The sequence below is a fragment of the Ursus americanus genome, chromosome 37, assembly GCF_024610735.1.
Source record: "Ursus americanus isolate L20-20 chromosome 37, mUrsAme1.1.p, whole genome shotgun sequence".
In the NCBI taxonomy this organism is placed as follows: domain Eukaryota; kingdom Metazoa; phylum Chordata; class Mammalia; order Carnivora; family Ursidae; genus Ursus; species Ursus americanus.
Genome location: NC_142163.1, coordinates 10381695 through 10511663, shown reverse-complemented (window position 1 = coordinate 10511663; position 129969 = coordinate 10381695). Strand labels below are relative to the sequence as shown.

Sequence of the window (129969 nt, the reverse complement as noted above, 5' to 3'; positions counted from 1 at the left end):
AAAACAAGCTGTTACTGTTACCTGTTCTCAATGTTTTACTTCTGTGTTAATAAGTGAAATTTGCTATAATTTGTTGTCCTCTAATTAGCTGAGAATCAGTTTTACGCTGTGACAGTCATGTTGTGATGTCTTCTTATCTTTGAAAAATTGCAAAATAAGAAGCGCCCATTTGTTCCCTTAAAAGTTACTCTTGGGCGCCTGGGTGGCTCAGTAGGTTAAGCGTCTACCTTGGGCTCAGCTCAGGGTCCCAGGATCCTAGGATGGAATTCTGCATAGAGTTCCCTGCTTAGTAGGGAGTCTGCTTCTCCTTCTCACTCTCCCTCTGTTTTCTCTCTCTCAAGTAAATGGGTAAAATCTTTTACTAAATAAATAATAAAAATTACTCTAAAAAATGAACTGTATGCCCCATTTTGACAGTGGGAGAGAAATCTTGGCTTTTAGGTTTCTTGATGTGATTGGAATACTGTTTCATTTAACACTAGCCTTGGTATTTTTTTTATTCCAAAAGGTTACCCATTTGACCTAGGTTATCAGCATTATTAATTTATTAGATTGAGTATATTATGTTTAAATGTTTATCTTTTTTATTTTGTTTTCACCTTCTTGTATTTTCATCTATATTTTTCTTTTATATTTCATAAAATCAGATTTGCCATAGATTATCCTGTATTATTAATCTTTCATATGCTTAGATCTACTTCCTCCCCAGAATCCTAGAATCACTATTTGTTAAACAGGTTTATTGAGCTAGAATTCACAGAACATAATATTCTCCATTTTAAAGTGTAGAATTCAGTGGTTTTTAGTTTATTTACGGAATTGTGCTACGCTGACCACTGACAAATTCCAGAACATTTCACTACCGCAGTGAGAAGCCCCATATGCATTAGCAGTCACATCTCACCCTCTCACAAGCACTAATCAACTTTCTGGTGCTATAGATTTGAATATTGCATATTTCTTAAAGATGGAATCATGAAGTATGTGCCTGGCTTCTTCCTTTGTGTCTGGCTTCCTTACTTTTGCATGATGCTGTAAGATTCACCCATGTTGTAACATTTTTCAGAATTCCACAAGATTGGCTATTTTAAGCATTTGTAAGTGTACATTTCATTTTAGGTGTGCAAATCAGAATTTTATACTTAATGGCAGAATAATATTCCGTTATATAAATATACCATATTTTGTTTATTCTTCAGTTGGTGAGCATTTGAGTTGTTTCTACTGTTAACTATTATGAGTAATGTTACTATAAACATTTGTGTACAGGTTTTTTGCATGTGTGTGTTTTTATTTCTCTTAAATATACACAGGCAAATATAATTGCTGGGATTTTGGTAATTCTTTGATTAAAATTCTCATGTGGACACCTGGGAGGCTCCGTTGGTTAATCGTCTGCCTTCAGCTCAGGTCATGATCTCAGGGTCCTGGAATGGAGTCCCACATCAGGCTCCCTGCTCAGTGGGGAGTCTGCTTCTCCCTCTCCCTCTGCCCTTCCCCCACTGTTCCTGTGCACAAGGGCACGCCTTCTCTCACTCTCTCTCTCTCTCTAATAAATAAAATCTTTAAAAAATAATAAAATAAAATTTTCTGGAACTGCCAGACTGTTCTCCAAATTATCTTTATAATTCCCACCAAGTGTGTAAGACATTCTGATTTTCACTTCCTTGCAACACTATTGTTGTCTTATTGATATGGAGATCCTACTGTGAATGTAGTATCCCTTGTGCTTTTGATTCGCATTTTCTGAATTACTAAAAATTATGATCATCATTTCATGTGCTTATTGATCATTTGCAAGTTTTCTTTGGAAAACAAACAAAAAACTTTTTCAATTCTGTCAATTGTCTTTTTACTTTTGTAGTTATATCCTTTGAAGTATAAATTTTTAATGTGATAACTATCTAGTATATTTTGCTTTTGTCACTTGGACTTTCAGTGCTTTAAAAGGGAAGGCTTTACTAAGCCAGAGTCACAAATAGTTATCCCTTTATACTCTTTTCTAAAAGTTTTATAGTTTCAGATTTTACACAGAGTCACTTTTAGGTGTAATGTAAATTAGTGGTCCAACTATATACCTTTGTGTGTGGGTATCGAGTTGTGCCAACAGAATTTCATGAAGATATGATTATGTCTTCTTTGACAGGTCTTGGCATCTTTGATGAGAATCGATTTGATTCATAAATTTTTTTTGTCTAGATTTCATTTCTATTCCATTAATTTGTATGTATATCCTAATGCCAACACCACATTGTTTTGATAACTGTAGCTTTGTTGTATGTTTTTAATTGGGAAAAGTGAACTTTTCAATATTGGTTTTGCTATTGTATGTCTACTGTATTTCCATATGAATTTTTGTATCAACTTGTGTATTTCTGCAAAGAAGCAAGCTAGGTTTTAGATAGGGAATGTGTTGACTCTGTAGATAAGTTTGGGGCATATTGCCATTTTAACAATATTAAAGTTTTCTAATTCATGAGCAAAGGATTTACTTAGGCCTTCTTTGGTTTCTTTCAACAAAGTTTTGTAATTGTACGGCGCCTCGGTGGCTCAGTCAATCATCTGCCTTAAATGTAGTTCTTTGGATAATAATAACAAAAGAAGATTTTGAATCTAAGAGCTGTTTAACTCTGAGGAAAAAATGATAAATAGTAAGTACTTAAAAGATTCTTTTTTGGGTGATCAACTTGAAATCAACATCTCACTTGTTCAGTGAAAAAATTTTTACTTTTTCAAGGCAAAGAGACTTCTTGAGTATCATGAAATAACTTTATAGAATAGTTATGTACAAATTAATTGTAATAAAAGCTCTATGAAGTTTTAGGGTACATAAGAAATGAATGAAATACCAATATGTAAGCAACTATAATTATAGAAAGAAAAGGACAATGAAAGAAAAATTGCTAGAGAGAATGGTAATGGAAAATATTATTTTCATCTACTATATGTTTAGTGGACGTATAGCCCTAGAGTAGGCTTTGAAGACAGAATAAATATTTGAATATTTAGCAACTCTATGAAATCAGGACACTTGATTTATTCATGTTTATAATTACAGTTTTTATCATGATGCTATTTACATGACCAGTTCTGAAAAAACAAATGAGCAAAATTTTAATGTCTGATTTTCCTTTTTAAAATGTAAAGATTTTATTATACTGAAGTGTAGCAGTCAGTTCCTTTATAAATTCACCAGTTTTAAACTTAAGAGGTTTTTTGCAACTAAAATTGTAGTAATACTTATCTGTTATTTTCTGCAGCAATTTTTGATTTTGTGTTTACATATACGTTTTACAGTTCTGTAAAGAAATACATGGAGGCAAGAAAATATGAAAGTATTATGAACAGAATTGTTCAGTTTAGCAGACTTAAGACCACTTGAATGAGAGTACTAAATTAGAAAAATAAACTGGACTGAAGTCAGGATAAACCTAGATGGTAGGCTCAACTATACAAATGCCCTCCTTCTCACTCTTAAAAATAGGATGTAAGTTAAAGAAAATATTTAAGTCTTGATATAATTATCTTCTAAGGAGACTTGAAAACATCATTAAGTGATTATAATAAGGTAGCCCAAGTTAAGAATTTGATTTAGGATAACAGAAGTGGAATTTTAGGGAAGGGAAGAATGTAAGATTTTTAATAAGATTGGCTGGTAACTGGAGAGCATGGAAATGGGGAAAACCATGGAATTTTCAAATCTAGTAACTGAGTGAGATACAAAAGTTGTAATACAGAGAAATACTACATGAATAATATATATGTTAAGTAATAATACAATATGTACTACATGTTATGATTAATACATAGTATATATGGTATATATATATTAGTATATATAAATCATTATCACTTAACATATTATTTATACTAATATATATTCTCTTTATGTTAATACTACAATATATATTACAGTTTTAAATAATTATATGTATGCTAATATATACTAATTATGTGTACACTATTGTACTAACTATAATATGTATGTGAGTTACAAATATTAGGTATAATATATATTACATCATATGAACGAATATATATTACCTATATACTTACTATAGTTCTCTGTATAATAAGTAACGATACAGAGAAAGTGAAGGTAAGATTGATCAGAAATGAGATAAATAGGGGAGCCTGGGTGGTGCAGTCATTGAGTGTCTGCCTTCGGCTCAGGGAGTGATCCTGGTGTTTTTCGATCGAGCCCCACATCGGGCTCTTCCGCTATGAGCCTGCTTCTTCCTCTCCCACTCCCCCTGCTTGTGTTCCCTCTCTCACTGGCTGTCTCTGTCAAATAAATAAACAAAATCTTAAAAAAACAAAACAAAAAAAAGCATATAGCTCTTAAAAAAAAAAGAAATGAGATAAATAATTCATTTGAGGGATACCTGGGTGGATCATATGGTTGGACATCTGCCTTTGGCTTATGTTATGATTTCCAAGTCCTGGGATTGAGCCCCACATGGGGTTCCCAGCTCAGCGGGGAGCCTGCTTCTCCTTCTCCCTCTGGCGTACCACCTGCTTGTACTCTTTCTCTTAAATAAATAAATAAAATCTTAAAAAAAAAAGAATTCCTTTGAATTCATTTCTTTTTCAAAATAAATCTTTATATTTGGGTCCCAAATTCTTTATCACATAATGAATTCAATCTGTACTTACCATGTTCAAATACTATGCAATTACTAATATAACTTTGGTACGAGTTATTCAATTTCATTCATTCACACCTGCTGTAATTTGACACATCACTGATTTTAAGTCCTCAATTATATTTATATCAGTAAGAAAACACTGCCAATTAAATGTCAGGCTAAAACATCTTAAAACCTTATCCCAGTATTGGAGATGTTAAAAAGTAACAATATGAGAATTCTAAATATGTAAAAACATTACTTACAGTACCCTTTTGGTAACATTAGAATCTTTCTTTTCACTTCTCATCGCTTTAGAAACTTCTATTTCTGCCATTTCACAGCTTGTCTCTCTCTCTACACTTTTCTACTTGTCTATTTAGGAATGTAGGAAGTCATTTATACTTTCAGACACAGGAAATAAGTTATGAATTTTACCTCTTAATCAATCATTACAATAATTATTTCATTTCTGTAACAATATATATGCTAATTAAAAATAATTTAACAATGTAAAAAAGTAAAAATTTAAAATTAGCAGTGACATCCCCAATTGAGGAACTAGGAGAACCAACCTATCTGTCCACAAATATCATTAGACAAAATAAGCTCTGGGGGAGTTCAGTTGTCCTCGTACAGGAATTCCACAGAGGGAGAGGAGTTAATGACAGAGGGGTGGGAGGACATTAACTTTGTGTCATCCTGCGAATACAATAAGAGAGTTACCAAAACATTGTGACTAACTGAGAAATCAAAGGGGGGAGTGTCAAAGACATAGTGCCACTCTACAAGTAGAAAGCTGACCACGTTTTGAAAGGTAGGAGATGTGCAGATTTGAAAGCCCAGGGACAGAGCTGTGGATAGGACAGCGGGGAAGGAAGCTATTGGAGCAAGCTACTGCAAAGGATTAGAAGCAGTAGAGCACAAACTGGGGCCTTTTGGAAGTCTGCCACTGTGCCTAGCATATAGGAGGCCAACTGGAGGAGAATCCCAGGTGTGACAGCATGGTCCCCAGTGATGCCAGAAGAATGGGTGGAGCCTAGGTCTTGCACTGTTCTCAGGCATAGGTGTGTGGAAACCCGCTGGGACAGTGAGGCTACATACTGGCTTTGTGCTCTGTGTTGCCACAAAGGGGGAAGTGCTGCTCTGTCCTGTGACCACTTTCATGGGTCAGGTCCAGCCAAAGGTAGAAGTGAGGAGAGAGGAGAAGTGGAGGTCCGCCCACAGGATTCCCTAAAAGTTGGACTTTGGAAACTTAAGGGCCTGAGAAAAAACAAAGCAGATGACAAAGAAGAAAGGAAGAAAGGAAGAGAAAGAAAGAAGGAAAGAAAAGAAAGAAAAGAAAGAAGGAAGGGAGGGAGGGAGGGAGGGAGGGAGGGAGAGAGGAAGGAAGGAAAGAAGGAAGGGAGGGACGGAGGGAGGGAGGGAAGGAGGGGAAGAAGGAAGGAAGGAAGGAAGGAAGGAAGGAAGGAAGGAAGGAAGGAAGGAAGGAAGGAAGGAAGGGAGGAAGGGAGGGAGGGAGGGGAAGAAGGAAGGAAGGAAGGAAGGAAGGAAGGAAGGAAGGAAGGAAGGAAGGAAGGAAGGAAGGAAGGGAGGGAGGGAGGGAGGGAGGGAGGGAGGGAGGGAGGGAGGGAGGGAGAGAGGGAGGGAGGGGGGAGGGAGGGAGGGAAGGGAGGGAGGGAGGGAGGGGAAGAAGGAAGGAAGGAAGGGAGGGAGGGAGGGGAAGAAGGAAGGAAGGAAGGAAGGAAGGAAGGAAGGAAGGAAGGAAGGAAGGAAGGAAGGAAGGAAGGAAGGAGGGAGGGAGGGAGGGGAAGAAGGAAGGAAGGAAGGAAGGAAGGAAGGAAGGAAGGAAGGAAGGAAGGAAGGAAGGAAGGAAGGAAGGAAGGGGAAGAAGGAAGGAAGGAAGGAAGGAAGGAAGGAAGGAAGGAAGGAAGGAAGGAAGGAAGGAAGGAAGGAAGGAAAGGAGGGAGGGAGGGAGGGAGGAGGGAGGGGAAGAAGGAAGGAAGGGAGGGAAGGAAGGAAGGAAGGAAGGAAGGAAGGAAGGAAGGAAGGAAGGAAGGAAGGAAGGAAGGAAAGAAAATAAATAAATAAGCACCGAAACACAAAACCACTCAGACTCAGACAACACGTGAATACAGAGTCCTGACGGAAAGCTGGGGACACAAGTCTGATTGATTGCTCTTCTGAGAGGGCTCACTCAAGAGTGGTGGGCTGAGAATTTTCAGCCCTGGGGCTGGAGAGCAGAGGCAGTGCCATTTTCATCCCACCCATCTTTGGTGAAAGCCTTTAGGAAGGAAAACAGTACTGGAGTCCAGAAACTCTCACAAGTAAGCCCTGCTTCCCCCACACCCTGGACAAGCCTTTCCCCTAGGGCAAGTCCAGCTGGCAATCAGCACAACAGGCCCCTTCCCCAGGAGAACCCACACACAACTGCTCCCACCAAGTTTCCTGAGCAGAGAGCTGTGAAGCTTCAGTTCTAGGGGAAAGACTATGTAGCATTCTTTGTACTTTAGGGCTTTTGTTGGATTGTGATTCTTTTTTCAGTTACTTTCTTGTTCTTTCAATTCCTTCTCTTGATTTACGTTTTCATCTCTATCATGCGTTTTCTTAGTTTTTGTTGTTTCATTGTTTATTTTTTTCAATTCTTTTCGTGTATCCTCTTTCGATTTTCATTTTCATGGACACTGTACAGGTTTTAGATTTGTTTCTTCTCGTTGTATTTATTTTCCTTCTCTCTTATCTTGCAATCTAGGTTCTCTGGACAAGCAGAACAAAACACTCCCGGGATCCACTTATTTGTTGTGATTTTTATGCCGTGGTGGTGGTGGCTGGTGCTTGTTGTTTTCTTGTTTTTTGTTTTTTCTTGTCCTTTCTCCTCTCATCTTCAGGACAACAGGACCCAATGGAGAAATTTACCCCAACAGAAAGAACAGGAAGTTGTCCTCACAGCCAGGGATTGAATCACTGTGGATATAAGTCAGATGTCTGAAGTAGAATATGAAACCATTGTCAAAAAGATATACTCTAGGCTTGAAAAAAAAAACCCTAGAGAATCTGTCCCCAAAGAGGAAAAACAACTCAAATCTTGTCTGGCCAAAATGGGACACACTATAACCGAGAGGCAGGACCAAGTGGAGAGCATCAAAACAAGTATGAATGAACAAAAGAGTGATCAGTTAGCTAGAAGAGATTACAGGGAAAATGAACCCGAAAAGAAGAGGGCAAGAAGACTATTAGATGATGAAAGTTGTCTTAGGGAATTCAGCCATCCCATAAACAAACCTAATATCCCTATTGTAGGAGACCCAGAGGAAGATGAGCGTGGAAAGAGGGCAAAAGCGTTATAGCTAAGAATTTCCCTAATCCAGGGAATGAAATGGGCATTTGAGTCGAAGAGGCACAGAGAAATCCCCACAAAATCAACAAAAATAGGGCAACCCCATGACCTATCAGAGTGCAGCTTGCAAATGACAAGGAGAAAGAAGAGTCTGAAAGTAGCTCGGAAGAAGAGGTCCTGAACCAACAACATTAGACACGGAAGGCTTGCAGCACATCTGTCCACAGAGACCTGGCGGGCCAGTAAAGGACTGGCATGATAGACTCAATGTGCTAAATGAGAAACATATGCAGCCAAGGATCCTTGATCCAACAAGTTGTTATTCAGAACAGGAGAGATCAAGAACTAGTAGGAAGATCGGTAGGAGAAGAAAGGGATAAAGATGGGGGGGTTATCAGAAGGGGGAATGAAGCACGAGAGACTATGTACTCTGAGAAACAAACTGAGGGCTTCAGAGGAGAGGGGGTTGGGGGAATGGGATAGGCTGGTGATGGGTAGTAAGGAGGGCACGTATTGCATGGTGCACTGGGTGTTATACGCAACTAATGAATCATCGAGCCTTACATCGGAAACCGGGGATGTACTGTATGGTGACTAACATAATATAATAAAAATTATTATTATTATTAACAAAAAAAGAATTTCCACAACCAACAAAAATGATAGGAATTTGGGAACACTAAACTAGCCCTGCAAGAATAAATAGTAAAGGGGACCCATTAAGCAGAAAGAGACAACAAAAGTCACAAAGCCCAGAAAAGGACAGAGACAATCTACAGACACATAGACCTTACAGCTTATACAACGACGCTAAATTCCTATCTTTCCATCATTAATTTAAATGTAAACGGCCCAAACACTCCGGTAGATAGACTCACGGTATCAGAATAATAAAAACCACACTACACCACACCAAACCTAACCCAAATGCAACAAGACCCGTGGATAGCTGTCGTACAAAATACTCATTTCCGACCCTAAGACACCTCTTCATTGACAGAGATAGGTGGGGAAGCATTTGCCACACTAACAGACATCCAAAGAAAGCTAGAGTAGCTGAGACTTCTCTCAGACAAATGAGATGTTCAACCTAAGCCTGTGAGAAGACATGGAGAAGGACCCTATATCCCATGAAAGGGGCCTACCCAACAAGAAGGTCTGACAAGTGTACGTATATATGCCCTTATTATGATGGGAGCAGCCACTCAGTAAACACAATTAATCACCACCTTAAAGATACTCATAGATAATAAGCTAATAATAATAGTAGGGGACGTGAACAGCCCATTTACAGCAAAGCATAGATCATCTAAGTAGAAGATGAACAAGGAAACAAGGGCTTTGAATGACACACTGGACCAGATGCCCTTAACACATCTATTCAGGGCATTTCTGACTAAGGCAGCAGAATACACCTTCATTTCCAGTGCCATTGGAAGATTCTCCCAAAGAGATCACATCCCATTTTCATTTGTGTGCATGAAGTTAGGGGGAAACGAGAAGTTACAGTAGGCCAAAAAGCGGGTTGATAATCTCAAGGTCACTTTCCTTTAGGGGACTGCTAGGATATATCAGTGCTGACCTAACCAGTGCCGACCAGGCAATTCTGGATTGACTTGTTTAACATTCCATTTCTGGGGGAGCTGAAACTATAACTAGATCATCCTAATTTGGTGAGATGGGGCTTGGCACGAGCCTCGACTTTCTAGGCCTGCTGTTTTATAGTTAACAAGTGCAAACCATTACAGGAGACAAAGAACATTATATATTTACAGACAGGTAAATCAACCAAAAATATATTACAATCAGATATGCAGACCAAAAACCAGAGCCCCAATTTATATGAGGGGAAAAAATCAACAAAATTGAGGAGAGAAATAGATCTACAATAACAGAATAATCTTATACTTGATAATGGATAAAGTAACTAGAAAAAAAGATGAAAATGAAAATAAAGGAATTGACACAATAAATAGAAAACTCACTCCAATAGTAAATTATACCTTCTTCTCAGTGTACATGGAACATTCTACTGGATAGACCATATCTTACGACATAAAACAAATCTCAAAAATTTTAAGAAGTTGAAATCATACAAAGTATCTTCTACAACCACAATGGGATATAGCTAAAAATCAGTAACACACTTAATCTACACCCCCCAACCTAGTATTATAAAAAATGTGGAAATTAAGTAACGTACTATTATGGGGTGCTTGGGTGGCTCAGCTGATTATATGCCTGACTCTTGATTTCAGATCAGGCCTTGATTAAAAGGTCATGAGTTGAAGACCCTCGCTGGGCTTCATGCTCAGCAGGAGTCTGCTTGAGATTGTCTGCCTCTTCCTCTGCCCCCCCCCCCCATTGCTCACCCATACTCTCTTTCTCTCTCTTGCTCTCTCTCACATAAATAAATCTAAACAAACAAACAAACAAAAAAACCCCAAAAAACCATCAAACTACCGGTGGGTCAAGGGGAAAAAAAAAATCACAAGTGAAATTAGGAAAAAACCTTGAGTGAAATGGAAATAAATATAAGAAAGAAAAATTACAGAAGCAGTAAAAACAGTTCTCAGAGGGGAATTTCAGACAACATTAAAGGACAAGAAAATTTCAAAAAGTAACCATTTAAACCCTAAATACAGAAAGTAGAGCAATCTTGGGGAGCCTGCTTCTCCCTCTGCCTGCCGCTTCCCCTGCTTGTGTGTGCTCGCTCTTTGTCAAATAAATAAAATCTTCAAAAAAAAAAAATAAAATAAAATAAAGATTTATTTGAGAGAGAAAGAAAATACGAGCAGAGGGGAGGGGAGTGACAAAGGGAAAGGGAGAGGGAGAAGCAGATTCCCCATTAAGCAGGGAACCCGACTCAGACTTGACCCCGACTTGGACTTGACCCCAGGATTCTGAGATCAAGACCTGAGGCAAATGAAGGCAGAAACTTAACTGAATGAGCCACCCAGGTGCCCCAAGAAAGGTAAATTTTATTTATTTATTTCTAAAGATTTTATTTATTTATTTGACAGAGCACAAGCCAGGGAAGCAGCAGGCAGAGGGAGAAGCAAGATCCCCACTGAGCAGGGAGTTTAATGTGGGGCTCAATCCCAGGACCCCGAGATCATGACGTGAGCTGAAGGCAGATGCTTAACTGACTGAGCCACCCAGGAGCCCGTAGAGCAATCTTTCATAAATTAACTAAACTGTAAAGTACTATGAAAAGTAGAGCAACAAAACACAAACCAACAGGGGCGCCTGGGTGGCACAGCGGTTAAGTGTCTGCCTTCAGCTCAGGGCGTGATCCCGGCATTATGGGATCGAGCCCCGCATCAGGCTCCTCTGCTGGGAGCCTGCTTCTTCCTCTCCCACTCCCCCTGCTTGTGTTCCCTCTCTCGCTGGCTGTCTCTGTCTCTGTCAAATAAATAAAATCTTTGAAACAAAACAAAACAAAACACAAACCAACAAAGAAAAAAAAAAGATTAGTGCAAGATAAATGAAATAGAGAACAGAAAGAGAATTAATAAACCAAAAGTTGATGCTTTGACAAAACTGATAAAATACTAGCTAGATTAAAAAAAAAGTGATATTATTTAAATCAACAATGAAGTTAGGGATATTACTACTAAACTTAAGTAAGAAAAAAAATGTTAACCATGAATAATTCAAAACCAGCAATTTGGATATGGTAGATGAACACATTTTTAGAAATGCACAAAATACTAAATCATGAAGAACATTTGCATACCTGTCACAAGTATAAGACAGTTAATTCATCATACACAAAAAGCTCCCAACAAAAAGCTCAGAATATAAGATGGATTTGGGGCACCCAGGTGGCTCAGCCTGTTAAGCGTCTGCGTTAGGTTCAGGTCATGATCCCAGGGCCCTGAGATTGAACTCCACATGGAGCTTCCTGCTCAGTGGGGAGTCTGCTTCTCCCTCTGCTGCTCCCCCTGCTTGTGCTGTCAAATAAAACCTTAGAAAAATTTAAAAAATGACTTCATTAAACATTAAGAATTAACACTGATCACTTAAGTCTTCTGAACACAGAATACTTCCTAACTCTTCTATGAAGCAGCATTATCTGACACCAAAGCCAGAGAAAGACATTACAGACTAATTACAGAAAATTACAGACTAATATTCCAAATGAAAATTGATAAAGTATCCTTAATAAAATATTAGCAAACTTAATGAAGTTGCATAAAGGATTATATACCATATGATATATATATCGAACGGTACATATACATGGGTTACAAAGGATGATGCATAAGCAATCCTTGTAATATACCAAATTAATAAGATAAATGACAAAACATCCTCATCTCTACTGATTCAGAAAAACACCAGACATAATTCAATACCCTTTTATGCTCAAAACAACAAACCAAGAATAGAATAAATTACCTCAACATAATAAAGGATATATATATGAAAAGTGTATTGCTAACTTCGTACTTAATGGGGAAAACTTGAAAAGTAAAATCGGGATCAAATAGAGATGATAAGTGAATAAGCCAATTACACACAAAACCACATATTGTACAATTCTAGTTATGAGATAAAGTTAAGTCCTGATTCTACAAAAAGTAGAGAGGTGGTTACCAGGGAACTGATGGGAGCAAGGAAAGGAGACTTTAACAAGTACATAATTTCAGAATTTGCAAGATAAAACAGTTAGGGAGATCTGTTTCATAAAATAGCAGTATGGATATACTTAATCTAGTATAGTTAAAAGTGGTTAAGATGGTAAGTTTTGTATTTTTTTAACTACAATAAAACAAAAGATTGCTGAGTCCAATGCAATTTTCATGTAATAGGTATAGACTGCACCCAAGATCTTACACTTTTAACCAATGGTGGCACCCCTTGGTTCACAGTTCAAAAGTCAATGTTGTGAAATATTACACCTTTAAGATACTGACTGGTCATAATGCTTTTCCTTATACAAACCACAGAATTTGTGGGGAACAGAGGAAATTATAAAATTGAGATTCCAGAGAATAGGGCAGTAAACTATTGGACTAGTTGGGGGCATAGGCTGGGTTAGTTTTTTTAAGTGCTTTAGCATAGCTATTTAGTTGCTGTGGTCTTGTCTTACTTATAACTGGCCAGTAACATTTACATTCTCTTAACATTTAAGTCAGATTTTTAGTTTTTGCTTTTTGAACTATTAAGCAAACACACATTCCTCTGCTAGTGTCTGCTAGCGTTTAAGGACTGAAGAATCTTTAAATCAAAGATATCTTGGAAGTAAACAAGTTATGGTTGCACAACATTGTCAGTATACTAAAGACTACTAACTATATACTTTAACATAGCTTTAACATATGTTCTGAGACTTTTATCTCAATAAAAACCAAATGTTCCGATCTTTTTAAAAAAATTTCTACTGTAGACTGAATGTTTAAGTCCCCCTAAACTTATGTTGAAACCTAATCCCAGTGTGATATTAGGAGGTGGGGCCTTTGAGATAAAAGAGATCTTAAAGACATCTCTTGCTCCTCCTACCATATGAAGAAACGGTAAGATAGCCATCTATAAACTAGGAAGTGAGCCATCACCAGACACTGAATCTGTCTGCGTCCTGATCTTGTTCCAGCCTCCAGAGCTGTGAGAAATAAATTCCTGTTGTTCATAAGCCATTCAGTCTGTGATATTTTTTTATAGCAGTGCAAATGAAATAAGACAACTCCTCATACCTTTTACACAGCTTCAGATTTTTATGACAATAACCCAACTAAAAAGGGCGTCAGTGTTCACTAGAGCCCTCTAAACTAGGCACAAAAGACAACTGAAGGGCAGGTCTTTTTCTATAGAAATAATCATCACTAATTGCTATCAAATTATACTAAAATGAACTTTAAATGCTCTAAACATGACTTCATGAATGGATTTTGTTAAGACCTCAGAGGAAACGAAGATGCTAAAAGAAAACTTTTACGGAAATAAAAGAAAAAAAATGAGTTTCAGGCATATACTGATCAAAGAACTCACCAATTAGCTCTACGATTCTAAAATACTTACTAGTAAACTCAGGATTGATTAACATCTGCATCCAAGTCACAAAATCAAAAGCAATTATGTGCATTTTGCATTCCATTTATAAGAAATAGAGAAATAAAAATAGCACAGCTTTATTTTTATTAGATTTAACACTTTTATGAAAAAATGTTACCTTAATACCAATATCAAAGAGACTAAACACTGATTAACAAGAAAATATTGATCTTTATTTTTGCATGTTATTCTCAAGTACACATTTACAATAGTGTCACACTTTTCTATATGAATTTCTTATTAAGTATTTTACTTTATGTATTTTACAATGTGTACAGAGGAAAAGACATATAATATTTAATAGGCTATTTCAACAAAACAATAACTTATGTTCTTGTAAAAACCTGTACCTCTTTAAAACATTAAACTGAAACATCCAAACTTGTTTATTAGCTTTGCTAATCAAATTGTTTTAAGAACTAAAACAGGCTGCAACTAGTATCAGTACATAACAGTAAGTACAATTTCATGTTTTCTTTATAATGACAACAAATGTTTTATCATACTCACTTGACCAAACCCTTAATTACCTTTTAAAGGTTTCAATATTGTGCTTAAAAAACAAAACAAAACAATTGTGTAAGACTCCAGACTATGAAAGAAATATAAAGTATGTAAAGTGTTGTGTTCTTTATCTTTCAGTTTCTTTTTAAAATATAATTAAATAGCTATTTATCTGTATTAATTTTACAGAATGTTTTAAAATTCTTAAATGTAAACTTTTATTTAAACATTTCCTTTTATATTACTCCAGGGAAAAACCAAATGCAAGGAAAATTGAAAAGATTCTCACACAAAAAATAAAATATTTAAGAATAGGACAATGGATACTAAAAATGGGATGAAACATATATGGGAGTCAAGAAGGCTTATGAGGTTCCAAATCCATCCTGTTGCTTGGTTGGCATTAGGTTTAAATTCTTATGTGCCTATAGCACTTGATTTAAAAAGATTAAGTTAATCCAGCCTTCAAAACCCCCAATATTTAGATTCCTAACCCTATAAATATAACTTCTGAATATATTAGTGGCACAGAGGAAAGGCAGAAGGCAAAAACTTACAGTAAGAGTAGAAGGAAGCACCATAATGAAGTTGCAAGGGAGTTATCAACTGGGAAGAGAAATTTCTATTCTTGTATTATGTGCCAGTAGGTATGTGCCAATGCCCAATTTAAGTAAACAAAAAGTGTTTCCTAATTTAAAAAATTCGTATTAACACAAACCAAATTCTAATTAACTGTTTAAATTCATTTTATATCTATTTATGACTGCTTAAAATATGCCAACTCTCAAAAAAAAAAAAAACAACTATGAAAGACTTGGTAATTTTCCAAATGAAGTCTCATGTTTTCATTACATACTTTAAACATATATTCTAATCAAAGCTAACTTGAATGTTACATCTTTTTCAAGTTTGCTAAGAAATTAAAAAACAGGCTGAACTTGCCAATTTTAATTAGCACCCATCCTCTGCAGCCATTCATCTTCTTAATCCTCTTTACTTTGTGAGAAGACATTTCCTTTACATGCTTCTCAGTGACTACTGAGAGATTTATGGTTATTCATTAGCTTTTCAGAAAAAATTTAAGGTATACAAAAATACTCTATCTAGAAATATCTTAACCTGTCTTTTCCAACTATCAAAGATATTTAAGGAAAATACCATTACTCTTTAAAAATACCACTGTCCTTATTTTCCAATTTCCCCCTCAAGTTTAATTTAATCTCTCTGAATACCAAGCTTGCAAAATGTTCTTTCATATATCTCTGGATCTTTCATTTTATTGTATATTTAATACTTTTCAATATAGACTTAAATTTGGGATTCTGTGTGTACGTATATAAAACAAGTAACACATAGGCACATATAAAATCTGGGTACACTTACAGATCCAGTTGCAAAACAGCCTATGAGCCACCATTTATCTGTAATATTCCAAAACTCAGTTCACAGTTAAGTTTTGTCTGTAGAACACAAGTATTTCAAAACAAAACTATATAGACAGAAGAATAACAAAAGAAAATAAACAAACCCTTTCAGTAACTTCCTAAAAGTGTGCTATGCTGACAAAAGATGTAGTATACAGAAAGTCACAAGAAAGCATAGTTTGTCTGTTGAATAAAATGAAAAGTAAACACAAACCCAGCAAATGTTCTATATCTAGCAATGCTAGAGACGCAAGTGGAAAAGTTTCATTGTCACGTGGTCTGAATATATTAAGCAAGACAAAGAAATTACTTTCATGTAATGATTAGACCCAACAGTAAAATCTGTTTACTATCAGATGTTCCTATTTAATGTGAAAGATCTTTAAGGGAAAAATGAGTCAAAGTAATTACTTTTAGAGTTACCAATCCTATGTTGTTTTTTTTTTATCTTTAAGTGGTCTTAGAAGAATACCATCAATGTGAATAAAGTAAATACTTAAATAATAGTAAAACTTCTAAGACTGAAAAATTCAGTATAGAATCAGGGATTCATTTTTAATAGCAACTCGATTGTTGCTAGTTTTTGCAACTGAACAAACTGAATAGGATCCAGAACACTCTATTTAGTAAAATGTAAAGAAAAGCTGACTACAAGCAGTAATTCTATTTGTACACAGCATAAATCGATATACAGTATTGCATGTGAACGAGACTGATTGGCTTTAAAATGAGATTGCTGCTTTAAGGCCAACATCTCTACAAATGTCCGTAGAAGTATCGTCAGGGCAGGCCAACTTCTTTATGATGTCGCATTATGTGCTGGTTCTTTTCCGAAGGTCTCCGGAAGCCTTTCTTGCAGTACTCACACCGGTGAGGATAGTCTTTCGTATGAATGGAGATAACGTGCCGTTTAAAGCCTGAGGCATCTGTAGTGCTATACTCACAGTACTCACACTGATACACCTTCCTGCCACTATGTGTCTTCATATGCTTTTTAAGCTCATTCTGTTGCCTAAATCCCTTTCTACACCTCTTACACCTAAATGGAAGATCTTTTGTGTGAACTGACAGAATATGGCGACTTAGAACAAATGGATCTGCAATCTTAAAGTCACAATGTCTACACTGGTGCATTTTTTTACCCTTGTGGGCAGCCACGTGTTTCTTGAGTTCGGAAGGCCTGTGAAAGCCTTTATCACACATGTCACACTTATGGGGGTAGTCCTTCGTGTGAACTGAAATTATATGTCGTTTCAAATCGCTTGAGTTCGAGCTCTTGTGGTCGCAGTGCAAACACTGGTGTGTTTTGCTTTCTTGGTGGATAAGAGCATGTTGCTGCACCTCTTTGGTATCTGAGAAAGTCAGAAGACAGATGTCACACTTGAATGGCATCTCTTTACTATGCTTAGTTTTTACATGTGTTTTCAAGTTAGAAGAGTCTGCAGACCTATATTCGCAGTACTGGCACTGGTACGGCTTCTCGCCGGTATGGATGCGCATGTGCTTTTTGAGCTCTGATGGGTGACGAAAACCTTTACCGCACTCCACACAAATATGAGGAAAGTTCTTGCTGTGGACCGCCAAAAGGTGGCGATTCAACAACCCTTGTTCAGCTGTCTCGTATTCACAGAATTTACACTTGTGCATTTTGTTGGCTCCTTTTTCCTTATGCACCATTTTGTGAGTAAACAGAGCTCCAGCATGAGAGAAATGCTTCCCACACTCATCGCATTCGATGGCCTTTTCTGCCTTGCTGGTCAGCTTGTGGCTCTCTAGGTGGTTGTGTAAACTTATCTTCTTGTTGGTAGTGTAATCACAGTCAGTACAGCGGTACTTCTTCTTAGTAAGGTGTTCAGGATGGTTTTTCATGTGCCTTTTCAGAAAACCTCTCGACTTAAATTTTTTCCCACAAATCATGCAAGGATAGACAGTCAAGGGATGTCCATCAGGGCCAATAATTATTGCTACGAAAGGAAAAGAAACAAGCATGAGTGATCAAACCACGTTCCGTTTTGGTTTCTTCAACCACTTAAAGTGTACATTCTGAATATTATTGGACAAGTACACTTAAAAGTTAATATTCTTTCCATTGTTTTTCAACAAAAGAGATAATAGCAAAATGTAGTGATGAAGAGAATCTTGTCTGGAAACTTCACTCAATGTAACCACCAATCTCACTCCCAGTTTAAAACAAATAGCCATATTTAAATATATATTTAAATAAGTATTTATAAATAAATAAAAATATAAATAAATATTTATTTAAATAAATATATCTAAAATAAAAAGCCATATATATTTGGGTATCCATAGAAAATGATTCATAAAAACAAAGTTCAAGCTTTCAGTTTTATTACTACAATCCAAATTTATGCTAACTTAAGTTTAACCTTTACCTACTAAAAAATTATAATATGCAAAATATTATACAAGATTATACTGGAAAGGAATTACTCAATGGACAACTAGAGCATTTTTTTTTTAAGATTTTATTAATTTATTTAACAGAGATAGAGACATAGCCAGCAAGAGAGGGAACACAAGCAGGGGGAGTGGGAGAGGAAGAAGCAGGCTCCCAGCGGAGGAGCCTGATGTGGGGCTCGATCCCAGAATGCCGGGATCACGCCCCGAGCTGAAGGCAGACGCTTAACGACTGCACAACCCAGGTGCCCCATCATTTGTTCTGCTCCTCAGTAAATAATGCCTGCTTCACACTGACAAAAATATTTAAATTTGTTCATTAAATAACATATTTTAGTGATTTGTTTTAATTTCCACTAAAATATCCTGAGATTTTACTCTCCTGAATGTCTGACTCAAAATCTCTTTCTTTTTATGCCAGGAAATCATTCATGAATATCACTGAATTCTTAAAATTATTTTTCACTTTAATACATGAAAGGTACATATGATCTTGTAGGTAAACTGCTATCATTAACAACTCTGTGGTACATACTGGTTTAAACTCAGAGCTTGCAGAGCATGCTGCACTGTGGAACTCATGTGCCCTCACCTGTTTGGTACTGCCTGGAATCAGGTCTTCTCCTTTTCTTTGGTTTTTGTTTAGCCAGTCTGCTGAGCCCAGCAGACTCATCTATGTGCAAGAGGGCACTTGCAGTGCCATTCCGGTTTTCAATGCCATCAGAATTATTACCTAACAATGTGTATTAAAAAACAAAATTATACAGTGTTCTTTATAAAGAATTAGGGATTCTTTATTAACTACAACAACAAAAAGCCACGATACTCATGAATGACAAATTCCCTATCCAGATAATGGGCTTTAAGAGCACATTTATGTACTAGACAACAGAAAAAAGTCTATCTTCCAAATGTAACAGCATTTTGCACCATGAACTCCCTCAATGACACTCAAAATTTAAAGTCATGATGCAGATATACTCAAGATAAAAAATTTCTATTTATCTCTTACATAATAGAGGCAAAGGAAATTCATTAAATTAAGACAACGGCAGACTATACAATCACCCTGTACACCGTTAAGTCACTATACTGGTACTTCCTATTTCTGAAATCTGAAGCTACAGAAACCATTTCTAATGAATTCATGTTCCAGAACCATGCAATCCTTTCAGCCAGTATATATGTGACTTACCATAAGCTGCTGCCCATGCTATTGGCATGAAGGTTTTGATTTCATTGTCATCCATTTGCTGTTCATGCACAGCAGCTGCTGCTGCAGCTGCAACTGCAGCATCCTCCTCTCCTACTATCACTTCCATATAAACTTCATCAGCAATTTCAGCAACATCTAATTAGAAAATTAGTAAGACACTTTTATGACCAGATTTGCACAGACCAGACAGAAGCGATACTTCTGTTTGAATTCAGACAAACAGAAGTTTCAAATGTTACATGCCTATTAACATCACTTTCACACAGCAGATACTCTATATTTGTTGAGTGAACCATTCCTTTCTTGGCTTTTATCATGGTTTGCTTTTAAAGTGACATCCTAAGCATATGTTAAGAGTCACTAATGTTCCTCTTTGGTATATGGCAGAACAATAATATCTACAATAGCACTGTTTATTTTCTTCAAATATTAGTTGCACTTTATAAAAATTAACTGTCTACAGAAAATCTTCTCCCACAAAAAGGGCACCTACTTACTTAAATCTTCATCTTCTTGCTGAGAGTCGTTGACGGTCATATAAACCATCTTTTCCCTTGGCACTCGAATACTGCTATTCTGGTCAAGTAATTCAACTCCATGGTCATTCTCAGGCTCACTCTCCACAATGTCTACAGTACCACCTATCAGGGAAGATGACAGCTCCGAGAATTTATCTGAAAACTTCATTTTCACCCGTTTGATTACATTTCATACACTTTTATACTACTACATGGAAATCCCTGTTTAAAAGTTATCTTCAGGGACACGTGGGTGGCTCAGTCAGTTAAGCGTGTGCCTTTAGCTCGGGTCATGATCTCAGGGTCCTGGGACTGAGTCCCGCATCAGGCTCTCTGCTGCTTCTCTCTCTGCCCCCCGCCCCTGCTCATGCTTTCTCTTCCTTTCAAATAAATGAATAAAAATCTTAAAAAACAAAACACAAAAAAAGTTATCTTCAGAAAAGATTTCAAATATTCTTAATTTACACCACCCAAAAGAAAACAGGTTGAAGTGTCTGATCAGGATATATAATATGTTGAAGCTTTCATCTTACCTAAGTCATCCTCTCCAGGGTCAGCTTTAAAAATATACACTTTGATAACTTCAGGGCAAGTGCCATCCACCTTACAAGGATCAATTTCCGACTCTGCATCGATGGTCATTCCAGAGGAGCCACCGTGTTCTATTTTGCCAGCATCATCCACTAAAAAGAAAAAAAATACATCATAAATAACAGTAACAGACACTTAATTAGAATATTATCTTTTTGAAAAGTGTTTTACAAATATAACCTCTAATTTGACTCATATAAAATTGAATATTTCACTTTTTAAAAAGTAGGATATTCAACAAATACATTTTGCAAATCTTCTTAAAGTGGGATGAGATATTAAGCTAAAAAGTATTTTACTAAAAGCAAACTGCTGGTAGCCTTAAAAACTAACAAAAATAATGAAATAATATATTGTATCTTTGGATACACTAATATCCAAAGATGAAAGGATGATTATATTGTTAAAGACCTTGGGAAGAATGTCCTAATAGTAAAATCAACAAACACTGGTCTTAATACATTTTCTCAGAACTACCTTAGTGTTTTGACCATTACGTGGTCTTATATGTCTCTTATTAGAATTGTATTTTTTTAAATCAAAATATGATTTTCAAAAATGTACACTGCAATACTCAATGTAAATTCTACAACCAAACTATTTAAAGACACATACATGGTATATACATACACATAATACCCAAAAAGGCACACACTTAAGTTCATAAAACTCAGTCTGGGTCATTGCTGGTAAATGCAGCAAATGTATACTTAAATATACAGTATTCTCAAGTAACTTAATGAACATAGCCTGTTTTATGTTTTTTGAAAAAAAAAAGGTATCCTTACTTACCAACAGAGACACACATGACTCACGACAGTGGAGATTCAGGGGATATAGAACAAACATTTCATAATTTAATCTTTATAAAAGTAGCTAGTGAAATACAGTACTGTTTAACATTTGGGAAACCAATAAACGTAAAAGATAATGTCTCAAAGAAACAGACCTGGATTGGAAAAAATACCAAAAACATAATTCCCATGAAATGTAATCTTTTATCTACTGCTATCCACGTATGCCCATCCACTGATACGTCTAGCACAAATGAAACTGAGGAAAAGACTAATGAATGAAAACTTTGCCAGCATCATTTAACTTCTCACAAAAGTTGGATTTACTGATGTTGAGTGCATTAGAGAAAGTCTGCTCTAGGTAAAACTGGCCTAACTGCCGTTAACTAAAAACCAAGCAGAGAAGAAGAGACCCAAAGCCCAGGAAAAAAAAGACTTAGTTTGTCTTCAATTTGCATCACAACTATAAGACAGACTTTGGGCTAGGTAAGTTTTGGAAATACAAACCCGAAAAAGTTTTGGACTCAAAAAGTTTGTAATCGAATGATAAGGGAAGTGGTAAAATGGGTCATGGGTATCAAGGAGTGTACTTGTGATGAGCATCAGATGTTGTATTTAAGTTCTGAATCACCATATTGTACATCTAAAACTAATATTACAGCGTATGTTAACTAAATGGAATTTAAATTAAAGCTTAAAAAAGTGATAAAACAGAAAAAATGTTTTTAATCCAGTGGGAAAGCAGAAAATGAACAGATGATTATTTTAAAAAGTGATAATACTAATAAGATGGCTACAATTTATTGATTACTACACACAGTGCATAATACTTACACTAAGTCATAAAGGAAGTGTTAAAATACCATTAACATCTTAAAGTAGAGCAAAATCTGTGGTTTAGAAAAATTCAATGTTTAGGTGAGATCACATGGCTAGCAACTAGCAAAGTTAGAATTCAAAAGAAATCCATGAGTCGTAAGTAACCTTGATGAATACCTGAAGTTTAAGAATGTATTTATTCTATGACTTTTTTTTTTTTAAAGATTTTACTTATTTATTTGACAGAGATAGAGACAGCCTGTGAGAGAGGGAACACAAGCAGGGGGAGTGGGAGAGGAAGAAGCAGGCTCATAGCGGAGGAGCCTGATGTGGGGCTCGATCCCATAATGCTGGGATCACGCCCTGAGCCAAAGGCAAACGCTTAACCACTGTGCCACCCAGGTGCCCCTGTATGACATTTCTTAGACGCAATCTTGATTTTTGAAAAATCTATAAATGATATAATTAGCTAGACTAGGTGTTTCCATTAGCAGAGATCTGATGGATATAAACCTGACTCAAGCACAATTCACCTAAGGCTGTGGTGATAGTTTGACCACTTAATTTTACATCATAAATTCTTTTTTTAAAAAAAGTAAATTCTACGCAGTGAGGTTTAAACCCACAACCCCAAGATCAAGGATCACACGCTCTACAGACTGAGCCAGCCAGGCACACCCATCTTTAATTCTTAACGGTGACTTGTAAAGATAGAAGTTAGATTTTGACATCTTTTTTTTTTTTTAATTTTAAAATTTTTTATTTATTTGAAGAGATAGAGACAGCCAGCAAGAGAGGGAACACAAGCAGGGGGAGTGGGAGAGGAAGAAGCAGGCTCCTAGCCTGATGTGGGGCTCGATCCCAGAACACCGGGAGCACGCCCTGAGCCAAAGGCAGACGCTTAACGACTGCGTCACCCAGGCGCCCCTGATTTTGACATCTTTTAAAACAGTTCTATAAATTCCCAAGATTCCAAAATTCCATTTGTCTAGTCCAAATTCTTTCACAGAATTACAAAGAATATTCTTACATAGAATATTAAGATGAACTTAGTTTTTCAAAAGCCAACATTAAAAAGTGAAAATACACCAACACTTTATCTTGGTTTCTTACACAGAAATCAAGACCACCCCATGCCAATAAATTATGTGCATAAAGTTGCTTTCAAACAGCATCTGAAATCTTACAAATATAGAAAATCCTACTATAGTCTACAGCAGTAGACAAGTACAAAGTAAAGGAGGAACATCTGCAGTGGCTTGTACTAACCAGGACGTCACTCACACTCTTGGTTAAAATACTTAGTGAATGCTATATGGAGTCAGACTGAAATAGACTGAGGATTCTATGGAAGATGGATGTTAATTTCTTTAGGAAGTTTAATGGTGGCTCAGTCGCTGAAATGTCTGCCTTCTGCTCAGGTCATGAACTCAGGGTCCTGGGACAGAGCTCCATGTTGGGCTCCTCTCAGCAAGGAGTCTGCTTCTCCCTCTCCCTCTGCCACCCCCACTGCTTGTGCTCTATCAAATAACTAAATGAAATCTTTAAAAAAATCCTTTAAGAAGTTTAATGCAAAAAAGAACAAAGGAGCAGTAGTTAGAATGGATTGCAGGATCAAAGAGACAACTATGTCAGTGATAAAAATACTTAAGTATGCTCATTATTCTGTGGGAGTAATAAAATAAAAGGATGGAGGTAGAGGACATGGTAAATTACGGAATCAAATTCTTAGAGGGAAATGTAGAAGAAACAAGGAACAAAGATGAAGTTTTCCTTAAACATTAAAGAAGAAAAACACCCTTTCTTTTAAGACTGGAGGGCAGATCAACAGAAATGTAGATAACTCATTAGGGAAAAGAGGGCAGGACTGGAGCTTAGAAACCAGTAAAACATCCTGATTGGTATCTTCAATCATATACAAAGCATAGGAGGCAAGGACTTTGGTTAAAGAATGGGAGACTGGGTTAAGAACTTAACAAGTGAAAGAGAATAAGCTGCTCCAGGATGAGCTTAAGGACATAAATTAAGTTCTTTGCAAATTATATACATAGATACATTCATACCCCTTCTCTATATCCTGAACTACATCAGGATATTTACCTATGTTTTATAAAGTTTTTTGCTAAAACAGGCATCATGTCCTCAATTCTGATCTTATGTATACTTAGTTGTTTTCAAAGCTAAATACTTTTTGACATATCCAGCTGACTGAGCTAAGGTCATTTTCCTAAAGGCGGCTTTGGAATGTCAAACAGGTAGCATTAGAGGACAGAGATCTCAGCAAATCAGCAGGAGAGTCCTTGAATAAATCTAAAACTTCTTTAAGGGACTCATCTTTGAGGAGTCTGAGACCATAGTTAAGCTGGTCTCTTTTGGAAACTTTGCAAAAGTGATTCTAAGCAGGTACTGAAAAATCTTAATACCTTGTGTTTACAAGGTCACACAAGATGTTCATACAAATGTTAGTTTGTGGGTAATCATAAAATAAAACTCATCAAGACCTCACCATCTAATGACTGTGGAACTTGAAAAAAGTTACATATTTACCTGTAGCTCATAAAAGATCTTCCTGGGTGCTTCTGCATATTAAAAAGGATGTTAGAAAAACACATTCAAATGTCAGATCTCCCTGAGAACAGCATAGGTAATCTATTTCTAGGCAAAAGCAGAATTCACGATGAAAATTTCACCTTGGAAAGGTGTCCCACAATTTCACCTACTAAAATTAACTAAATGAAATATTACAAAAACAACTTAAAAAAACCCACAAACCTTAAATGTCCTGTTAACCATGTAAAATCTCACTGTGGTTTTAAAACTGTCACTAAAAATTAAAGTCTAAAAACAAACAAGCTTTGAATAATAAGTATCTTGAGTCATCAGTGATTATACACAATTGCCTCTTTAAAAAATGTAGTAATGAAAACTAGAGCTTCACTGGTTTTCAGTAAATTCACATACTTTGCAACCATCATCATCATCATCATCTAATTACGGATTATGTCCATCAGCCCTAAAAATACTTCTACATTCTTTGGCTAACTCCTTCACAGAACTTATTCCACAATTAGACTAGGTAATCACTACTCAACTTTTTGTCAGGTTTTCCATATACCCCTTATTTTCAAAGTTAATCTGCTTTGTAGCATGTATCAGTGCTTCATTTCTTATGATTAAATAATATTCCACTGGATGATGATGTCACATTTTATTTTATTATTATTATTTTTAAAGATTTTATTTATTCACTTGACAGAGAGAGAGAGACGGCCAATGAGAGAGGGAACACAAGGAGGGGGAGTGGGAGAGGAAGCAGCAGGCTCCCAGCAGAAGAGCCTGACGTGGGGCTCGATCCCAGAACCCCAGGATCACGCCCTGAGCCGAAGGCAGACACCCAACAACTGAGCCACCCAGGCGCCCCGATGATGTCACATTTTAAACACCAATTCATCAATTGAAGGCATTAGGGTTGTTTCCATTTTTTTGGTTAATAATGCTGCTATAAATGGGACACCCAGGTAGCTCAGTTGGTTAAGCATCTGCCTTCACTCAGGTCATGATCCCAGGGTCCTGGACCTGAGTCCAGCATTGGGCTCCTTGCTCAGTGGGAAGCCTGTTTCTCACTCCCTCTCTGCCTGCTTGTGCTCTCTGACAAAAAAAAAAAAAAAAAAAAAAAAAAAAATATATATATATATATATATGTATCTTAAAGAAAATAATGCTGCTATAAACATTTGTATAGCAACTATTTTGTGGATATGTTTTTAATTCTCCTGGGTTTATGCTTAGGAGTAGTTGAGTCATACAGTAATTCAAAGTTTAACTTTTTAAAGAACTGCAAAATCTTCCCAAAGAGACTAAACAATTTTATATTACCAATCCCACTTTGAGTTTTCCAAAATCTCCCCGTTCTTGGAAAAGCTTGTTATTTCCCATTCTTTAAAATACTCATCTGAGAAAATGTGAAGAGGTTAACTCATTCTAGTTTTGATTTGTATCCCCCAAATGACATGATGTTGAGCATCTTTCGTGTGCTTATTTTCTTCTTTGGAGAAATGTCTATTCAAGGTTTTTTCCATTTTTAATTGGGTTGGTTTTCATTACTGAGTTGTAGATATTCTTTGTATGTTCTGGTTCCTAGACACTTGGATATATGCTTTACATATATTTCCTTCCATTCTCTGTTATCACTTTACTTTCTTGACAGTGTTGTTGGAAACAAAAGCATTTTCAAACATGATAAATATATGTATTTTTTCTTTTCTTGTGATTTTGGTGACCTATCTTAACTGCCATTACTTTGGAGAATACTTACACCTATCTTTTTTTCTAAGATGTTTTGAATTTTAGCTCCTACAGATGCCTTTGGTTGGTTTTAAGTTTTTTATATATCTCAAGGTAGCAGCCCAACATCATTCATTTACATGTGAACATGCAGTTACCCCAACATTTGTTGAAGATCAGGCTATTTTTTCCCCTTTAAACTGTGAAAAATTTAAGTTGTGAAAACTCAACTGGCTATAGATGTATGGCTCTATTTCTCAAATCTCAATTCTATTTCACTGGCTTATATGTCTGTCCTTGTGCCGTATGTTTCAGTCTGGGTTACTGCAGGTTTTTTGTTTACCAGGAACATCTTTTTTTGTTTGTTTTTAAAGGTTTTTTAAATTTATTTGACAAAGAGAGACAGCCAGCGAGAGAGGGAACACAATCAGGGGGAGTGGGAGACGAAGAAGCAGGCTCCCAGCGGAGGAGCCTGATGTGGGGCTCGATCCCAGAACCCCAGGATCACGCTCTGAGCCGAAGGCAGACGCCTAACGACTGCGCCATCCATGCGCCCCGTACCAGGGACATCTTGTTTCACCTTTCACCTTCATTTTTACAGCTTTAGCTAGCTAGATATTTCTTAGTTGAATATATATAATATATATAGCATATAACATGTAAATGTATTAGACTTTTTCCCTTCAACCTGCTGAACAGATTATCTGCATATATCATGTCATTGCCTTTTAAGTCTACATGTTTTAATAAGAAAACAGCTATTACCTCTTCAATGAGCATTTGAATATGAGTCAATTCTGTCTTGCTTTCAAGATTTTCTTTGTCTTTTGACAATTTAATTAAGAAGTTCACCAAATTTCTTAGCTTATATGTATAGATTACTATTTTTCATCAAATTTAATAAATTTTTAGACATTACTTCTTGAGATATTCTTTCAGTTCATTTCCATCTTTCCTCTCCTTGTGGGACTGTATATGCTGTTATACTTGATAGTATCCCATGGGTCAAGAAGCTATATTCATTTTTCTTCATTCTTTTTTTCCCTTCTCCTCAGAGTGGATTAGTATTATCTGATACATATCCAAGTCTGTCAATTTTTTCTTTTGCCTATTTAAATCTACTTTTGAGCTCTTTGGTAAAATTTTCATTTCAGTCTTTGTAATTTTTAAGTCTAGAATTTCTATTTAGTTTTTTTTTTAAGTTTCTCTTTATTGATATTGTTTGGTGAGACATCATTCTCACACTTTAGTTCTTTATAGTGGTTTTCTCTAGCTCTTTGAACAAATTTTAAACAGCTGATATAAAATCTTTATTAAGTTCATTATCTAGTATTCCTCATGAGTTTCTATTTACTGTACTTTTTCCTGTGTTTCTGTTAGGATCATTGATTCTCTGCATGTCTCATGACTTTTGTTAAAAATTAAGTTTCTTAAGTAATGCGACAATTCTTGATAGAAATTCTTCCTGGGGCGCCTGGGTGGCACAGCGGTTGAGCGTCTGCCTTCGGCTCAGGGTGTGATCCCGGCGTTATGGGATCGAGCCCCACATCAGGCTCCTCCGCTGGGAGCCTGCTTCTTCCTCTCCCACTCCCCCTGCTTGTGTTCCCTCTCTCGCTGGCTGTCGCTATCTCTGTCAAATAAATAAATAAAATCTTAAAAAAAAAAAAAAAAAGAAGAAATTTTTCCTAACAATTTAATTGCTACCTCCTTTCAGTGCATGGTAGTATCTCCTTTAAAGTATTATATAACTAGGCTCCTGGGAGGCTCAGTCGGTTGGGCGTCTGCCTTCAGCTCGGGTTATAATCCCAGGGTTCTGGGATCGAGTCCCGCATTGGGCTCCCTGCTCATGGGGAGCCTGCTTCCCCCTCTCCCTTGCTGCTTCCCCTGCTTGTGCTCTCTCTCACTTTCTCTCTGTCAAATAAATGAATAAAATCTTTAAAAAAATATATTATGTAACTGCTTTAATATCTTCTAAATACATTTTAGAATCCTTATATAAAAAGGCATCCATTCTAATGAACAAAAACCTCCTTAATTTTATCAAAACTTTAAAAACCTAATCAAGATATTTTCCCTAATCCTTATTCATGTTTCAGACATATTTTCTTGTGTATACTTATTTTCAGAATTCCAAAATTTTAGTCTGCATTCTACTAGATTAAAAAAATACACTAAAAAAATTTAAAAAAGAACACCTGGTAGGGAGCTTACAATAATAAGCTACGTACATATCCAATAATTAGCGAAAGAACAAAAGAATGACTTAAATATGTATATAAAAAATATAAGTGAAATATTTTAGCATCCCGTCTGTTCCAGTAACTACTAAAGCAACAAATAAACCACAAATTCTATTGATCCTCAGATTCTGTACATTGGACATGAGAGTTTGGATTTCATTTATTTATTCATTCACTGAAACTTATTTTATTGAATGTATGACCAAACTGATAATTAATTAGAAACTAATACCAGGTAAAATGATGAAAACACCTAAACTAGATGGCAAGATATCCCACAGGATTTCAAGTATAAAGTTAATAAACATGTTCATTCAACAAGTAATTCACATGTAATATGTACTGGGTTTGGTGGGGGAGATATGTAATGGGTAAGATGCATTAGTTCTGTTCTCAAGAAAGATATAATCAATTTAAAAGAAATAGTATCGGGGCACCTGGGTGGCTCAGTCGTTAAGTGTCTGCCTTCAGCTCAGGTCATGGTCCCAGTGTTCTGGGATCAAGCCCCACACTGGGCCCCCTGCTCAGCGGGAAGCCTTCTTCTCCCACTCCTACTCCCCCTGCTTGTGTTCCCACTCTCGCTGCCTCTGTCAAATAAATAAATAAAATCTTAAAAAAAAAAAAAAGAAATAGTATCATCTAGATTACAAAATGATATATAGCAGATACGCTCTAACAACGAGCATTTGTGTCTAGATACACTGTAACACCACAAAAAATGGGAACTCCTTCATTGTTACAAAAGTGAGATCTTCAGAAGGAAGACACTTGTTGAGATGGACTCTAAACACTTTATAAGAACACTTTATCAGGCATTTAGATTCCATAACTTACTGAAATTTCTAAAGAGAAGAGTAGACATCTGTTTAAACTCTTTAAGCTGTACATGTTGAATAAAAATATCAAAGGACCAAAAGTATTTCCATGTCTCATGCTACGAAAAGCATTAAAATTGATAGAGAATAACAGCATCTCAGTTTTTTCTCTACTGTATAAAATCAGATCAGGCTACAATTCCTCTACACCCTAAACCAAAAACCTGTCAACCCTAAATAGTTTCCCTCTCCTCCTCCCTCACCAAACAGGGTTTTAAATTATAATGTAGCATTTGAGGAAGTATCTTTCCTAGGAGGCAGAAACAAAAAGATACCAAGGAAACTGAAATATCTGGATAAATTTATCTTATAAAGATTTTATACTCTAAATTTACATTAAAGTTAAATCCGAAATTACTTACAATAAATACTACCCCCATCTCCGCTTCTTCCAAACTAACCAAACTACAAATCAAAGTCAAAAACTGTAAATTATTAACTACTTCAACACTATCTGGAAGGCGCTTTTATACAGAGAAGGAATTTCCTGGACATTTGTTAAACCAGGCTCTTGACATTATCAAGTTCAGCTGGATGTAGAAAATTATCATTAATAAATAGTATTAGATCACTTAAGAGGTAAATACCTACTCTTTGTCCCCAAACTTACCCAATCTCTTTTGCTGTGCTATGCTCAAAGACTGAAAGAAAAAAGACTTGTACATAGTGTTGATAGGAACACACTGAACTCTATTTACAATAAAACATGATTCCAAATACCATAGTGGTCCAATGGGCAGGTGATTTAGGGTAACCTAGTTATTTAAACCAGCAAGTAGATGATGGATCTATCTAATAATGTAAAACTTCACTGAGGTAGAGAACGTATCTAAAAATTAAAGAAAGATCACAGACATGTACCCAGAGAATCTACTAACAGAATTATGACATCTATTAAGTAAGCAAAACAATGTCTAATTATGTGCTAGTTGGTAAGGAGGTAAATACAATGTAGAAAGCCAATATCCCATAAGAAGCAGTGAACAGAGTATAAAATCAATGATATTAAATCTCTAATCAGTCTAGAAGTCTATATAAATTAGTGTTTATTGTCATGTATATGGCCACTTAATTTCAAGACATTACACTAATACAGTTCCAAAGCCAATAATGAATTTGCTTTTTAAAATATGATCACCATTTTGCAGGGAAAAGAGTAGTGATATGGAAGAAAATAAGGAGAGAAGTGACTGCATAATAAAAGACAAAAGATTTTGTGCTGAAATCCTTTCAAGATTCAGTGGTGATTCTGATAAGGTAACAGCCTAATCACTTCATCACATTGTTCATGATTTCTAATAGTTCATTCTATCTAGCCGTTATTTTTCTCTTTTCTTTTTTTTTTTTAAAGTAGGCTCTAGGCCCGGCATGGAAACCAATGCAAGGCCTGATCTCACAACCCTGAGATGAAGACTTGAGCTGAGATCAAGAGGGGTCACATGCTTAACCAACTGAGCCACCCAGTTCCCCTAATTTTTCTCACCTTTGTATTCCATTCTCATATAGAAATAACTTTTTACTTTTACCACTTCAGTTTTCTTATTTATGGCTTACCTTAACAAGATCCAAACTAAAACAACAGGGCATATGGGCTTATGATATTTATCTTAATTTTATGTAAGTTTAAGTGAAGAAAATATTACCCTGATATATGATAAAAGCCCTCAAAAATACCTTTGACAATCATGGTACCCCAAGACTTACAGGAAATCATAAGGTAGTCCTCACAGTTGCTTTTGTCATCATCTTGCTGGTCCACAGGGATCCCATTGGCATCTATGACTGCTTCTGAGGCACAATCTGCCACCAATACTTCTTCTGAAACGACGTCTGTTGTGAGAGGGTCAGTAATGATTTCTGCTTCTACTACACTATTATGAACCACGTGTTCAACATGTCCAACATCAGACACATGTATAGAATCACTTGTTAACACATGTTCTGGCATAGACATTGAGGCTGAAGTAATGTCAGAAGCTAAAACATCATCTGGCACTGTGCAGTGCGCTAAAGAAACTTCTTCGGTCACATCTGAGTTAAGCACTTGCTCAGGAATGATGACATTTTCAGATACATCTGCTTCTTCTAAGATATCTGAGCAGTGAACATCCTCAATAACAACATCCTCTATAACATCTTGGATTACAACTGAATCTGGGTCATCAGGAACAAAGTTATGTACAGTTATATCTGAATCCACAACATCTGAAACAAAAACAGTTTCTTGAACTTCCACAACAATTTGATCACCATCCATGTGCGTAGCATCAGTTCCTTTAAAAAACAAAAATAAAAATGACAAACCTCAGGTAGGCATGAATGACTCTCTTAATAAACGATATAAATGTTATTTAAATTCCAACAGAAAACAGAATATATCCTCAGTTTTCTCAAACACTGAAACAGTCTTCAATCTGTTTGTAATAAAGAGGGAATCTATTTTTGATTCATATAACAGAAATTAACACAAGAACTGCTTTTATTCAACCCTAAATCCATTAACAGGTAAAGTAATACTAGGAAACAAAAAACACGAGGCAGTCACAAAAGAAAAGTATTTTAGAATATCAGTTTAAACGGTCTCCAGGAAAATAAACTCTTAAGAGATAATTATAAATGTTAAGGAGGTGAGATAAATTCAGAAAACAAATAAACCATTTTCCTTCATATCTGTTCCATTTCTTTTCCTTTTTTCCACATTCCTTAAATACATCAGTTTTCTTCTTTTCAACACTGCTACATATTTCTTTTCTTCCATTCCTTTTCTTTCTTTCAACTCTTTAAAATCAACCCACTCTATTCTGGTGTAATGTTCCAAAAGTATGCTCCATATATCACTGGAAATTTAGAAATTAAACTGTGAATTTCACCTACCAAAGAACTGGGGCATAAATGAAAACAGAGCTAGAAGGCTATAGATGAGGAAAGATAACTGATTAAAGATCTCTGTGAATAGATAAGATGAATAAAAGTGAAGCTGCTCTGGAGCACTGGAGGGTGAGGTTAGTGGAGATGGGTCTTACCAACTTCATAAGGACACTCAGCCCCCATCTAGCCTCCTCGCATCACCCACACTCCAATCCCCAGGCAGTTTCACCGATTTTAAGAAATCCTATCTCTAGTGCACTCCACAATTAAAGAATAAAGCTACAGGAGTGAAACAATCAGAGCCTGTGAGATTAAATGACTTCAACAAGATCACATAATTGTTTGCACAGCATGGTACTCAGTAAATATCACCCTGATTGAATGAGATGAGTGGGAACAGAGATAAGATTATCCTTAGCAAAATTATAACATAAAATAAAAGAAAACCAGTCTGGTATCTTGGCTCCTGGTCCACAGAACAACAAATATGAAGTCTTGCCCAAAAGAAAGCGACTCCGTTAGCTATTGGCCCTGGTTATGAGTCAGAGCAGATGACATAAAGCAGGTGCCTAACTCAGTGACTGTGTCTCACTGGCTAGGCCATGAGAGAAACACACAGATTATTCAACAAACATAAAGAATTAACAAGGGCCAAAGGATAATAAAAGTCGCAGAAAGTCTTTAAAGTTAGTTAATGTCCAACTGAATTACATATAGAAATAATGAGAAAATGTTTTCTTTCATTTCTATAGAATTATTAAATGCTTTTAATCATTTGTCTTTGATGCTTATTCACATCGAGCAATACATCACCTTAATCTCCATCTTAAAGACATAAATATAAAACCATTTAAAGACAAGAGCATTGCTTAAGAGGTGTAAGTCAGAGAGAAGCATTTAGAACTTATTCATTTTGTGACCTTTGGCAAGTCATTTAACCTTAATTTCAGCTTCCTGTCAGTAAAATGAGGACAGAAATATCTGCCATGCATACCTCACAGGACTGATGTGATGACCAAATGGGAATGTATAGGAAATGTTCTGAAAAACTGTAATGAGAGGTTTCATTATTATTAGGACATATGAAAACGGAGGCCCTGGCAGATTAAGTGACTTGCTCAAAGATGAATGAACACCATTAAGTGTTAATAAGCAGGGCTAAAAGGAAAATAGCCCATGTTCCAACACTGCTGTGGCAAGATTAAGCTATAAAATACTATGAGTTTTACTCCAAAGAACTCAGTCTCTCTTTCAAGCACATTTTTATACTTCACTATGTTCATGTTAAGAAAGAACTAACTTTCCATTTATTAACACCAACAAAATGACACTACCAAACATGAGTTAAAATATCACCCCAAATTCTTTAAGAAACACAAATACATGCACACACACAGGATTTAGAAAGCACACTAAAAATCCTCATGTTTCTTGGTAAAGTCACTATCTACTGTTTTAATATATGGCAAATATGATAACATAAAATTCAATGAGTAAAATTTAAATTAGCAAGAATAGCTATGTAATAAGAAAACAATTTTATATTATAAAATCTAGTGCAATCCTTTTCAATATTAATCTACTTAGAACCTTGGGTAATCTGGCTGCCCATTTTTTTTTTCCATTTTCAGTTTTCCTTGCATAGTTGGGGAACAAACAACATTCCATGTGCCTGATGCAGAAGGCTCCTTGAGAACCGTCTTGAGAAAAAGGGTTGTAAAAGTACGAAAATGTCAAAGCGCAGAGGAACTTTATACCTTATCTCCTGGACAATGAAAAAAAGTGAAATGACATGATCCAGGTGTTACACCAGGATAAGTATGCTACTGGTGTGGTAGATAAAAGAAGAAAACTGAGAGCCAAGAAAATAGTTTCTACTATTTTAAGTACAGAATGAGATAATAGTGCCTAGGCCCAAGTGGTAGGAACCGGTTAGAAAAGCAGTGGTGATAAGGAAATTACCTTGCTCATCCAACTTCACCCTACCCGCACTGCAAGATGTCCGCACCCCAATCACGGAACTGTGAATAAGTCACATTATGGCTTATGCCACAAGGATTTTGCAGATATAATTAAAGTCCTAAACCTTATACTGAAAATTTTGAGTGTGTCCAATTAGATCACATGAACACTTAAAGCAAAACTTTCCCAGGTGGCATCTGAGAGTTGAAGCAGAATTTTAAGTTTGAGAAACTTAATTCCCTGTTACTGCAGGAGCCACAGAGAAAGCGTGAGAAGGAACATAAGCAGTGGCAAGAGGCGAAGACAGCCCCTCAGCTGACTGCTATCAATGAAATAGGGACTTCAGTCCTACAGTTGAAAGGAAGTGAAATCAGCTAATCACCTAAATTATTTTAGAATCAGAGTCACGGCCAGAGTCCCAGAAAGGAACAACACCCTGTTCACATCTTTATTATAGCCATATGAAATCCAAAGCAGATAGCACTTTTTAATCCAAAGAAACTGTGAAACAATGAATTTTATTGATTTAAACTGCTAAATTTGTTTAGCTTTCGGTGTTAACAAAAAATTTGGTACCAGAGAGTGGAGTGCTCCTATACAAATGCCAAAAAATGTAAAGTGGCTCTAGAATGGAATATTCCCTTGAACAGACCCCTAGTAGAAATATGGTTAACAACTTATGCTGGTGAGAACTCAAGGAAGAAATGACCAAAGTAGAGAAATCCTACATAGACTTAAAGAAAACGAAAGTCACCACGCACAGACTGTTAATGGAAATCCAGATTATAAAAACTCTGTTAGTAAGGGCTCAAAAAGAAGAAAGAAGCATGTTACTAGAAGAAAGGAAGCAGTATCTTAGTTGTATGTTGTGAGAAATGGCTTAGCCAAACTGTATGCTACAGTTACGTGGAAAGCATAACTTGTAACAATTAACTCAGCTAAGGAGATTTCAGCAGTGTTGAAGATGTGGCCTTGTTTCTTCTTGCTGCTTAGAGTAAAAATCAAGAGAAGAAAGTTAAATTGAAACAAAAAAGTAGCAGAACTTAATAATCTGGCAAATTTTTAGCCTGTACAAGTGGCAAAAGAAAAGGAAAAAAAATTTTCAGGAAAATAAAGTTCTAGAACAAAAGCATTCTATGAATGGCTCTATGATTCTTCCCTGAAGTCGTTAGGTCTGAAAATTCAGTCTTTTAATGTCTCTTTGAAGTCATTAATAGTGTGCCTCACAGATAACCTCAATCAAACTAGAGTACTTAGTCTGAGGGGCTTAAATCACTGTCCCTCAGCCATCTCCAAGAAGAAATGCATTATCTCTGAAAGGTATATAGATACGACTCTTGTCTAATGAAGTAAATTCTCACGACCCAGGAGATACACAAAATTCTTTAAAAAATTTATATCACCCGAAACAATGCTACCTTCGTTTGGGAACTTGGACTGAAAGAATAGAGAAAGTATGATATTAAGAACTGCTGGACTTCCAAAATTGTAGGCACAGAAGTAGGTTAGTAAAACTACTTAGTTAAAAACACTTGCTATCTCTGATGAAAAAACAAAACCAAAACAAAACCAAAACCCAAACAAAAAGATGACTCCAAGTGGGGAGCCATCAACCATGAGGGATTAAGGGCACATACGTGGCTCATTAGGTTATATGTCTGCCTTCGTTCAGTTCATAATCCCAGGGTCTTGGGATCAGCCCCTTTGGGCACCCTTGCTCAGTGTGGAGACTGCTTCATCCTCTCCCCCTGCCTGCTGCTCCCCCCTGCTTGTGCTCTATGTCAAAAACAGAAATTAGATCTTAAAAACAAAACAAAATAAAACAACAAAAATATGAGGGATTATTCCCAGGGCTTGGAAACTAATGGAATCTGCCCACCTAGAATTCAAAATTTCTTTACACTACAGACTCTATTTATCGTCCTTTTCAACCTGTTGTAACCAGAATATTCAAAACTGCACTACCACTAATGATAGGAGCAGATACCTTGTTTCTCTGGCTTTTTAAGTCCACAAAGAAGTATGCCTGAGAAGATGTACTTAATGAACTATACCCAGAGTGTTATGGGTCCCTGATTTAGATGCAGTGAGATTTCTGAGTTGCTTAATTTCTTTTCTTTTTGGTAAATATTAAATATTTAATATGGGAATATTAAACACTACTGCACAATAGGCCAAATAAGTCAAACGGCAAATCAAAATATGTCTCAAAACAAAAGGAAAAGAAAACACAATATTCTAAAATCTACGGGATGTAGTTGAGCTCCTTAATTTTGGAAAATAATTTTGGATGTTAAGTGAAAACCTCAGAACACTGAATTTTACCATGGGAGGAACATAAATGTTTGGTGGCAAAATGCAGACAATGGTAAGGAGAATGGTCTCCCAAAGATAGTCAAGCCCTAATCCCTGAATCTTAAAATATCTTATGTGACATAGTAAAAGAAATTTTGCACATCTAAATGTAGATTATCCTGGATAAGCTTCTGGCTAGAGTCAGATGTGTTGTGAATGGGAATGCCAGACAGATTCAAACATGAGACCCAACTAACTGCTGCTAGAGGAAGTCACATGTAAAACATGAAAGGTAATGTGGGCAGCCTCAAGAAAAAAAAAATGGTCCTGGCTAACAGTCCGTAAGAAAAGAAGAAAAGCACAGGGAACTAACTCTGGCCAAAAGTTTGAATGTTCATGAAAGAAGGGTTTCCCTCAGAGGCTCCAGAAATGGGTACCCTGACAAAACCTTGATTTCTGACAAAGTGTTTCTGACTAACAAAATTGCAAGGTGACAAAATAGCACTGTTTTGGTCACTAAATTTGTGGAAGTGTATTGCTCCAACAATGCAAAACTAAAGATAAGTAGAAATAAACAAGAAAAACTTCCAAAGGAAGAACTAAGAGGATTTAGCTGTATAACTGGCAAAAATGAGAATAACAAGAGTAATGTTTTGATACTGATGCAGTTATTGACAAGATTATGAGCTGGCTATGAGTTTCTGACAGGATAACAAGATATGTAAGTATCAATCAATTTAAGATCTAGCAATTTATCCTCTTGATAAGCAAACTCCAAATCTGGCAGATGGGAATGGAATAACCCAAGAATTAGATATACCTATTCCATCAAAAAAGGAGTTTGGCTCTTGTGGCTGCAATTCAAGTTCATCTTCATCCATGGCCTTTGATTCTCATTAGTCACAGCTCCTAAGCCAGGAAATAAAGTATACCAAATATTAATTATATGAGATCACATACTTCAAATGTCATCATGATCTTTACACTTCTGAAATGATCAAATTTCTTAATTTATTAAAAACCTAACAATGTAAAATAAAAGGGAACATACTGATTTCCAGTGATGTATGGGCAGCTCTACCACTTAATGCATGAAAGGGCGGTTAAACAGGCTGACACTGGGGATTTTTGTTTGTTTTAATTACAGCATAAGCTACATAATGTGCACAAATCTTAATTGTTCTGCTTAATTTTATATATATGTATATATAATATATATATTTACTTATTTAAATGCTTATACCAATAAATTTATATTTAAACTTTTATTAGTATTATTCAGACTGAGATACAGAAGACTGCTTGTACCCCAGATGACTCCCTCTTACCTCCTCTCTACCAGCAATCCAATGACTCTTGGAGGTTCACCTTAATACACTTTGGGGGGAATTTCAGCAAGATTTTCTTGCACTTTTAAATTTAATGTAGTCTGCAATCTTCCTACCAGTAAATTACAAAATGGTAAAAATGCAAAATTTGTAACAATGGTTAATACTTTTTGGAGATTTCTGTGTACCTTACAATGACCTATCTTAACTGACCTTCTGACTGCAGAAATAATTCTCACAGTATATTTAGATTCTCCAGGCCACAGGTGAATTGGTACCAGCTACAAAAGGTAAAAAATAAATTTATATTTGAACAAAGTAAAATGAAGGTCCTATCTATAAGATACCTGAAACCATAAGCAAGACTTGTGTGCACATGCTGTTTCCCTGTCACTCCCTCCCTTTTTCTCTCTTTCCCTCCTCCTCGTCCTCCCTTGTCCTCCCTTGTCCTCCCTTTCTCTATACCTCTCCGTCTCAAACTATAGTACATAGAGAGAGTTGAAGATCATTTACCAAATGTGCCTTAGGGCAGGCAGGAGAAACAGCCAGTTTACAAAAAAATTTAAAATACACATACATGCCTAAAAAGCAAGTGAGTACACAGAAGGGGCAAAAAGGGAGACTTATCAGGGGCCAAGATTTACTTAGGGTGCAGGTACTACCTAAGCTTCCTAATAGGTTTTCCCATCTCCACTTTCTCACTTTCTAATTCAACTTCAAAAGGACTATTAGATAGTTTCTTTTTTTTTTTTTTTTAAAGATTTTATTTATTTATTCAACAGAGATAGAGACAGCCAGCGAGAGAGAACACAAGCAGGGGGAGTGGGAGAGGAAGAAGCAGGCTCATAGCGGAAGAGCCTGATGTGGGGCTCGATCCCGGATCTCCGGGATCACGCCCTGAGCCGAAGGCAGGCGCTTAACCGCTGTGCCACCCAGGCGCCCCTATTAGATAGTTTCTAAACTTGATAGTTTTTTGCTGATGAAACACAAAATGTACGTTTGTTAGAACTTCAAGTGATGTAGCATACTGACAGTAATTTCTTATTTTCTGTATTCTTCCTGCTTGGTCGTTTGGGGCCTTGATTTGGAAGAAACACAACTACTTCCAAGGCTTGCTAAATCTTATAGATAGCAAGGGTCTCCCCATAAATGCACCATCATAATACAAGTCAACCAATCAGAGCCTCACCCTTATACATCAAATTTACATACCAATCAACACTCCTACATAAAATACCCCAGGGAAATTATTCAAACTATCCAGTCTTAAACTTAGCAAATCTACTACGTTGCCTAATAAAGGCTCCTGGGCCATGCTTGTCCTCTCTCCTCCTGACTAACCCTAGTTCTTCCCCTAGTTGTTTCTTCACCGTATGACATGCCTCACTCTTTCTCCTCTCATGTCTGTTAGTATAAACCTCCTTCTTCAAGATAATCATTTTCATACCTGATAGTCTACTGTATCTGATTAAAACAAAGCTTGGTACATTTTAACACACGTAAGAATGAATTTTCTAAAGCATAATTTAAATGCTGTCAGGCCTATACTGATAAATGTTTTAACAGCTTCCTCCTCATTCCAAATAAAATTCAAGCTCCTTAGCAGACAATTCTCTAAAATCTGGTCCTAAATACCCTTTCCATTATCCTCATACTTTCCATTTAGTCATCTTCCCCTCCTCTCTACCACCACCCCAAATCTTTTTCTGTCTCTTTCATCAGCTAAACAAATATATCTAACATATATTTGGGTCTCCATAAGACCTAAACTTTATATTTGGTTTTGGTTTTCTTCTACTTGATTGAGTTTATATAATTTCCAAAATATGCCATCTCTGAGACCAGTCCAAATCATTTCAAGAAATAGTATGTTTTATAGAATGTGTTCAAAATGCTTCAAATAAAAAGGCCATTAAGACTACATTAATATTTTTTTTTAAAGATTTTATTTATTTATTTGACAGAGATAGAGACAGCCAGCGAGAGAGGGAACACAAGCAGGCGGAGTGGGAGAGGAAGAAGCAGGCTCCCAGCAGAGGAGCCTGATGTGGGGCTCGATCCCAGATCGCCGGGATCACGCTCTGAGCCGAAGGCAGACGCCTAACCGCTGTGCCACCCAGGCGCCCCAAGACTACATTAATATTTTTTAACCACAAAAAGAAACATGGAAAATGTTCTTGGTCTAAATAGGTTGTCACTGTTTTCTCTCCCCAAACTCTCTGGCTTTCTACTTTTGTCCTTTCATAATGGTATTTTTTCCCCTCTTCAAAAAATATCATTATGAAAGGACAAACTTTAAAAATTCTATAAGCAAAATTAAGTAAAACAGGAAATTACACCAATTAAGGATGGAATAAAAATGATTTAAGCATCTTCAAGTTTTTCCTAGAAAATCAACCTCATTAGCTCCAGTAACATTCAAACTGGATCATGATGCTGAAGTAAGAATTTTCTACTGTCCTTGCCCTCAAAAACACCAAGAGATGAGAGTGGAGTCCAAGAGTCCAGTGGAAAAGTTATACACTCCAGTAGGGAAAAAAGAAAAAAAGAAAATGGAGACTGGATGCACTGGAATGAGTAAGAGGAACAGTTTCACTTCACTCACATCACGCCTCCTCTAAGGCAGCACAACTCAGTGAGAAGAAAGCCCTGCCAGGCCGACTTCTCCCCATGGGAGAAAATAAAAGCCTGTGAGTGCCTGGATTACCTGGCTGTGCAGGACACCACCAAAGAGGCCCATTTCTTTCTTACCCTATCCAGAATACTTAGCTGTGCTTCCTTACTGGGGAGCAGAAAGCAGCTACTGAGAATAGTAGAGCTCTTGGTAGGAGGGCAACAATGGGATGCAATCCTACTAACTGCTTCACAATTCCACCAGGGAACTTACCCACAAGATGCTGGGGATGCCTTGCTTGTGGGTTCCACCAACTAGCCCATGGAGACACCCAAGTCTATGTGGCTTACCTGCATACACCCACACCCCATGGCTGGCTCCGTGTGTGTACTGCTCTAAAGGCAGGCTTGACTAGTAGCATTGGGAGAAACCAAACAAACTTGAGGATTCAGCACCTTTTCTCCTAGGAAAAGCAAACCTGAGACTATCAGTACCCAGCCTCACTTTGCAGGACTGAGAAAAGCACACAATCTTAAGATTTCTGCAAAAAAACGAAAGGAACAAGAATTATAGAGCAGGCATATCCACTGAAAAGATATGAAAAAAGCCTGAGATCCCTCACAGGACTAAAGAACGTATTTCTCTACCAATGCCACCAAGAGGTAAAGACTAGAGAAGATGACTAGCTTCTTCAAATGTGAAGACAACAATACAAGACTTCAAGGAATATGAAAAATATAGGACACATAACACCACTAAGGGAACACAATAATTTTCTATTAATAAACCCCAAAGTCATGGAGATCTGCAATTTACCATAAAGTATTTAAAGTAGTTGTTTTAAGGAAACTCAGTAAAGCTACAAGAAAACACAAAGTCAACAAAATCAGAAAAATAATACATGAACAAAATGAAAAGTTTAAAAGAGAGAGATCATAAAAAAGAACTACATATCCTGGAGCTGAAGAATATAGTCGACCCTTGAACAACAAGGGTTTAAACTATACAGGTCCACTAATATGAAGATTTTTTACAGTACTGTAAATGTAATTTCTCTTCCTTATGATTTTCTTAAAAACATCTTTCTTCTGTAGCTTACTTCACTGTAAGAATCCAGTATGTAACACATATACAAAATATGTTACTTGACTATTTATATTATTGGTAAGGCTTCCAGTCAACAGTATGCTATTAGCAGCTAAGTTTTTTGGGGAGTCAAAAGTTATACACAGATTCTGACTGTACTCACAGCCTCCCTCTTGTTCCAGGGTCAACCTTACAATGAATGAAATGAAACATAACATATAAAGCATCAAGAACAAACTGGTCAAGGGGCGACTGGATGGCTCAGTCGGTTAAGTGCCTGACGCTTGATCTCAGCTCAGGTCTTGAATATCAGGTCGTGAATTCAAGCCCTGCACTGGGCTCCACACCGGACATGGAGACTACATAAAAACAAAAAGAACAAACTGGATCAAGTATAAGAAGTACATGGAACAGAAGACCACTTTTTGATATCATCCACTCAGAAAAAAAGAAAAAATAAAAAAGGGTGAAGATAGCTTACATAAATATAGGATACCTTTGAGGGAAATAACCTACACATTATTAGACCTCCAGAAAGAGAGAAAGAAAAGGGACAGAGAAGCTGATTTAAGCTGGTTTAATATCTTAAACTGTGGAGATCTGGATACCCGAGTTTAGCAATAAAAGCCCACATTAATTTCAACTCCAAACAATCTTCCCCAAGATATAATACAACTGTCTAAAATGAAAGAGAAAGGATTATAAAAACAGCAACAGGAAAAAAAAAAATTCACTCATATAAGGAACCCCCAATAGGCTAGAAGTGGACTTTTTAAAAAAATTAAATCAGAAGAATACTACAAGTTAGGAGAGGTCAGGATACTACATTCATAGTGCTGAAAGAAAAACTGCCAACCAAGAATACATAACTGGCAAAACTGCCCTTCAGAAATGAAGGAAAGATAAAGGCTTGCCCTAATCAACAATGCTTCCCTAATAAACAAAAACAGGGAGTTCAATGCCCACCAGATCTGTCTTACAAGAAATGCTAAAAGGAGTTCTTTAGGCTGAAATGAAAGTAATCAATAGATTATTAGTAACAGGCAATTAACAATATAAAAATGTATGAATATACAATGTATGCCAGGAAAGGTAAGTATATATTCAAACTCAGAATAATCAAATGTTAAAATATGAACTCTAATATAAATTAAAGGACAAAGTTTTGAAAATAACTATAGCTACAATCTGTTACTGAACATAAAATATGAAAAAGGTAAACTGTGACGACAAAAACAAAATTCGAGGAGAGGAGTAAAAAGATAGCTTTTATAGGCCATCAATTTAAATTTTTATCAGTTTATTTTTTCTATTTTTATTTGTTTAAAGATTTTATTTATCTGAGAAAGAGCTAGAGAGAGAAAAAGAGAACGCACAAGCAGGAGGAGGGGCACAGGAAGTGGGAGAAGCAGACTCCCCGCTGAGCAGGGAGCCCAACTTTGTGGGGGCTTGATCCCAGGATGCCAGGATCCAGACCAGTTTAAAATAGATGATTAGATCTAAAAAATGATGTCAGGTCTCAGGTAACACAAGGCAAAAACCTACTGTAGATAAAAAAGCTTAACAGAATCAAAGCTTACCAGTATGGAAAAGAATCAGCTCCCAAAGGAAAGCCACAAGGCAGGAAAAAAGTAACAAGGAACTACAAAATACCCAGAAAACAAAACCTACAAGACATATATTTTTCTAAGACTGAAGCCTGAAGGAATACAAAGTCTAAAAGGCCCATAATGACTAAGGAGACTGATCCAGTAAAACATGGACGAATAAATGGTAACAGATTCAGTAATTAAACCTTCCAACACAGAAAAGTATAGGACCAGATAGTTTGGATAGACAAATTCTACTGAACATTTAAGGAACAATTAACATCAATCCACAAACTCCTTCAAAATACTTAAGAGAACACTCCCAAACTCATTAAAACCCTCATATTAAAGAGTAATATAAGAAAGGGAAACTACGGACTTTATCCATGATGTACATTCAAATGCAAAATTTGTCAATAAAATTCTAGTAAACTGAATTCAACACATTAAAAGGATTATAAACCATAAAAGTTGGGATCCAAGGATGGTTCAACAAGTAAAGCCAATAAATATGATACACCCCATTAAAAATTGGAGGATAAAAATCATACACACCAAGTCCACAGCTAATATCATATTCAGTGGTGAAATACTCCAAGACTGTCCTCTATAATTAGGCACAAAAATGCCTACAATCACCACTGCCATTCAACATAATACTAGCTAAACCAATTAGGCAAGATAAAAGAAATAAAAAGCATAAAAATTCTAATAAAAGGGGAGCCTGGGTGGCTCAGTCAGTTAAGCATCTGCCTTTGGCACAGGTCATGATCCCAGGGTCCTGGGATCGAGGCCCACATCTGGCTCCCTGCTCTGCGAGAAGTCTGCTTCCCCTTCTTCCTCTGCCCCTCCCCCCTGCTCGGGTGCTCCCTTAAATAAATCTTTAAAAAAAGGAACTGGAATAAAAAAAGTAAAACTATTATTTCTATTGCAGATGATACAATTTTATATATAGGATGTCATAAAGACTAAAAAAACTTGTTAGTTTTAATCCACATTTTCAGTAAAACTGCAGGATACAAAATCAATGTTCAAAAATCAGTGGGGTTTCTAGTCACTAATAATGTACTATCTGAAAAATGAATAAGAGAAACAATGCCATTTACAACAGCATCAAAAACAAAACAAAACAAAACTTAGGAATAAATTTAGCCAAGGAAGTGAAGGATCAATCAGTACATTGCAAAGTACAACAGTCTGATAAAAGAAATTAAGAAAAAATAAATGAAAGACATGGGATGCTTGGGTGGCTCAGCTGGTTAAGCATCTGACTTCAGCTCAGGTCACGATCTCAGCCTGGATCAAGTCCCATGTTGATGCCCGAGTCAGACTCCATGCTGCGCAGGGAGTGTGCTTCTCCCTCTCCCTGGGCACCTTCCCCTAGCTCACACTTTCTCTGAAATGAGTAAATAACATCTTTATTTTAAAAAAGGAAAGATATGTGTTAATGGATAGGAAGAATTAAATTGCAAAATGTCTATACGGCCCAAAGCCATCTTCAGATTCAATCAGATTCAATGAAATTCATGTTAAAATTCCAACGGTATTTGTCACAGTAACAGAATAAACAATATTGAAATACTATGGAATCAGTAAAGAATCAAGAGCCCAGAAAGCAACTGTACGTATACAGCAAATAACATTGTACAAAGGAGAAAGCAATACTCCCATAGAGTAAGGACAGTCTCTTCAACAAATACTGCTGAAAAAACTAGATGATCACACACCAGGAGTGAAATAGGATTCCTATCTTACACCATTCCCAAAAATTAACCTGAAATGGATTGATGACTTAAATGTAAGTCCTGAAATCCTAAAACTTCTACAGCAAAACATAAAAGGACACTGACATTGGCCTTTGACAACAATGTTTTGGATATGACAAAACAAGCACAAACAAAAAAGGAAAAATAAACAAATGGGATATATGAAACTACAAAGCTTCTGCACCAACCTTTTAACATGAAACATAAACATGAAAAGGCAACTCATGGAACTGGAGAAAATATCTGCAAATAAAAATCTGCTAAGGAGCCAATATCCAAATATCTATATCTACATGTAAATATATACATACATACATATATATACATATATATATATATATAAATAAAATATCCATTATACGAAGAATTCACACTATTCAAAAGTAAAAAATACCTAAATAAAACAATCTAACTGAAAAAAAGACAAAGTAAACTGATATTTTGTCGAAGACATATAAGTAGTACATGAAAATATGTACGTCACTAGTGAGGCAAATGGATATATAAACCACAATGAAATAATCCCCTCATATCTGTTAGAACAGCTATTATCAAAAAGAACAGAGATGATTAGTGTTGACAGGGATATGGAGGAAAGGAAACCCTTCCTTGTACACTGTGGTAGGAAAGTAAATGGATATAACCACTATGAAAAACAGTATGGGCGCTCCTCAAAAATTAAAATCCCCATACAACAAAATTGTTGTATGATCCAACAATCTCAGTGTGGGAATATATATCCAAAAGAAATGAGATCATTATGTCGAAGAGATTTGTGTTCTTTTCACATTTATTAAAATATTATTCACAGGGGCGCCTGGGTGGCACAGCAGTTAAGCGTCTGCCTTCGGCTCAGGGCGTGATCCTGATGTTATGGGATCAAGCCCCACATCAGGCTCCTCTGCTATGAGCCTGCTTCTTCCTCTCCCACTCCCCCTGCTTGTGTGCCCTCTCTCGCTGGCTGTCTCTATCTCTGTCGAATAAATAAATAAAATCTTTAAATATATATGTATATATTATTCACAATAGCCCAGATACCTAAGTGTCCATCAGTGGATAAGTAGACAAAATGTGTGGAATATATATTCAATGGAATGTAATTCGGTCATGGAAAGGAAGGAAATCCTGCTGACTGTGGCATAGATGGTCTCTGAGGAAGGTTGCTCAGAGTAAATGTTAATGTTCTCATCATATATTTAAAAATCACATATACATGTGATAAACATGAAAGTGTTAACTAACCTTACTAAGGTAATCATTTCACAACATATACACATTATCAAGTTATTTCACTGTCCACCTTAAACTGACATAATTTTATGTCAGTCATATTTCAATAAACCCAGAAGTGTAGGGAGCATTAAACCTGAAGAATAACATTTTTTCTCACTCATCCTCCTTGGCATTTCTAGAGTTTGAGAGCTAATTTCCTCAATCTTGAATTCCTACCTCAGTTTTTTAAAGTGACATCCTAGTTTTCTTCCCATTTTCTTATCTGTTGGCTACTCTGTCTCCCCTCATCACTTACTGCAGCTTGCCTAGGGCTGTGCTATCAGCTCTCTTCTGCTTGCTCTTTATTTCCATGGTTTCAATTACTAGTGGCACAGATGATTCCTCATATCTACATACTCAAGGTAGGACCTAACACCAGACTGTCAGCAGAATATTTTCATTGGGATAAAACCCAGCTTCCTTTTGACCAGAGCAAGATGGCCTCTTCTTTCTTACCTATCATTAGGGATGTCTGATCTTATCTATTTCTTCTCCCATAACTTCTTGATTATATGTCCCTTTTTTTAATTTGTATGATCACTATTTAATCACAGATCATTATTTCCTGATCCCTGGGGATAAAAACAGCCTCTCAAACGGCTTTGCTTGTTTCTGTCATTCCCACCAAAAAACAAAAGAAAACAAAAAACTAGAAATCTTATAGGGGTGAATGCCAAACACTGAAGCATTCCTGTAATGTGGAGGAATTTGGAACCTTCCAAAACCGCTATTTCCATCATGACACACCCTGCTCAGAAAACTTCATCAGTTCTCCAGAACTCAGAATGTTCTACAATATTAACACAAGCTAAGAGACAATGTTGCTTTCACCCAATTTCGTAGCCTAAATGGGACAGCATTTCATTCTTTAAATTAGCTTTTTGTGCTTCCTCTAATAAGGTGCTATGCGTATTCAACTCTCATAAACAGAGTCAAAAAATGCACAAATATTTACATATAAAGAAGATACTAATGTCAGTGACTTAAGCGTTCAGTAAGAGTGACTGATTCATATAACCAGCCATATTACGCCACAGAAAACTGAACTGAAATCATAAAAAGGAAGAAATTAGAGCTCACCAAGTGAAAACTAACCATTAACTGCTGGGCTGCACCAGAGTTCTATTCTGCAAAGACAGCTACCAACTTAATCCCTTCCAACTGTTAGGAATCAACTAAAATTTTATATCATACGCATTTACTAATATATAGTTTAGCTTATGAGAAGGGCTGCCTACTTGTACTGTTTCTACTAACTTGACCATTCATTGTTCAACAATGCATTTGACTGGTAACTTTCCCCTGAAATAGTAGAAAAGGAAAAAACCCCACAACAACAACAAAAACTTTTTTTATACTTCAAAAATGATTACACCTTACTTTAGTAACCTTTCTTGAGTTAGAACTGCCACTTCCCTCCAACAATCAAGAATAAAACCATGTTCTTAAAGGGACATACATGAATGATCTACAACGGTATACTCCAAAGAGGTCCCACAATTGTAGAAGTAAATGTACAAGAATTTGGTCTGATGATTTAAGTGAAATTACCAATGTCTTTACAGAAGAAACAAAACCTAGATATCAGCTCAATCTGAAGACAAATTAGCAGAACAAATCAGAGAACCCGGAGTCTAAAATTTACATGAACAAACCTGAATGTTCAGTCTGATTATCAAATGCCCTGAAAGTATTTTACCTTATACCTGATTTTTACTGCACATTCAGTGTTAAGACTGCCTTCCTCCAGTTGCATGGATCATGATCTTGAAAATTCTGACAAAGACTAAGAATATTAAGATCAGAGTTTCCTGAGAAGAATTCACAGTTCAAAAGTTCACTGATTACAGGGAAATTAAGAGTTAGAGGAAACCCAGAAATACACAAAAATATTTTTCGATCTTTAAAAAAAAAAAACATCAAGTCAAGAGTTTAGCAAGATTTCTTCTATGTCATGGATAAAGAAGATATGGTATATTTATATATACAATGGAGTATTACTCAGCCATCAAAAGGTTGAAATCTTACCGTTTACAATGATGTTTTTTACAAACCACATGCTTGTTAGTATGTATGCAAAGTCATTTTTCTGATGGTCTCCCAAATTAATGCCTTTTAAAAAGATTTTATTATTTATTTATTTGACAGAGACAGAGAGACAGCAAGAGAGGGAACATGGGGGGTGGGGGGTGGGGGGTGGGGGGGCGGGGAAGGGAGTGGGAAAGGGAGAAGCAGGCTTCCCGCTGAGCAAGGAGCCCGACGTGGGGCTTGATCTCAAAACCCTGGGATCATGACCTGAGCTGAAGGCAGATGCTCAAAGACTGAGACAACCAGGTGCCCCAAATTAATGCCTTTTTTTTTTTTTTAAAGATTTTATTTATTTATTTGACAGAGCAGAGACAGCCAGCGAGAGAGGGAACACAAGCAGGGGGAGTGGGAGAAGAAGAAGCAGGCTCATGAAGCAGAGGAGCCCTATACGGGGCTCGATCCCACAATACAGGGATCACGCCTAAGCCGAAGGCAGACACTTAACCGCTGTGCCACCCAGGTGCCCCCCAAATTAATGCCTTTTAATATAACTTTAATCAAGGTTTCCCTCCTTGCTCAGAACACACAAAAATTATACAAGGTAAGCAAAGTCACTTAACTTGCTGGAATTTAAAGGGAAGTAAAATTGCCCATCACAGATTTTTCCTTGGAGAAAACTATAAATGGTAAAAAGCTGAGCCACGTTAACAGCAAGCATTTTTTTTTTTATGATAGTAATAATTCTCAGCAAAAGCAAAGCTCAGGAAGCAGCTAAATACCCTGTTCTCATTAAGTCCAAACTTCACTTTTTTATGGCATGGGGTACGAAGAGACGCAAAAAACTAACAGATAGTAAACTAAAGGGGGAATGAAACTGGAAACCATAAACATTCATTTTAAAGTAAAAAAATAAAAAACCATAAAATTTTAAAATTGCTTATATAATATTATTTATTATTCTATACTAGCACAAGAAAATGAATTTTAAGATCTACTGTGAAATGCAAATTACCAGTATTAAGCTAAGGAAAGATAGAAAATTCAAGCAATCATTAAAAAAAAAAGTTATGTTGCTACTGTTAGCATTTCAAATACCTTGAAACCAAACGGTTTCACAGGGGAATTTTTTTTGTATAAGTTCCAAAAACACATAATTCTAAAATTATAGGATTAGGATTTATTATTCTACAGCAGGAGAAAAAGCGTTTCACAATACCTTTTGCAAAACCAGTAAATCACCAAACTCAAAACGTAAGAAAATAATCTAAACCAATCCCAAACTCCATTACTTATGACACACACAGGTCCAGTATTTGCAAATGTGATTCATCACAGAGAATAACATACACACACACCCCTTGACAAAGTAAGGTTATTCAAGAAATGGAGCCAAACAGACTGTATTAACAACTGAAAAAGAAAAACTATGATATTCTGAACAGAAACTGAAAAGTTAAAATTCAATACTGATTTTTTAAATTAAAAAGGTAACAGTAAAAATGTGTATATCTGTGCAAATACACAGAATTTCAAAGGCAATCTGCCACAAAAGTGTTTCTATAATGCAAATCAGCTCACACCAATGAAGCATAATGTTAGTATTCTGAAGTAGAACATCATGTGTTAAACTTACTGAGAAAACACTATATTCTCACAATGTAGTCAGAAATAAAACACAGATGCCCTTAACACTATTTCATTTTAACACTAGAAACTGCTAACCAGTGGAATAAAGAAATGTGTGATTTGACTAGTCAAACTTCTAATTTAGGTATGATATAGCCAGGAAATCTGGAAGAAACTGAAGAACTATCACACATTCATAAAAGCATATGTGTGAGTATACTAGTACAAAATTAATTCTATTACAGACAATAACTTTTTATGTAACACTTAATGGAATACCACACTGGCCATATTAAATGAAATACAAGATTCTTTTTAAAAGACAAATAAATGGGAGCGCCTGGGTGGCTCGGCTGGTTAAGCATCTGCCTTCAGCTCAGGTGATGATCCCAGGGTCCTGGGATCAAGTCCCTCAACAGGCTCAGTGGACAGCCTGCTTCTCCCTCTTCCTCTGCTCCTCCCCCTGCTCATGCTTTCATGCATGTGTGCTCGCTCTCTCTCTCTCAAATAAATAAAATCTTAAAAAAGAGACAAAAATGAGAATTATCTTGCTCTTGAAAACATTAAGGGAATGTCAATTTCCCCTAAATACCTCTGCATCAATTAAAATTTTATCAAATTATACTCATACATCTATATCTCCCTGGAATATTCACATAATGGCACCAAAGAATGTCCATCTATGTTTCAGAAGATAGTTATTCTCTGAAACTGCCAAGAATTATAAAGAACCTAAATGGTAATCAATATCAGAATAGACCTGTTAATTATGGAGTATTTATATAACCGATTATACATAATTAGAAATAACTACCATACACAATTTCACAGATGTAATTAACAGACAAAATCTTGCTCTAAAAGACAAACCCCAAAAATGCATATTATTATGACAATTCCTTTAAAGTTCACAAACTAGCAACGGTGATAAAAGTCAGAATAGTATTTGTTCCTTCTTGGCAAAAGTGAAATAACTGACTGGGAAGGGGACACGTGGGAGGCTTCTGTGTCACTGGTAACATCTTTCTAGAAATCAGGGCAAAGGATAGGGGAGCCTGGCTGACTCAGTCAGTACAGCATACAACTCTTGATCTCTGGATTAAGTTCCAGGTTGGATGTAGAGATTACTTAAAAAAAAAAAAAAAAAAAAAAAAAAAAAAAAAAAATCAGGATAATGGTTAGTCGCATGAGTGTATGTGTGTTTTACTGAAAGTAAATACCAAAGAAATTCCTAAAAATGGTGTTTAGTACCTTAACATGCCAACCGAAATGAAGTCCTCAAGTTAAGTAATTCTGCATTTTACGTAACTACCTCTATATCTTACCACCATTAAGATTAATGTTTCTTGGAAGGGCTACTTCTGGCTAGTAAACATAAATCATTAAGAGACGTTAATATCCTATAAGATTTTTGAAAAATAAAACAACTTTTATAAGTTGCTCTTTAACTAGATGTAGTCTGTTATGGATATGGTATTATTTCACCAAGTTCAATGAAAGACAGAAATATTGCTTACATTTTTCTTAATATTTTACTATACAATGCAGTAATAAACTCACCACATTCAGTGTTTTCTTATTGTTGCTTACATGTTGGCAGATATTTCCACTAGAAAATATGAGTAAGGTAATGTGAATCAGAATATTTTGTACATGTAAAAACTTAATATTGTTAATAGCTGCTCTCTACAAAATGCTATAATAATTTATATGCTTTATATGCTTGTTCCAGTAAAAGTATCTATTTCCCTAACACCTAATAAGCACTGGAAATTATCAATACTTTAAAATTTTCCAATCTTACTGAAAAAAAATGAGCATTTCTATCTCCCTTCTATTTCTGTTAATAGTTTGCTTAGAAGTTTTATACATCTCTCTATTGAGTTTTAGCTCCCTTATTTTTAAAGAGCTACAGGTACTTATGGAATATACATCTTTATCTGCCACATATTTAAATTCTTTTTCTAAAAGACCCTTGGGATTGACAGGAGTTGCATCAGTCCATAGTGACTCATTTTGGGGAGAACTCTTCCAATCCATTACTCTTCTTTAATTTACCAATCCTTAAAATTAACATATGTTTAAAAGAAAAGTCTTAGAGATTATTTTGTTTTTGTTAAAGTACTGAATGCCTACCATAGCTACTTAAAGTTAGAAATGAAAGTCCACTGTCAGCACTTGAATCCATGCTTATTTTAATCTATTCTGCTCCATCACTAAAACAAGCTATCACTTATAGATCACTTGTTAGATGTCAAAAATTAAACAAAGATTAAATTATTTAATCTTCATACAAACTATCAATCCCATTTTTCCAATTAAGGAAAATGAAGCTTAAAAAGCTAAAAAAAAAGTGGGGCGCCTGGGTGGCACAGCGGTTAGGCGTCTGCCTTCGGCTCAGGGCGTGATCCCGGCGTTATGGGATCGAGCCCCACATCAGGCTCTTCCGCTATGAGCCTGCTTCTTCCTCTCCCACTCCCCCTGCTTGTGTCCCCTCTCTCGCTGGCTGTCTCTATCTCTGTCGAATAAATAAATAAAATCTTTAAAAAAAAAAAAAAAAAAGCTAAAAAAAGAGTAAACATACATTTTAATTATTTTGTTCTTCTACCCTTAGGGTATTAATCTAATTCCCTACTTTCGATTCCTTCCTAGTATCTTCTGAAGCCTATTTTATAAGCTGTTTGAATTTTCATGATCTGAGTCTCAGCAGTTTTAATGGCTGCAAAAGAAAGCAGAAATCTTAAAATGATGTATTTAGCATGGAAGTGGTATGCCAGTGGTCTCTAAAGTGAGATGTGTGCATGTCATGTGGATATAGAAAGACAAAGAGAACTGTTGTTTACATATTTTTTTTTAAAAGATTTATTCTTAAGTAATCTCTACAGCCAACATGGGACTCAAACTCATAACCCTGACATCAAGACTCTCATGTTCCACTGACTGAAACAACCAGGCACCCCAAAAATGTATATATATTTTTAAATCTCATTTGTTAAAATGTCTCTATTGTATATATCTAAAAATATAAATAGTTTAGCAATATGGGTGAACAAGAAAAACTGCTTAAAGTTCACTCAAGCTAACGATCTCTAACATTTCTCCCAGATAAACTATACACTCTGCTGTTCCACTCAACACATGTCTTTGTTAAGTCAGTCTTACTGATAAATTCCTTAAACATTTAACAATACAAAATAAATACCAGGCAATTATATTTTAACGCAAAAATGTAAATGAACAAAAGATGTATAAAAAGTTGGTAAAAGTGAGAAAGAGATGTTCATTTTTGGCCATAGCCAATGACTTATTAATAAAAATCTTCAACAAATACCAATAAAAGAAAAAATCCACAAGAATGAGATTTTTTCAAGAGAATTATGTAATATTAATAACTTGATAATATCCTGAATACAGTCTCCTTATGATCATGCAGTGTAACTACAGTATTAAGTGAAAATATCGTACTTTGTCATATCATACAATTATATATGAGAAAATCATGCCAAACTACAACCCACCACTTAATCCATTTTCTTCAGATTTAGTTCAACGGTCAGAATTATAACTAAACCTGGATTTTAAAGAATGAAAGTGTAATTTAATAATTTTTATTTCATTCACAGAGATGAAATACCAAGCTATTTTGTTACTACATATTGCAAAATCTTCATCCTACTTTTCCATAGTCCAGTCTTCTTCCATGTTAATACATCCCCAGAATACATTAAATAATATGTCTGTTTTATAACATATACCTTTAGTTTCTATTTACCTAGTTTTCCTCTAATATTTATCTAATTTTAATTCTTTTCATCTTAAGTCTTAGTCATCTTTTCTTCTTATCCATTCTTTATCTGATCTTTTCATAATTTGGTAAAATTGATTTTTAAACTTCCTTTTTTCCTGGCCACAAAACCCTATCTTTTTTAAAAGATTTTTATTTATTTTGAGAGAGAGAGAGAGAGCATGCACACAAGTGGGGGTAGGAGCAGAGGACGAGAAAAAATCTCAAGCAGACTCCATGCTTCCTGCAGACCCTGATGTGGAACTCAATCTCACAAGGTGAAATCAGAGAGTGAGACGCTTAACCGACTAAGCCAACCATGTGCCCCACAAAACCCTATCTTTAAAGGGAAGGTTAAAGACCTTCCATTGCCTGAAATGAAATTAAGCATGTTTAATAGTTAAACATAATAACTAAATTAACAGCAGTAGAAATGAATAATTTATAAGCCAGTGTTTAAAAAGGTGAGATAATTCAGTAAAAAAAATCAGAAAAGAGATGGGAACAAAAATGAAATGCAAGCCACGTAGAAAATACAAAATATAACAATGTTAAGAGACTTAAAATTTATATAGGTAAGAGATTCAACACGTGTGTTCAATGATAATCTCTCCTTGGATTATATAATAAAAAGGGTCCTTCTACACTATTTATAACACAAAAAACTTTATATGCTAATTATTTTAGAAGTGTCTATGCTCTTTTTAAGAAGTAATCTAAAACACAACACAGGGAAAAAAACAGGAAAGAAGGCACAAATTAATAACACCAAAGTCAGTAGTTATATTAGACAAAATAGATTTATGACAAGAAGCATCAGTATTGAAATACGTACATTTCTTACTGTTGTAAGGGATACATTATCACTAAGAGGTAAAAGTCCTGGTATGCATGTAGTTGGCTCAGTTACTACAGCATGATTCTTAATCTCTGGGTTGTGAATTCAAGCCCTACTTTGGGTGTAAAGCTTTCTTCAAAACAAAAACAAAAACAAAAACAAAAACAAAAACATTAAGGTTAAAAAGGTTAAAAGAGGTGTGAACTCACATACCCAACAACAGAGCTTAAGTTTGAAAACAGAGGGGAAGAAAAATAAGGAAAATTATTATGGAAATCATACTACATTAAAACTGAGAAATAACAAAATCCCATTTCTTGTAAAAAATCAGAGTATTCAGCTACAATTTAGAGGAAAATTTACTTTTAAATGAACCTACTGTAAAAACATATCAAATACTAAAGAGCTAAGCCTAAAATACACACACACACACCATTTAAAAAGGAACAGCAGAATAAACTCAAGTAATCCAAAAGGAAAAAAAGATATACAAAAGCAGGAAGGATCAACAAACACATTATTTGAAAAGTCCAATCAAATAAGGGCATTAGTGGCAACACTTTTTTATTAAAAAAAAAAAAAGAAAAAAAAAGAAACTAATTAACAACGTTAAAGATTTTTAAAATCATAAGACAAACATATAAATTCTTATTCTTATAAATGCACATTTTTAATTTCTTTAAATTCTATCAAAACTCGATTCAAGAAGAAAAGCTAGACTTATCACCAAGAAACTAATGAATTGTCAAAAATCTACTCACAAAAAGACATGAGGTACAGGCAATTTCACAAGTGAATTCTAAGTTCCAACAAAGAGCTAATCCGTTACCAAATAACCTGTTTTAGGAAAAACAGCCCCCCAACTAATTTTATGAGTTTAAAATAACTTGTTATCGAAATAAATGAATAAAAATAACTGACTGAGGAAGGATAATAAGGTGATTTAAATGTTAAATATCCAGGGTACTCGGGGAGTATTTAAAGTCAGAAAAGGGGAGTATGGGTGGTTCAGTAGGTTAAACGTCTGCCTTTGGCTGGGGTCATGATCCCAGAGTCCTGGGATTGAGTCTCACATCAAGCTCCCTGCTCAGCGGGGAGTCTGCTTCTCCCTCTCCTGCTCCCCCTGCTTGTGCTCTCTCATTCTGTCAAACAAATAAATTCTTTCAATAAAAGTCTTTCATGAAAAAAATAATAATAAAATTAAGAAAAATGAAGTCAGAAAAGATTTTCTAATAAAATTCAGCATGTTAACACATTAAAGGAGAAAAAAAATACATGTATCCAATATACACCCCCAAAACCAACTGAAGACAAAGATTCATGCACTATAAATAGAACTTAAAGAATATATACCCCCCCAAAACTCTACAATACCAGTATTTAAAATTAAAATATTGAAAGTACTTTTTTAAACATTAGAAAATTAGAAGAGGAATCTTACCATTATTATTCACAGAAAATATTAACTATAAAAAAAATGCAAAGGAAGCACTACTAGCATTACTACTGCATTTCACTGATTCTAAAGATACTCCCAATTATTAAATGAGCTATTACTTTATATAACAGTAAAAACAAACGAAACAAAGCTATTACTTTATATAACAGTAAAAACAAACGAAACAAAACAAACAACACTGCCAAATAAAATGATGTAATTACTGTTTTAAATTTAAATACTTGATGGGATTTTTTCTGACTTATACAGAATTCTCATAGGAAAAACAAAACCAAAAGAAAGTGCTTTAGAGTAGCACATTCAGAGTGCCACTCTGGCTCATTTCCTACCAATCAGAACTGATGAATGTCTATGTCTAACAACAGTGTCTTCTTGATAAGAGTGTTGAGGATGAAGCATCTCTTTATTATCTACAGAATCATCTTTCAAGTTAATGACACCTACTTTGCTAATTTTGATGATGGCATTTTACCTTGTGATGAAAGTCTTCATGTTTTTGCTAAAGTAAATAAGCAGCTTCAACTCAAATTTCAAAAATTTGCGATAAAGAAACAATCAATGTATGACCAAGTAAGTATGTTGTGACTAAACTGTGACTCAATCAAACCAGCCTCTGATTGCCTTAAAACTTCTTTCAACTCTTCCCAGGCAATTTATTCTACCTTGAGTTGTACTGTTTGACAAGTATTAACAGCACGTGAATTATCCTATAGAGGATTAACTCATTGAAGTGGTACAAAATGAACAGTTCATAAATATTGCAGTCAGTGATAAATCATGACCAATGCCTTGAAACAATGATTACAGGACCCCACAACAGTAAAATACTTTCTGATTTCAGAAATGTTAAAACATAAGGGGGAAAGTGCATCTCATAATCTATGAAATATGCTCATATTCATATTATCATGTAAGTTTCATGATCAATACATGAAAGTCAAAAGGATCTGTTATAAATTATAACTAGAAATTATGATTTTTTAAAAGTTATTTACTAAGGTAACAAAAACTACACAAAATACAGCAACACAGTTAACAGAAGTTCTGCAAAAAACATATGAAGAGCAACATAGTAAAATACAGTGTAATACAGGTAAAAACTGTGAAACTAAATAATAAAATTAAATGCATGGGGTGCCTGGGGTAGTCAAGTCAGTTAAACAGCCAATTCTTGGTTTCATCTCAGGTCATGATCTCAGGGTCATGAGTTCAAATCCAAATCAGGATCCGAGCACAGAGCAGTCTGCTTTAAGATTCTCTGTCCTTCTCCCTCTACCTCTCTCCTGCCCCATTGTGTTGCTGTAAAATAAATAAATCTTAAAAATAAAATAAAAGTAAAATAAAATCCTCGTTCCTCCATTTAGTTATCACCTACATTTAAGATCCTAGGTTTCAGACTTTCTTATCAAAAAGAAAACAGAATAATTCTTATCTCAAGGAGTTGATATGTGAATTTAAAAGGTTAATATATTATTAAAACCTGAAGAGTAGTGCTAAAGTATTCATGATGACAATGGCAAAGATGATAATGGAAACAGACAAAAATCTAAAGTCATGGAAGGACATAAAAAGGCCTAAACTGACAATGGACTTTTTTTTTTTTTTAAGAAAGAGAGAGAGTATCTAAGCCCAGCATGGAGCCCAACATGGGGCTTGATCTCAGGACTCTGAGATTATGATCTGAGCTGAAATCAAGAGTTGGATGGATATATAACCAACTGAGCCACCCAGGCGCCCCTAGACTCTTAACTACAGGCAACAAACTGATGGTTACCAGAGGGGAGTGGGGATATGTTAAATAGGTGATGGGGATGAAGGAGTATACTTGTGATCAGCGCAGGGTGATGTACAGAAATGTTGAATCACCGCACTTTACACTGGAAACTAATGTAACACTATGCTAACCACACTGGGATTAAATTTAAAAGCTTAAAAATAAAGACAGACATACTCTGTTCATTAAAAGCATTTATCCACATGTCTATATATTCTATAAATTTGATGCAAATACAAAATCTAATAATTTTCCACTGAAAGACTATAAAAATAAGCAAAAGGAGCAAAACAGATACAATAATTCTAAAGAAGAGAATATAGGGGCACCGGGTAGCTTCGTTGGTTAAGTGTCTGCTCTGGATTTTGGCTCAGGTCACCATCTCAAGGTTGTGAGATCGAGCTGGGTGACGGTCTCCGCGCTCAGTGTGGAGTCTGCTTCTCTCCATCTCTCTCCCTCTCCCTCTGCCCCTCCCGCTGCTTGTGTGCTCTCTCTAAAATATACAAATAAATCCTTAAAGAAAGTAAGGAAGAAGAATAGAATATATACTGAGATTTTATTATAAAATGACAGTTCGTAGAACAGGGTATACAAATAGGTAACAGACCAAGTGAACCAAAAAATAAGAGCAAAAAATATACTTGTACATGCAGGAATAGATATACCTCATGAACTGCATTATAAATTAGTGGTGGAAAAGGATAAACTCGTCAATAAAACATGAAAAAGATAAAAATTAGAAAATTGTACTTCAAAAACACACAAAAAGGATTCCAGGTGGATTAATAACCTAAATACAAAAAAGCAAACTTAAAAACCTGAATAAAAAAATACAGGGTGCCTGGCTGGCTCAATCAGTAGAGCATGTGACTCTTCATTTAGGAGTTTTGAGTTCCAGCTCCACAATGGGTGTAGAGATTACTAAAAATTAACATCAAGAAGGAAAGAAGGAATTAAAGAGGAAGGGAGGAGAATGGGAGGGGATGGAAGGGGAAAGGAAGAGAGGGGGAGAAGAAAGGGGAAGCAAGAGGGAGGGGAAGGGAGAGGAAGGGGAGGTGGAAGGGGAGAGAGAAGGGGAAGAAAGGGGAAGGGAAGGGGAAGGGAAGGGAAAGGCAAGAAAAAAGAAAGGAAAGAAAAATTAGGTAGAGGGTGAATTTCTTAAAGGAACCAAAAACACAAGCTATGTATGAAAAGATTTAAAAAATTATCTCACATTAAGACCTTAAGTCCCGTTCAACAAAATATGCCATACATAAATCCAAGACAAGTCAGAAACTGGAAAAATGCATTTTCCAGTATAACTGGTCAGTAAAACATTTTAAAGCAGAACATATAATACCTGAAGTCAATAAAAGCAGCAACCCAACAACAAATGGGCGTAAAATAGGAATAAGCAAATTACTGAAGACTAATCACTATTAATATATTGGGGAGGGGCAAAGGAGGAAGATGGTCAATCTCTACCAGAATCTAATCAATACAAAATTAAAAAAGCAATTAGGAAACATTTAATCCTCAAAAGACAGAAAGAAATTACACTATTAAATCTTTGCCAATGATCTGCAGAAACAGAAGCTCACAGACAAGTTAATGTCAACTAAGTTATAACCGCAGTAGGAAAAACTTGGTAATTTCTAATAAGATTGTCAATGCATATACACTTCACTATACCAATTCTATTTTATAAACCCAAGAAAGAAAAATCATGCGCAGATGTTCACAACCCTACTGTTTTGATGTTTCAAACAACTGAAAACCTAAGTGTACCAAGGAATAAATAAACCAGAGCATATTTATTTACTAAAATACAAGTAATATGAATAATCTGATTAATAATTACTCAAAGTTTTTCACCTCAGGATTACTTTATGAAACAAAATTTGAGAACTTCAAAGAGATTTTGTTTGCATAAATTATGCTATCAATATTTCATTAAAAAAATTATCTATAGACAAGAATTGTGCACTGTCCTGGGGAGGGATTAACTTTTTCTGATCCTGACCTACAGAAAGAAATACATTTTACATTGTGGCTCAGAACATATGTAACTATAAATACATAAATGAAGATAACACATATATCTATGTATACATGTATCACTGAATACATGTTTAAAATTAAAGACAGGGGCGCCTGGGTGGCACAGCGGTTAAGCGTCTGCCTTTGGCTCAGGGCGTGATCCCGGCGTTATGGGATCGAGCCCCACATCTTCTTTCTCTCCCACTCCCCCTGCTTGTGTTCCCTCTCTCACTGGCTGTCTCTCTGTCAAATAAATAAAATCTTTAAAAAAAAAAATTAAAGACAAATACATATTACAGCTGAATAATTTCAAGAACACTGCTTATTAATTTCAACTAATAAGTCACTATCAACATAATACTTGCTTTAAGTAGTTGCCAAATTAAAAATTAAATCTTTTAGGGAGGGAATGCTGGGAGTAGAATAGAAGGACTCTAGCCTCATGTAGTCCCATGAACACAACTAGGTAACTATGAAATCATACTAAATACCCCAGAAATTGATCTGAACAAGGTAGTTCTTCAGATGTATAGGGAAGAAGGATATCATGACACCAGCAATTGACTTGAAAAGCAAAAGGGACTGAATTTTGTGAGTTCTTGCAACCAACTTAAAGCCTGGGGACCACAGTAAGGAAGTTACTTGCTCATCTCAGAGCTGGTCCCAAAGACTCAGCTTTCACAAGACCACCCCCCCAGAACAAAGGATCTAGCAGGCACCATTTCCCTCCCCTGCCCCTCAGAAAAATCACAGGGCCACCTGTGATAACCAGCACAGCACAGACACTCGCTACCTAACATGCCTACCCCAAACCCTGCCCTATCCAAGCCACAGTCCAGAACAACCACCCTTCCCAATCTCCCTTGCCTCAGTACCAGTATGGCAGCCCTTCCCCAGAGAACCGGCCCAAACCACAGCATCTTGCCACTGGAAGTTTTGTGAGGCTTCAGATCCAGCAGCAATGGCAACAGGTCTCATTATAAGGTGACCAGAGCACAACTAGTTAAAACTCACCATATTCAGGCCAGGGACCAAATACCGCCCACAGCAGGAAAGAAGGGGAGGGGCAAAGGAGGAAGACACAGACAACTGGTGTGAAGGACAGAGCAGCCAAAACAAGAGAAGAGCACACACTCCCTGAAGTGACAGGCCTGGGGAATAGGAGATGGTGGCATGATATATTCAAAGGGCTGACTGACCAAAAATAATTGCCAAAAATACTCTATCCATCAAGAACATCATTCAGTATAGAAAGAGTTTTCCAGACAAATAACACTAAAGGAGTTCGTGATCACTAAACCAGCCTTGAAAGGAATATTAAAGGGGACTCTTTGAATGGAAAAAAAGGCCAAAAATGAAATAATGACGGTAGGAAACTCAAAAACAGTAAAAATGAACACTCCTATAAAAAAATCAGTCAAGGAACTCCCAAAATAAAAGAACATAAAATATGACAGCATATACCTAAAACACGGGGGGAAGAAGTGTAAAGAATGGCTTCAAACTTAAATGATTATCAACTTCTTAATACAGACTGCTATATGCACAAGAGGCAAATACAAACCTAATGGTAACCACAAATCAAAAACCACTAATACTGGGGCGCCTGGGTGGCTCAAGTCGTTAAGCGTCTGCCTTCAGCTCAGGTCGTGATCCTAGTGTTCTGGGATTGAGCCCCACATCAGGTTCCTCCGCTATGAGCCTGCTTCTTCCTCTCCCACTCCCCCTGCTGTGTTCCCTCTCTCGCTGGCTGTCTATCAAATAAATAAATAAAATCTTAAAAAAAAAAAACAAACCACTAATACTAATAGAATAAAGAGGGAAAAACCAAACTCTATCACTAAAGAAAACCAGCAAACCATGAAAGAGACAAGATCAGAGAAAACCTTCAGAAACAACTGACAAACAAGTAATAAAATGGCAATACATATGTATCAATAATTACTTTAAATGTAAAATTACTAAAAACACACAGGCTAAAGGAATGGATTAAAAAACAAGACCTGGGGTGCCTGACCTCAGCTCAGGTCTTGATAGCAGGATCATGAGTTTAAGACCTGTGTTCGGCTCCACACTGCTGGGGGCTGGGGATGGACTGGGGGCGGGGGGGAAGCTGGAAGGGGAGAGACCCACCTCAAGGGATTGCCATGCTGCCTATAGGAGACTCCCCTCTGACCAAAAGATATCTGCAGACTGAAAGTCAGGGGAGGAGGGGTACCTTGTGGCTCAGTCGGTTAAGTGACCAACTCTTGATTTTAGCTCACGTCAACGTGTGTTGTGAGATCAATCCCTGTGACAGGCTCCATGCTAAGCATGAAGCCTGCTTAAGAGTCTCTCTCTCCCCTCCTTCTGCCCCACCCTTTCTCCCATGCAGTCCATCTCTTAAAAAAATAAAAATAAAAAAAAAAATTAAAAAAATAAAATAAAAAGAGAGCGGAGGGAGAAACAACCATCATGCAAATGGATGTCAAAAGAACCAGCGCAGGGGCACCCGGGTGGCTCAATCAGTTAGGTTTTGGCTCAGGTCTGAGATTGAGTCCAACTTCAGGCCCCCTGCTCAGTGCAGATTCTCTCTCCTCCTCTCCCTGTGCTTCCACCCCCTGCTCGCACTCTCTCTCTCCAATAAATAAAATCTTCCAAAACGAACAAAAAAGCTGGTGTAGCAATATTGTATCTGTAAAACTAGACTTTAAAACAAAGACTGTAACAAGAAATGAAGAAGGGTACTATATAATCATAAAGCAGACATTACATCAAGAAGATGTAAGAACTGTAAAATTTACACACCCAATATGGAAGGACCCAAATACATGAACAGTTAATAACAAACATAAAGGGGCTTATCAATAATAAAACAATAATAACACAGGACTTTGAACATACCACTTAAACAGAAAGTCAACAAAGAAGCAATGGCTTTGAATGACACACTGGATCAAATGGACTTCAACAGACATTTTCAGAACATTTCTTTCTAAAACAGCAGAACAGACATTGTTTTCAAGTGCATACGGAACATTCTCCAGAATGGATCACGTATTAGGCCACAAAACAAGCCTTAAAAAATTCAACAAGATCAAAGACAAACCATACATCTTTTCTGACCGCAATATTAAACTAGATCTGGAAATGTGGAAAGACCACGAATACATGAAGGCTTAATAAAATGCTGTTTAACAATGAATGGGTCAACAAGGAAATCAAAGAAGAAATTTAAAAATTCATGGAAACAAATGAAAGTGAGAACACAACAGTTCAAAAACTTTGGCATTTAGCAAAAGCAAGACACAAGTTTATAGCATACAGGTCTACCTCAAGAAGCAAGAAAAATATCAACTGAACAACCTAATCTTACACCTAAAAGTGCCTGCGAAAGAACAACAAAATCTAGAACCACCAGAAAGAAGAAAAAGTTTAGAGCAGAAATAAATGATACAGAAACTAAAAAAAACCAATAGAACGCATCAATGAAAGCAGGAGCTGGTTCTTTGAACAAAACTAATAAAACTGATGAATCTTTTGCCAGATTTATCAATATAGAAAGAGAAAGGACCCAGGGCACCTGGCTGGTTCAGTCGGTGGAGCATGCAGCTCTTTATCTCGGGGTTTAAATTTAAGCCCCACGTTGGTTGTAGAGATTACTTAAAAATAAAATCTTTTAAAAAAAGAAAGAAAGAATGCACCCCAAATAAATAAAATCACAAATGAGAGAGAAGAAAGAAAACCAACACCAAGAAATACAAACAACTGTAAGGGAATATTATGAAAAACTATGCACCAACAAATTGGACAACACAGAAAAAAATAGAGAAATACAGAGAAACATTTAACCAAGAAACTGAAACAGAAATAGAAAATATGGACTGATTATCAGCAAAGAAAATGAATCTTAACAGATATATTCATAACCTTAATCAAAAAATTCCCAACAAATAAAAATCCAAGGCCAGATGGCTTCACGGGTAAATTCTACCAAACATTTAAAGAAGAATTAGTACTTCCCAAACTATTCCAAAAAGTAAGGGTGTCTGGGTGGCTCAGTCAGTTAAGCATCTGACTTTAGCTCAGGTCATAATCTCAGGGTCCTGGGATCAGTGGGGAGTCCTCTACTCATGCTTTTTCTCAAATAAATAAGTAAAATCTTTAAAAAAACAAAAAACTACTCCAAGAAATAAAAGAGGACGGAAAAGTTCTAAATTCATTCAATGAGTCCAGCATTACCCAAAATCAGATAAAAACACCACTAAAAAAAAAAAGTATAAGCTAGAATATCTGATGAACACAGTTGCTAAAATTCTCAACAAAAAACTATCAAAACAAATCCAACAATACATTAAAAAAAACCAGCCACCACAATCAAGCGGGATTTATTCCTGCGTTTCAAGGGTGGTTCTATATTTGCAAATCAATCAACATTATACATCACATCAATAAGAGAAAGAACCACCATATGATCATTTCAACAGATGCAAAAAGCTACTGAAAAAGTACAATATTCATTCAGGACAAAAACCATCAACAAAGTAGGTTAAAAGAGAACATACCTCAACATGTTAAAGGCCATATGAACGACTCAGAGCTAATATCATCCTCAATGAGGAAAAACTGAGAGACTTCCCCCTACGATCAGAAACAAGATACGGGGCACCTGGGTGCCTCAGTCGTTAAGCGTCTGCCTTTGGCTCAGGCAGCGATCCCGGCGTTCTGGGATTGAGCCCCGCATCAGGCTCCTCCGCTGGGAGCCTGCTTCTTCCTCTCCCACTCCCCCTGCTTGTGTTCCCTCTCTTGCTGGCTGTCTCTCTCTCTGTCAAATAAATAAATAAAATCTTAAAAAAAAGAAAAAGAAAAAGAAAAAGAAACAAGATATGGATGTCCACCTCACGACTGTTATTCAACATAATACTGTTTAAGTCCTAGCGTCAGCAGACAACAAAAGAAATGAAAGGAATATAAATTGATAAGGAAGAATTAAAACTTTCATTATTTGCAAATGACATGATACTCTACATAGAAAACCCTAAAGACAAAAGACAGCAAAAAACCTGCTAGAACTGATATATGAATTCAGTAAAGCAGCAGGATAAAAATCAACGTACAGAAATCTGTTGCACTTCTATATACTAACAACGAAGCAGCAGAAAGAGAAATCAAGGAATCAATTCCATTTATAATTGTACCAAAAGCCTTAATGCCTAAGAATAAACCTTACCCAAAGATAAACAATCTGTATTTTGAAAACTATAGAACAGTGATGAATGAAACTGAAGATGACACAAAGAAATGGAAAGACATGGAATGCTCCTGGAGTACAAGAAAAAATATTGTTGATACTGTCTACGCAACCCAAAGCAATATACACATTTAATGCAATCCGTATCAAAATAACACCAGCATTTTCCACAGAGCTAGAGCAAACAATTCTAAAATTTATATGGAACCAGAAAAGATCCCATTTAAACAAAGCAACCTTGAAAAAGAAAACCAAAGCTGGAGGCATCACAACTCCAGATTTTAAATTATATTACAAAGCTGTAGTGATCAAAACAGTACGGTACAGGAACAAAAATAGACAACTAGATCAATGGAATAGAACAGAAATAGAAAACTCAGAAATAAACCCAGAACTCTATATGGTCAACTAATCTTCAAAAAGCAGGAAAGACTATCCAATGGAAAAAAGACAGTCTCTTCAACAAATGGTGTTGGGAAAACTGGAGAGCAATATGCAGAAGAATGAAACTGGACCATTTTCTTACACCACACAAAAATAAACTCTAAATGGATGAAAGATCTAAATGTGAGACAGGAATCCATCAAAATCCTAGAACAGAGCACAGACAGTAACTTCTTTAACATCAGCTGTAACAACAGTGTTCTATATCTCCTAAGACAAGGGAAAACAAAAGCAAAAATAAACTAATGGAACTACATCAAAATTAAAAGCTTCCGTGCAGTGAAGGAAATGATAACTAGCAATCTATGGAATGGAAGAAGATATTTGTAAATGACATATCCAATAAAGGGTTAGTATCTGAAATATTTAAGGAACTTATAAAACTCAACATCCCAAAATGAATAATCTAAAACAAACAAACAAACAAATAAAAAAATGGGTGGAATGGGAGGGGAAGAAAAAAAAACCCAAAAAACATGGGCAGAGATCCGAACTGACATTCCTCCAAAGAAGATATCCAGGGGAGCCTGGCTGGCTCAATCAATGGAGCATACAACTCTTGATCTCGGGGTCCTAAGGTCAAGGCCTATGTTAGGCACAGAGCTTAATTTAAAAAAGGAAAAAAAAAAGGCATTCAAATGGCCAATAGACATGTAAAAGATGCTCAGCATACTTATCATCAGGGAACTGGAGATCAAAACCACAATGAGATACCACCTCATACCTCTTAGAATGGCTAAAATCAACAGAAGAAATAACAGAAGTTGGCAAGGATATGGAGAGAGGGGGGCCCTTTTACACTGTTGGTGGGAATGCAAACTGGTGCAGCCACTCTGGAAAACAGTACAGAGCGTTCCTCAAAAAGTTAAAAATAGAACTATCCTATGATCCAGCAATCACACTGTTGGGTGTTTATCCCCAAAATACAAGAACACTAATTCAAAGGTGTATATGGACCCCTATGTTTATAGCAGCATTATTTACAATAGCCAAACTATGGAAAGTCCAAGTTTCCAACTATAAATAAATGGATAAAGATGTGCTGTGTATATATACATACAACGGAATATTATTCAGTCATAAAATGAAATTTTGCCATTTGCAATGACATATATGTATGGAGCTACAGAGTATTAAGCTAAGCGAAATATGTCAGCCAGAGAAAGACAAATACCATATGATTCCTTTCATACATGAAATTCAGGACACAAAACAAATGATCACATGCTAAAAAGAGAGAAAGGCAAACCAAGAAACAAACTCTTAACTACCGAGAACAAACCAATGGTTACCAGTGGGGAGGCTAGGGAGGGTTGGGGAATAGAAGGTGAGGATTCAGGAGTACATTTGTGGTGTTGAGCACTGGGTGATTAAAAATAAACACTCAAAAAGAAGGTCAAATGAGACTATTCAATCAACATTCTCTTCAAAAATAAAATAAAAATTAAAAGTTAAATCTTTTGCTCATCTCTCTAATGTTTAGTTTAAAAGACAGCTGGCTCCCCCATCTCCTTCCTCATTCCATTTTTGAAGCATCATGTTACGTTAGGGTTTGGAAAACCCAGTATGCTGAGTTTATGGCAGGATGACGGTAAAAAAGGTAAATACTTCTTAGTATTACTATAAAAATAATCTTTCCCTCACAGGCACTCAAAAGTTATCAGAGATCTCCACAGGTTCCAGGTTATTTTAAGAACTAGTAATGTAGAACCAGATGTTAAATATATATTAAATGACACACCTAACGTAACCTTCTCTATAAAGGTAAAGCACACGAAGATTATTTCCGTATGTACATGTAAGGATACCAATGACTTCTGGGGAAAAAAGAGAAAACTGGGATGAAGTAAGGGAAATCCTTTAACTGAATTTGCAGGCATGATTTCTCTAAATAAAAAAAGAAATGAAACAAATATGAAAGAAAATGTTACCACTTTATTTTATCTAAGTGATCCTTTTCAGTAATTTTGGAGCATTTTAACATTTAAATGTTTAATATGTTAATATTAATTACATTATATTTTTAAAAAACCTTCAAGAGTGCAGATTCTCCAACCCCCCAAGGTTTATTTATTTATTTTAGAGAGAGGGAGGGAGAGAGCACAAAAGGGAGGCACACAGAGAGGGAGAGAGAATCTCAATCAGACTCCGCAATGAGCATGGAGACCCATGACCCCGAGATCACCACTTGAGCCGATATCAAGAGTGGGACCAATTGAGCCAAGTGAGCCACCCAGACCCTTGAAGACTGCAGATTCTTTGATGTACACCTCTCCTTCACAAAAAATCCTCTTGCAAAAAAAAGCAGTGAGGAGCATCTGGCTGACTCAGTTGGTAGAGTACAGGTCTCAATCTCAGAGTTGTGAGTTTAAGCCCCAAGTTGGACTTGGGAGACTGCTTTAAAAAAAAAAAAAAAAGGCAGCGTCTTCTTTATGTTACACTGTATAAGTAATCAGAGGCCTTTATAAAATGTTCTTTTGAAAAACAATCTGGTAAGAATAAAGGGCTGCACACATTCCAAAATTGGAGTTATTCCTGAGTTCCCATTTTGACCTGGTGCTTTCAGAACATGGATATAGTGTACTCATTTCTTTTGTCAAAACACAGTATCTGTTCAGCTAGTTAATTTCAAATGGAAAGCTATTCAACTCCCTAAAAATCTCAGTAGTAAGTTTTAAAAATAGTATTTTTTGGAAATGATGTCTATGTGCCAGATAATTCTGCTGGGGGACAAAACAAGATGAGAAACTATCTCTACAATTAGGATCCAAAATTTAGAGAGACAAAATATAATCTAGAATTAAGATACAATAGATTTAATGCTAAATTAAATATATCTACATTGCTTCATGTGACACAGAAGAGTGAGCCTGCGAAAATAAAGGAGTCACAAACAGAAAGAAATGAAGCAAGAGGTTTTTAGGAACTCCATGGGATATCAGATTTTCAATAAACATTCTTGGGCACTTACTATGTCTCTGTCAAATTTTATTTCAGTCATATTAAGTTGGAATATCAATAAGCCAGCTGGGAATAGTAGCTGGGTTCAGTAGGTACCTGGAAATGCTTGGTAAGAAACTTAGACAAGAAGGTGAGCAAAATAAAGGACAGTAAGGACAAGAAAAAGGACAGAGGAATGATAGCCCCCATATGTTTTAAAAAGAACCCCAGGGGCGCTGGTTTAGTCGGAAGAGCTTGGGACTCTTGATCTCCGGGTTGCAGGTTTGAGCCTCACACTGGGTTACTTAAAAATAAAATCTTTAAAAGCAAAAAAAGGAAGAACAGGAGAGAAAGCAAAAAACAGTTTTTTTGGTTTTTGTTTTGTTTTGTGGAGTCTACCATGGGGCTTAAACTCACAACCCTGTGATCAAGACCTAAGGTGAGATCAAGAATCAGATGGACGTTAAATGACTAAGCACCTAGGTGCCCCAACAGAAACACTTTTATGTGACACACCAATTAACATGGTGCACAAGAGTTTCACAGTTTGGTAAACACTGAATTTACAAAATAAGTGGAATAAAATGAAATAAAAGGACTGATACAAAGAAACGCAGTATAAGTGAGATGTTTATGTAACTATCAAACCTAGTTATATTTATGAGAGAGAGAAAGAAGTCATCAAGATTTTCAGGGAAAAGCATAGGCAGAATAGCTGGGCCTGGAAGAAGGGCATTTTTCCTGTAGTTAAAGAAAAAAGAAGAAAGCTTAGGTAAAAACAGAAGAGTACATGAAGTTGAAGAAATTAAATGTTTATATCAGATGGCGAGCTACCTTTCTTAGAGGCTAAGTTAAAACAAAAAAAATTTATGGGGCTGAGGGATTTTAAAGACTGGGGTATGAAGTTTAAAAAAAATAAAGTTTGTGATTGCCAATATAGAAACACAAATAACCCCAAGCTTAATTAATGAAAACAGAAATATAAACAGTCAGAAAGTAAGCATTTACAAAAAGCACTGTATGTTTTTTAAGATTAGGAAAGTTGCATCTGAAAAAAATAAATTAAAAACTGATACCTGATTTATTCACAATAGTTGCCTAATTAATAAGCTACCAATTAGCTTTCCAGATCATCAATGTCTACCTCTTCAGGCAAAACACATTTATAGTTAAACAGATTTTTAAAGAAAATCTTTAACGTTATACACTTACCTGTCTTCTTAATTATACACTCGACTCTAAATTAAACTTAATCTTGAACATCCATTGTTGCTGTACTGGAACATCTGCTGCTGCTGTATGTACTGTGCAGCAAACAATTCTATCTTCTTTAGAGCTCTTCTAAGTCTTTCGCAGCTGTCAAGATATAAAGCAACTGCTTCTACAGTTTATGTTTTCCCACGACACCTCTACAACTAGACTGCATTAGCAACTTGCTTCTAGTCTGTCTCCTGTAATCCAGTTTCTCAAACTTTCCTAAATGTGGACCTTCGTGAAAAACATGAGAACCCTTCTCACCAGTGCTTGACCTGTGGCCAGGAAAGTGGAAAAGTTGTTTTTTATATTACAAAATTCAGGAAATAAGTGCTCCACATATTTCGTGAAACTTTCTATTTATATATATAAATTTGTATTACTTCTATTTATAAATAATTTTTACATTTACATAAAACATTTATATTTATAAGTCAAAATATGACTTTTGCCTTACTGAAGAGTAAAAGATTATTTTCTGGAAGGAATTACTTTGGCGGGGGGAAAGTTTGCATAAGGCCATTTGAAATTTTTAGGAATTAGTCTTCCTTTTCTTTAAATATTTTTTTATTATGTTAGTCACCATACAGTACATTCCTGGTTTTTGGTGTAAAAGTTCGATGGCTCATTAGTTGCGAGGAATTAGTCTTCTAACCTACTTTTCAATGTGACTTCAATGTAATTTTCAACCATGGTAAATGAAATTTTATTCACTAAAGAAGTGTAACATTTCTGAGCAATAGGTTATTGGAATGACAATTTAGGATAGAAAGAACAGCTGTGAAGGAGATTATCACGTGAAAAGCAGCAACAGTCTTAATACTTTTTCTAGTAATGAAAAGACTGATTTACTTACTACTTGCTGTCATTATTTCTGAACTTTTCCAATGACTGGATCCAGAACTGGTAAATAAATGAAGTACAGCTGAGGTGTTTCATCACTCTCTTAGAGATCAATCTCCAGATTTCATTATCTACTCTTTTCAGGCAGAATTTCCAGTACTGCCCTACGTCCCCTACAAGCTCTAGAAAACTGTAAAATTTACTGTCATCTTTAGCATGCCCTTCGCTCATTCCTACCTGCACCTAAGAAAGTCCCACTATTCTTTTCATAAGTAATGTTCTCAAAATGCCACCGATTTCAGGAACACTTTCCTAATACTGGTAATGGAAACTTAGCTTTCCTATGGTAATATATAGCAAGCGAAGTTACTGCAACCATCACGTGCCTTTTGAGAACCTTCATAATGTTTCCTACACTGAGCATCGGTTGCACTGAGCTCATCACCGAAGTTCAATCGCAGCCAAGGTAAAGAATAGTAAGATATGGAACTGCACCTTAAACTCCACCAACAGAGTATTTAAATAGCAGAATATCTAAATAGCACCAGGTACGTGAAGCGCACACAGCACATCACAGTTTGTTGTGATTCGACAGAAACTGATGTCCTACTCAATAACTAGTCTAAAGTTATCAATAATCATTTAAACGGATGTGTCAATCCAAATAAGAAAGTAGCCTTCAAACTTTTATTTCTCCGATTTCGGTTTGCAAACTGCAGTTTTTCACCTCCTACACAGGAGTGGTGAGAACTTTTTTCCCCAACAAATTCAATTTTTATTACTGAGATTCTCCGGGAGATAACTGGTACAAAACCTCATTGTGGGCGCCCTAAGAGTCACGTATGACTCTGCTTAAGTAAAATAATGTTTTAGAGACTGCTAACCGACCTCGGTGGTTACAAGGGGTGGGAAATGGTGGAGGACCGAAAGCGATGCAGAAGGAGTAGGAGGAAAACACCTAGCCAAGGATGACTGTTACAAAGGGTACTACTGCTGCCAAACGCCGGTAGCACGAGGGCACATCATGGCGGCAAGGCTAACGGCAGCCATGAAAAACCAGCACGCCCCCTCCGCGCGCACACGCTGCCCTGCCGGGGCTCGGCAGCCCGTCACCGGAGCCCGAGCTGCCGCCGTCGCCGGCGGCGGCTCTCCAACACCCCCTCACGGGCCAGAGCGGAATTTTCTCCCAAAAGCCACCTTCAAGATGGCGGTCCCCCTCCCGACAACCCCCTCAACCGTCCGAGTAGCAGCCGTAAATCGGCCACCATCTTGTCCCCCGTCCCTCCCCCTGCCAATATTTACATAGCGAAAATCGCTCCGGTCTGCCTGCGGCCTTCACCTCACGACCGCAGCCTTCGCCTCTTCGTTAGGCCTCGGCCTCTCGAGGGGCCCCAGGCAGGCCGCGGCGCCAACCCAACGCCTCTATGCCGTCTCCCCGGCCACCGGGCGATCACCCTCCAGCGCCCCCCGCCCCCCATAACGGAGCGCACCTCCGCCGCCGCTCAGGGCCGCCAGGCTCCTCCCAGGCCTAACTGCGGCCTCCTTCGGGCCTGCTATGTGCCCTGCGCCACACCACCCGGCCTGGGCGGAAGGGCGTCTCCCGGGCCGCCGACCAGGCCACACCACTAGCGTTAGGCCCTACAGCCGCGGCGACGCCGGAACTCACCGGACGGGCGTGCGGGCGGTCGGCGACGGTGCCGGGTGCTGCAGGCCGGCCTTTCTCTGGAGCACTGGGCCGGGCTCCGGCTGGTGGGGCGGGCGGAGGGAGGGAGGAGGGGCCGAGCTCGGAGCTGACAAAAAGCGGCCCAGCTCCCCGGCACGGGCTCGCCGTCAGCACGTCACGTCACCGCACGGGAGAGAGACCCAGGAAAATGCGGAAGGGTAGATAGGCCCCCTTCCGAAATACGGTTACCTTGGTGTCTCGTATTGGTGCCACTCAGGCCCCGCAACCGGGGAGCCCCGTGGCCTCCCAGCGGCGGGGTCTCCGGCGGCCGAAGTCTGTCACAACGTTCTTTCCTCCTCCTCTACGCTCCCGCCCGTCGCTGCCGCCGCACACGCACTACTACTGCCGCTTGGGCCGTAAAGCCCGCGCGAAGCAGTGGTCCGTCCACCCCGCCGCGAAGCAGGATGCCGTACCTGACGGGGTCTGGCCGCCCCCCACTGTCTCTCCTGGGCCTCAGCCACCGCCGAATCCTCCCTGGAGACCATCCGCCTCTCTGCGCTAGCTGCCTTCTCGAGGTGTTTGCAAGTCTTCAAATTCCCGCGCGCAGAAAATGTGTTTTCCTCAACCCTGTGACTACAAAAATTAGCAAGGCCCGCCTTTTTTTTTTTAATCTTCGCTTAAAAAAGAAAATTCTTTGAAATAAAATGAAAATTCGCTTGCCACTGTAATGAGTGCATCGGCAAGGGGAAAGGAAGAAGGCTTATCCTGAAGCAATTACAAAACCGCTTAATTAAAAAAGAAAATCAGAGAACCTGCTTTCAGCGCAATGTGCAAAAAGATTATACTCTGAAAATGGTTTCGCGCATTTCAATAAACACGAGTTGCTAAAGTATATTGTCTTTTCCATGAACCTGTTTCAGGATGTGGGAGCCTCTGAAATGTAAGTCTTGTGTAATAGCTACATAGTGAACTTTCATATTTACATGTTTTTAATAAATAGATACGTAGAGTACTAGAATTATTTATATATTTTTATGCAAATGCTTTAAGCAGCCCTTTAAAGTTTAAAAAGGATTAGAAAGAAAATGAAAAATATATTTAAACAGGCACTTATTAACTCCAAAAACATGTATTTTGCATTTTCATTACTTTAAATTCCGATGCTATCTTTCCACATGGAACGTGGGAACCAAACTTTAAAAGTTACTAATAAGTGAAGCCTAGCTACCTCACTGGTGGAACAAGGGACTCAATCTTGTGAGTTTGAGCCCCAAGTTGGGTGCATGCCTTACTTAAAAATAAATAAGTTACTAGTAAAAAGTCAGATAATATTGTATTCCTGTACTGTAATGTGGAATCTGACATCCCATACTTTCTGTATGGGGACCTGAATAATATATAAAACCTTTCAAACAACAATGTAAAAATTACAGAGCAAATACGATACTGTTGGAAATATATTTAAATGTGTAGGCTATATATATATATTACTTCTCTGTCAAACACAGTCTCAAATTTCCTATGCCATTGTCCTTCATATATCTTAAAATCATGAAATGCTTTAAAAACAAGAAAAATAATGGCACAGAAGAAATCTATAAGAAAGTACTGATTAATAATTTTCCTCTTAAGGCCTTAATTTTCTCCTCCCCCGCCCCCCCCCTCCCCACCCCGAAGTTTAAATTTTCTTTTAAAAAGTCCAAAAAACAACATGTTTTTATTGTTTATATAAAATTAAAACAGACTGGGGCATCTGGGTGGCTCAGTCAGTTAAGTATCTGCCTTCAGCTCAGGTCATGATCCCAGGTCCTGGGTTCCCAGCCCCACATCGGCTCTCTGCTCAGCAGGGAGCCTGCTTCTCCCTCTACCTGCTGCTCCCTGTTTGTGTGCTCTCTCTGACAAATAAATAAAATCTTATATAGATAGATATCGATATAGATCGATATATCTAGATAGATATATGGATCTAGATCCATATAGATCCATAGATCTATCGATCTATATCGATACCTATATAGATATATGTAAGATATATATATGGTAATCTTATATATATAAATCTTATATATACATGTATATATGTATACATCTGTATATGTACATAATATATAATAGTATATATAATATATAATAAATATATTAGTATATAATATAATTAATGAAAATAGTTACATTAAGACTTTCAGTACACCTAAGATCACTGAAACCTCTGGGTCATTAGGCATCTTACATCTTGCATTTTAAAGATCTACTATACCTATCTTATTTTAAAATGGATTTTTGTTTTAGAATTAGCAGAGGGGCCTATAGAAGTCTGGGCACAGAGGGTAGCAAAGAACTACTTGGTGCTTGTCCTTGGAGAACTCCATATAAGGAAATGTATGGCAGAGTAAGGACTTTTTTTTTTTTAAGATTTTATTTATTTTTTAAAAGATCTTATTTATTTGACAGAGAGAGAACATGAGAAGGGGGAAGGGACAGAGGGAGAGGGAGAGCAGACTTCCTGCTGAGCAGGGAGCCGGATGCGGGGCTCAATCCCAGGACCCTGAGATCATGACCTGAGCTGAAGGCAGGTGCTTAACCAGCTGAGCCACCCAGATGTACCAGAGTAAGGATATAAAGTGCTTTCATTTTCTCAAAGAAATGTATAAAGGGACAATTTACAGAGATGGAGAACAGGATATCTCAAAGCACATAGTATTCATACAAAATACCTGGTTTCAAAGCAATTTAAGGAATTTGTATTATTACTAAATTGTATTTGTTCATTAGAGCTGTTAGTGTGTATCAGGTAGAAGTTTATAAATATCAAGGTTTTGACACTATTTTAATAAAGTTACATAAGTGGCATGAGTAAAGAGAGTATAAAGTCTTTCCATCTTTTTCCAATGAAGACACCAGACCACATCTTCAGTACCTTGTTTATAAATCTCTTCAACTAAATATCTAAGTTTATCACTTGTGAATTCTATATTCTATAAAACACTAAAACATAATTCAGCCAAATGCTTTCTGACTTTGTAACAAATATCAGTTTTCCTCCAGTTTCCAAAATGTTTCCATAAAAGACCTCCCAGGGCAACTTTAATATCTGTATTTCTACCTATAGTCTCTTTAAGGTAATCTAGACTTTTTCTACCATTTACCTGGAAGGTTTTCCAGCTTCCACACAGTACCATTTCTATGCTGTGTCCACATTTTTAGGTATCTATTATAGCAGCACCCCACTTTTCACAAAAAAATGTGTTTCAGTGTTCTCCAGAAAAACAGAAGCAACAAGAGGTATAGAGTGAAAGATAGAAACAGAGACAGAAAACACATGTATTTTAAGGGATTGCCTTATAAGTTGTGGGGGCTGGCAATTCTACAGTTTAAGGGCAAACTGGCAGGCTGGAGGCTCAGGGAAAAGTTGATGTTGGAATTTGAGTCTGAAAGTAGTCTTTTTCTCTAAAGGCCCTTCAACTGATTGAAAGAGGCCTCTTTACATCATGAAGGGTAATTTGTTTTACTCAAAATCTGATTTAAATGTTAGTATCATCTAAAAAAACACCTCACAAAAACGTCTCAAATAATGATGGGTCAAATATCTAGATACAATAGTCTAGCTAAGTTGACACATAAAATTAACCATCACAGTAAGCATGCTTTATAAAAAATAAACAATTTAACTTACACCGTGAGGAAGTTCCATGTTTTAATTCACTGTATAATGTGAAGGATGAATTTTTAACCTGCATATTTAAGACACGTATTCCCTAAGTAAAATTAGTTTAAATTGATGACTGCCAATTAGGTGATTTATAAGCAATATTTTCCACGTGAGTTACTAGTTGAATAAAATATCAATTTCTAAAAGTGGCACCTGCTGAATTCTACCTCATGGATTATAAATCACAGGCATAACACACTAGTGCTACTAAATAGATAAATATTAATATGTGAAGTCTATAGCAATTACCACCAGCAATAAGCATCTCTAGTACTCTGGCGTTTTTAAAAGCAACCAGCTCTCCTGAGAGAAATGTTGATTTCTAGGCTGGGACATCTTATTCCACAAAGTAAGAAAAATAAGTACTAAAAATTATTAGTGCATATCAAAAGATTGCACAACCCAATTTGAAGAGGCTTCCACTTGCTAAAATGAGAATTTGAGTATGAAAATAACAGTTTTCCAATATAGTTAAATATATCAAATGTGTCCAAATTTTTGAGTTTAAAATGACATATTTCAAAAAATGATCTCAACTGTAGAACTGTAGAGAACCAACATGTTAATTTAAAATACATGGTTACAAATTGTTACTCCAAACAAAGAGGTTATAGAAATTCCCCTCCCACCTTTTTAAAAAGATTTTATTTATTTGACAGAGAGAGACAGCCAGTGAGAGAGGGAACACAAGCAGGGGGAGTGGGAGAGGAAGAAGCAGGCTCCCACTGGAGGAGCCTGATGTGGGGCTCAATCCCAGAACGCCAGGATCATGCCCTGAGCCGAAGGCCAGGCGCTTGCTTAACCACTGAGCCACTCAGGCGCCCCAGAAATTTTCCCCTTATAGAAGTATTCCAACTACAACATTAAGAAAATTTGACAGAATATTATTTTAACTAAGCAATGATCATTAATGACTACTAAAAAAAAGACAAAAGTAGATATTTGCATTGTGATGGCTCCATATAGCACAAGCTATGAAGTAATCTGTTACCATCTCCTTCCAAATTCAAACCTGAACGTGATCAACCCTCTAGACTTAACCACCAGTTATACAGGAGTCAAGAAAACATATGTGTAGAATAACTTGTAGGTAGGTACAAACGAAATAAATCCAAATGGTAGAAAACTGTACAGGACAAATGTCCTGCTTTCTTCATCTACAGAATAAAAATTACCTCCACACTTCAAATAATCCTTAGAGACAAGTATTACAGATACAGTTGTTCCATCCTCACTTTTCTGTAGATCCTCTTAGTAACACATATTTGCAAACAGCTAGCATAACTAAACAGCCACAAACAAAACCAGACAACTTAAAATTAAAATAACAAAAGGGGTGTACAGGTGGCTCAGTCCGTGAAGCATCCGCCTTTCAGCTCAGGTCATGATCCAGGGTCCTGGGATTGAGTCCTGTGTGGGCCTCCTTGCTCAGCGGGGAGTCTGCTTCTCCCTCTCCCTCTCCTTCTGCCCTTCCTCCCTGCTCATGCTCTCTCAAATAAATAAAATCTTTAAAATAAAAATAAAATAGAGTACACAAAAGTAATAGCAATATGAAATTCTGTAAAGAACCATGCTAGTGAAGATACAGATTCTTGTGCCCCAAATCCTAGGACCAAGAATCAACACTAACAAGCCCAGGTGATAAAAGCAATCAGCCCAGAAAAATATTAGCACATAATTGCAAATGCATCTTTGTCCACATTTATAAGACTTTCACTTAGAATACAAAGATGTAAAATTGCTGGATTTGGTTCATGGTGATTTTCTGACTACATTCATGCTCATTTACTCCCTCTAGTAAAATAAGACAGTTCCCAATTTCTTACTCCTTGGCCAATTTTTTGTGGGGTGGAGATTGGTTTTCACATTTTTATTGAGGGTCACACGTAGAGGTGGGGTCTAGTCTCTGTCAATGGATGGCCTCACAGTTTCTTCAGTCACTCCAAACTTGGGCCCTGGGAATGTTTGGCGTAGTTGAGCTTTTTCCAAGCTTTAGGTGTGTCCTGATTGATCCTGATGGCATACTTGGTGCAGGGCTGAGGTGAGTACAAAATTATAGTGGCAGCCATTTTGTTTTCCATGGTAGTCTCCTTGGCTAATATTTGATGTGCTCATTCTTTAAGACAATTTTTTAAAATTTTAGAGTTGATATGCAATATTAAATTCAAGAGTATAACACAGTGATTTAATAATTATATACATTACAAAATATCACATTAAGTGTAGTTACCATCTGCTGGCAAAGTTATCACAATATTATGAAATATATCCCCTACCTATCCTTTCCATTCCCATGATTTATTTATAACTGGGAGTTTGTACATCTTAATCATCTTGACCTATTATGCCCATCCCAGTACTTCTTCCCCTCTGGAAACCACCAGTTTATTTTCTGTATTCATGAGTTGTTACTGTTTTTTGTTTGTTCATTTGCTTTTTATTTTTTATTTTTTTAATTTTTTTTTTTTAAGATTTTATTTATTTATCCGACAGAGATAGAGACAGCCAGTGAGAGAGGGAATACAAGCAGGGGGAGTGGGAGAGGAAGAAGCAGGCTCATAGTGGAGGAGCCTGATGTGGGGCTCGATCCCATAACGCCGGGACCATGCCCTGAGCCGAAGGCAGACGCCTAACCGCTGTGCCACCCAAGTGCCCCTTCATTTGCTTTTTAGATTCCACATACATGTAATCAAGTGGTGACTTATTTCAGTCAACATAATAACCTTATGTCCATCCATTTTGTCAAGAATAGCAAGATGTTTTTTATGAGTAATATTCGTGTATATATTTATAATATTCATATTCAATACATAAAAATCATAACTTCTTTATTGACAGTTACTTTTACATCTTCGCTATTATAAATATTAAAGATAGGGTGTATATATATATTTTGAATTAGTGTTACTATTTTCTTTTGGTAAATAGCAGCACAATTGCTGGGTCATAGGGTAGCTCTATTTTTAACTTTTTAAGGGACCTCCACACTGTTTTCCAAAGTGGCTGCACCAGTTTGCATTCCCACCAACAGTGTAAGAGGGCTCCCCTTTCTCCTCATTCTCATCAACACCTGTTGCTTCCTACATTAATTTTTAGCCATTCTAACAGGCATGAGGTGGGATCTCATTGTGGTTTTGGTATTTCCCTGATAAAGACTTACGTTGAGCATCTTTTCATGTGTCTGTTGGCCATCTGCATGTCTTCTTCTTTGGAGAAATGTCTGCTCTGCCCACTCTTTAATTGGATTATTTCTTTTTATTGGTGTTGAATTGTAGTCCTTTATGCATTTTACATACTAATTCTTTTTTGGATATATTATTTACAAATGTCTTCTCCCATTCAGGAAGTTGTCTTCTCCTATTGTTGGTTTCCTTTGCTGTGTAAAGGCTTTTTATTTTGAGGTGGATCCAATTGTTTATTTTTGCTTTTGTTTCCCTTGGCTTAAGAGACAGACTCAAAAAATACTCATTAGGCTGATGTCCAAGAGACGTATCTTTCTCTTTCCCTTCCTTTCTTTAAAATATACAGTGCTTTGCAAATTTGTGTGTCATCCTTGTACAGGGGCTATGCTAAGTTTCTCTGTATCATTACAATTTTAGTACATGTGTTACCTAGGTGAATATTGCCTATATTTTTCCTATTTTTCATCCTTTGAATGCTAATTTTAAAATTTTAATTCCATCATAGTTAACATATAGTGCAATATTAGTTTTCGGTGTACTACAGTGATTCAGAACTTCCATACAACACCCACTACTCACCACAAGTGCACTCCTTCATCCCCCCCCATCACCTATTTCACCAGTCCCCCCCCCCCCCCACCCTAACCTCTGGTAACCATCAGTGAGTTCTCTAGAGTCAAGAGTCTGTTTCTTTGGGGCTCCTGGGTGGCTCAGTTGGTTAAGCATCTGCCTTTGGCTCAGGTAATGATCCCAGGGTCCTGAGATCGAGTCCCCACAACAGGTTCCCTGCCAGCGGGGAGTCTGCTTCTCCCTCTCTCTCTGCCACTCCCCCTGCTTCTGCGTCTTCTGAGTCAAAAGAAAAAGAAAAAAAAAGGAAAAAGAAAAAAAAGTTTCTTTTTTGGTTTGCCTCTTTTATCCCCCGTGCTCCTTTATTTCTTAAATTCCACATATAAATGAAATCATATGGCATTTATATTTCTGACCTATTTTGCTTATCATAATACACTCTAGCTCCATGCTATTATTATAAATAGCAAGATTTCATTCTTTGTATGGTTGAGTAATATTCCATTGTGTATATATACCACTTCTTCATCATTCAACGTTGATAGACATTTGGGCTCTTTTCATAACTTGGCTATCACAGATAATGCTGAAATAAACACAGGGATGCGTACATCTTTTTGTCCCCAAAACACTGAAAGTAAAGATTTGACTGCCTCCAAAACAGTTATAGTTAGGGCAATTAACAGGTATAGTGAAACCCTAGAAACAAACCTGGTGAAGAGTTATTTTTGGGAATAAGGGCTTTGGAAAGCTCCTTAATATAAAAAAGAATCCATGTGCATGTTCAGAAAGGAACTGGAAGTCCTTAGGCTTTCATTTCTGGTATAATCTTGGGATTCAGCACAAGTAGGGAGGGAAGGCTAAAGCAGAATTTACATGGCTTAATGAATGTTGAAAAAGTACTCCAAAACAGAGCTAACCTGCAAACCTGGGAGAATATTTTGTTTCTTTTTGTTCGTTTTATTGCCCATTACATTCATTCATTGGATTCCAGGTGTTTAAGGAACTTTCAGTCAAATCGCTATAAAGGCACAAAATAAACATTCAAGAACTATACAAAACAAAAAAGTATAGTCTTTTAAAATAGTATTAAAAAGTCACTGAACAAATAAAGTATAATCATAATAAATAACAAACTAGGGAGAAGGAAAAAAATTAATTCAGATTACGATATTATAATTTTTTTTTTTTTAAAGATTTTATTTATTTATTTGACAGAGATAGAGACAGCCAGCGAGAGAGGGAACACAAGCAGGGGAGTGAGAGTGGAAGAAGCAGGCTCATAGCGGAGGAGCCCGATGTGGGACTCGATCCCAGAACGCCGGGATCACGCCCTGAGCTGAAGGCAGACGCTTAACGACTGCGCTACCCAGGCGCCCCACAATATTATAATTTTTAAAATATCCAGATTTCAACAAAGAAAATACAAGGTATGCTAAGAAACAATTAAGTACAAAAAACATAAATTAGTAGAAACTATGCCTGGACAAGAACAGAACATAGAAATCACTAGACAAAGACTTTAAATGAATGGTGTTAAAGGTGTTCAAATAATTATAGAAAACCATGAACAAAGGTTTAAGGAATCCAGGAGAACAGACCCTCACTAAGTAGAAAACATTATAAAAAGATAGAACAAATAAGAATAAATAAACATTTTAGAGTTGAAAAGTGTATTAACTAAGAATATCAAAAGACTGAAATTATCCAGCTTCAGGACTTAATATAATATTACAGGAATCAGAATTGTGTGATATTTGTTAAACAGACAAATAGATCAGTGAAATAGAATACAGTCCAGAAATAGACTCATTAATTTGTTCATCTTTGACAAGGAAGCAAATAATACAACGAAGGTAAGACAGTATTCAACAAATGGTGTTGCAACAAAGGTGCATCCACAAACAGAAAACAACAACAAAAAAACTAGACATAGACCTTTCAGTCAGCACAAAAATAAATTGAATTATGGATCACAGACCAAAATATAAAATGGAAATCTAACTTGTTTGAGATAACATAAGAGAACAACTAGAAGATCTGGGGTATGGTGATATCTTTTACATATGCCATGACACGAAAGGATTGATAAGCCAGACTTCAAAGACACTATCGAAAGCAACTACAGACAAGCCATGGATAAAAGAAAGTATTTCCAAAAGACATAAATGAAAAAAGACTATTATCCAAAATACACAAAGAAACATTTAAAACATAAGAATAAGTGGTGCCTGGGTGGCTCAGTTGGTTGAGTACCCAACTCTTGATTTCCACTCATCTCATGTTGTGTTCTCAGGGTTGTATGACTGAGTCCCACATCGGGCTCCAGGTTGGGTATGAAGCCTACTTAAGATTCTCTGTCTGCCCCTCCCCCCGCTTCTGCTCCTGCTCTCTCTCTAAAATAAATAAATAAAATTTTAAAATCCTCGAGAATAAGAAAATGAAAAACTGATTAAAAAATGGGTGAAAGACCTAGACAGACTTCTTACCAAAAAATATACCCAAGGTAAACATCATATGAGAAGATACCCCACAACACAGATCATTGGAGAAATGCAAATCAAAAATACAGGAGATGGGATGCGATGCCTGGGGGGCTCAGTCGGTTAAGTGTCTGACTTGATCTCAGCTCACGGTTGTGAGTTCAAGCCCTACACTGGGCTTCACACTGAATGTGAGCCTATTAAAATGTGGCAATTGTATTCCTTAGTACTATTCAAATGACTTGAAAACTTATTTACATTAAAATCTGCACATAAATGTGCATAGCAGCTTTATTGTAATTGCCAAAACTTGAAAGCAACCAAGATTTCCTCTAGTAAGTGAATGGATGAATAAACTGTGGTCCGCCCAAACAACAGAATATCATTCAGTGCTAAACTGAAATGAGCTATCAAGTCATGAAAAGCCATGGAAAGAGGCACCGGGCTGGCTCAGTCAGGAGAGCACGACTCTTGATGTTAGGGTACTGAGTTCAAGCCCCATGCTGGGTGTAAAGAAAAAAAGAAAAAGACATGGAGGAAATTTAAGTACATATCACTAAGTGAATTAAGCCAATTTGTAAAGACGGCAGACTGCAAGACTCTATATGATATTCTGGGAAAGGTAATACTATGGTAACAGTGAAAACATCAAAAGTTGTCAGGGCTTTGAAGAAGGAAGAAAAGCATGAGCACAGATGATTTTTAGGGCAGTGAAAATACTTTCTATGATACTACCAATGATGGATACAGGTCATTATATTTTGTAACACTCATAGAATACACAACCAAGGGTGAACTCTCATATAAAATACGGACTTTGTTTGATAATGATGTATCAATGTGGGTTCATCAATTATAACAAAAAAATCACTCCGGTGCAGAAATATTTGATAATAGAAAAGGCATGCATGTGTGTAGGTAGGAGGAATATGGAAAATCTCCATACCTTTTTCTCAATTTTGCTGTAAACGTAAAAATTACTCTAAAAAATCTATTTAAGAGAAGTAAAAAAGCATATTAATTGAAGTGAAAAATTAGAGGACTCAAAAGAAGAGTAACAAATTGGAGGATGAACCAATTGAAATGATCTGGTCTCAGAAGTAGAAAGAAAAAAACTACACATAATAGAAGAAAGGAAAGAGGTGCACCTGGATGCCTCAGTCAGTTAAGTGTCTGCCTTTGGCTCAGGTTGTGATTCTAGGGTCCTGGGATCGAGTCCCGCACCGGGCTCCGTGCTCAGCAGAGAGTCTGCTTCTCCCTCTGACTGCCTCTCCCCCTGCTTGTGCTCTGTCTCTCTATCTCCCTGTCAGATAAAGAAATAAAATCTTCCAAAAAAAAAAAAAGAGGAGGAGGAGAAGGAAGAGGGAGGGGAGGAAGAGGGGGAGGAGGAGGAGAAGAAGAAAGGAAAGAAAGGGGAAGAAAAGGGAAACTATCTGAAGAAGTAATGGCTGAAATAACTGCCAAGTCTGACTAAGGGCATGAATCCGCATGTGTAAAAAACTCAACAAACAGAAGACCAAATAAATAAAGGCAGAGATCCTTACCACATACATTATAATAAAACTATAAAAGCCAAAGAGAATCATCCAAGTAGAAAAAGAGGAGGAACTTTTGTGCTTCAACAGACACTATCAAGAAAATGAAACCAACTCACAAAAGAAAATATTTGTATATCATATGTGATATTCAGAATATATAAAGAACTCCTAGAACTCAATAAACTTAAATTAAAAAATAGCAAATGATCTAAGCAGACACTTTCCCAAAGAATACTTATAAAAAGAATACTTACAAAAGCACATCAAAAGATGTTCAAAATCATCAGTTATATGGACGAAAGTGCAAGTCAGAACCACAATATCACTTCATACATAGTAGGGTCAGTAGAATAAACAATTAATAAGTGTCATGAGGACAGGGAAGAGATAATTCCTAAACATTGCTGGTAGAAATGCCAAACGGGGGCGCCGGGGTGGCTCAGTTGGTTAAGCGTCTGCCTTTGGGTTAGGTCATGATCCCAGGGTGCTGGGATCAAGCCCCGCATCGGGGTCCCTGCTCAGAGGGAAATCTGCTTCTCCCTCTCCCACTGCCCCTGCTTGTGTTGCCTCTCTCGCGGTCTCCCTCTCTGTCAAATAAATAAATGAAATCCCCCCAAAACAGAAAGAAATGTCAAATGGTGCAGCTACTTTGGAAAGAGAATATGGCAATTTTGTAAGTGGTTAAATATAGTTATACTATGACCAAGCAATTCCACTCCTAGTTATATACCCAAGATAAATGAAAACATGTCTACTTGAAAATGAGTACATGAATTTTTACAGATTTATTCCTAACAAAGGTGGGAACAATATAAATGTCCATCAACTGGCAAACGGATAAACATAATGTATGTCCATACAATGAGATACTTTGCTATTAAAAAAAGAATGAAGGGATGCCTGGGTGGCTCAGGTGATTAAGCGTCTGCCTTCAGCTCAGATCATGATCCCGGAGTCCTGGGATTGAGCCTCACATAGTGTTCCCTGCTCAGCCGGAAAGCCTGCCTCTCCCCCTGCTTGTGCTCTGTATCTCTCTCTCTCTGACAAATAAATTAATAAAATCTTTAAAAAATTTGCCACTCCAGAGTGTGGCAGGAGAAAGAGAGGTCAATGAGACTACCTTTTCACTTTTGCTATTTTTACTCCTAAGAAATAAAACCTATAGCATTTTATGTGTGTAACATTTAAATAGCACAAAAGAGAGGTCCCCTTAGTGAAATTTCATCATTTTGCATACTTAGAATCCAAATAATTATCACCATTGCTACTAACTACCAGTAAGTAGTAATATCCTTCATTTGTTCCTTTTCTCCATTTATCTCTTAAAATTTCTTTTATTTCTTAGTTAGCTTTTCCTTTCTTTTGGGCCTTTCTGCTCACTTCTGTCACCTATAGGAGACCTAAAAGTTGGTTTGTACACATCAGAAACAGGCCACACCCAAAGAACTATTTCTATCATTCACATTTTTTTTTGTGAGGAAGTACTAAGGAAGAAAAGACAGGAAAAGTTAGTTTTTAACCATCTGTTTATCCTTTCAAACCACCACCTACCTCTAATCTATCCCAGTTTTAAGATTTAGGCCTTTCCATGGCTATAAATGATCATACAATGAGCAGTGGGCCTTTTACTCCTCAAACTTCAGTTGTATAAGTTTTTCATACACATATATTTTATACAGGGGACACCTGGGTGGTCAGTTGGTTGAGCATCTGATCTCAGCTTGGGTCTTGATCAAGTTCAGCTCTTAACTGCAGGATCATGAGTTTAAGCCTCACACTGGGCTCCACACTGGATGTGGAGCCTACTAAGAAAAAAAACCAACTATGAAAAAATATTTTATACAAAATTAAATTCAGAAGAATTACAGTTAACCCTTGAATAATGAAGGGTTTAAGGGTGCTGATATCTGTGCACCCAAAATCCATGTGTAATTTCTAACTTTCAAAACTTAACTGTCTACTGCTGACTGGAAGCCTTACTGATAACAGTCAATTAACACATACTTTGTTTTGTTTTTTTTAGAGATTTCATTTATTTATTTGACAGAGTGAACAAGAGAGCACAAGCAGGGGGAGCGGGAGAGGGAGCAGCAGACTGCCCGCTGAGCAAGGAGCCTGACGTGGGGCTGGATCCCAAGACACTGGAATTGTGACCTGAGCCTAAGGCAGTCGCTTAACAACTGAGCCACCCAGGCGCGCCCAACACATACTTTGTATATGTATTATATACGTATTCTTAGAATAAAGTCAGCTATAGAAAAATATTAAGAAATTGTAAGGAAATAAAATGAATTTATAATACTTACTGTAAAAAATCCATGTGTAAGTGGACCCACGCAATTCAAACCTTGATTAGTCAATGGTCAACCACACTGAATTTCAGGAAAGACTATCAGAAAACCTCAATATGATTTCCCAATGGACTTATTATGGGATAATTCCTATGTCAATATGGAGTTTATGATTTATAGCCTGTCTCTAACTCATTTGCTGGCAAACAACCAACAACACATTATAGGATACACATCCTAGTTTGGCTGAAGAAACAAGTTAAAAGTTCTTTTTGCTCATTGTATCCTATAGAAGCACAGATGTAAATATTTGTTTTTAAAAAAAAATTATTTATTTGGGGGAGAGAAAGAGTGAGAGGTGTATAGGTGGTGGAGAGGGGTGGAGGGAGAGGCGGAAGAAAGGCTCTTTGATGAGGAGGGAGCCTGATGTGGAACTTGATCCCAAGACTCTGGGATCATGACCTAAGTTGAAGGCAGATGCTTAACCAATTGAGCCACCCAGGTGTCCCTAAGTATTTTTGATCTTCAAAAGAAATTAAAAAAAAAATTAACTCCCAAATGCTTCAATATCGGCTAAAATTACAGCTGAAAAGAAAGGCCAAAAATTAAAAGATATGGGTAGATACTAACAAAAACTATGCCGGCATAGATACACTAACAGTAGATTAAGTTCTACTACCCAAAACACGGTATCAGAGATATTTACTTCATTAGGGTAAAAGACATTTGTCCAACTTACCAGTACTTAATGTAAACATATGTAAAGCAAAGACTCACACAACCACCACAAGACAAATTCATGAGTTCTCTATCATAAAGGGAATCTTAACACTAATAGAACAAGCACTAAAAATAGTAACAGAAGTAACAAAATAAGTAAAAAAATAAAGGGAGACTGAGAAGCTTTTGAATGGCACCCTTACACAGCTTTTTCTCATTGGAAAGTATAAACAACTGCACCTAACAAATGCAAAATAAACTGTCCAAGAAAGGCAGTGTAACCTTATGGTTAAGGTAAAAACGTGACAGCCAAATTACTCAGGTTAGATTTCCAATTCCCTTATTTAGAGACTTGAGCAAACTTCTTTGACCCTCAGTTTCTTCAGTTTAAAATGGGGATAAGTACACTTGGACCTAGCTAAGTGTGATTTTGTAACAAATTGCTATATACAAATAACTTGGTGTGAAATATACAGTAAGTACTTAAATTCTTTTTTTTTTTAAAGTAGGCTCCATGCCCAACATGGGGCTTGAACTCAAGATCCAGAGATTGAGAGTTGCATGCTCTACTGACTACGCCAGCCACTTACCCTACTACTAAAAAAAACGTTAATGGTAGTTACTTCAAGCACAAGTTAGATTAAAATGATTTTTTTTATATACACGGCACTTTTAATAAATTAAGCATAAGTCTACTCTCACTGCTTCTATTCTTAGGTTGAGAAACCCTTTTATCTTTTTCTTTTTTTAAAAAAGAATTAATTTACTTAGACGGATAAAGCATGTATACATGGGTGTGCATGAGTAGGGGAAGAGGCACAGGGAGAGGAAAGAATCCCAGCAGACTCCCTGTTCAGCACAGAGCCTGATGTTGGGCTTGGTCCCACAACCCTGAGATCATGACCTGAACTGAAACCAAAAGTCAGATGCTTAATGGACTGTGCCACCTAGATGCCTTCATAAATGCATTTATTTTAGGAACAAAAACATTGTTTTATTCCACCCAGAAAATGCATTCAAACAACTTTGCATATGATACCAAAAGGTTCACACAGCCACTAGAGTTCTTCAAACTCCAATAATAAGAATCTTTACAGGGGCGCTGGGTTAATTTCAGGGTTGTGGGATTGAGCCCCCAGCTGGCCTCTGCCCTCAGTAGGGAGTCTGCTTCTCTCTCCCTAAAATAGATAAATCTTTAAAATAAATACATAAAATAAATTTATAAATAAATTCCCTAATGTTAATGTTGTTTTAATGTTTTTTTGTTCTTGTTTTTTATAGTAGAAGCAATAGTACAAAGATTTCAGTTTCTATAGTATCACAAGTTATCAGTTTTTAAACAGTTATACACTGGCTAGTTAATGAGTGAATTAGTAATTATTCAATATACGGTAGCTAAAAAACAGGTAAAATAGAATTTACTTCCCTTGGCACATTGCTTATAACATCAGCATATTCTGTAAACTTTGATTTTTTTCAATACGGATTAAAATTATATTTTGGCAATTTTGGTAACTTTTAATAACTTTTAAGTATTTTAAGAAAAAAGGCACAAATACTCGCTATTTGATAGCATAAAAAATTACTAGTATTAGATTATGTTTTAATTACATCAAAGGAACAGTTTAGACAACTGTTCTTTGTCTAAAATGATTTGGTAAAACCATATTTTCCAATAGGAAAATACTGTTTTGATTTTTCAGGAAAAATCAAAGAGAAATAAGTATAGAAATATTACGGTTAAGAACAACTGGTTTTAGCTTTCTGTGTCTAAGAGCAGAATAAGATGAAGAGAAGTTCTATGTAAATGAACACTCATACTCTAAAAGACAATTTAAGCCTAGAAATTTCATTCTAAATTTTAAAAACAAAGCTGTATAAAATATGGGGTGGGAAGGGGGATGATTTTCAAGGAGACTTTGCGTCTTCAGGTTTTTATTGGTGTAAAATCCCTTCAAGCCTAGAGAATACTCAGATGTGTCATAATAAGTAAGAAGAAAAACTTTATTTTAAACAGGTTGAATGGTACCTATGCCTTAGAAAAGGCTGGTTGTAACAGCTGTTTCATTTCAAACATGAAGTGATGTATAAATTTGATAATGTTTAGCAATAATCAGCTTCTGCTAAAATGTTGGATTAAATCCATCAATCTGCCAATTTGGGCAACTATTGTAGACCCTATTATTTAGAAGTTAAATTTTCATCACAAGAAGATGAAAATAACATTACAGCTTCTACTAAGGTAATGAACTATGAAATATATTCCCCAGTATTGCTTTGAAATTACATCCCCAGGTTAAGAGAAATTCTAACTTCATCCAAATGTACTATTTAAATGATACTCTTCAGTCATCTTCAACTGTTGGCTTGATGGTTACTCCTCTTCTTATTTGACCCCAACCGATTAAACTGCAAAAAGAAAAGAAATCATGAACTTTTAACCTATTTCATTAGCATCATAAAATTCTTACATAACTGATTATCACTATGTTCTAAATTCAAACCTGTTTCCATAAGATATTCCTCTATAAAGAAAAGTCTGTATTATCTCCTTAGGTTCCTAGAGACTCATACATGGGTTTGGCTAGCATGAAAAGAAAAGGGAAGAAGTTGTTATCATAAGCACACACACCTTTCTTTAAAAATACCTATGTACGCATTAAGAATAGTAAATAAAAGCACTTCATTTTCCTGTAAGGAACGATGCTACTAGATAAAACATACCAACTGAATAAAAAAAAAAAAGTCAGTTCCTTTCTCTTTGAAAAACAGCACTTTCACAATACATCAAGCCATTATAGTGGCCGTAAGGGAAACAAATTAAGAGAAATAAAATAAGTAAAACACTAGAACATATAGTCTGTGAACAGATTACTTTTTAATTTTTTTTTAAGATTTTATTTATTTATTTGTCAAAGAGATAGAGAGCGAGAGCCCAAGCATCGGGAGCGGCAGTCAGAGAGAGAAGCAGGCTCCCCACTGAGCAGGGAGCCCGAAGTGGGGCTGGATTCCAGAACCCTGGGAACATGACCTGAGCGAAAGGCAGACACTTCACCGATTGAGCTAGCCAGGAGCTCCCAGATTACTTTTTAAAAAAAGATTTATTTATTTACTTCGGAGATAACGAGACAGAAAGAGCAAAATGGAGGGGGACAGTGGGAGAGGGAGAGTCTTAAGCAGACTCCGCTGAGTGTGGAGTCCAACATGGGGCTCAATCTCACAGCCCTGAATTGAAATGAAGAGTCAGACACAATACACTGTGCTACCCAGGCGCCCCAGGTTACTTTTTAAAAAAAGTAATCTCTATGATCAACGTCATGACCCCAAGATCAAGAGCCTCATGCTCTGCCAACTGAGCCAGCCAGGCCCCCAACATATTACTCTTAATAGCAGAAGAACAAAGTCTGCTCTGCTCAATGATCAAATTGGACTGGTAACTCACCTTTAGCTTCTAGAACCAAACCCATCTAAATATAAACTACAATCATAAATAATATATGGGGAGGAGGAAACATCAATATGGAGGTGTTGAGGTGGTCCTTGTTCATCCACAGAAACACTGAGTAAATAATGTACTGTCGTGGATCTGTAGCAACCAAGCAAATGCCTAACCAAGACAGTGACACTCAAAATGAAGGAAATTTGGTGCCAATTTTCTTACCCAGTGTGGCACACCCAAGAAGAAGCCAACAAAGCCAGTTTCTCCCAAAATTATAGGGGAAGAGCAGAACTTATTTTCAAAGTTCTGGCTTGTCTTTGGGTGCGCAACGAACTAATTTGTGTTCTCTCTCAGAGTGCTAAGAGAATTGTGGCACAGTTGTGTATCGGGTTAGAGACACCTAAGCCACGGTTTCGGAGCAGAATGAGTGAAGACTTCACAGAGACTACAAAATGCCTGGAGGGAAAAGACTATGAGCAGAGGAATATAGTGAAATACGCTCAGAAAGAAAAAGGATGACCTTCAAGAAACTTAAGACATTTAAAGTGGCTGTGGATATTGGAGAATTGGGTGAAAGAACACACATAGCTTTAGAAAAGATGCTAACACAGAAAAGGCATCAGAATACCATAAGCCTTGATAATTGGTTGATTACTGAAAGTCTTTTCCTACAAGAAGCCAGTCTGCAAAGTCTGACAGAGGTGGCTTTTTTTTTTAAATCCCCAATTTAAAAATAAATTTTTAAAAAGTTTACTTAAGACCACAAAACAAAGATACAGAGAAATAAGGAAAAGGATTGTTGCAGTCTGCTTTGTTTACTCATCTAGTGACTTTTTCGATTATCCTCATATTTTTCAGCTCCAAAATGTGTTTAGTTTTCAATTTTTTATTTTTATTTTTTAACATTACTTATTTGAGAGAGAGAGAAAACACAAGCAGGGGGAGCAGCAGAGGGAGAGGGGGAAACAGACTCCCCGCTGAGCAGGGAGACTGACGCAGGACTCTATCGTAGGACCTGGGAGCTGAAGGCAGATGCCTTAACTGACTGAGCCACCCAGGCACCTCTGTTTACTTTTTAAAATAAACTTTGTCTCTGTAATTCCCATTGTTTAATATATTATTTTCCTTCTTTCCTTTAGATTCTGTTCTCCTTCAGCTCTTATTTAAGACAGTTGTTTTAAAATCTTTCTCAAGTAAGACTAAGACCTGTGCTTATTTAGGGATGGCTCCTAGATATTTATTTTGTTCTTTTGAATAGCTCATTTTTATGTTTCCCTGCATCTTTAAAAATGTACCTGAAGAACTGATGACTGAAATTTTCCCGAAACTGAGCAAAGAAATGAAGAGATAAATTCAAGAAGCTCATAAAACTCCAACTAGGATAAACCCAAAGAGAAGCACACCAAGACACATTGTGATCAACCATCTGAAGTCAAGCAGAAGAAGGACAGAAAGCAGCAAGAGAAAAAAAAAAGTAAATATATGTAAGAGAGTTTCCATAAGATTATCAGCGGATTTTCCAGCATAAATCTTTAGGCCAAAGGACGGCAGGCTGATATATTCAAAATGTTTAAAGAAAAGACTATCAAACAAGAACACTGTACCTAGAAAATTAATTTCAATAATGAAGGAAATAGGGGTGCCTGGATGGCTCAGTCAGCTAAGCATCTGCCTTCAACTCAGGTCATGATGCCAGGCTCCTGGGATCAAGCCCCACCTTGGGCTCCCTGCTCAGTGGGGGGCCTGCTTCTCCCTCTCCCTCTGCTGCTCCCCCTGTTCTATTCTCTCTCTCTCTCTCAAATAAAGAAATAAAATGTTAAAAAAAATGAAGAAAATAAACAATTTGAAAAGAAAGAAAAGTTGAGTGAATTATCACTAGAACTATTATTTAATTCTGGTGCACAGAATTGAAATGACAAAAACATTAAAAGTAGTAATAAATGTACATTAGTAAGTATACAACAAGTAGAAGTATAAAACTTTAAGATGTTATATGTAATGTGATAATAACAAAAGCAACAGCAACAAAAACTTTTTATTTTATTTATTTATTCATTTATTTTTAAACAGGGATTTTTTTTTTTTTTAAAGATTTTATTTATTTATTTGACAGAGAGAGAGACAGCCAGCGAGAGAGGGAACACAAGCAGGGGCAGAGAGAGAGGGAGAAGCAGACTCTCCGCTGAGCAGGGAGCCTGATGTGGGGCTCAATCCCAGGAACCTGGGATCATGACCTGAGCAGAAGGCAGACACTTAACAACTGAGCCACCCAGGTGCCCCAACAAAAACTTTTTAAAAACCTCAAAAACACACTACGGAATATAAACAAAAAGGAAATGTAAAGCAACCAAAATGTGTCAGTATAAAAAAATCAACTAAACAGAAAGGAAGGTAGTAAAGAAGCAATGGGGAGCAAAAAAAAGTTACATATGGAAAACAAAGAGTAATTTCCTGACAAGTTGGACATATATTCCAAGCTACCTAGTACACGCCTGAAACTGGATTGTATAGATTGCTATACATACATACGTATATACGATAATTTAACTGATAAATCAGGCACATTAGGAGATTAATAATAACTACTCCTAGGGAAGAACAGTTGTTACAATGTACTGAGTTACATGGATGTCATCTCTATCAAAATAGCTTAGTATACTCACCTTTCTTTGATGATGTGAGATAAAAGGCATAAATGAGATGATGTGAGATGAATGGCATACGCATTATGATGTAGCATTACATTTCTATTGACCTGATAATTGTAAGAACCAGGAGCAACTGCTTCTGAACTACAACTGACAGCAGGTAAGTAAAAATGTGGAAAGTGAAATAGTGGATAAGAGGGGATTACTATAATATAATGGCAGTAGTATGACTTTTTATGTGAGTAACTACTTTAAAAGCATATAGGCACAGATAGGGAATGTTTGGGTGGCTCAGTCGGTTAAGTGACCAACTTTTGGTTTCGGCTCAGGTCATGACCTCAGGATTGTGAGACTGAGATCCAGGTCAGGCTTGCTCAGCGTGCAGACTGTTTGAGATTCTTTCCCTCTCCCTCTGCCTCGCCCCTGTTCTGTCTCTTTCTCACTCTCTAAAATAAATAAATGAATCCTAAAAAACAAAAAAAGAAGCACAGATTGACCAAACGGTTAAAAAACAGGATCAAACCACATATCTATAGGATATGAACTTTAAATCTAAGGACATGCATAAGTTGAAAGTGATAGGAAGCAAAATGGCATATCATGCAAAGAAATCAAAAGAAAGCAGCAATGATTGTCCTACCATCAGATAAAATAGACTTTAACACAAAAACTGTTTTAAGAGGCAAAGAAAGATATATGATAAAACAGTCAGTTCCACCAGGAAGATATAACAATTAAAACGTATATGCATTAAACACTGGACTTTTACATATATGAAGGAAATGTTGATAGAATTGAAAAAAGAAATAGGTATACAGTAAGAGGAAACTTTAATAATCCTTGTCTATATGGATAAAATGAGAAAAAAAAACAATAAGGAAGCAGAGGACTTGAACACTGTAACCCAAGGGATCTCACAGGTATATATACAGAACATACAAGCAACAACATCAATATATTCCTTTGGCCAAGTCCTTATGGGACACTTTCCAGTAGACCTTATATTAGGCCATGAGTCTTCCTACTTTTAAAAAGACTGAAACAATCAATTTCCAGTGCCATTTCTGGCTGCAGTGGAATGTAATTAATAGTATAAGGAAAACTGGAAAATCTACAAATATGTGGAAATTAAACAATAAATGTTTTAACTACCAATGGGGAAGGAAGACAGCCCAAGAGAAATCAGAAAATATCTTGATTAAAAAAAAAAAAAGAAAACAAAACAAAGTATTTTAAAAGAAATGAACATAAAAACACAATATACCAAAAATTTTGGAAAGCTTCTAGATAAATGGTATCTGTGTGTTTCCTCACAAATTAAGAAAGGAATTATGCTATGATCCAGCAATCCACTTCAGGGCAAGTACCGCCCAAAAGAAATAAGTTTAGGGATACAAAGAGACACAGATATTTATACACCATCTTCTTAAATTCATCAAGCAGAATAGCCAAAAAGTGAAAGCAGGGGTACCTGGCTGGCTCAGTCAGTAGAGCATGCCACTCTTGATGAGTTCAAGCCCCACAGTGTTGTGAGTTCAAGACACACATTAGGGGTAGAGATTACTTAAAAACAAAAATCTTTAAAAAACAAAACAAAACAGACAAAAAGTGAAAGCAATACAAGTGTTCGTCCATGGATAAGCTTTAATTCAGGAAATGTTCCATTCTACTAAATGATGTGTTTTGTGGTGATGGTCTCTGAAAATCTTATATTATTTACTTATTTATATAGTGTGGAAATAATGTTTATAATAGAGGAGATGTAAAATTAAATGGGCTTATTAAATCACCACAAAACAGGATCAATTACTTAAAAGGTAGTAACACTTCACTTTTTTTTTTGAGGGAGAGTGCACACATTAGTTGGAGATGGGGGAGAGAGGAAGAGGGAGAGAGAATAGGACACAGGCCCCATGCACAGTGCAGAGCCTGATGTAGGGCTTGATCTCATAACCCTGAAGATGGTGACCTGATTTGAAATCAGGAGTTGGATGCTTAACTGACTGAGCCACCCAGGCACCCCCAAAACTTCACCTTTTTAATATTAGTAGTAAGTTAGAAATTTTCTAGATGATAAATGATCAATGAGATCATCATCAGGGCAGTGGGCATCAGAGAAGAATTAACAAGGAAGACAGAAAGGAACTCAGATAATGAGGAAGACACTGAAAATAAGGACAAGGATAGTTGTGAGGATTTACAGAGAAGCAGAGAAAACATAAGACAGATTGAAGCAAGCTTGTATAAAGGCCTTAAATATTAAGGCAATGTGAGGAACTAGTAGAATTTTTTTAGAATAGTATGATGAAATGTTTTGGAGAGATTATATTTGGTCAGGCACTAAACTCATTGAAAAGGGAAAAACACAACCCAGGAATCTTCCAATAGCTTAAGTGTAAAATAATGACAGAATGGGCTACAATGATGCTATTCAGAATGGAAAGGATAGACTCAAGGAATAATCTGGGAAGAAGAAAAACGATAACCAGGTGTCATAGATGTATGGACTAGAAGCCTGGGAACAATGGCACATTAAGATCTTTGTTTGTGGTGCAAGTAATCTTACTGCTTCAGTTGTACTTAAATGTATAACAAATATTTCTGCAGAGTATAGATATAATTGAATGAAACCATATTAAATCAGTATTTTCCTAAGTTTGAAAAAATTTTGCAAATGTCATTCATGATTTAAATAAATGAACTTTGGGCCTAAATGCAACACCAAACATTGTTTTTAAAAGACTGTATTACCTAGAAGTTTCTTTGTAAGTGTGGCAATTACAAATTAGACATTTTCAGTATATGGTAGTTTCTTTGTAAATGTGGCAATTATAAATTAATCGTAAAAAAAAAAAAAAGATCTTTGTTTTTGAACTCAAAGACATAAATGCTTCAGTCCAGGAATAGTGCCCATACAGAATGAGATGAGGGCAGATGATTTATATGAGAAAGTAAGAAAATGCTCTGGGGTCATTTCAAAAGAACCTAGGAATAAACTTTAAGAGAATCCTATTGGCCAATGTGATGATGACCATCAAAATAAAAACAAACAGTAGTAATGAACTGTTAACTCACTGAGTAAAAAAACACCTGTGAATCCACACTGTATACATACCTAAATAAATACAAAGAAAAGAGGGGATGCCAAATGATAAATGTAGAGAAGTGGCAGAGTTATAGAAAACAAACATTATTTTTCTATTCCCAGAGACAAGATCAATTCAGGTAAGAATAATTAAAAGGGGGTGCCTTGTTGGCTCCGTTGGTAGAATATAAGACTCTTTTTTAAAAAACCTGTATTTATTAAAATAAATTTCAGAGAGACAGCATGAGTGGGGACGGGAGGGACAGAGGGAGACCAAGAAGCAGACTCCCCACTGAGCAGGGATCCAATGCGGGGCTCTACCCCTGGACCCAGAGATCATGATCTGAGCCGAAGGCAGACACTTAACCAACTGAGTCACCCAGGTGTCCAGAGCATGAGATTCTTGATTTCGAGGTTGTGAGTTCAAGCCCCAAGCTGGGCATTGAGATAACTTAATTAAAAAAAAAAAAAAAAAAAAAAAAAAGAGTACTCAAGGGGGAAAGTCGGATGAGAAATGGGGTATTTGCAGTCTCAAAAGTTCTCCACAAATATGGATTAGTTTCAAGCATGAAAAGAGAAACTTTGTTACAGACTCCCTGATGGCATGAAAACCCCACACTGTAGGTGTTACTAGGTGTCCTGTGTGCTTCTGGAATGTGGTTTTTTGTTTTGTTTTTAAGATTTTATTTATTCATTTGAGACAGAGAGAGACGGAGAGAGTGCACAAGTAGAAGGGAGAAAGAGAAGTAGATTCCCTGGTGAGCTGGGAGCCCTATGTGGGGCTTGATCCCAGGACCCAGAGATCGTAACCCGAACCAAAGATGGCCACTTACGAACTGAGCCACCCAGGTGTACTCTGAATGTAACTCCTAAGAAGGACACACCACCACCTTTAGAGCATTTTGGTCTTGAACATAAAACCTCAATTTAATAAGGGAAACTGAGTGGCTTTTATTGTTTAAATGTCAATTCATGTTAAGATAAAGAAAGTTCCCTATAAAAAAGACTATAGGAACAAAAGGGAAATGAAATGTGTGATTCTGGGTTGAAGCAAGGAAAATGCAATGAAGAACAATATTGACACGAATGTCAAAATTGGAATGTGGAGTGCAGATTTTAGTATTTTGTCAGTGCTAAAATTCCTGAACCGGTTACAGACACTATCGTTATTCTTAAGATAATACATACGGAAATAATAAGAGGTATAAATTATGTAAACTAATACAGTCATTTATCTTTTTATTTTTTTTAAAGATTTTTATTTATTCATTTGGGGGAGAGAGAGAGAGAGGACGAGCAGGGCAGAGGGACACAGAGGGAGAGGGAGAAGCAAACTTCCCACTGAGCAGGGAGCCTGATGCGGGGCTCGATCCAAGACCCTGGGATCATGACGTGAGCCAAAGGCAGACGCTTAATGGCTGAGCCACCCAGGTGCCCTGAATTGTTTGATTTTATACAGATGTGTCTGAGATTAAAGGAAAGCTAGTTGCAGTATCTGGAATAAAAACTGAACTATACAGGCTTACAAATCAGGGTTGGAAATACAGATTTCCAGTTATACAAACATGCCATGAAAACTACTGAATTCAAGAAAAAGCAACAAAACAAGTTGGTGACGATGTGAAGAAAAAGGAACCCTCTTACACTGCTGGTGGGAATGCAGGCTGGTACAGCCACTCTGGAGAACAATATGGAGCTTCCTCAAAAAGTGAAAAATAGAGCCACCCCATGACCCAGCAATTGCACTAGTAGTATTTTACCCAAAAATATGAATTCAAGGGGATAGATGCACCCCAATGTTTACAGCAGCATTATCTACAATAGCCAAACTATGGAAGCAGTCCAAAGTTTCATCCAACATGGATGGAGCTAGAGTGTACTGTGCTAAGTGAAAAAACAGAGAAAGACAGTATTCCACTCATATGTGGAGTTTACAGATTTATGAAACAAAATGAATAAGCAAAAGCAAAAAGAGAAAGGGGCACCTGGGTGGCTCAGTAGGTTAAGCATCTGCCTTCAGGTCAGGTTATAATCTCGGTATCCTGGGATCAAGCCTGCTTCTCCTCTGCCTCTGGGCCCCTCTGCTCTGCTCGTTCTCTCCCTCTCTTTCTCTCAAATAAATAAAAATGATGGGCTCCCTGCTCAGCACGGAGTCTGCCTCTTCCTCCCCTCCGCTTATGCTCTCTATTTCTCTCAAAAAAAATAAATAAAATCTTAGGAAAAAAAAAAAGGAAAAAGAGACAAAGCAAGAAAATAGATCCTTAACTCTGGAGAACACACTAATGGTTACCAGAAGGGTGGTGGAAGGGAGGATCGGTCAAATAGGTGATGGGGGTTAAGGAGTGTACTTGTGATGGGCAGTGAGTACTATACAGAATTGCTGAATCATCATATTGTATACCTGAAACTAATATAACACTGTTAACTCCACCACAATGAAAACGTAAAAACATTTAAGAAGAAAGGAAAAGTGTGCATGACTGCTTGTATGTATACCATCAAGAACATACCACAAGAAAATGAGCTGGTTTTTTTTAAGTCTATTCTTTTTTTTTTTTTTTTTTTGTAATCTCTACACCTATTATGGGACTCAAACACAAAATCAAGAGGCACATGCTCTTCTAACTGAGCCAGCCAGGTGCCCCTGCTGTTTTTCTTGACCCTGTGACAGATAACGGCAAAATGGAAAAACTTACCGCCAATGTTTCTCAACTCTTCGGCTAAGGGCAATTTTTTCTCCCACTTCTGTGCACACAGGATTAGTGAGAACTATTTTACCCAAATCAGCCTTGACTGCACTCACTCTTCCTCCTGTTGACAGGGACCCTATGTTCACCATAAGCACTTCATTCTTAGATAGCTTTTGCACCTAAGAAAATTAAGGAAAAAACAAAAACATTAAATTAATTAAAGCGTTTTCCAATACAAAGTGAGAATTTATCAAATACTGCTGGAAAAAAATTAATTATAAAGGAAAAAATTCTTTTTTTTTTAAGATTTTATTTATTTATTTGACAGAGACAGTGAGAGAGGGAACACAAGCAGGGGGAGTGGGAGAAGGAGAAGCAGACTTCCCGCTGAGCAGGGAGCCTGATGCGGGGCTCCATCCCATTACCCTGGGATCATGACCCAAGCCGAAGGCAGACGTTTAACAGCTGAGCCACCCAGGAGTACCCAGGAAAAAAGAAATTCTGCACAAATTACACCTGAAGTATATATATACTACAGGTGTCAAAGCAAAACGTTTATCTAGCACTAAATGAACATACACATTATCTAACATTAAAATAAGCTACTAAAACTAACACAGATCAATCAAACTCTTAAAATGTGAAGATGCTTGTGACAGAGAGGCTTTACACAATTTCTTGAAAGGGCAGCAAAACAAGAATAATACAATAGTTAAGTGGGTTTGGAAGGTCTAATTCCATTAACGTAAAGCAAGTACTTAAATTTTCTGGATTCTGTAAAATGGGTAGCACCTACTACATTACTTTAGCTGTTTTATTTTTAGTAGTTACACATATAATTATTGGAATTACTAGCCTCTGTACTACTTACTGCTGTTGTCTATGCTTACAACCTAATGCTCAAATTCAGATCAGTGTTTTTAAGGTCTTCATAGTTCATTAAAAGTTAGACAGTACATCTTTATTAAAGGAACTCCCCCCAAAATGACAAATGTAAGTTTTATTTACTTATTATTATTTAAAAAAATTTATTTATGTATTTGAGAGAGAAAGACAGCACGCACATGAGCGGGGAGGGGCAAAGGGAGACGGAGAGAGAATCTCAAGCAGATTCTGCACTGAGTGTGGAGTCTGATTGGGGCTTTATCTTCCAACACTAATATCAGCACCTGAGCCAAAACCAAGATTTGCTCAGCAGGAAGTGAGCTTCTCCCCCTCTCCCTTTAGTTCTCACTACCCCTTTCCTTCTCTAAAATAAATACATAAATCTTAAAAAAAAAAGAGAAAAGATAAAAAGGCTTTACCTTTGCTGCTTTCTTGTCTCCTTCAGTGCGTACACCCAGAAGCCGTCTAAGTAGGAAATAGGAGATTTCCAATTCCGTGAAGATCTCTGGTAAAGCTCCAACTGCACCAAGTACTTGTCCCACCATTCTGTCAGCCCGGCACAATGTGGGGTCAATTTTTGTTCCCACTCCTGATATAAAATAAGATATGTCACATATTTCAACTTTGTATTTCTTAAGAAGTTTATAAAACTAAAGTTAGTCAAACTAGTACAACTGGTAGCAATACAACTTAACTAAATTTTGTTATATTGATACCACATAACAGCTACAAAATTAAAATTAAAACCTTGTACAATTAAATCCCTGCTTTATTTAAACAGAGAACAGTCCTGCAACAAGGCTTGATAAAAATTTAAGGATAAAAAGATCATTTTCATTTAAATTAGAAATAAAGGGAGAACTGTTTAACAGAAAACAACCATTTCATAAGATTATTTGGTCAATGAAAATTGAAAAATGTTTGATAATGATTGATTTGTAGAAATAAAATTGATAACTGTTAATGCTTGTTGGCAAGTATATAGGTTTGTCATTACACTATTCTTGTATTTTTGTATATTGGTATAATAAAAGGTTACATGAAAATATTCAGAATTTCCTTATTTGTAAATTAAAAAAATTCACAATGATATACAGTGAGCTTTTATTATCAGTATATAATAAGTACAGCAAAGAAAAAGTGTCACTAAAATAATGCACTAAAGGCCTCCCAAGTTTTCCAGACACACAATGAAAAAACTGACAAAAATGTCAAAAACATTTTTAAAATTCTGGAATTTAGCCAAAGGCTTCCTGCAATCTATGCACTATTTATTGAAGAACAGCTGTACCTTAGTAAGAGCAGGAAACTGTCACATTTTAACTTGTCCCTACTCCCACTATTCAACATCTCTTGTGATAGCACTATTAAAAACTGGCATTTGTTGTGAAAACCAGCAAGGCTACACAGAGAAAAGGGCTGGAGCTCCTTTAAATTCTCATTTCCAAAGGGCTATCATTTGATTAGTTTGATATTTCCCTGGAAGATGGCACATCCAAGACTGTGTGGATGTCTAATGTAAAAATTCTTTTCCTCAGGGAACTGAAGGGTAACAGGTAGGGCAAACACATTAACCAAAAAGCTTTTTTAAAAAAAAAAAAAGCAAAACAAAAACACACATGTCCATACGAACTTTGAAAATCTGGACATATTTGCACAAATTCAGTGGATAATGTGTATGTTTAAGGCTGTGCACATGTTCAGGCAAGACCTGGTAATGCTTTAAGCTCTCATGTCCACTGGTCTTAAAACTAAAGGATGAGACAGTTGTTAACTGCCTGGTTGAGAGCGAAAAGCCGACAGAGTTCTTCAGTAAAGACTGGGAGGACTGTGGTTCTAGGGATTAAAGAAATTTCTTTCTCTTCCATCACTACCTAAGCACTAAGCTAACCAAGCACCCCTTCAGTAAGCACATATGAAAAGAAAACAGACATACAGAATTAGTTCAGAAAGTCAGGAAATAAACCAGTAACAACTAACATGAGAAGCAGGAACAAACCCTTAGGAGAGGAGAGGAATCTAGTCTCCAGAGATGACAAATTATATCATTTTTTTCTTTTTAAGATTTTATTTATTTGACAGAGAGAGACAGCCAGTGAGAGAGGGAACACGAGCAGGGGGAGTAGGAGAGGAAGAAGCAGGCTCCCAAGGGAAGAGCCTGATGTGGGGCTCGATCCCAGAACACCGGGATCATGCCCTGAGCCGAAGGCAGACGCTTAAGGACTGAGCCACCCAGGTGCCCCAACATTCTATCATTAAAATGCTGCTCTCAAGAGAAAGTCATGAGACACGCAATACAAGAAATATGGCCTTTATCCAAGAACAAAAGCAATTTTAAGAGTAACTTCATGGGGCACCTGGGCGGCTCAGGTGGTTAAGTGTATCTACCTTCGGCTCAGGTCATGATCCCAGGGTCCTGGGATGGAGCCCTGCATCGGGCCCCCTGCTCAGTGGGGAATCTGCTTCTCTCTCTGCCACTCTCCCTGCTTGTATGCGATCTCTCTCTCAAATAAATAAAATCTTAAAAAAAGTAAAAACAACTTCATGAAAACCCAGAAATCTGAGACTTACTAAACAAACACTAAATTGGCATATTTTTAATATATATGAAGACTAAAGAAAAGTATGTCTAAAGAACTGAACATAAGAATGAAAATGATGTCTCACCAAGAAGACATCATCAACAATGACATACACAATATAAGAGAACTAAATAACATTCTGGAGCCGAAAAGCATAATAACTGAAAGGAATAATCACTAAAGAAGATCAACAGCATATTGAAACAGGAAAAAGAATCAGCAGACTTGAAAATTTTGGTCATTTCATATTACTCATTCTGAGCAAAAATTAAAAACAAAAATGAACAAGATGCCTGGGTGACTCAGTTGGTTGAGTGAACAACTCTTGATTTTGGCTCAGGCCGTGATCTTAGGGTTCTGGAATCAAGCCCTGAATTGAGCTCCACGCTCAGTGAGGAGTCCCCTCAAGATTCTCTCTCACTTGCCTGTCCCTTACACTCACATGTGTGCCCTCTCAATCTCTAAATAAATAAATCCTAGAAAGAAAAAAATGAACAGTCTTAGAGATGTACATGACACAATCAAGTATACCAACAAATGCATTATGAAACTCCCAGAAAGCAGAGAAGAGAAAGTAACAAAGAATAATAAATAAATAAATAAATAAATAAATAAATAAATAAAATAAAGGCTTAAATAACAAAGGAAACTAAAAGGCAAACTATGAAATAGGAGAAGATATTTGCAAATAATATATTTGGTAAGAGGTTAGTAACCAAAATATATAAAAAACAAACTCAACATCCCCTAAATCAAATAATTTAATTAAGAAATGGGCAGAAGACATGAACAGACATTCTTCTAAAGAAGACATATAAATGGCCACAGACATATGAAAAGATGTTCAACAATCACTCATCTCATCAGGGAAATGCAAACCAGAAGTCTAACCTCAAGATGGCTAAAATAAAAAAACAGGTGTTGGCGAGGATACAGAGAAAGGAGAACCCTCTATACTGTTGGTGGGAATGCAAACTGGTGAAGCCACTCTGGAAAAGAGCATGGAAGTTCCTCAAAAAGTCAAAAATAGAAACACCATAGATTCAGTAATGCCACTATTGGGTATTTCCCAAATGACATGAAAACACTAATTCATACAGGTACCTGCAGCCTTATATTTACTGCACCATTATTTATAATAAGCAAAATATGAAGCAGCCTGTGTCCATCTATGAAATGGATAAAAAAGATGTGTATATACCAAATGGAATATTAGCCAGAAAGAAGAATGAAATCTTATCATTTCTAAAAGCATGTACAGGTCTAGAGGTTTTGCTAGGTGAAATAAGTCAGGGAAGACAAATAGCATTTGATTTCATTCATATGTGGAATTTAAGAAATAAAACAAGTGAACAATGAAAAAGAAACCGAAAAAGAAGCAAATTCTTAATTCTAGAGAATAAACTGATAGTTACCAGAGGGGAGGTAGGCTGGTAGGGGTGATGGATTAGTTAAGGTGATATGGAACAAGAGTACACTTATCATGGTGAATACTGAGTAATGTATAGAATTACATTGTATACCTGAAGCTAATATAACACTGAATGTTAACTATGTTGGAATTAAAAATAATAAATTTTAAAAAATAAAAAAAGAAATAAAAGAAAAAAATGGTTGAAAACATCCCAAATTTGACTTAAAAAAGGCAGAAAAAAACACATTCATCTACACATGCAAAAAGCTCAACAAACTGAGGATAAACTTAGTGACCAATAATCACAACCCAAGGCAAGCAGATGCAACTGAAAATGCACAATAAGCCTCAATAATATTTACGATTTCTCATCAGAAACCAGTGTGAGATGAAGGGAGATGACACTTTCAAAGTGCTCTAAGACATATATAGATAAAACACATAAAACCAAAAGATAAACTCTTTATCTATCCCACTTTTTCTTCTTTAATCTAAAGAAAAAAAACCAGAATCTTTCATAAAATCTTGACTTTCCCTAGATATTTGTAATAAACTGAGTGTGTAAGAAAATTAGAAAATCCATATATTACTTTAGCAATTCCTTCAAAATAGTATCTTTCATTGTCAGCTCCAGCATAAACATGATCTTATGATATAGGTGATATGGCTAGGTAACTTTTCATTTATAAAAATTTCCATAAAAAGCAACCAAATAAGAAAAAGAGTGTAAAATGTGAATATACTTGTTTTATTTTAGTGATACATATGTGTATCTAAAAACATCTCTCTCTCTCTCTTAAAATGTATATATGAATATGTAGTACACCTAGTGAAATATTTTAAATGTGAAATCATAATTATTTAGCTTATCCTATACATGAAACTACAATGTATTCTTTCTATCTAAAAGTATTTTCTTTTACTACCTGGCTGGCTTTCTTGGTGGAGCATGTGAATCTTTCTTTTTTTTAAAGATTCATGTATTTATTTGAGAGAGAGAGAGAGAGAGAGTGCATGAGTGTGGGGAGGGGAAGGGGCAGCGGGAGAGAGAAACCTTAGCAGACTGTTTACTGAGCCTGTAGCCTAACAGGGGGCCTGACCCCAAGATCACACCTGAGCCAAAACCAACAGTGGGAAGCTCAACTGACTGTGCCATCCAGGGGCGCCAAACATGTAACACTTAATCTCAGGATCGTGAGTTTGAGCCCCACATTGGATGTAGTCTAGTTAGGAAAAAAAAAAAAAAGTTTTTCCTAAGAAACACATAAAATATCTTAGAATCTAAAATCACTACCTACCTATATATTTGCACACTCCACTTATCCATATTGAGTTAAAATATCTAATTAGAGATACATACTTTCCAATAATCCATATGACCAACCACTAACAACAGTTTATGGATGAAAGGAAAATTCTTACCAATAAGACCCCCTGGAGCAGCATACTGAAGATCATTGTGTTCTGCAAAAAGTGATACAATTTTGGAAAAGATTGGTTTACACATGAGTTTTCCTTCACTATCTTTGGAAACAATACCAGGTCTGACTTCTATCTCCTGGCCCACCTAAAACAGAGTAATTACAGAGAGTAATCAAAATACCTGAGACAACACAATTACCATTTACAAGTAAAGAGTCCTAACTGATAGACTGCTAAACTGAAAACGCATGTATTGCAACAATAATTTCAATATTACTTTAAAAGGATAAAAAATTTTAAAATGTATTAAGAGTTATAAAGTTAATAACCACTCAATTAACCACTTACATACAACAAATCTATGATTTACACCAGACATATTTAAAGTACAAAGCAGTAAAAAAACATTTTTAACATTAAATTTTAGATTTTGTTTAACCATATTTTTTTCCATTTAAGAAACAAGAATTTACAATTCAGTTTACCTTTAATACTCCCTTTAAAATGCTGCCACCAGCCACACCACCTTTAAGGTCGTCAACCTCACAGCCAGGTTTGTTGACATCAAAAGACCTAATAACTGTGAAGATGACAGGGAAGAAGAGAACGAAACCATGAAGCTCATCTTGTTATTTTAATTAGAAGAAATACTTAATTCAAGTTAGCATTTGTAAAGGGTAGCCACTTGAAATATATACCTGAGTTGACTTTATAGGAAAATATTATTTCAATCATCACTGAAGTTTTACTTATAATGGAAAATGAAATTAATCAGTAAGTGACATATTTATGCTTTGTCTATGAAGTACAATGTAACTATTATAAAAGAACATAACACTGTATCTATACAATTATGTGAAAGGATGACATTTTTAGACTAAATTATGGCCTGCCCTCATCCTTAATAATTCACACTGAAGTCCTAACCCCAGGAATTAACTCATACCTTATAATGTTAGTATACTTGAAACAAGGGCAAAAAAACCATGTGAAAAGATCCAGTCAATAGTTAAAGGCCAATGGGTTAAGCCTTACCAATAAGTCGGGGTTCTGAAGTAAAGTCTCTCAGAGGTACTGGAATTTTCTTGACAATATACTCACAGACAACTTCAATATTATATTTCAGCTGAGCAGAAATTGGAATAATAGGAGCTCCTTCTGCTACTGTACCTATTTGACAAACCCGAAAAATCAAAATTTGACAGTTTTATAGAAATTGCTGTGCACGTTAAACAATTATGAACACGAAAGTAGTTATCTAAATATCTATACGAATGTCAGTAACGTAAGAAATGATCATTCTGTTTAAACTCATCCTAGCCAAAAGACTGACAAGTGATTGTGATCATTCTGTTTAGAAACATCCACAATATTTTTTGTTTTTTTCCCCCCTCTAAAAGTGAATATTATGCCCTGAAGGTGAAAAATGATGAAATTAAATTAGTATCCTAAAAGGATAAAATTATCTACATAATCTGGCTACTATACACAGATTTTTTTAACAAGTAAAAAAGACAAGGAACCAAATATCAAAAAGATATATCATGTCTTGCCCCAAATAAAAACTAGGTTTTAGTTAAAGATTAAAGAAACCACTGTCAGTTCCAACTGTAGAAATAGATACTCAATGAAAAGAAAAAAAAGTCAGAATAATTAGAACACAAACCAAGAAATAAAAAAGATGGTTTCATTTGTTTTACTATCACTGGAAAAAGAGTTTGTATTATTTTTATTATTTTTTAAAGATTTTATTTCTTTATTCGACAGGGAGAGAGAGAGAGCACAAGCAGTGGGAGCAAAATGTAGAGGGAGAAGCAGACTCTCTGCTGAGCAAAGAGCCTGACACGGGTCTGGATCCCAGGACCCTGAGTATATGGCCTGAGCCAAAGGCAGATGCTTCAGCAACTGAGCCATCCAAGTGCCCACAGAAGAGAGTCTTTAAACCATATCATTGGTGCTGGTATTGGCAGCAGCATATGTGCTAAAATTTTACTGATATACAGAAGATTAGCATGGCCCTGTATGCAAAGATGAAACACAAATTCATGAAGTGTTTCATATTTTTATGATAGTATTAAGAAGGTATTGCTAAAAAAAATTTTTTTTAAAGTGTTTATTTCTCAAAACAATCCCCCCCAAACCAAAATATTTTAAATATAAAACATTTATAGACTAGAACTTCTTTTCTGGCTGACATGCACTTTAATCAAATTCAGAAACATTACACTGCTTCTATCAGATGGCTAAAAGCAACAAAAGTGTTAAGTAGTGGGCAGAGAAATAGGCTTATAACCCATCAATTCACTTTGTTTTTGATAATTACATTAAGATTTCTGGGTTCAATGACTCTCAAAGTGACTCATGTTTATTAAATATAATAGCATCTAACCTTGTACAAATGCAAGTATCTGTTCATACTGTTCTTTAGCTTGACTCTCTTTTACCAAATCAATTTTATTTTGCAGAATCAAAATATGTTTCAGTTTCATTATTTCTATGGCAGCCAGATGTTCAGAAGTCTGAGGTTGAGGACAGGATTCATTACCAGCTAAATTGATGATGAAAAATAAAAAACAAAGAAAATGAGTAATAAGAATTAGCTGACATCCAAGAGACTTTTGTATGTATCAATCAAAGCAGATTCTTTATACCATTGCCAAGGATCTCTGTGAGGCCCTGTTTAAACTTCACAACTCACTTCCCTGGATTCTCTCAGCCTTTTAAACCCTTATCCTAGGCACAATGCTTGAATTTAACAAATTTGGCTTTTTTCAAAGTCTTCATAGCTTTCACTCTGGTTCTATCCAGTCTTGAGATATTCTGGCTCAATGTGGAGAATAGTTAAGAGGGGAAATAGCTTAATGCTATTTATGAATTATAATTATCCAAGCCTAGAAGACAACCACAAAGATGTCTCCTAGTAATCCCCATGCTCTGATAGTCACACCCTTGTAAAATCCCTCCCTTTAAATACTTGATGGTTCTACTGAAGTCATCCAATAACAAAGAAAATGTTGCAAAAGTGACGGGATCTCACTTCTCAACTTAGATCACAAAGACTCTGGCTTCCCACTTGGAAGTTCTTGTTTCTCTCAAAACAAGTGAAATGTTAATGAAGACAACTGGACAACTTATGGAAAGGCTCATGTGAGAAGAAACTGAGGTCTGAGTGAACTTAAAATCAGACTCTCCAGCCCCAGAAGTCTTGATATAACTGCAGCTCTTGCTGACAGATTACTGTAAATTTAGAGATCTTTAGCTAGAAACAACAAAACCCTGGTCACAGAAACAATTATTAAATATTTGTTATTCTAAGCTGCTAGGTTTTTTTTTTTTTTAAAGATTTTATTTATTTATTTGACAGAGATAGAGACAGCCAGCGAGAGAGGGAACACAAGCAGGGGGAGTGGGAGAAGAAGAAGCAGGCTCATAGCGGAGGAGCCTGATGTGGGGCTCGATCCCAGAACGCTGGGATCACGCCCTGAGCCAAAGGCAGACGCTTAACAGCTGTGCCACCCAGGCGCCCCAGCTGCTAGGTTTTGAGGTACATTGCTATATGCAACAGATAGCAGATACGGCTATTAATAACAAAAAGGAAAACACTATCTGCAAAAATAACCAACTACATATTATAAACTACATAATTTTTAGTACCCCAGTGATTATCTTCTCCAAGTTGTGATATTAAGTGCCTTGTACTCCATGAAAAGTATACTCTTGCGTAGGAAAACCATTTGGCCTTGCCTAAATTGGTCTAGCTTTGTCTTGGGCTTCCTAAGACAAAACTTACCATTTCTGATAAGAGTGTCCTTATTTAGGTTTGGGGTGAACTACACCAGATCTTAGGATACGGTGCCAAACCTGGTAATCTTAGAGGATGGCTATGCCAGAAAAAGCCTGATTTAGGTGAGGGTAACTGGGGACATGAGGCATGGAGACTAAGATCAACTATGAGGGCAATTTGTTACTTATGCTTATATAACGGAACCTCGGCAGAAACTCCCGACACTGAAACTCAGGTGATTTTCCTTGGTTTGGAATATTTCATGATTGGTATTATTAATACTATAAATGATGCTGAGAGAATAACCTCTGCCTCCAGAGAAAGAACAATGGAAGTTTCAGGATTGAAACCCTCTTGGACTATGCCCTAAGTGTCTCTCCCTTTAGCTCAGCTTAATTTCCATTCTCTTCCTATAATAAATCGTAAGTATTGCAAGATAACAGCTTTCAATGAGATATGAGTCTAATAAATTATCAACCTAAGGATGGTTTAGGGAATTTCCTAAACTTGCATTTCGTGTCAGAAGTGAACACATTTAACTTTACATTTGGCCTGAAACTCCATGTAGCGTCCAATGACAAAATCTCTTGACAGTTCACACAGGTAAGAAAACGAAACCCTGTGTTTGAAAACCTCCATGCAAGCTCTGATGTCAGCATTTCATATGACTGTGAGCTGTATCTAAAAAAAACATTATTCAGTAATTCCATGGACAGTCCAGAGACATTAAAAAATACCCTCTTCCAACGCAGCATACCTGTATAAGAAAAACTCTAAATGAAACAATAGTAGGAAGAATGCACTATTGACTTAAAAATGATTTTTGGAGGGGCGCCTGGGTGGCACAGCGGTTGAGCGTCTGCCTTCGGCTCAGGGCGTGATCCTGGCGTTCTGGGATCGAGCCCCACATCAGGCTCCTCCGCTATGAGCCTGCTTCTTCCTCTCCCACTCCTCCTTCTTGTGCTCCCTCTCTCACTGGCTATCTCTATCCTGTCGAATAAATAAATAAAATCTTTAAAAAAAAAAAAAAAAAAATGATTTTTGGGGGGGAAGTGGGACATACTACCATAATAATTCTCAGTAGATATCAGCCCCAGGTTCATCTTGCTTGGTATTTTATCATAGTTGGCACACATGGATATTAATTTGGGTGACCTATTAGTTCCCATTTATGGCCAATAAAGGCCCTAGCTCCCCTTTAAATACTGCATTTTGGACTGGTTCCACAGGGATTTGTCAAACCAATTCTGATATTTACCTATGAGCAGAAGAGCTGCATCCATTACTGCTGCACCATTCAGCATAGTAGCCATTAAAATATCATGGCCTGGACAGTCAACAAAGGAAACATGTCTAACAATCAAGAAACAATCAGTTTTAAGATTAATTAATATTTGGATACTCAAGTTATTGCCTTCCAACAGTTAAATCACTTCAAAAGTAATTAATCTTGATGCAAAGTGGCTTCAAAACTTGATGCTTCCAGAATTTTGAAATGAGATTACCAGCTGAAATTAAAAGGACTAAATGTCATTACAATGCAAATAAAATTACTCATTTACAGACAGAACTTATCCCAAAACAAGGCTCAAATAACCTTAGGAAAATTCCCAAAGACAAATATCAAAATGAGGAAGATGAAGATGTTATATAATGTATACTGAAATATGATTGATTTGAAAGCCAAACCTAATGAAATACAAAAGCTGTGTTTATTTGCCTACCATATATGCTCTTCATATCTTTCTCATTTCCTAGTTGAATCATTCATTTTTAACTGTTGAGTTTTTGAAAGTTCTTCACACCTTATAGTCTCTTTTTAGACATATGATTTGCAAATTGTTAACTCTTAAGGAATGCAGGAATTGGGGTGCCCATTCCCCGTATAGTTGAAAAACTGTGTGCAACTTCAGACTCTCCCAAAACTTAACTACTAATAGCCTACTGTTGACTACAAGCTTTATCAATAACATAAAGTCAACTAACACAGAGTTTGTATATGTATTATATTCTGTATTTCTATTATGCTATTAGGAAAATTAAAAGGAAAAAATTGTACTTATTGAAAAAAATTGTGTGTAAATGAACTCTTGCAATTTATATTCATGTTGTTCAAGAACTAATGTATTATCCCTGGGTCAGTAGCTTTTCTTTTCATCCTCTTAACAGATCTTTTGCAGAGCAATTATTTTTAATTTTGATGAACTGCAATATTCCAACCTTTCCTTTTTATGGATTACACCTTAGCATAATATCTAAAAACACCTCAAGTCCTAGGTCTTAAAAATTTTTGCCTAGATTTCTTTTTAAGAGGTTTACCTGACCTATTTAATACTCAAATATACGTACATTTTGTGCATGTACTCAAAATGTGAATATACAGAAATGTTGAGTAAAAAGTGTACATTTTGTTTTTGTTTTAATTTTAATTTTTAAAGTAATCTCTATGTCCATTGTGGTGCTTGAATTCATGATCTTGAAATCAAGAGTCGAATACTCCACTGACTGAGTCAGCCAGGCACCCTGAAGTGTACAATTTGAGTAAACAGGTGTCTGGTTTAAAACCAGACGTTTTTTGTTTTTTTTTTTTGATGACAGACATTGAATTACTCTAGTACTATTAACTGAAAAGCCAATAATCCACTGACTTTTTTAGTTTTGTAAAAAAAAAAATCACTTAGACATATTTGTATGAAATCTACTTCTTGTTTCTCTGACTGTATTCCACTGACTTAGCCCATCCTTCACCAGCAATATACAATTTGAGCAGTTAGCATCTTTATAAAGTATTATAATCTACTTCTAAGTATCATAAGTATTATAATTATAATCTCATTTCTAAGTATTATACTATTTCTTTCAGAGCTGTGTAATTTTCCATAAGTGCTCTATGTATTTTACAAATAATTTTACATTTAAGTATTTCATCTTTCCAAGAGACTTAAGTAGAGTATTCTACTTTTTTTTTAAAGATTTTATTTATTTATTTGACACAGATAGAGACAGCCAGCGAGAGAGGGAACACAAGCAGGGGGAGTGGGAGAGGAAGAAGCAGGCTCCTAGCAGAGGAGCCTGATGTGGGGCTCGATCCCAGAACGCTGGGATCATGCCCTGAGCCGAAGGCAGATGCTTAATGACTGAGCCGCCCAGGCACCCCTAAGTAGAGTAATTTAAATTTCATATATGCATTCATTGGTAGTAAACAGAAATATAATTTTTGTTAAGTTAATCTCATATCCTGAAACCTTGGTTAAGTTTTTTTAGATACCTTGGGAACTTCTATGTAGATAAATGGTGTCAACTGCCAGTGATAAAGTCTTCTTTCTTTCCAATGTCTATGTCTTTTATTAGTTATTATTTTCTTGACTTACAGCAGAACTTCTAGTACTATGCTTAAAAAAATGGTGAGAGAAGGTATCTTTGCATGTATTATTCTGAACTGATGGTGAAACATTTAGTCTTTTACCATTTTCACATGAGGTTTATAGTAGCAGTTCTTACCAACATGAAGAAATTTGTCTCTATTCCTAGTTATCAAGTTGGATTTTTTTCTCATCAATTTATATTAACATACAATTTTTCTTCTTAGTCTGTTGATAAGGAGAATATCACTGAATGTTCTGCAAACACTAATGGTTACCCCGTACAATGAACACCTATTTTGTCATGCTATTTAAGTCTTTTACATATTACTCAATCTTATGTGCTAAACATAAGTAACCTTTGTGCCTATATTCATTTAGAATACTAAACTACAGTTTTTTCTTTTTCTTTTCTCTTTTTGTACTGTCTTTGATTTTGGCATCAGGGTGGCACTGCATTTACAAACCGAGTTGCTTGTCCTGCTCTGTCCTCTTCCAGTGCATATAATTCACACTATTTCTTATTTAATGTTCAGTAGAACTCTGCATTAAAACCATGAAGACGTGAAGACTTCTTTCTTTTTTTTTAAATTTTCTTTTAAGATTTTATTTATTTGTCAGAGAGAGCACAAGCAGGGGGAGAGGCAGGCAGAGGGAGGAGAAGACTCCCTGCTGAGCAGGGACCTCGACACAGGGCTCGATCCCAGGACCCTGAGATCATGACCTGAGCTGAAGGCAAACGTTTACCTGACTAAGACACATAGGTATCCCCTTTCTCAAGGTTTTAAAATATAAATTCAACTTATTTAATAGTTATGGGATATTCAATTTAAGTAATTCATATTGGGTTATAATATTGACTTATAATAGTCTACATTATTGAACATATCCATGATCTTATCTATGTTCTCTTATTTATGCAAAGCTGCTTGTAGTATTCCCTATTTTGATATTGCCAGGGTCTCAACTTATAGCTACAGGATCATTCTTGAAATCAGTAACTTGTGCCTTTAGTCTTTTGTCAGTCTTGCTAAAGGTTTGTTAATTTCTAGATCTGTTTGAAAAAATCACATTTTATTTCATTAATTCTCTCCACGTTTCTGGTTTTAATTTGTTTCCTCTCTGCCTGCTTTGAATTAATTTTGCTCTCCTTTTTCTTGTATCTTAAGTTAGGAGGTTAATTATAAATTTGAGATCTTATTTGTTCTAATGTAAGCTTTTGGTGCTATAAATCTTTCCCAAAACACTGCTTAGAAAAATACCATAAATTTTGTTATGTTTCATTTTCATTTAGTTCAATACTGGCCATTAGGGAAATGCAAGATCACTATAACCGATTAGAACAGCTAAAATAAGAAACAGTCTCAGGCATCAAAAAGAATGAAATCTTACATTTGCAATGATGTGGATGGAGCAAGACGATATTTTGCTAAATGAAATAACTCAGTGAGAGAAAGACAAATACCATATGATTTCACTCATATGTAGAATTTAAGAAACAAAACAGAACATATGAGAAAGGAAGGAAAAACAAATTAAGATAAAAACAGAGAGGGAAGGGTGCCTGAGTGGCTCCGTCCATTAAGCATCTGCCTTTGGCTCAGGTCATGATCCCAGGGTCCTGGATTTGAGTCCAACATGGGGCTCCTCACTCAGCAGGGAGTCTGCTTCTTCCTCTCCTTCTGCCCCTTCTCTGTTCTGTGCCCTTTCCCCTCTCAAACAAATAAAATCTTAAAAAAACCAAAAACCAAAAAACAGCAGGGAAACAAACCACAAGAGACTCTTACTGCTAGAGAATAGACAGGGTTGCTGGAGGGAGATCGGTGCGGGGATGGGGTAATTTTGTGATGGGCATTATTAAGGAGAACACAGGATATAATAAACACTGGGTGTTATAAGCAACTGATGAATCACACTAAATTCCAACTCTGAAACTAATATTACACTATATGTTACCTAACTTGAATTTAAATAAAAATTTGGAAGACCTTAAAAAACAAAACAAAACCTAATCACAAATATTGATGAGGATAAGAAAGGAGATTTCCTATATACTGTTGGTAGAAATATAAAACAATAGACACTCTAGAAATATAGGTTAGCATGTTTTAAGATAACTAAACAAACACCATTATAACTCAGTAATCACTCACCTAGGCATATATCCCAGAGAAAGGAAAACTTACATCCATGTAAAAACCTGTACATGACTATTCTTAGCAGCTTTTTTATTTTACTGCCCCAAACTAGAAGCAACAAAAATTTTAAAAAATATATTTATTTATTTAAGTAATGTCTATACCCAATGTGGGGCTCGAACACAGAACCCCAAAATCAACAGTCATGCATGCTGCACAAACTGAACCAGCCAAGTACCCCCAAAATGTTTTATAAAATGTGAATGCTTAAACATTGCTGCATGAAAATGACAGAATATTAGTCGGCATTAAAAAAAGTATGCTAACTCAATGAAATTGGAAATAGGAAATCAACAGAAATAAACTATTGAAACCAAAAGGTGGTTCTTTGAACATATCAATAAAATCAGCCTCTAACTAAGAAAAAAGGAGTGTACAAATGACAAATACCAGAAATGAAAGAGGGGTATCATGAAGAACCCCATGTATAATTAAAAAGTAATCAAAGAATACTATGAATGACTTTACGCCTACCAATTTGATAATCTGGATGAAAGGGACCAATTTCTGGAAAGACACAACCTGAAAAACTTCACACAAGAAACAGACAATGCAAATAGGTCTAAATCAATTACAGACAATGCAAATAGGTCTAAATCAATTACAGAAATTTTTTTAACAAAAAAAAAAAAAAAAAAAAAGGAAATGAAATCAATCATTATCCACCCAAAACAGAAAGCACCAGAAATAAATAGGCTCACTGTGTGGATTCTACCAAACATTTAACTACAATACTATTTAATCCAGGTATGCAAGGCTGGTTGAACATTGGAAAACAATCAGTATAATTCCACCATCAACAGGCTGAAGAAGAAAAAAATCATACGATTTTTTTTTTTTTTAAAGATTTTATTTATTTATTTGACAGAGACAGAGACAGCCAGCGAGAGGGAACACAAGCAGGGGGAGCGGGAGAGGAAGAAGCAGGCTCATAGCGGAGGAGCCTGATGTGGGGCTCGATCCCATAACGCCAGGATCACGCCCTGAGCCGAAGGCAGATGCCCAACCGCTGTGCCACCCAGGCGCCCCAAAAATCATACGATTTTATCAGCCGATGCAGAAAAAGCATTTAACAGAATCTAACAACCATTCATAAAAAAACTCTTACCAAACTAAAGGATATCTTTGTCAAATTAATAAAGATTATCATAATTAGTGGTGAGAAACACAATGCTTTTTTTTTTTTTTTTTAAGGATTGTATTTATTTATTTGACAGAGAGAGACAGCCAGTGAGAGAGGGAACACAAGCAGGGGGAGTGGGAGAGGAAGAAGCAGGCTCCCAGCGGAGGAGCCTGATACCGGGCTTGATCCCAGTACTCCGGGATCACGCCTGAGCCGAAGGGAGATGCTTAATGACTGAGCCACCCAAGCGCCCCAGAAACACGATGTTTTTCAATTAAGATTAGGAAAAGGCAAAGATGTTCCCTCACATCCCTGATTTTGAACACAATGGAAATCCTAGCTAATGCAATAAGACAAAGGAAATGAAAGGTCACAAATTAAGAATGAAAAAATAAAACCATTTTTACTTGGAGATTACATGACCATCTGTATAGGAAATCCAAAAGGAGTAATCAAAAGTCCTGGAACTAGTAAAAAACTATAGTAGGCTGTAGATCTGAGGTTAAGATACAAAAATCAATCATTTTTCTGTACGCCACCAAGAAACTGGAATTTAAAATGAAAAACACAAACCATTTACATTAAAAGAAAACACTTAGATAAAAACCTAACAAAATATATATAAAATCAACTGGAAGAAAATCACAAAATTCTGATGAACAAAATCAAAGGACTACACAGATGGACAGATAGTCGAAGTTCATGGATAGGAATACCCAAAAGACAAGATGTCTTTGAATCTAGACACGGATCTAATATTTGGCACAAAAACTAATTTAAAAGATATAATACTAAGCAAAATAAGTGAAAGACAACTATCATGTGATATTACTCATATAAGTAAAGAAACAAAACAAGTAAAAAGAAAAAAGTAAAAGAGAGACTTGTAATTCTAGAGAATAAACGAATGGTTACCAGACGGAAAGTATGGAGTGGGATGGATTAAAAAAAAAACAACAACAAAAAACCTCAAAAGGGATCACAGTCCTAAATGTAAAATGTGAAATTACAAAAATCCAGAAGAAACTTAAAAAAACTATGGAGACAATGGAAAGTTCAGTAGTTGCTAGGGGTTAGGGAGGAGTGCTGCTTAACAGGTAGGACTGTGATATTTTCAGGTCAGTTAACTACTCCATACCACAGCATAAGTGTAAACACAGGTTTTACAACTTGTGAAAATCCAGAGAACATACAACACCAAGACTGCAACCTAATATAAACTTTGGACTTTGTATGATGATGATATGTCAATATTAGGTTCACCATTTATAATAAACGCACCATTCAGGTTGGGGATGTCAGAAATGGAGGACGGTATATATGGCCAGGGCTGAGATATACGACACATCTCTGTATCCTCTGTTCAATATTTCTGTGAACTGCTCACTCAGATCACTCAGTGATCTCAAAGACAGTATACTGAGCGAAAAAAAAGTCAATATCAAAAGGCGATTTAGAATACATTCAAAATGTAACATTTCAAAACAAGCAAAGTAATACTAACAGATTAGTGGTTCTTAAGGATTAGAGATAGTGAGAAAGAACAGTTATGGGAATCGTTAAACAGACAGCAAGAGAGAGATCTTTCTGTGTATAACAGATCGAAGAAAAGAATAGCTGCAACTCGATCACTTTCTGCAAGGCAGGAGGTGGAGAGAACTGAATCCAAAGTCATATAAGGAAAGACAGACCGCGGCAGCCAGTGAGGCTCCATCAGCTGGCTACGGGAAAGTGATGAAGCATCTGAGCCCAAAATTTAAACCTTTAGAGGCTGTCCGGTGAGGGATGTCCCTGCCTGAAAGGTGCTCAGGCGGCCAAACAGGGCATCATTCCTGGTGGGGCAGTGTCGTCTCGGGATCCCTGGGGTCTCAGGAACAATGAGCGTGCCTGAGTGTATGCTGCAGGAGTCTGCAGGGTTTGGAGACTTGAAACGGGGTCGTGTGCCCGAGAGAGAAACGCTCGGTCGCAGGCTGGGTGAGCATGGAGTGCAGACAGAGACCAGGCAGACAGGAGAGACTGACTCCTTCTCTTGGAGGGCGCACTGAGGAGTGGGGCCTGAGCTTTCAGCTCTAGGGCTGGAGGAAGATGCCATTTTCATTCTCATCCTCTAAAGGGCACTGAAAGCCCTAAGGAACAAAAGCCACATAGAGCGATCTGGAGCTGCTTACACTTAGCCTGGCTACCTGGCAAGGGGGGTGCAATTCCACCCTGGGGCAAGGACACTTGAGAATCAAAGCAACAGGCCCCTCCCGCAGAAGAGCTGCAAGAACATCCAGCAAAGACCAAGTTGGCTGCTGATCACACAGAACTGCAAAGCTCCAGTGCTAGGGGAAAATGCTATATAGAATTCATGTTTTTTTTCCTCAAAATGCTTCAGTCTTTCAATTTCAATTTTTTATCCTCTTTCCTTTCTCAACCAATTTCTTATCTTATCAAGTCTTTACGTCTTTTTGAATTTTCATCTTTATAGCTACATTCTATCCTTTCACTGTACGTAATTTTATTTTCATATACATGTAAATTCCTCTTTCTTTACAATTTTGGGATGTAGTTTCTTCTAACAAACAGACCAAAATACACCCAGAATCTAGGGTATTGCTCTGTTTTGTTCACCTGTCTGAATATATTCTTACTTTTTCTTGAAGTCTTTTTTCTTTTACAGATTTTATTTATTTGTTTGTTTGTTTATTTATTTATTTATTTATTTGCCAGAAAGAGAAAGAGAGACAGCGAGAGAGGGAACGCAAGCGGGGAGGGGGGTAAGCTGGAAAGGGAGAAGCAGGCTCCCCACTGAGCAGAGAGCCCGACGCGGGGCTCGAACCCAGGACTGTGGGATCATTACCCAAGCTGAAGGCAGACACTTAACCAACTGAGACACCCACACATCCCTACTGCTCTGTTCTGTTCACCTGTCTGATTATATTCCCTCTCTCTCTCTCTCTCTCTTTTTAATTTTCTTTGTGGTTTCAGGTCTCTCCTGATTTGTTTACTGTATAATTCTCTGGGGTCGTTGTTGCTATTTTGGTATCTTGTTCTCTCGTTCATCTAGTCTTCTCTGGACAGAATGACAAGATGGAAAAACTCACCTCAAAAAAGAGAAACAAGAGGCAGGGACCAAATCAATATGGACTTAAGTAAGATGTTGGAACTAGAGTTCAGAATAAAGGTTATAAAGATACTAGCTGGGCTTGAAAAGAGCATAGCAGTCACTAAGGAATCCCTTTCTGGAGAAATAAAAAGAACTAACATCTAGCCAAGTTGAAATCAAAAAGGCTATTAATGAGATGCAATCAAAAAGGAGTCTCTAATTGCTTGGTTACGTGAGGTAGAAGAGAGAATAAGTGATACAGAAGACAAAACGAGGGAGAATAAAGAAGCTGAGAAAAAAAGAGATAAACTACTACTGGATCACGAGGGGAGAATGAGAGAGAGAAGTGACAACATAAAGCAAAACAAAATTACAATAATTGGAATCCCAGAAGAAGAGGAAAGAGAGAGGGGAGTTTACTGGAGCAAATGATAAGGGAAAGCTTCTCTAATCTGTGGAAGGAAACAAGCATCAAAATCCAGGAGGCACAGAGGTCAACACCCTGACTCATAGTAGTGGAACTTGTGAATCTCAGAGACAAAGAGAAAATCCTGAAAGCAGCTCGGGACAAGAGGTCTGTGACCTACAGGGTAGAAACATTAGATTGGCAGCACACCTATCCATGGAGGCCCGGCAGGCAAGAAAGTACAGCCATGCTATATTCAGAGTGCTAAGTGAGAAAAATATGCAGTCAAGAATACTTTATCCAGCTAGGATATCATTCAGAACGAAAGGAGAGAGAAAAAGCTTCCAGGACAAACAGAAACTAAAAGAACCTGTGACCACCAAACTAATCCTACAAGAAATATTAAAAGGGATCCTCTAAGCAAAGAGAGAGCCCAGAAGTGACCCAGACCAGAAAGGAACAGAGACAGTCAGTATAAAGTAACAGCCCCTTTACAGGTAATACAATGACACTAAATTCGTATCTTTCGCTAGTTACTCTGAATGTAAATGGGCTGAAGGACCCAATCAAAGGACACAGGGTATCAGCCTGGATAAAAAGCAAGTCCCATCAATATGCTGTCTGCAAGAGACTCATGTTAGACTCAAAGACACCTCCAGACTGATAGTGAGGGGCTGGAGAAATATTTATCACACTAATAGACATCAAAAGAAAGCTGGGGTGGCAATTCTTATATCAGACAAATTAGATTTTAAAACAAAGAGAGGAGGAAGGACACTGTATCATAATTAAAAGGTCTATCCAAAATGAAGATCTAACAATTGTAAATATTTACTCCCCTAACATGGGACCAGCCAATTATATAAGCCAATTAATAACAAAATTAAAGAAACACATTGATAATAATACAATAATAGCAGGGGACTTTAACAGCTCCCCCCTCCCCCACTGACACGGACAGATCATCTATGCAGAAGATCAACAAGGAAACAAGCGCTTTGAATGACACGCTGCACCAGATGGACTTAACACATACATTCAGAGTATTTCTTCATAAAGCAGCAGAATACGCATTCTTTTCCAGTGCACATGGAATATTCTCCAGAATAGGTCACATCCTGGGTCACAAATCAAGTCTCAACCAGTACCAAAAGACTGGGATCACTCCCTGCATATTTTGAGACCACAACACTTCCAGTGGAACTCAATCACAAGAGGAAATTTGGAAAAACTCAAACACATGGAAATGAAAGTGCATCCGACTAAAGAATGAATGGGTCAACCAGGAAATTAAAGAAGAATTCAACAAATTCATGGAAACAAATGAAAATGAAAACACAACCATTCAAACCCTTTGGGATGAGGCAAAGGGGGTCCTAAGAGGAAGTATATAGCAATACAAGCCTTTCTCAAGAAACAAGAAAGGTCTCAAATACACAAGATAACCTTACACCTAATGGAGTTGGAGAAAGAATAGTAAATACAGCCTAAACTCAGCAGAAGAGAAATAATAAAGACTGGAGCAGACATCAATGAACTAGAAACCAAAAGAACAGTAGAACAGATCGATGAAACTAGGAGTTGATTGTTTGAAAGAATTAATAAGATCGATAAACCCTTGGCCAGGCTTATCAAAAAGAGGAAGGGCCCAAGTTAATAAAATCATGAATTAGAGAAGAGAGATCTCAACCAACGGCAAAGAAATACAAACGATTAGAAGGACATGTAAGAGTAATCATATACTAACAAATTAGGCAATCTGGGAGAAATGGATGCATTCCTAGAAACATATAAACGACCAAAACAGGAAAATATAGAAAACCTGAACAGACCCATAACCAGCAAAGAAATTAAAGCAGTAATCAAAAATCTCCCAACAAACCAGAGCCCAGGGCTGGATGGCTTCCTGGGGGGAACTCTACCAAACACTTAAAGAAGAACTAATACATATTCTTCTGAAGCCGTTTCAAAATAGAAAAGGAAGGAAAACTTCCAAACTCCTTCTACGAGGCCAGCATTGCCTTGATCCCAAAACCAGACAAAGACCCCACAGACCAGTATCTCTGAAGAACATGATGCAAAAATTCACACCAAGACACTAGCCAATAGGATCCAACAGTCCATTAAAAGGATTATTCACCACGACCAGGTGGGATTTATCCTGGGCTGCAAGGGTGGTTCAACACTGACAAATCAATCAATGTGATACACCACATAAATAAAAGAAAGGACAAGAACCATAGGATCTTCTCAACAGATGCAGAAAAAAGCATCTGACAAAGCACAGCATCCTTTCTTGACTAAAAACTCTTCGCATTGTAGGGATAGAGAGAACATACCGCAATATCATAAAAGCCATATAGGAAAAGCCCACAGCGAATGTCATTCTCAAGGCGGAAAAACTGAGAGGTTTTCTCCTAAGGTCAGGAACACGACAAGGATGCCCACTCTCACCTCTATTGTTCAACACAGTTCTAGAAATCTTAGCCTCAGCAATTAGACAACAAAAAGAAATAAAAGGCATCCAAATCGGCAAATAAGAAGTCAAACTCTCACTCTTTGCAGATGACATGATACTCTATGTGGAAAACACAAAAGACTCCATCCCATAATTGCTAGAACTCATACAGCAATTCAGCCATGTGGCAGGATATAAAACCAATGCACCGAAGTCAGCTGCATTTCTATACACTAACAATGAGACACAAGAAAGAGAACACCAACAATGAAACAGAAGAAAGAGAAATTAAGGAATCGATTCCATTTACCATTGCATCCAAAACTGTAAGATACCTCGGATTAAACCTAACCAAAGAGGCAAAGGATCTGTACTCAGAAAACTACAGAACACTCATGAAAGAAAGTGAGGAAAATGCAAAGATGTGGAAAAACGTCCCATGCTCATGGACTGGAAGAACAAATATTTTTGAAACGTCACACTACCCAAAGCAATCTACACATTCCGTGGAATCCCTATCAATATACCATCAATGTTTTTCAGAGTTGAAACAAACAATCCTAAAATTTGTATGGATCCAGAAAAGACCCCAAAGAGCCAACGCAATCTTGAAAAGGAAAACCAAAGCTGGTGGCATCACAATTCCGGACTTCAAGCTCTATTACAAGGCCGTTATCATCAAGACAGTACGGTCCTGGAACAAAAACAGATGCATAGATCAATGGAACAGAACAGAGAACCCAGAAATGGACCCTCAACCCTACGGTCAACTAATCTTCAACAAAGCAGGAAAGACTATCCAATGGAAAAAAAGACAGTCTCTTCAACAAATGGTGTTGGGAAAACTGGACAGCCACATGCAGAAGAAAGAAACTAGACCATTTCCTTACACTATATACAAAAATAGACTCAAAATGGATGAAAGACCTAAATGTGAGACTGGAATCTAGCAACCTCCTAGAGGCAGCAACCTCTGTGACCTCCGCCACAGGAACTTCTTGCTAGACACATCTCCAGAGGCAAGGGAAACAAAAGCAAAACTGAGCCATTGGGATTCCATCAGGATAGAAAGTTTCTGCACACAGTGAAGGAAACAATCAACAAAACTAAAAGGCAGCCTACAGAATGGGAGAAGATATTTGCCAGGGACATATGTGATAAAGGGCCAGTACCCAAAATCTATAAAGAACTCATCAAACTCAACACCCAAAGAACAAATAATCTAACCAAGAAATGGACAGAAGGGGGCGCCTGGGTGGGTGGCACAGAGGTTAAGCGTCTGCCTTCGGCTCAGGGCGTGATCCCGGCGTTCTGGGATCGAGCCCCACATCAGGCTCCTCCGCTATGAGCCTGCTTCTTCCTCTCCCACTCCCCCTGCTTGTGTTCCCTCTCTCGCTGGCTGTCTCTATCTCTGTCAAATAAATAAATAAAATCTTAAAAAAAAAAAAAAAAAAAAAAGAAATGGACAGAAGACTTGAAGAACCATTTCTCCAAAGAAGACACACAAAAGGCTAACAGGCACATGAAAAAGTGTTCAACATCATTAGCCTTCACAGAAATTCAAATCAAGACCACAATGAGATACGACCTCACAGCAGTCAGAATGGCTAAAATTAACTAGTCAGGAAATGAAGGATGTTGGTGAGGATGTGGAGAAGGGGGAGCCTCTTACACTGTTGGTGGGAACGCAAGCTGGGGCAGCCACTCTGGAGCACAGTTTGGAGGTTCCTCAGAAAGTTAAAACTAGAGCTACCCTATGATCCAGCAATTGCACTACTTTGGGGACATTTACCCCAAAGATACAAAGGTAGTGATCCGAAGGGGCACCTGCACCCCAATGTCTATAGCAGCAATGTCCACATTAGCCAAGCTGTGGGAAGAGCCCAGATGTCCACTGAAAGATGAATGGATAAAGAAGACGTGGTATATATTTACAATGGAATACTGCTCGGCCATCACAAAAAGGAATGAAATCTTGCAACAACGTGGATGGAACTATAGGATATTATGCTATGCAAAATAAGTCAATCAGAGAAAAACAGTTATCTTATGATTTCACTCATATGTGGAGTTTAAGAAACAAAAGAGAGGAGGATGGGGAAGGGAGGAAAAATATATAAGATAAAAACAGAGAGGGAGATAAATCATAAGACTCTTTTTTCATGTTTAGGATTTTTTTATTTACTTGACAGCAAGCATGAGCCGGGGGAGGGGCAAAGGGAGAAGGAGAAACAGATCTTGCACTGAGCAACAGTAGTCTGATGTGGGACTCGATCCCAGGACCCTGGGATCACAATCTGAGCCAACGGCAGACACTTATCTGAATGAGCCAGCCAGGCAATCCCCCATAAAAGACTCTTAACTCTAGGAAACAAACTACAGGTTGCTGGAGCAGAGGTGGTGAGGGGATGGGGTAACTGGATGAGGGTATTAAGTGACACAATGACCTGTGTCATTGTTACATAAAAATGATGAATCACTGAACTCTATTTGTAATACTAATAATATAGTACATGTTAAACAGTGTATTTAAAGAAAAAATAGAAAAGATAAAATTCAAGATACTATGTCATTAGTATAATAACAAATAGTACACTGAAAGAGAATAGTGTCATGAGATAGATTCACACATGTATATAAATCCTAAGGAAATGGAGTGAGAGAAATAAAAATAAAGGAGTTTTCAACAAATTATACTAGAACCAGTAGATAATCATATGGGAAAAAAATCCCAACTCGTTTGTTGCAACATATGTAAAAATCATTTTGAAATATTTCACAGATCTAGACAAAAAATTAATCCATAAAGCATCTTGAAGTAAAATAACAGGAAAATATTTAATGTGTCTTATGATAGGAAAAGATGACTTACGGAGGGTACAAAAAACTAATCTTTTTTTTTTTCAAAAGATTTTATTTATTTATTTGACAGAGAGAGACAGCCATCGAGAGAGGGAACACAAGCAGGGGGAGTGGGAGAGGAAGAAGCAGGCTCCCAGTAGAGGAGCCTGATGTGGGGCTCGATCCCAGAACGCTGGGATCACGCCCTGAGCCGAAGGCAGACGCTTAACGACTGCACCACCCAGGCGCCCCGAAAAAACTAATCATAAAAAAAGTCAGACTTCATCAAAATGGGAAATTTCTGCTCATTAAAAATCACTGTGCAAATGAAAAGAAAATTACATACAGAAGAAAATATTTGTGGTACATGTGTGATGTTTTCTATTGAGAACATACAAGAAAATCTTACAGTTGAAAAATAGAAAAATAATACGTTTAAGTCTAAAAAATGAGCAAAACTCATAAACTGGAGCACAGAAGGATTCAAGGGAGACATGAATGTCAAGTAAGAAAATAAATGGTGGTCAGTATCTTTATTCATCAGGGAAATAAAAATTAAAAGTAAAATGAGATACTATTCTACACCCTCTATAATTTTAAAGATTAAATATATAAGAAATCTTAAAGAGTGAGATAATTAAGTCTTAGGAAACATGTGGAACAAATGGGATGTTCATGTAATTCTGGAAAGAATATGAATTCATTTAAAACTATGGAAAACTGGAATTTTCTTAAAAAGTTAAACATACATGTAATCCACATCCCAGCAACTCTACTTCTAGGTATTTACTGAACAGATATCGTAACTTTAGTCCAAAATAGACAGCTTACATATATGCACAGCAACTCTACTTAAACTGCCAAAACCCAGAAATAACTCAAATGTCCATCTTTATGATAAGTGATAAAGAAACTAGTATATTCATACAGTTGAACAGTAATTAGCAAGAAAAAATAAATCCTGATTCATCATATAGCAATAAAGATTCTCAAAACGTATTCTCAAAAATATTACATTAATTGGAGAATATAACCACAGAATAGTACATGGTCTCATTTCTTTCACATGAACTCACAATAAGCAAAACTAATCTCTGGTGATAGAAATTTAAAAAGGGATTAACTATTGTGGGCTAAGCATAAGAGAACTCTTTGGGTACAATGAAATATACTATGTCTTGACTGGAATGTTGGTTAGGTAGGTGTACACATTAGTAAAAAATAGTTGAACTGAATCTGTATAGTTATCTCTCTACATAATTTTACCTTAATAAAAAACATCTGTAAAAAACAATAACCCACCTAGTTCTATATATGAAAAGTAGTTCTAATTATAGTAATTGGTACATGATAAAATATGGTAAACATATAAACCCACTTTATGCCAACAGGAAGCTCCTTCTTTTGAGGTTATGCTTTGACACAATAATGTAACCGTGGGAAAAAAGGGTCAGGGAATACAGGTTCTCTCTGTCACCTTTCCAATTTCCTATATGTCTAAATATATCAGAATTAAAAAGAAAGAAATATAGAGAATTGCTGAAAAATGTAAAAAGAAAGATTACACGTGCAAAAATTTATAAGTTTAGCTACGTAACAATTACATTAAAAAAGTAGTTAGGTATACGTTAAGGATTTGTTGAAAAATCTCTAGCATCTTGAAAAACCATTTAAGATTGCCAAACTAATGCAGAAAGGGTAGTAAAAACAAACAAAAATATGCCATGCAGTCAAAACTGTTAGCATTCTAAAAAATTATAAGTTCGTGTCCTAATGACCTAAACTTTCACTGGGTACCCATATATATCACTTGATGGATGTCAATGTTCTCTTATGAGGAATCAAATAATGCAACATTCCTAAAATAGGAGACTATCAAACGTGTCAAAAAGAAATAACTAAGAATGTCTTTGTTCTTCTCCTAAGAAATAGAAACAAGAATGTTGAAAAGGAAAGTCAAGAAAAAGAAACTACCAAATGTAACAATTTCATTGTTTACATGTAATTCTTTAGAGAATCTGCACATACACAATACACCTTTAGTATCAGCCTTTCAATCTCTTATTATATAGTATATTCTTTAAAGTTATTTAAAAAATTAATTATTACACATTATGACTCTCTTACCTAGAAAACAGTTCAATGTTTCCTATACATCAAAAAAAATTCATAAGCATCAAGCTTTGCTTAAATCACTGTTTAATATCTCTATCACATATTTCAATAAACACAAGACAAAAAAGCATGTTTACCACAAAAATGATCACCTGACTAGTTTGAAGTTCCCTTTGGTCCCTGGAATATCTGTAGGAAACTCATCAGGTGTACTACTTCCGCAGGATCTATAGCATTCTGGTCGAGAACAACTCGCATCATCAAGTTTATAAATCTGAAAGTTTCAAAGAAAAGATCGAAATTGCCATCTGCATATTTGACATTTAATGTAAAATAGCTTCTACTTGCATAACATCTTATGTACCTTGGCATTAGCATATCCAAGCTTAATTGTAATATTTCTTTCTAATTCATTTTTGAATCTGACAGTGTGAACTCCAGAAATAGCTTTTACAACTGTAGATTTTCCATGAGCAACATGACCAATTGTACCTACAAAAAACAAAAAAATTATGCATCCAATTACACCAAATATTTTAGTGTAGTTAGAGAAACCAAATGCATAACTCCTTGTAAATATGCCAATCTATAAGCAATAATGAATTTTTTCCTTCCACATACTGTTTCTACCTAAAACCTTCCTGAAACTAGACCAAAGAGATTATGCTAAGCGAAATAAATCAAGCAGAGAAAAACAATTATATGGTTTCACTTATTTGTGGACCATAAGAAATAGCAGGCAGATTGGTAGGGAAAGGAAGGGAAGAACGAAGGGGGGGTAAACAGAAGGGGGAATGAAGCATGAGAGACTATGGACTCTGAGAAACAAACTGAGGGCTTCAGAGGGGAGGGGGGTAGGGAATGGGATAGACTGGTGATGGGTAGTAAGGAGGGCATATATTGCATGGTGCACTCGGTGTTATACACGCAAACAATGAATCATGGAACACGACATCAAAAACTAATGATGGTGACTAACATAACATAATAAAAACAAAAAACTAAAATAACAAACCAAAGAGAAGTTTCCATACACCTGCCCACCTTGTGTAAAAACACATTCAGCGTGTAACATGAGGTGCTGCGTGTATTATCTGGCAAAAAACAACCACTTGAAATATAATCACTAAAAAATACGGAAAATTCTGTATACTTAGAAACTTAACAGTATTTTGAGTGAGGTAATTATGCATGAAAATATGATACAAAAACAGGAATCCATGAAAATCAGAAAACAATACTTGTTTAGTAAATATACTTTGTGGTATAATGTTTTGTAAGTTTTTCATAACTATGAGTCTTAACAAGTTTTACTATTTTTCGAGACCCTAAAATATCCGAATTTTACACTCAATCAAGTTACTTTCCTTGTAAATCAGGAAGGTGCTAACCAAGAAAATATTTACTTATTAATAACTTCTATATTAAAACTTTCAGAAACCCTGTTCTAAGAATAATCCTGTGTTTATTAGCATTTTATGGCTTCTGTAACCTTTGGTGTATGTAAACTATGTATAGCCTTATCCTTAGAACATACTGTTTTTCAACGAATATGTCTTTTTTTAAAAAATATTTTTGTTTTTTTAAGATTTTATTTTATTTGAGAGAGAGAGCTATAGAGATGGAAGACCACCGGGGGAGAGGGAGAAGCGGGTTCCCCGCTTAGCAGACAGGTGTTATATGGGGTTCTATCCCTGGACCCTGGGATCGTGAGCTGAGCCGAAGGCAGACGCTTAACTGACCGAGCCACCCAGGCGCTCGCCATCTCTGTCTTCTCCTAACAGCTTCTCCTTAAGCCATAAATGAAGAGAATTCACTGTTTTGAAGGAACTCTGGCAGGTTTGCTCATGGCTCAAATCTATTCCCTATATACCTGAATCCTCCCGTAATTCAGTTAATTGTACAAGAGATTAAAAAGCAGCCATCTCAGGACTTGAAAAGTTTAATAGTCTATGCAATCAGTTTGCTTACCTATGTTAATTGTGGCTTGTCTGCTGATAACTTCCTGTGAGAGTGGGGTCAAGTTGGTAACATCCTGCAATGAAACATTTAAACTAGGTCGCGTAATATAAATCAGGACTCTGAATCCGCTTTTTATTTGTACAGTTCGCCACCATCAATTCAACTCCTACTGCTTACAAGCAACACCCCCCCTCCACCTTTACTGTACAGGCTGTCTTTACTCCAGAAACAGAATGACGTGGCTAATAAATGCTAAAGGCGTTTATGTTTAAAAGAGAGAAAGAGCGACCTGCACTCTAGATCTGCAAAGCCAAGGCCCCAAATTTTAGAGGAGTCAGCAGAAAGGAGAGTATAAACGGTTCCTCCCCAGACCTTTAAAGGTGCGAACCTTAATCCGTTTAATATGTTTTTCTAAGACCTTCAAGAGATAAACATTTTAGTGACATTTAACACCACGCTTTTCAGCATAATCCTTAGGGGTCTTGAGTTCCCCACGATCTCACACCAGCACGCTGGTTTCAACACTTGGGGAAGTGCAGACTGTAGTGAAAGCGCGGCGTACTGCATCCGGCTGCAGCGTTTTCCTCCTACCCCATGGCAGTTCAACACTGTCTCGTCTAAATAACGCTAGGAAGCTGGGTCATACCTACTCCTGAGCTCACTCCACTTCCTGACAGAACGAAAGCTTACCAATGTGGCGAGATCTTGGCGAGAAAGATGCGGTTGCCCCAAAGTTACTCCAGCCTCGCCCCCCGCCATCTTGCGCCAACAGGAAAGAAGTCCCTCCGCCAGCTGTGGGACCGAACGCAGGTCCTCTTCTGCGGAGAAGTAGAGACCGGAAGACCGGCCAGGGGGCACGCCTGACAAGCAGGATGGCCGATGCACCAGGGATCTCGCTGCTTGGACTTCTTTCCGCCTACGTTACTTAGAGCTTGCGGGCAGACTGACTTAAAAATAAGACCAAAATTTAGGGAGCTGTTCGTCTGTGATATGAAAGATATTTGTGCAGGCAACGCTGAGGCAACCCTGTAAAGTCCTACGTACTTCGTCACTCCAACTAGGTGAGTGATGCAATTGACACTGCGGCTGGCCATTTCCGCATCGTATGGGGGGAAGCCGGAAACCTTGGGCTCTTCTTTTGGGTACGATCGTAACAGGAAAGTTTCTTTGCTAAATCCATAATTTAATAAGGCGAAATAAATTCAGGCGTGCCTGCCTGCCTACATCTGGGCGCTTGGCCGGGAAAGTGCCGCGCAGAGCTAGTAACGCCCGTGGAGCTACTCGTGCTTAGGCGTGTAGCGGGAGGAAATTTCAGTGAAGTCCTCAGGAGCCCAGGGATGGCAAAACCAAAGTCTGTAGTTTCTTTTCAGGTTTCTAGGTAAATGTTCGTCACGTCCTATCACTGCATTCAAGGGATTTAGCATAAGTAGAGAGCCCGAATGTTTATAAAAAGCAGATCGAAGAAAGTCACTTTTTTAGTGCTTATTACCAATAAGTCGATATTACTATTACTTTTAAATTTAGCTCTACTTCATTCATGCCATTTTTAAGACGTGAAAATAATTGGAAAGTAGCTTTCCCTGGATG

The 129969-nt window shown here is 36.7% G+C and overlaps 2 protein-coding genes and 2 non-coding genes across 13 annotated transcripts; 1 reads left to right on the top strand and 3 right to left on the bottom strand.

The window, feature by feature from the left end:
• Window positions 1–14173: 14173 nt before the first annotated feature.
• On the bottom strand, window positions 14174–73225 carry LOC123789860 (zinc finger X-chromosomal protein-like). Of its 9 annotated transcripts, XM_087859317.1 has the most exons (12): window positions 72394–72483; window positions 70741–70787; window positions 69843–69986; window positions 38375–38442; window positions 38162–38273; window positions 37654–37742; window positions 31413–31982; window positions 20639–20788; window positions 20085–20228; window positions 19567–19722; window positions 18964–19104; window positions 14174–17914 (listed from the first exon to the last, which is right to left on the bottom strand). In XM_087859317.1, the coding sequence occupies exons 6-12, from the start codon at window positions 37712–37714 to the stop codon at window positions 16731–16733; spliced, it is 2406 nt and encodes an 801-aa protein (XP_087715443.1). In that variant the 5' UTR covers window positions 37715–37742; window positions 38162–38273; window positions 38375–38442; window positions 69843–69986; window positions 70741–70787; window positions 72394–72483; the 3' UTR covers window positions 14174–16730. The 9 variants fall into 9 exon arrangements, with proteins under 9 accessions (XP_087715443.1, XP_087715444.1, XP_087715440.1 ...); XM_087859318.1 differs by lacking the exon at window positions 70741–70787 and having other exon boundaries at window positions 72394–73225; XM_087859314.1 differs by lacking the exons at window positions 70741–70787; window positions 72394–72483 and having other exon boundaries at window positions 69843–70734.
• A 6390-nt stretch (window positions 73226–79615) lies between these two features.
• LOC123780132 (U6 spliceosomal RNA) lies at window positions 79616–79722 on the bottom strand. Its single transcript, XR_006776353.1, has one exon. It is a non-coding gene; the product is annotated as a U6 spliceosomal RNA (small nuclear RNA).
• Window positions 79723–88860: 9138 nt separating this feature from the next.
• Window positions 88861–129230, bottom strand: LOC123780131 (eukaryotic translation initiation factor 2 subunit 3, X-linked-like). Of its 2 annotated transcripts, XR_015723219.1 has the most exons (13): window positions 129073–129230; window positions 128392–128455; window positions 126785–126912; window positions 126573–126694; window positions 110088–110182; window positions 107435–107593; window positions 106081–106215; window positions 105531–105625; window positions 105046–105190; window positions 100047–100216; window positions 98749–98921; window positions 89385–89464; window positions 88861–89289 (listed from the first exon to the last, which is right to left on the bottom strand). XR_015723219.1 is itself a non-coding variant. In XM_045778919.2 (12 exons), exons 1-12 carry the CDS (start codon window positions 129139–129141, stop codon window positions 89226–89228), a joined length of 1419 nt encoding a protein of 472 aa, XP_045634875.1. In that variant the 5' UTR covers window positions 129142–129229; the 3' UTR covers window positions 88861–89225. The 2 variants fall into 2 exon arrangements, 1 of the variants encoding a protein (XP_045634875.1); XM_045778919.2 differs by lacking the exon at window positions 89385–89464 and having other exon boundaries at window positions 129073–129229.
• On the top strand, window positions 107000–107110 carry LOC123780133 (U6 spliceosomal RNA). Its single transcript, XR_006776354.1, has one exon. It is a non-coding gene; the product is annotated as a U6 spliceosomal RNA (small nuclear RNA).
• Window positions 129231–129969: the final 739 nt, after the last annotated feature.

Coding starts and splice junctions, on each gene's coding strand:
- LOC123789860 (XM_087859313.1), bottom strand. CDS start 37,714: ATGGATGAAGATGAACTTGAATTGCAGCCACAAGAGCCAAACTCCTTT. Junction 20,789..31,412: donor GGACTACCTTATGATTTCCT/GTAAGTCTTGGG, acceptor TTTTCTTTTTAG/TGGATGATGCTGGCAAAATA. Junction 20,229..20,638: donor CCCTGGAGAGGATGACTTAG/GTAAGATGAAAG, acceptor CTTCCCTGATAG/GTGGTACTGTAGACATTGTG.
- LOC123780131 (XM_045778919.2), bottom strand. CDS start 129,141: ATGGCGGGGGGCGAGGCTGGAGTAACTTTGGGGCAACCGCATCTTTCT. Junction 106,216..107,434: donor GATACTTGCATTTGTACAAG/GTTAGATGCTAT, acceptor TTTGTCAAATAG/GTACAGTAGCAGAAGGAGCT. Junction 98,922..100,046: donor GAGACAAGAAAGCAGCAAAG/GTAAAGCCTTTT, acceptor TAATTTTCTTAG/GTGCAAAAGCTATCTAAGAA.